Here is a 108,091-nt window from a genome sequence, read left to right as displayed (position 1 = left end):
TTTAAACGTTCAACAAATATTCTTAACAATATTTTGTGTAAGATAAATAATTTGAAGTCAAAATATATCTTTGTTGTCCTAATACTTGAGTCGAAAACCATTTCTTATCAGGTATAAGTAATTTACTTTTTATTTGTTTGTTATCTAAAAAAACCTTAGAACACATTTTTATAGAAATTATTATTTTGATGTTTTTAATTATGATTATTATTCTTGGACTGGATTGATTTGAACAGACGTTGTTACTTATTTATTATTTTAATAAAGAAGTCTTTACAACATCAGAAGTGGGATGCTTGCAGTTATAAAAAAAAAACAATAATATTTTCCGGATATGTCAAGAATCAATAAAAGCGATCTTTTAGCATGGCCAATAATGTGAAAGTTCCGTTAAGTGCCACCATAGCTCAGCTGTAAGAACTTTATACTGAGCTTACAAAACCTGATAGGAAAAATTCCGAAAATTTCGTGGCTCATGGACTGTCAACAACTTCCGAACAGGATGAAAGGACAGACAATATTGACAATTCTGAACATTCCGAGCAGGAAGGCTTGCAGCCTAATATATTGATTCCGAGTAAGACTACGCAATTGGATGCTGAAGAAGTTTGTGTTGAGAAGGAAATTCGTTTGTTTATTGGAAAAACGAATTAAGATTGTTAGAAGAAGCTAGTTCATCAAATAATGGCAACATTTCACAACTTTCTTTCAAAGATATAAAATATTCTACTTCAGAATATTCTGGTGATGACTCATATGACGCCAAAAAGTTATTGGATGTTTTTGAACCAACTTGTAAATCAGTTCATGGAGATTTTACATTCCTATAAAAATGTATCCGTGCGTCGTCTTATGAGACATGGTTCCGCTGCAGAATTATTCGTTTTTATAATCGATGGCCTTCGCGATGGTTCAAATAACATACATACTTACTTACTTAAGGTTGAGGTCCTCTCCCACCTGGGTGCGCCACCTGAGTCGCGGTCTTCCTCTACTGCGCCGTCCCTCGGGATTGGATTCGAAGACCTTCCGGGCTGGAGCTTTGATGTCCATCCGCTCTACATGACCTAGCCATCTAAGCCGTTGGACTTGGATTCTGCTAACTAGGTCAGTGTCGCTGAACAGCCCGTACAGCTCGTCGTTATATCTTCTCCTCCATTCTCCATCTATGCGTACGGTACCAAAAATCGCCCGAAGAATTTTTCTCTCGAAGCATCCTATGACGCTCTCATCTTTCTTTGACAGGGTCCAGGCCTCAGCACCATTAATGAGAACCGGGATGATGAGTGTCTTATAGATGGTGATTTTACATGCTCGAGAGAGGACTTTACTTCTCAATTGCCTTCTAAGTCCAAAGAAGCAGCGATTTGCAAGAGTTATTCTTCGTTTGATTTCAGCGCTGGTGTCGTTGTCTGCATTAATAGCGGTGCCTAGGTAGACAAAGTCCTTAACTACCTCAAAGTTATAGCTGTCCATGGTGACGTTTTGTCCAAGACGTCGTCGTTCAGTGTCCTTTTTTGATGACAGCATATACTTGGTCTTGCCCTCATTGACCACTAAACCCATCTTCTTCGCTTCCTTCGCAATGCTCAAAAACGCTCCACTGACATCACGCTTTGATCTTCCAATTATGTCAATATCATCTGCGTATCCGAGTAATTGGATGGATCTTTGGAAGATTGTGCCTCTAGTGTTGACGGTTGAGATTTGCACAATTCTTTCCAGACCGATGTTGAAGAAGTCGAATGACAGTGCATCGCCTTGTCTAAAACCTTTTGTGACATCAAATGATAACCTTAATAGAGCAGCGTGCATTCTCCATCGTCATTCTGCACAAACGGATAAGTTTGACAGGGATGACAAAACTAGACATTGCTCGGTAGAGCTCTTCCCTATATATGCTGTCATACGCGGCTTTAAAATCGACAAGGAGATGGTGGGTATCGATTTGAAGTTCCTGGGTTGTTTCCAAGATCTGCCGTAGTGTGAATATTTGGTCGATAGTGGACTTTCCTGGTCTGAAGCCACACTGATAAGGACCAATCAGGTTGTTGACGCATGGCTTCAGACGTTCACATAATACGGCAGAGAGGATCTTATACGCAATGTTAAGGAGACTGATGCCTCTGTAGTTGGCGCAGTTTAGAGGGTCTCCTTTCTTATGTATCGGGCACACTATGCTGAGATTCCACTCATCGGGCATGCTTTCTTCCGACCAAATTTTGCAGATGAGTTGGTGCATGCTCCCTACCAAGTCATCGCCTGCTGCTTTGAATAGTTCGGCGGTGATGCCGTCAGCTCCAGCAGCTTTGTTTGACTTAAGTTTAGATATAGCTATCTTCACTTCGTCAAGGTCGGGTAGGCGGAATTGTTGATCTGCGTCGCCGAGGTTGAGTGGTTCTATCTCCCTTACAGCGGAGTTCGGTTCGTCATCGCCGTTATATAATTTGGAGAAGTGATCTTTCCATATTCTCAGCATCGACTGTGGTTCTACTACGATGTTCCCTTGATCGTCTTTACAGGCTTCGGTTCGTGGCTGGTACCCTTGGGAGGTTTTTTTTACCTTTTGGTAAAATTTACGAACCTCATTCTTGTTGTGACATCCCTCTATCTCCTCGATCGCGCGCTTCTCATGCTCTCTTTTTTTCCGTCTAAGAAGCCGGTGTTCCTCTCTCCTCTTCTGCTCGTAGAGCTCGCGAGCAGCTCTAGTCCTTTTGTGCAGCGCCGTCTTGTATGCCTCTTGTTTCGCTGCGTGCGCTTGCCGGCATTCGTCGTCAAACCAGGGGTTTCGCTGTGGTGGCCGTGTGAAACCTAGCACTTCAGAGGCGGCATCTCTGATGGCTGCAAGGCAATGTTGCCACTGGTTTTCAATGCTTAATGCAGGAAGCATAGGACTCCTTAAGAGGTTACTAGAGACTCGATCGGAAAAGGACATGGCAGTCTCTTGCGATTGTAGCCGTCTAACGTCGAATCTTCTCACAGTACCTCCTTGTTTTGGCTTGGATCGGGATATCCGTAGCCGTACCTTGGCTACAACGAGGTAGTGGTCCGAGTCAATGTTGGCCTCTCGGAATGTTCGGATATCCTGGATACTGGAGAAGTGTCGTGCGTCGATCGCAATGTGGTCAATCTGGTTGACGGTTGATTGATCAGGAGATTTCCATGTCCCCTTGTGGATATTAAGATGCGTGAACTGCGTACTAGCTACCAGAACGTCTCGCCCCGCAGCGAAATCGACCAGCCTGAATCCGTTGTCGGAGGTGGTGTCGTGCAGGCTGTATCTCCCGATTATGCCACCAAAGATGTCTTCTCTTCCTAGCTTGGCATTAAAATCTCCCAAGACAATTTTAATGTCATAGCCAGTGCACTGCTCATATGTCTTGTCCAAGAGCTCGAAGAACATATCTTTGGTGTCTTCATCTTTCTCCTCTGTTGGGGCATGCGCGCATATTAGGCTTATGTTGGCGAATTTAGCCTTGATGCGGATTGTCGTGATGCGCTCGCTCACACTGTTGAAACTCAAGACTTTTTGCCTGAGCCTAGTTCCAACAACAAATCCACACCCAAATAGACTCTGTCTTTGTTCAAATGGTAGACATGTGCAATCAAGAGGACACAAGCGTCCACAGGTTTTTCTCAAAACCCACCTCTGTCTATCAACTCCTACTCTCACCTCCCCGCGGTGAACATCGGGTGCCTAGTACCTCAACTGGAGATTGGGTTCCAACCCCAGTGGAAAGTTGTTGGGGGCAGCAAACGAGAGAGGGGGGGAGAGGTGTTTCCACTAAGGCACCTCTCCTTATCCAGGCGGCAGCGGACGAATTCTCGAGATAGAATCAACGGTGGCGTCTACAGTTCCAGTAAGGTCGAACTACTTAGTGAACACCTTATAGGGCTTCTTCGACATATTCGGAGCCCAGGCCTATAAGGAGCGGTTCATCCGGCTCCCCTTCCTTGGAGTTATACTAAGGATCTGGCCCTCCAGGTTGGGGGTTGTGCCGTCGGGGTGACTTCCTGGCCACGTAAAAACATCATAGTTTCGAAGCAACAACAAGCCTCGGATACGGACGGATTCACTGTTGACAACCCACGCAAACGAAATAAGGACAAATAATCTATATTCACGTTCATCACATCATTTTAGGAATCATTCGTTCAGATTATTCGGACAATGATACAATTCAAATTATTGAACACGATTACAAGATAAAAACACATCTTACTTCCGACATACCTATAAGTTACTCTCCTCGAAGGATGTCATATGCGGATAAAAATATCCTTCAGAATAATGTCCAAGAACTATTAGAAAAATGTTTTATTCGTGCGAGTGAATTGCCTTACGCTTTTCCACTAGTTTTGGTTCCAAAGAAATGTGGCGAGAAACGCAAATGTGTAGACTATAGGCCATTGAATAAAATAACAGTTTTCCATTACCTCTTATAGATGATTGCTTATAAAAGTTAGGAGGACAAAAATACCTCACTACTTTAGACTTAAGAAACGGATAAGAGATTTCAATTTTGTTACACTCAAATAGAATATTTGGCATTCACTGTTAGGGAACTGGCATTAGACCTAACAATCAACATTTAAGTGTCATTAATTAAATTCCCTTGAAATATTTCTGAATTACAAAAATATCTTGGATTGTTTTCATATTTCAGTCGATTCATTAAATCTTTTCCCACAGTTTCCTATTCCTTAAGACAGCTGATTAAACCAAATATAACATTTAACTTTGATGAAAAGTGTAAACAAGGAAATTCATTAGCTCAAACTTTAGAAAGGAAATCCCTGCATAGCTCGTTGGGCCCTAGCATTAGATAAATATAACTACACAATAAAGCACAGGAATGGGTCATTGATGGAGCACGTATGTACTATGTATGTAGATATCTTTAGTCGATATTTTCCTGTTTGTACAGAAAATAAATCTTATTCTTTAATATCCGCTATTGATATTGACGACATTGATTTTCAGCTACAAGCCACACAAAATCGTGAGATAAATAATTTGAAGTCAAAATATATCTTTGTTGTCCTAATACTTGAGTCGAAAACCACAAAAATCGTGACGAGCACATTGGCCAATTAAAAGAAAAGATAGAATTGGAATTAATTTTTCAGATGGACAAAAAGAGAACATGAGAAGCGCGCGATCGAGGAGATAGGGGGATGTCACAACAGGAATGATGTTCGTAAATTTTACAAAAAGGTAAAAAAAACCTCCCAAGGGTATCAGCCACGAACCGAAGCCTGTAAAGACGATCCGGTTAACATCGCAGTAGAACCCACTGTCTATGTTGAAACTATAGGAAGACCACTTCTCCAAATTATATAACGGCGATGACGAACCGAATTCCGCTATAAAGGAGATAGAACCACTCAACCTAGGCGACGCATATCAACAATTCCGCCTACCCGAACTTGACGAAGTGAAGATAGCTACATATATCTAAACTGAAGTCAAACAGAGCTGCTGGAGCTGACGGCATCGTTGCCGAACTATTCAAAGCAGCACGCGATGACTTGGTAGGGAACATGCACCAACTCATCTGCAAAATATGGTCGGAAGAAAGCATGCCCGATGATACATAAGAAAGGAGACCATCTAAACTGCGCCAACTACAGAGGCATCAGTCTCCTTAACATTGCATATAAGATCCTCTCTGCCGTATTATGTGAACGTCTTAAGCCGTTCGTCAACAACCTGATTGGTCCTTATCAGTGTGGCTTTAGAGCAGGAAAGTCCACTATCGATTAAATATTCACACTATGGCAGATCTTGGAAACAACCCAGGAACTTCAAATCGATACCCACCATCTCCTTGTCGATTTTAAAGCCGCGTATGACAGCATCTATAGGGAAGAGCTCTACCGAGCAATGTCTAGTTTTGGCATCCCTGTCAAACTTATCCGTTTGTGCAGAATGACGATGGAGAATGCACGCTGCTCTATTAAGGTTATCATTTGATGTCACAAAAGGTTTTAGACAAGGCGATGCACTGTCATTCGACTTCTTCAACATCGGTCTGGAAAGAATTGTGCAAATCTCAACCGTCAACACTAGAGGCACAATCTTCCAAAGGTCTATCCAATTACTCGGATACGCAAATGATGTTGAAATAATTGGAAGATCAAAGCGTGATGTCAGCATTGCGACGGAAGCGAAGAAGATGGGTTAAGTGGTCAATGAGGGCAAGACCAAGTTTATGCTATCATCAAAAAAGGATACTGAACAACGACGTCTTGGACAAAACGTCACCATAGACAGCTATAACTTTGAGGTAGTTAAGGACTTTGTCCACCTAGGCATGCTATTAACACAGACAACGACACCAGCGCTGAAATCAAACTTGCAAATCGCTGCTTCTTTGGACTTAGAAGGCAATTGAGAAGTAAAGTCCTCTCTCGAGCATCTTAAATCACCATCTATAAGACACTCATCATCCCGGTTCTCATTAATTGCGCTGAGGCCTAGACCCTGTCAAAGAAAGATGAGAGCGTCTTAGGATGCTTCGAGAGAAAAATTCTTCGGGTGATTTTTGGTCCCGTACGCATAGATGGAGAATGGAGGAGAAGATATAACGACGAACTGTACGGGCTGTACAGCGACTCTGACCTAGTTAGCAGAATTAAAGTCCAACGGCTTAGATGGCTAGGTCATGTAGAGCGGATGGACATCAACGCTCAACCACGAATCAGGTGGCGCACCCAGGTGGGAGAGTACCTCAACCAACTTGGCGTGCGAAACTGGAGACAGCTAGCTAGGGACCGAGCTGGCTGGAGATGCATGTTGGTTGAGGCCCAGGTCCGCCCCGGACTGTAGCACCACCTTAAGTAAGTAAGTAAGTAAATGTCCCTAAAACAGCAAAAGCTACATTTTTTTTTTAAATAATGGCTCATTGATAACTGAATGAATGTTTTATATCTATCATGCTATTCGTTTTACCGAAAGCAATATTCCATCCAGCTCAAGAACGTATAACACTTCTTTCAGAAGTATCTTCTAAGTATCGCCATTAGGTCCAAGTCAATTCAACCATACATATAATAATACTGAAGATATCACTCACGAACCATTGGCAAGATATATTTTTGTGTTGTCATTTCGGATTAACTTAAAGAAATTTGTATTATTGGTCATATGGATTGTAGCTCCAGAGTCGATGTACAAGCCCCCACAATAAGCTCTTACATCATCACAAATTGCAAACGAGAGAAAATCTTGATTGCCCATATTATTCGGTTATTCTTCGGTTTTAAAGGCTCAGGATTTCTTCTTTGTTTAGACCACTTATTCATTATCATTTTTATCTTCGTTGCTTTCTAAACGTCTATGGTATTCATCTAACATCTTGCAAGTGACGTATTTAATCGTAAAATCGGCTTTATCTGAACTTTCGAGTGCAGAGACGAGCCCAGAATATGTTTCTGGCAGGCTCACTAAAAAAACTGCAACAGCTTCATCTTTTTCTTAAGGTTTTGCAGAAGCTCTCAGCAAACCAACAACTCGAAGAATGGCATTTACATTGTCATTCATATTGCCGCCAATATACTGCATGCCATATAATTTTTTTCTTTAGTAGAGGCGACTACCAACAGTTAACTTCTCATATACTTCTTAGGAAAAAATTCCCAAATACTGGATACTGGGCAATATGTATCCGTTGACTATCAAGGATTATCGTCAGATAAGCTTTCATTTTATTACTTTTTTTATCCATTCATCATTGATTTCTGCGGGTCTCGGTTTAATTATAACAACCTGAAATGCATCCCTTATAAGGACAGCTTAAATTGTTGTTTTCCTAAAAATATAATTTGCTCTATCTACAAGAGAAACATAAGCTTTTAAATCCAATATAAGATTTTTCGATTATTTTTATTTATATTAGGATGCTGAGCCTACAAAGCATCTAATAAAAGAGTTCTTTTTTATAGGTACAATAGTGATTAAATAATAATATTTCATTTTATATTCACAAAAACAGTTGAAGAAAATTAGTTTGAAACAAAATTCTAAATCAAAGTATAAATAATTTAAAGTATCAAACAATCTGAAAGCGTATTTTCAACAACATTTAACATAGGGTCTTAAAATTTAACCACTCTTTATATTCAGTGTAATTTCTAAAAACATATTAAATATTCGTTTTTATTTACAATTTAATAGTTCTTGATATTCAATGTACAAACCTTTGTATATGTTTTAAGTATAAAAGAAGTGATAAAGTATATACTTTCTAACTAATGTCTGTTTCCTTGTATTAAACTACATTAGTCATTGACTATACTCATACAATGACTACTGTATTCATATTAAAAGAAGCAATTAAATTTGTTTTATTGAAATAAAATGAATCCTATCAATAAACTCCTACAAAATAAGTACATAATTCCTATAGACTTCCAAATGAATTCAAAACAAATGAGTAATCACTTCTTAAAGCAATTCAATGAAATACACTAAACTAGTTATTACTCATTTTGCTTATATTACGATTTTACCATTACAAAAAAAACTGTAAACAAAAATCTAGTTTAAATGTTTAACTTAGCTTTACTTAAAAAAATAAGTTGTTATAAATATCTTCGTTTTTTTAAGAAACACCATTTATCTGAGGAATTCCCAGCTTTGCTGAAAGCACACAAATTATATAACTTAAACACTATATGAATATCAATTCCTTGGTGTAGGTGTAGTCGATAAACCTTGACATAATTTTGACCCTCCGAAATTTTACACATTCAAAATATTCTCCATATCCCACTTGAAACAACAAACAAAAAAGTGTTATAAAACTGAAAAGGCTTCAAAGAAACTTCTAAAAAAAAATAAGCCAAATCCTTTCGAAAGTTTTTCATTCTCAAAAACTTTTCAAGTGGGTACCTTGCGCCGGCTTGTATGGTGGTAATAATTGTATATTCGTGACGCTTATTAAAATCCTGAGTAGCTATGTTAAACCCAAAGATGAATTCATTTTTGATATCAACACAAAATAAAGCAACGACAAACTTTACACCTCCAACCAAAACAAAACCCAATTTCTTAACCATGAAACCATCAGGAACTTTGATCGATGATGAGACGACATACTACGAGTGTATCGTATCTTATTTTAAGAAAAGTTTTGCTATAACTTTTATGTTTAAAAATGAATGATTTATGGCTGTCACTTTGAATTTTTAAAAAAGTTTTACAAAATTTGACATTTGCAGCAAAAAAAAGAACAAAAAATCCAGACTTAAGTAAAGCATATGTGAAAAGGTGTTATCGGTTTATTTCAGAGCCCTAACATAGTTTATTTACAATGATTTCGAGTTTGATCGAGGTCAAATATTTGCATTTAATTCGTGTCCTACGCTAACTGATTGCTTAAAAATCAATCAATATTTATTTCCCACCTGCTGTATTGCAAACAAAGTTCTACTTTTGTTTTCTTCATCAAAATTTAATAATTACATTTATTACTTAAAGTTGTGAAGAATTGTTGGTTTCTTTAAACCCAACAATTCACATTAGATTTGAATGTTAACCATTTATGATATACCTTTCCTGTTGAGTAAAAATATAAGTTTCCTTGATGTTCTGAGTTTTTTGAACTAAATTTAAGGAGAATGTATTTATTTATTACCCATCAATGATCAATCTAAATAATTGATTCTCAAAGGGTTATTTTTTGAGGGCTTTTATATACATTAAGTTTTGTCAAAAGACTTGATTGCGTGTGACTGTGAGACTCAATTAGAGCTGGAAACGCCCCCGTTTTGGTACCATACCTCGTTTGACCAATGTAGTCAAATACAAAAATATAATATTATGACTTATTTATATTGACAAAAATCGCAACCCTGGAGCCATTTCGACACATTCAGAAAAGAAATCATGTATTTGATTTTCATTTCGAAAGATCATCAAGATCTTTAAGGAATGTCCGTCCGATGTGTAATTCTAACACCGACCAGAGCAGGACATTAACATCATGTTGGTCTCCGCAGTTACGGCAGTGAGAGTAGAAATTCTATTGAATACAGGATGTTCGCAGTTGACTTAAAGCTTCAGGAAAACAAGTTAACTATATGACTATTAACAAGCAAGTAAGGACATTTTATTTATGAAGAAAAATATACAAATCCAATAAATATCTGACTGAATAAGTTCTTAAACATAAAATAGAATTATACAAAGTAGTTAAATTGAGATGATATACTTAAAGGTAAGTGTTACATTAAATAATTCATTTTAACATACCTCCTCAACACTTAACTATGAAAACATAAATTTAAGTTTAGGACAGTTTGGTTTCTATTAATTTTAAGCTAATATTATTCCAAGATTCTTAAAATGTTCACAATATTTAGCAAAAGACAAATTTTTAGTTAACGGATCAGGTAAAATATCTTCGGTTGATAAGTATTTAAGAATAACTGTTCCATCTGATATGGCTTCACGGATGTAGTGTTATCTTATATGTAAATGCTTGGTTCGCGAACGTCTTCCTTTAAAGTTCGCAATATATTGTGCACTTTGACTATAGGTGGATATGGTAATCGGTTCATTAGCACAATGTAGATGAAGTTCAACAAGTAAAAGCTTGAAGTACTTGGCTCGTTTTGCAGCTATAGTTAATGTGACATACTCTGCTTCTGGGCTGTTTACGAGATTCCCAATCAATTGGTGCACCACAAAGTACAAAAATAACACCAGATTGCGACTTTCGGTCATTTTCGTCTCCACCATAGCTTGAGTCAGCATATGCTACAATTGGCTTTCCAGTTCTGCAATAGAAAAGTTGTGTGTTAGGAATACCTTTCAAATACCTAAGAACTGAAATAGATGAATTCCAATTTTGAACTCTTGGATCTTGATTAAACTGTGAAAGAGTATTTACGGTATACGCTATATCTGGTCTACTGTACGTAGAGAGATAAAGTAACTTGCCAATGAGTTCTTGATATGACTTTTGGTTTACAGGTTTAGTTTCTCCCTCAATTTCAGGTTCTTTTTGGAGTTTTGTTTTAGGTGGTAACGGTAAAGTACGTGGTTTGCAGTTCGTGAGATCATATTTTGAAATTAAGCTCTTGATATAATTTGACTGGCTGATCGATAAAGTTCCTTTTTTACGATCTCTTAAAATCTCCTGTCCTATGGTTAAGGTGGGTTCACCCATGTCCCTAATTTCAAAAAATTGTTTAAGATGCTGTTTGAAATTTACAAAATCGGATTGACAATTTGTTGCCACAATTAAGTCATCAACATATGCAGTAATTAAAGTGAAAATACCGTTTTGTTTTTTTTTAAATAAATGCATTGGTCATAGTTTGAATTTACATAGCCGATTTCTTGAAGTTTGCTATCAAGTTTCTTGTTCCACTGATGGCCAGATTTTTTAATCCATAAATTGACTTTTGAAGCTTACAGACCTTTGATTTGTCATTCCAAAACCTGCAGGCTGTTTCATGAAGATTTCACCGTCAAAGTCTCCATATAAAAATGTGGTTGATACATCTATGTGGTAAAGATCTAGGTCATGTTCATTAGCAATAGCATATAGCATACGGATAGAGCTTATCTCAACAACTGGAGCAAATGTGTCAAAATAATCAACACCATACAGTTGAGAATAGCCTTTACCTACTAACCTAGCTTTCCTTCTTTCGATGGTTCCATCCGACCTTCTCTTAGTCTTGAATACCCATCGGCATTGAATCACGTTTTTATCCTTGGGACAATCTACAATCTTCCAGGTTTCATTTTTATGTAAAAAATCTATTTCGATTTTCATGGCTTCTTTCCATTCGTCAATTATTTGAAGAATTTTCAACTTCTTTTAGGGTTTTAGGATCATCGTCCTTTGATTGGTCTGACAAATATGATTTCTCTTTATATTTGTGAATAGGAACGTTGCGTTCGGGTCAGGGGTTTGATGTAGTGGGCTTAAGTTCTTTCCCCTTAAGTTTTCTTTAAGGTCTGGAACAAGAAGTGTATTAAAGAGCGAACAGAAAAGAGTTTTGCCATTAACTTTGCTGACTATATCAACAGTACCAATACCCATAATCTTTATTTGTTTATCATTTGCAAGTTTAACATACCCAACGTGACGTTTTGATAAAAAATGTGAAAAAAATGTTTCGGTGTGGCACATGTGAGAAGTAGCTCCACTATCCAAGCACCAACGAGAATTTTTGTTGTATTTAAGACTGTCTGATACATCGAATGCTCTTGTGGGAGAAAACTCTAAGGACTCCTGCATCATAAAACCAGTTGCGGAATACGAGTAATCAACTTTTCTTGCCACTTCATCATTAGATCGGCAATTACTTGCCTTCTGCGTCCACAACATCAACAATTGTAGTTGCAATACCTTGAGCCAAATGAACTTGTACCGGAAGTTTGTTGTGTTGATTGACCAAATTTCTTGGGTTTGTTGGAATGAGATGAAAAATTGTTAAATTTACCTCTTACTTGCAGTGCATTATCATTTGATAATTTTGGCTTTGAATTACCAACTTCCATCAACCTTATACGGACTGTTTCTAATGAAGGGAATAATTTTTGCGCTGCAAATGCTGCTTGAAGCTTTATAACTTTCGTCGAGACTATCAAGAAGTAGGACCACGAGAAGGTCATCATCGAGCCGTGCTTCTAGTTTAATCAAACGACTGTTTATACCACAGGATTCCCGCAGATATTCGTCCATAGTTTTAGTTCTTTCCATACGAATGCTCAGTAATTTTTTGAATTCTTGAGACTTTTGCCGTACACTTTTCATATCATAGCTTGAAGCCAAGAAATCCCAGATCTCTTTAGATGTTTGAAAGTTCTTGACAAGAGCTACTACGTGTGCTTCCATGGCGAGTAATAGTTAAATAGTTAAAGATGGCTATACGACCTTGGACCGCATTCGAGCATTTCTAGTGCGATACAAATTTTGTATTAAATTCAAAACTTATGTAACACCATCTGGGCCCATAACCTGTAGAAATTCTATTGAGTACAGGATGTTCACAGTTGACTTAAAGTTTCAGGAAAACAAGTTGACTATATGACTTTTAACAAGCAACGTCCGGAACGTATTGTGTGGAAATGGTTTTTCTTACATGCAAGCGATATCTTCATAAATGTGGTACAGTCCGTAACACTGCGGTTGGATTCTGTCAAAAAAATTGAAAAAAGTTTGCTCTTCATAGCTTCACAGTCGATCTTTAACGGATAAACTCATCAGCCCGTTCATGTCATCAATCCTGGAACCCAAATACGAGTGACATGGATATTTTCATCCCGACATTGTTGGACCAGTAAAGGGGATGTTGTGGCAAAATTGATATTCATAATAGCCTAATGGCTGTCAGTGCAGATAGCCATGTTACTATTTTGATTTAAGTTTGATTTGAGTATTTTGCATGCTTCTTTGATTGCAAGTAATCCCGCTTGAAATACACTGTTACAATCAGGTAGCTGAAAAGCCTTAGAGAGATTTATGGCTGAAAAACAGCTTCAGCTTTGACTCCGTCTGCGTTACGTTGGACCTGCTTTGAGGTTCCTTTGAATGACACTTCTAATATGACATTTCTATTGCACTTCTTTCATTAGCAGCTGTTATTTTTTCTCAAAATAAAAAAAATATGAGTTTTGAAAAAGCTTACACAGCCTATAATAACCGATGGGAATCTCTCCAAAAGCAAATGTATTTTGTTTGTGGATCTTTTTACAACTGTTAAGCTGTCAGACAAAGCAAATGTTCATCAAATTTGAACTATAACTTCCATTTAGAGTCACATTACGTAACAATTCGTTATTTCCTTACGATTGTCAAATGAAACGTGAGGTTGAAGATTCATTGTGATAGCATGCATTTAATTCCTATGGCTGAACTAGTAAACGTCAGGCGAAGCCGAATCTGAAGCGTGTTTGTGTTTCAGCATTAAGGACTCAAAGAATAAGCTCGACCTAACTCTACGTTCCATTTTAGAACCTTCAGTAAAGAAAGTAAAGATTCCAATCCTTTCTGGCAGGAAAGATGACTTTAAACTATTTACTAATGTTCAAAGACCTGCCTGCTTGGCTTAATGTCCATGAGGGGCAATCAAGTAAAGAGCTTTAACTTCAATATTTACCTTAGTAATTTTTTCTGTAAGAAATTCCATTGAAAACTCGTCTGATTACCCTGTGTCCCCTGATCATTTCACCACAGCAAATACTAGGGTAGGGGCTTTTACTTTTAGACAAGGTATATTTAAAAACCATCACAGAAAACTTACACTTGATGTCACTCCACACTGCGACCGCTAGCAGACCTTTGCTGTTGATGGAGAGCTCATCCACAATCGGTACGTGAAGTTCATCCCTGACAACCTCACTTAAAGCGCTGCTTTGGGAGATGGCACAATAAATTTTCTTGAGTAGTCAAAAGGTTATTGTACTCGTCAATAATCTTTTCGTACTTTATTTTGCCTCAGCGTTCTTCTCATGTTTGTCAAGAATGAAGATGGCTCTGTTAAACTGGTTTCTGAGAAGAATGCCTGATGACTTTTTACTTCCCCGAGCAGGTCGGCTATGGCTGTCTGTGCTACCTGAGGGTTTGGCATCGTTGCTCGGTTAAGGAAGCACAGGAATACTGTGGTTGGTACTCGCTGTGCTTCCTGAGAGTTTGGGAAGCATCACAGCATTGGAAGTTCTCCGTTACGGTTTCCTTGCTGGAGCCCAAACATTCATCCCCAAAGGAAGATGGTCCGTAGATAGTCAGTGAGGTCAACTGGGCTGATACAATAAATAAAGACGTCTTCGAACGGAAAGGTCAGAACCGGTAGAGCTGATTACCATGGTAAGCTCAAAAAATAAGACAAACCATGCCTCCGATACTGTTTGTCTATTTGTGAGAGCAATTTGTGCGTGTTTGTGGTTAACTAATTGGCTAACCATTGTTTAAAAGTAGAACATTCTATTGTTATTTTTTTCATACACTTTTCACTTCAACTGTTTCTGTTTAAACATTTTTGCAACCTTTTGTTAAAGAATTATATTTAGTTTTTTAACTAAACCCATTTAAATTCTTGTTGATTTTAAATTAGCAGGTATTGTCTGTTGTTAGATGTTTAAGTTGTCTCAAAGAACATTTTTTATATTATCATTTTTAAAGTTTATAAAAGAAATACGTGCTAATTTTTGTTTTACAACATTTTTCTATAAAAAACGATTAAACAAACACAAACAAACTAAACATATATGTATTTCAGAAATGTACAACTTTTCCAGAACTGTTCAACTTTTTTTAGCCAATTAGACCAAATTGTTACAATCCTGATATGAGTTTTATTTTTCCCACTATATAAAATATCTATTTGTACTTTTCTAAGTGGTTCTGTCTTCAATCTTTAGTGATGATCAAAATTTAAGTACCTATAATGATTCAATTGTTAGAATAATTAGCAATTCTGCAAACTTTCTGTTAGCAATTAAATTTTGGGTTGTTGTTTAAAATTTCCTGTTATTTTCACTTTAATTTCACTTTATAATCTGAAAGTCTCAGTACCGAGCTCTTACTCAGAAGTTCGGTTCCTTGAACTCGTTAAACTCGTTAAGCTTGTCGTGGCCAATTAAAGTTAATAATTCATGGTTATAAAACTGAAAGGATACAATTTGATTTTCATAAGTTAAATTCAAAACGAGGTAAGTTCCACTTTTCCATTGAACAGTCAATATGCCATTTTGCAATATGGCTTTTTTCAAAAAAATTTTAATGCTGAATTATTGAAAAAAGTTTCTTAAATTAAATTTTCTAAAACTAATGTGGATTTTAATCATTTAAACATCCAAAATTCATAAAAAATGTATGGAGCGTACATATGAATTTTGTGGCAAAGTGTGAATTTAATTCGTTCCGCGAAACTACTTCGTCTATAAACACTCTACGTCCAGGGCTATTCGGTCTTCAAGGTCGAAAACATTGAAGTGGTTGAAGAGAGCTTGCGAGAAAATCCACGACATTCTATATGGAAAAGGGAAGCCTTACTGGGACTTCTAAGAGCTATTATTCACAAAATTTTAAAAAAAGATTTCAAGTTCCATCCATTCAAAATTCAAATCGTAAAATAATTCAAAGAAAGTGGTTTTGTTTTACGCTATTTTCAGTGTTTATATTGTGAATCTCATTTTTTTATTCATTTAAACGGACACGTTAATAAACAAAACTACCGTTACTGTGCTCCAAGAACACACCATTACATTGCCTCATGGTAACTGTTTGATGCGCCTTAGCTAAGCACGCGTTAGATGACAAATGTCAAGAGCGACAATTTCTGATGCATGACTCTTTTTGCCAAACATGCAAGCTCATCTATCCTTTTCATTATACACGTGTTTCCAACAGGATTGTACGAAAGCACACACGGGATGCTTGTTTTCCTCTAAAAGTTATCAGTTGCATTGGGGAAATCCTATGGCAACCGACTTCCACGGGTTAACCCCAATATACTTTGTTTCTTTTGATAAAAAGTAGTTCAGTCTGCAATCCTGTTAATTTATTCCAAAACATGAAAATTATCTGTGTTTAAAATCCAACTTAATTTTGAGCTTACCTGCTATATCTACTTTTTTTTAAACCTTGACAACTTTAAATAATAATACAAAACAAACATATTGTTGGAATAAATTGTATATTATTATAATTTGGTAAATACTTGTATGAAATTTATGTTTAACTTCGCATAGGAAGTTATTGTAATTTGTACGATTTGTCAAATTGAACATTTTGACATTTCTAGACGATTCAAGGTCCCTAGAGTTGAAAGGTTTTTAGAATATGTCTGTGCGTGCGGACGTATGTACGTTCGCGACGTTTTTTTCGTCGTTCATAGCTCAAAAACCAGAAGAGATATCGGCTTTAAATAAATTTTGTTATATAGATAATAAGACAGAAAGAAGCAGAATGGGCTCTCAAAAAAATTGCGTGGGTAGTTTTTTTACCATAGCAGTTTAAAAAAAAAGGTTACAATTTTGGTTAACCCTAAATATTTTACGAACCAAAACCGCTAGAGTCTTAAATATATAATGTATTGTAATGTGATACAGAACAAGTATATTTTTTGAAAAAAAAAATCCAGTTAACGGTTTTTTGTATTAATCAAAAAAGCTGAACAAAAAATGTTTCACCTCAAAAATTGTATGAATACAAAATGATTTTATCTCCAAAACAATTTTGTACAGCGAAAAATAACGTATTTAACATTTGGTAAAATTTTGAGAAAAATCGAATTAAGAGTTTTTTTTTGTAAAAAAACATTTTCAAAGTTGGTAAAAATTGATTTTTGACTCAAATATCTTTTCAAAACTTTGAGACATTGGCTTTACAATACTTTTATCTTTTATAAAATATTGTTTTTAACATTCAGTAAAATTTTGAGAAAAATCTAATCGACAGTTTTTTTTACAAAAAACTAAGAACCTTAAGAAAAATTTAACAGAAGTTGATAAAAATTTAATTTCGACTCAAATATTTTTTCAAAACTTTGAGATATTGGCTTCACACTACTTTTACCTTTTAAAAATTATTGTTGTCAACATTCAGTACAATTCTTTTTTTATAAAAAATAAAAATCAAGCAAAAAACCAATACTAAAATTTGGTAAAAATTTACTTTCGACTCAAATAGCTTTTCAAAAATTAAAAATATTGTCTTCAAACTTTTTAATTTCACCATAATATTGTGTTCAATATACAGTAGTTTTTTTTCATAAAAATCCAACAGTCCTTTGTTTAATAAAAAAAAATCTACGAACAATAGTTCGCAAATTTGATAAAAATTGATGTTCGGTTCTTGATATCTCTCTAATTAATTTTATTCATCCAATTTGTAAAAATTTAAGAAATGCTACGCAAATTGGTAAACATTTTTTTTCGACTAAAAATATTTAGTATAACTAGATTTTCAAACTTAACTATTTTTTCTTATAATATTGTTGGTAATTTTAAAATTTTTAAGAATAATTCAACTGACTACTTTAACCCAACACGAAAACCTAAAAACTTTTAAGCAAGACAAATCGACAGACGGGATGGGAAGTTATCAGTGTGGGTCGCATCCCAGCCTCTTTTTTAAATATAATTTCCAGTGTTAATTCGAACTGAACTCCTCGGTTAACAGAACTTTTTTTCCAAATAAAATTATCATTTAACAGCTGTATATTTTGGCTTTGTAGCTACATTTTAACTATACAACCTGTGTGAATCAGTGCATTGTCCAAAAATATTCTAGAACTAAGGTAAGGCTGATTTCAATACTTCTTGTCGATACTATTTTTAAAACCTTCAAGCGCATTGTTCTGTTTGACCTCGCTCAGTTTCCTCAAAGTCTTTTAAGATCGCTCGTACCCTAGCAGCTTTTTAAAATTGAACGTTTTTTTTTAGCAATAACTACTTCAAAGATATCTACACCACCACATTACTAATGTCCACCTACCTCCTGGCTTTCTTCGTGTCCGATTTCTAATGTCGATGGTCAATTTTGAGTTCTTGAACGTCACGATTATTTTGGCCAAGCCAAATATGGCTTCGATATTGATCGTGAGTTTCCCACCCTAAACTATTAATTGTCCAATACTTTACAAATAAGAATTGAACATTTTTGTAGACTGCCATTATGCTGAATTAAGAGTTTTGGGCTTACAGTCATAAGCTTGGGAACTTATTAAACCAACATAAAAAAGCATCGTTTGAGGTCACTTAAGAGTGAAAAATGCTACTAGGAAAACTAAACTGTTGGGGTTGTAAACCTACAACTTTAATAAAATATCTTTACAATTTTAGCAATTGTTTGCGCAGTCGTTCGATTATAACGTGTTACACGAAATTGTACCACTTCATTCGATTGTTAAACGTTCGGAATCTTAAATAGCAGACATTTAATTAATATTATGACACTTGATTTTGACGTGTGTCAAAAAATGGGTTGTTTTGATTATCTTGTAGCAACTTAAAGTTATCAAACGTTAGTAGTAGAGTTTGCGTACTCAAAGTTTAAACTAAAGTTTCCATAAGATCTTAAAAAGACACTATGATGCTTAGTTACTATAGCATTAGGAAAATACTTTCTTTTGGTCTAGTATCTTCATTTAAATGCTGTCGCAAATTGATATAAAATGCACATACGTCAAAAATATTTTTCCCAGCCCGTTCGAAACATTCTATCTAACCTTGATATTTTAATTTTGTGTTGATTCAAAAATACCCTTGAGATATATTCCATTATCGCCACAAGACAGTACGTAAGTAATAAGGAGCAAGGCGTCACATTTTTTCAATACGAATATCCAGTTAAAACTGGAAAATTCAATTGGAAAAGTTTGAATTCTTGGGGGATTTCTGATGAATTCCTTATAAATGACACCAATTATGTCTACCAATATGATGACATATGACTGAGTCGAATTCTTATCAATTTTTTTTAAATACCTGTGCATCAAAGAATTTGTAGTGCGATATTGATATTAAATTGCGGAAGAACTTCTTAATCTCCAGACATATAATACCACTCGAACCAGAGATTAACCACCCTATAAATATAAGATGAATATCGCAATAAACTTAAGCAAATATTTGCTTTGATCTTTTGCTGAGGATAAAGTATCTATAAGATTAATATCCATGGGGAGCGTATACCGGTTTGGTGGAATTCAATTCAAACCACTTGAACGTAACAATAATTCTGATCATAAATAGATTACAAATATTAATCAAAGTATAGGTACCTCTGCTACTGTGATTGTGATAAGAATGGAAATACTCTTAAGTTAAGATGACTTCAGTAAAATTAAAATCAACACGTTTTAGCTTTACAGAAATATAAGGGTACTTAACCGAAGCAGTTTTGAATGAGAGAGCTAATTAAAGAATGGAAAGTACTTAAATTGAAAATCAATGATCACTAATGTTCATTAAAAAAAAATGTATCATTAATTAAAAAAAATTGCCGTGATTTGAAAATTAAAAAAAAAAAAACTAAAGAAGTTGTCACTTCGAATATTTTGTTAAAAAAATGATATAACACCAAAGAATAGAGCTTTTAACATCTGGTAAACATTTTAGTTTTTTTGCAATAAAATAGAAACCTTAATAAAAATACTATTAAAAGTTGTCACTCGAAGGTATGAAGGTATTGACTTCTAAGTTATTTCGTTCTATACAAATATGAGGGTAAATCAAGTACATGCTGTCATCGACAAGAGACTTACAAAGTCGTTTCGGTCAAATCATCACCATCGATAGACTTAACTTTAAGATAGTTAGGGACTTTCTCTATCTATAGGCTCCGCTATGAACGCGGAAGACAACACGAGTGCTGAAATCAAACAAAGAGTTACTTTCTCTTAATTACTGCTGGTTCTTTGGGCTAAGAAAGCAATTGAGCAGTAAAGCCCTTTTTCTAACTGGAGACATCGAGCTAGATGAAGAAGTTTGTTGGGTGAGGCCCCAGTTCACACAGGGCTGTGGCGCGACCTTAAGTAAAGCAAACAAGATAATCTCTCGACCATCGATTCCAATAATTATGCTCCTTTATCAAAGTCAGCAGTCGCCACCTCTTCATAGCAGACATTTTGAAGTCAGTTACTATGGATTCGACTACGGCATTCAACGGTCCACCGATTAAAAATGGCCAGGTGTAGGGACTTCTTCATCACTCGGATCATCGGACATCATATACATTGGCCGGGAAATCAATATGGCTTCTATATCAGACACAACTGTTGATAATTCTTCAAAAGTTAGCAAGGACTCGCCAACCAGCGATGCGAACCAGATGTTTTTTCTTGCTGACTTCACGGCTGCCTTCAATATCCCACCAAAGTGTGGAGTCCTTGGAAGTATATGATGGAATTGAATTCGCTCTGCGGCACACCAATCTCTAATCTTTTTTTCCGTCTGCTGGTCAATAAAACTTTGTCTTAAACCATCTAATTGATTACGGGCTCCAACAAAGCTTGTCCCGTTATCGCAATACAAATCTTGGCATAAACCTCGCCTTGTCACGAAGCGCTGAAGGGCTGAAATAAACCCTTCCGTAGTTAGGTCTGAGACAACCTCCTGATGGACCACCTTCACAACAAAACAGACAAAGATGGCAATATAGGATTTTTCAGTTCTCTGTCCTCGCAGCTTGTAGGTTGCTTGGAACGGTCCGCAAATATCGACAACAGTCTTCAGAAACGCTCTGCAAAAATTAACAACAGTGTTTAGAAACGCTCTTGCAGGTTCCACTCTGTCAGTAGAAAGATTACCCATAATTTTTCCCAACATTGTTGGCTTATGTTAGCAAGCTTGCGTACATATAGCACCCAGAACCTCTGCCGTACTATTACAACTAGGGCTTGTAGACGATAATAGTGCATGATTATTTGTATTATGTAAGGAAATTAATAGGTTTTAGTTGTGGTTCAAAAGATTCATCTTTTTTCATCTTCTTGCGAACTATGATGATCCAGCGTAGTATCAGTGCAAATATTCGACATATTTTGTCAATGCTTAATTTGTATTAAAAAAACTGCGTTACATATCCGTATTCCAGGAGTATCTTTTCGGATCATGGAAAAATTTGTTTGTTTAGGCCACACTTCTTCTGAAGATTTAAGGTATTCTGGAACCGAAGACCATATGCTGTGCATCGATTCACTTGCATAGGCACACTGAGATAAAATATCCGCTGGATTTTGTTTTTTATTAACATACTGCCATGAAGCCCATGGTAAACTTGTTTGTGTCTTTGATACTCTATTAGCTATAATTACCTCCTAACTTGAAAGATATGCTGAAATCCAACATAAAACTATTTCGGAATCGTTCATTCCTATCTGAATTCGAACGATTTGCCATTCAGTAAAAATCTGCGATTGAACTGATTCATCCCAATCAGTCTTTTTTACCTAAGGCTTTGCAACAAACAAACAACAACTGGGTTAACTAGTCCTAATCGGTCGAATAGAGTAGACAATTCGGATATTGACTTAATTTCTATAATCACGTACTACAGCTCATCTGAAAACGGATTCCATTTGATCCCTAGGGTTTTTATAATATCTGCATCATTTATTCCAAGTGGCTTTTCTCGGTCTATTTCTGGTACGATATCCAACAAATTTTTTCATTCGACCACCACTTTCGTAACTCAAAACCGGCACTATACGAAAGGGTTCTGACTTCTTCAGATATACCAAAAACTTCCTCTGGCGAATCTCCTCCACTGACTAAGTCGTCCATATAAAAATCCTCATTCAAAACCTTAGAGTCTAATGGAAACTTAGTTGCACCCTCTTCTGACAAGGTTTTAAACATCGAGTAGCTAAATAAGGCGCAGGTACACCTTTTACGAATCCGTAAGATGAGCTCTCCTGATAATGCATTGGTAAAAAAGTCGTTTCTATCCATTACTATCTGCCGGTACATTTTGGAGATGTCAACTGTTAGTGCGAATTTGTAGCAACAAAAACTTAAAATAATTGAATACAGATTATCTTGCATTATCAGACCTTTCATTAAAATATCATTTAATGATTTACCGTATGAATTACAAAAGACTTCTAATATAATTGCACCAATCCTTGAGGAAATTTTTACCAGCTGTCTTTACCTGGTCCATGTTCCCTCGGCATGGAGAGAAGTTAAAGTTGTTTTTATAACTAAAGCAGGTAAATGCTTCCAAGTCAATCCTAAAGATCTACGACCTATAAGTCTATCATTCTTAAGACCCTGGAAAGATTGATTGATATCCATTTAAGGGCACGTATCGATACAAGACTTCTGTCTTCGTCTCAACATGCCTTTTGTAAAGGTAAATCAATGGAAACAGCGTTACACACTTTAGTACGCACCATCGAATATTCCCTCCATCATAAAGAGTTCACTATGGTTGTTTTCCTTGACATCGAAGGTGCCTTTAACAACGTGGACATATCTGCAATCACATCTGCATTGACATCTCTAAATGTAGAGAGTTCGCTTCGGGAGTTAATTCATTTAATGCTTACTAGCAGAATAATTAACTCAAAACTGGGCAACTCTTCTAGCAGACGATTCGTTAGTAGAGAGACACCGCAAGGTGGTGTTCTATCCAGATCGATGGAGATACAAAATTCCATTTGTCAACCCTCCTTATATTAAAGGAATCCAATTAAAATTCTCAGACGAGGCTAAATATCTGGGTCTTGTCTTCGACAAAAAACTAAATTGGAAACGCAACGTACAGGAAAGAGTCAAAAAAGCTACTGTAGCTTTTTTTTCTTGCAAAAAAGCTATTGGTAATAGATGGGGTTTACAACCCAGAATCACGCATTGGCTATACACATCGGTAATCAGACCGATTTTAACGTACGGTGTGGCAGTATGGTGTACTGCTTTAGAGAAAGGTATAAACAGGGATAAGCTAAATAAAGTCCAACGTTCAGCCTGCTTCGCACGACCCCGTCTGCGGCACTGGACACCTTGCTCTACCTTACACCATTTGACATATTTAGCAAACACATAGCTGCAAGCTCTGCTATTCGCCTCAATGCATCGTCGCAGTGGACTAACAACAACATTGGCTACTCCGTAATTCTAAGGTACTTAGAATCAAATCCAAAGCACACAGACTACACCATACCCCAACTACAATTCGACAGAAACTTCCAGATTTCTATACCTACCAGATCTTTTTGGGAGGATAGGACATTCTTAGAGGATGAGTCAATCCATTTTTACACAGATGAATCAAAAACAAAAGAAGGGGTTGGTGGAGGTGTGACCTCTGAACGACTGAAATTAAGTCTCTCATTCCGCCTTCCCAATCTATGTAGCGTGTTCCAGGCGATAAAAGAAGTCTTGTCTTGGCTCAAAGAAAACGTGATATCAACTTCTCTGATAACCAGGCCGCTATCAAATCTCTGGACTCTGTCTCTACAAACTCTATCACAGTCCATAACTGTCTATCATCTCTAATGGAGATGGCGCAACAGTTTAATGTTCACCTTTGCTGGGTGCGGGGCCATAGAGACATTCAACTGTAAGACAGATGAACTGCCCAGGAACGGTACAATACAGCCCATCCTACCACGTTTGGCAAGTACTGGCATACCATTTGCTACTTGTAAACTGCTGCTAATGCAAGACGCTGTGAGGAGGGCAGGCACCAGGTGGAACAACATCACCACGTGTCAAGTCACAAAACATCTGGCCAACACTGAATTTAAAACGTTCAAGGTGCTTGCTCTCTCTAAGCAGATCGCATATAAGCTCGATAATAGGTGTCATAACCGGAAACTGTCTAATAGGAAAGCACGCCACGAGACTAGACGTATTCTCAAATGACTTTTGCAGAAGCTGTATGGACGAGGAAGAGGAAGAAACGGTTCTTCATCTTCTCTGCACCTGCCCTGCTCTAGCTCGAAAACGCAAGAATTAGAGAAGAGAATTCTTCTTTAACGATATAAAGGATCTAAATCATATCGGTATAATCAGCCTCTCACGTTTCGTAAGGGACTCAAGCTGGTTCCATTGAGCTTAGGAGGAAGCCTCAAGATTCATGTGGTATCACAATGGTTTCCATCTTGGACAGCCACTATAACCTAACCTAACCTTATCTACCGTATGAAGTTTTAGCACTACAATTAAAAACCACTCTAAGTTTTGTAGTTGTCGAGTCCGGTCTAAGAACGTTTTGATGAGGGCAAAAGTATTTCATATTTTTAGCTTCAACGAGATTGACCTTCGTCCTATAACCTCATACTCTATGAATAAATCTATTCGATTGTGTATCTTTCCATGATTCCAATTTAGTTAGTCTGCAATTGAGAAATGTCAAATTAAATGCAGAAAAAAACTTGACGTTTAGGTGTTTTCATAATACGAGAAACATTTTTCATATGCTTTTTTTTACTCCAAATTTTAAAATCTACATATTGCGGTTAAGCAAAATGAATAATTAATCTTCTGTTACAATTAAGAATCGACAACATTTCGATTTCATATTACTTTAATGCAAATTTGAAGAATAGTATTTTTCCTTAATTATTTAATAAACAAGTTCCAATGATCATAATGCGAGTCAATGGGAACTTAAAACAAACACAATCTCATTCATTTGATTTAAATGTCAATACAAGTTTATTTCTTTGAATACAATAATTTAACATATCATATTTAAATTATGGTTTTATTATTATAACAGTCAGCAAATTTTGGCGATAGAAGTAAACAGAGTTTGTTGACAGACACATGATAGACTTTTGTTTCAATTCAACTCATGTGAGTTGGGTGTTTTAGGTGGTTTGACAATGTCATCATTTTATTTATGAATTAATAGTTCCATTGTTGATATTTAAAAACATAAGCATGGTTCAGAAAAAAATTAAATAAATGAGAATATAGTTTGCATTTGGAAGTCTGGAATCTGAACTCTTCTGAAAGTATTGACTTGAGCAAAAATTACAATTCTTATTTTGAAAAGAAACTTGGTTGTGGGTTGTGGGTTTGAAATCAGCATCACACGCTTTACGCTTGAGTGTTGATACACATTTTAAACTTATTCTAGCGTGAGTGCTGTGGCCAAACAGTGCGTTATTTTGAAGTTGTTGGCTTAAGCAAAATAATCCTGAGACTTGCATGCTTGTGTACAACCCTGTCGTTGTACAGTGCGCTTAGACGAGATTGCTGCTGCTGAAGGCTACGGCTACAGTGTGAGGCTTAATCTACATTATTAACTCGCAATTGATCTTAACAGCTCAACATTTTACGTACTATAGCCGTAGAAGAATTCTGCACATACACTTCTTGTCACATGGATAGGGATAAGCTTTTTTCGTTTTTTATTTGACATTATTTTTCAAACCCTTTGGTTTTTTGGAAAAACTCAAATGTAGAATGTATGAGGTATGCATTAAGTTTATATTTCAAAACTAATTTTGGATCAAGTTGATAAATACAGTTTTTATGGCGATTTTTCGAAGAAGGTAAAAAAAAAAGTAACTGTTTTTTTGTGTTACATGAATAAGGACAAGGTCTAAATTTACCTATTAGCGTATTCTAAATCAGATAAAGGAAAAGTCGGACTATTTGAGAGCTTAGTACGAGTATTAATATGATAGAATCAAAAAGTATGGGTAGAGGTCAGGTCAAACCTAGGAGAATATTCGAGCATACCGAGATCTCAGCAAAACCATCCGTTTTATAGCGAGCAAAATCAGAAGAAGTTCAAATGTTATATACAACTTCCTCAAGGCCCCAGAGCGGTCTTAAAAAAAACCACAAAGGAAGAGTCAAGAAAACCACACCATTTCAGAAAAAGCAGGCGATAGTGAGAGCTGCTTCAATTTTAAGGCTTTAAATTTGTAAAATCAAATCAGAAGCCGAGGTAAATGCTATAGTAGATCGACTATTGCTCGATTTATACAGAAAGCAGGCCATATACGATACCAACAAATTAAGAAAAAAACAACATAGAATGTTGCAGAGTCAACGCCTTAATTTTACAACAAATATAATCAGGTGAAATATTGCACATACTTGTTGATTCTATCAATTGTATGCTCCTAAACAGAGAAAAGATAATTTTTATGACCTTTTTCCGAAAAAAAAATGCTATAAAACTTGTTAACTTCTCATAGGAAGTTATTGTAATGGGTCCGATTTGCCAAATTGAAAATTTTGACATATCTCTACGTTTCAAGGTCCCTAGAGTCGATATAAAAGATTTTTAGAAAGATGTCTGTGCGTGCGTGTGAACGTGCGTTCGCACGTCCGTACGTTCGTATTGCGTGGGTGGTTTTTTTAATATCGCAGTTTAAAAAGAAAGTGAACATTTTGGTGAACCTTAAATATCTCACGTACCAACAACTTGAATTGAATTTTATATTATATATTGTAACGTGAGACCAAACAAGCATATTTTTGGAAAAAAATCCAGTTACGTTTTTTTTAATAAATCGTAAAAACTGAAAAAAGATTTGTTACCTCGGAAATTTTACGGATACAAAATTATTTCATCTCCAAAACAACTTTGTGCAGCGAAAAAACTTTTTATAATATCTGGTAAAATTTTGAGAAAAGTCAAATTGACAGTTTTTTTTATAAAAAATAAAAACCTAAACAAAAAAATTAATATAACTTGGTAAAAATTAATTTTCTACTCAAATATCTTTTCAACAATTTGAGATAATGGCTTCAAACATATTTTAATTCATAAGAAATATTGTTTTTAACATTCGATAAATTTTTGAGCAAAATCCCATTGACAGTTTTTTACAAAAATTAAAAACCTAAACCAAAAAATTTATAAAAGTTGGTAAAAATTCATTTTCGACTCAAATATCTTTTCAAAACTTTGAGATATTGGCTTTAACTTACTTTTATCTTTTCAAAAATATTGTTGTCAACATTCAGAAAATAACAACTTGAAAAAAAAAGACTGAACTGACTGAAATAGCTTTTAAAAAATTAAAATTTTGTCTTCAAACTTTTTTTTATTTCACAGCAAATATTGTTTTCGGTATTCAATAGGTTTTTGTTTAAGTCCAACAGTCCGGTTTTTGCAGAAAAAAATAAAACCTTTAAGAAAAAGGACGCAAATTTGGTAAAAATTGATGTTCGGTTCTTGATATCTCTCAAATTATTTTTATTTATCCAATTTAAGAAATGCTCCAAAATTGGTAAAAATTTATTTCGACTAAAAATCTATAACAAAACTAGATTTTCGAACTAAACTATTTCTTTACATAAAAAATATTGTTGGCAATTTAAAAATTTTTAAGAATAATTCAACTGACAACTTTTTTAACCCAACACGAAAACCTACAAACTTTTAAGCAAGACAAATCGACAGACACGATTGAAAATGATCAGTGTGGGTTGCATCCCAGCCTCTTCTTGTATTAACTTAATCTAGCATATACATACCTCATTCATTCCACATTTTACAAACAAAAACTAATTGTTTGAAAAATAACGTCAAATAAAAACGAAATAGTTTGTCCCTATCCATATGACACGAAGTGTACAAAGATTTACAATTTACTCATACGAGTTCTAATGGACTCAGAAATTGAAGACGCATCTAACATTCTTAGATCGTTTAATATTTTCTTCCATTTTTAAAAGGTTTTCAAACCAAATGTAATCAGGTTTATTTAAAAAAAAATGCAAAACGGTTTTAGCCACCCTAATCAAACTCAACACCCATTCATGCTAAGTTTATATTCACAAAACGTTTTATTTTTGTTGTAATATTTTGCATGCATTGATCAAATTGACACACAAGACGTAAAAGTTTACATCGAAAAAACATGACCCAATAAATTTATGAATGTACGTTGAGCATTAAGCCGTCAAGTATCGAATATTAATGAGTCAAAGAGTATTTAAGTGATAAGGTATTAAATTTGGATAGACAAAACTTACGTTTAAAATTATTCGTCAATTGACAAAAAAAAAAGAAGAAAAAAGTGATTTGTTATTATTATGAATTGTTTAGTGTGGTTGTGCGGGTTTTAAATTAAAAATAATAGTTACTTATAAAATATACCGTCTTAAAAGTGAAAGTGCTTTAAAAAAAATCGAAGAGAAACGAATTATTCTAAATGTAGACTTTTAAATTGATAAAAGTAGCTATGTATTTTGTGATTTAAACTTCAGGAGAATGCGATACTCAGTTACTAAGTTACATACTAAAGTTGGCCTTAAGACTTTACTAAATCCTTAAAAATGTTGATTATTATTTTAATTTGTTTTAAGAAGTGGGTGGTGCATTCGTTCAACTAGAATTTACATCCTATTTTTCTACTGCAATAAAAATGGAAACACAATTTAAATCTTTCCGTGACAGTGCTTAAAAAAATGTAAAATACAAATTTAATGCTTACGTACAACATTTTACTAAACACACCTTTCATACTTTGTTGCTCTTTATCGCTTTGAAACATTTTTTTATCAATTTTCTTACTGAATTACTTATTGAACTTTGGATAAGATTTCTACAACTCACAAAAGATGAATGGCAGCTATGAGCGTTTAAAGGAAAAACCCAAAATCAATTTGATAAATAATTCAAAAATTCAAACGTCAGTCACTTGTAAAATTGTAGAAAATCATTCTGTCAATTGGTGTTATCTTAAATACTTGTTAATTTAATTTATTAAATTAAAACAAATTTGATAAAAGATTTGTGATTAATATCTTAACAAGTTTAGTTATAGAAACTTGAAGGTACATACAAAAATTTAACAAATGTTTAAGAGTTATCAACTAACAATTGAACTAAGAAAATATAGTGAAGTGTATGTAAAATAAAAAATCAATTCTTTATGCTATTTCAAAGAAACATCCAAGGCATCCCAAAGCTTGATGGTTAAATAAAACAAGAGAAGTCTGGTGGAATTCCATTTCTGCCTCTGCTCAATTTACTTAACTGCTTCTTTCGAAGAATTTTTCAGTATTAACTTCAAATTTCCAATAAAACTCAAAAATTGTTAACCAATCTATTTAAATCGATATTAAAATAAATATTTTCAATTTCAAACAAAAATATAAAATAGTAAAAAAAGGCTTTGGCTAAATCGAAAATAATCTGGACGGTCTAAAATTCAGTTCTGACTTTTAAAATCAAGAGCGTTTCTGAAACTGAAAGCTTATCTCTGAAATAATTGTTTTCACGTAGGATAGGGCTCACTTGTTGATAACCACTCCTTGACATTAAAAGGGAAACTCTTTGTATACAATTCTGACACAACCCCCGGTCTATGTAAGCTATGCAGTCGTATAAGGACGTAAATGCTTCGATATGAGATCGGAAACCCATTCAAAACTGCTAAATCAATCCAGTTTTCAACTGGGCTGTAACCACTATCAAAACTTATCTTAGGAATTTGTTTTTGAAGGCTTAGGTCTGATCAATTCATTACCTTGAAAAAGTAATCCGCATTTGATTTTAAGTTTTCCAGAAAAATGTAAGGTGAGGTAGGGTATTTAGAAATGAATAGAAAATAGTGAATAGTATACTTAATAAATCTCAGTGCAAAAAACAACCATCTGCTGTCAATGTTAATGCATTCAATGAATACTTTTCAACGATTTCACTTAATCTACAAGCTAGTTCTAGTCACCCCTCTTGTACACTTTGTAGTCCATTCAGTAATGAACCTTCTCAAAGTTTAGAGATTCTAAAGTTAATTAATCTTCTGGTTATGATCTCTTGTTTGAAAAATGTAGCATGTTTTATACTTGATGTTTTGGCACACATCTTTAACAAAAGTATTTTTAACTTCCCATAGGAAGTTATTGTATTAGGTCCAATTTTTCAAGTTGAAAATTTTGACATTTCTCGACGTTTCAAGGTCCCTAGAGTCTAAATAAATGATTTTTAGAAAGATGTCTGCGCGTGCGTGTGTACGTACGTCCGTACGTCCGTACGTTCGCGACGTTTTTTTAGTCGTCCTTAGCTGAAGAACCAGAAGAGATATCGATTTAAAATAAATTTTGTTATACAGATAATAAGTCAGAAAGATGCAGAAAGGGCTCTCAAGAAAATTGCGTGGGTGGTTTTTTTACCATAGTAGTTTGAAAAAAAGGTAAACATTTTGGTTAACCCTAAATATCTTACGAACAAAAAACGCTAGAGGCTTGAATTAAATTTAATATAATATATTGTAACGTGATATCAAAGAATTATATTTTTTGAAAAAAAATCCATTTAACGTTTTTTTTTATAAATCAAAAAAACTGAAAAAAAATTTGTCACCTCCAAAATTTTACGACCAAAATATGATTTCATCTCCAAAACAATTTTGTGCAACGAAAAATAATGTTTTTGACATCTGATAAAATTTTGAGGAAAATCGAATAGATAGTTTTTTTTTATAAAAATAAAAATCTAAAAAAACATTACTTAAAGTTGGTAAAAATTTAATATCGATTCAAATATCTTTTCAGAAACTTGAAATTTAGGCTTCAAACTTATTTTATCTTACAAAAAATATTGTTTTGAACATTCTGAAAAATGTTGACAAAAATCGAATTGACAGTTTTTTTTACAAAAAATAAAAACCTAAAAAAAATTAATAAAAGTTGTCAAAAATTTATTTTGGACTCAAATATCTTTTCAAAAATTTGGGATAATAGCTTCTAATTAATTTTAACTTATAAGAAATATTGTTTCCAACATTAGGAAATTTTGAGAAAAATCGAATTCACAGTTTTTTTACAAAAATTAAAAACCTAAAAAGATGTATAAAAGTTGTTAAAAATTGATTTTCGACTCAAATATCTTTTCAAAAATTTGAAATATTAACTTAAAACTAATTTTATCTTACAAGAAATATTGTTTTCAACATTCGATAAAATTTTGAAAAAAATCGAATTGACAGTTTTTTTTACAAAAAATAAAAGTCTAAAAAAACAATACTAAAACTTGGTAAAAATCAAACTTATTTTATTTCACGGAAAATATTGTTTTGGATATTCAGTAATTTTTATATAAAAATCCAACTGTCCATTTTTTCATAAAAAAATAAATCTACAAAAAATATTACGCAAAATTGGTAAAAATTGATACGAGTACATATAGACAAACTTTTAAGCAAGTCAAATCGACAGATGGAATGGGAAGTGTTGGTCGCATCCTAGCCTCTTTTTCTGGAGTATTTCCGGTTGCTCTTAAATGTGCCAATATCTTGCCACTTTTCAAGAAAGGAGCAACTAATGATCTGGGTAACTATAGGCCTATAAAACTCTTGCACTCGATAAGTAAGATTTTTGAAAAAGTTGTAAAAAATAGAATGGTGAGCTTTTTAAAGAGTACAAAAATTGTTCAGTGATATTCAGTTTGGTTTTCAAAGCAATAAATCAACCGAAGATGCGTTGTTACATTTCTGTTCTCAAATACTTGTAAGTCTTGATAGAAAAAAGAATACAGCTGGATTGTTTGTTGACATATTAAAAGCCTTTGACATGGTTCACGAAATTTTGGTTAGCAAACTTGAAAGTGCTGGGTTTCGAGGATTCATTAATGATTGGCTAAGATCTTATTTAAATTTAAGATCCCAAAGAGTGAAATTTGATGGTGTTAGGAGTGATATAAAGACATTCGACTTGGGAGTTCCACAAGGTTCGGTTTTAGGACCAATACTTTTTTTGGTATACATTAATTCTTTATTCAGTTTGCCTTTTAAGGGTTCTCTTACAACCTTTGTAGATGATGTTGGTTTTTCGTATGGTTCAGATAGTTGTCTGAATCTTATATCGGATAAATTGGGATCTCAGCTTGTTAAGAATCTGGTTTGCAGAGCACAAATTCATAATAAGTTCTAAAACCAAGATAATGTTTTTCAGTTTGGCTGGCAGAAAGATTGTTAATGCTGATCTCTTTTTCCACGCTACTGAGTGTCCAAAATGCAAGCGTTTTAACTGCACCTGTAATCCTATGGTTACTTCCATAACATTTACGGATTCCATGAGCTGTAGTGATAAATGCTTCAAATTAGAAATAGTGAATGAATTCAAGTATTTGGGATTAATAATTGATTCTAGAATGAGTTTTTATAACCACACAGAGAATCTTAGACAATATTTTCGGTGCACTCTTAGAAACTACTTCTTTTTGCGTGAAGTTTGCTCTTCCAAGCTGCTACTTAAAATTTATAATGGCATTTTTCATTCGAAACTAGAATATGGAATTTCTTGTTGGGGAGGTTCATATTATAACAAAATACAACCTTTATTAGTTTTGCAAAAAAGTGTTCTGAAGAAAATTTGTGGTAAGCCTCGCCTGTACCCTAGTTTTCCACTATTTAGAGATTTTAAAATTCTTTCAGTGAGACATATGTATTGTTATAAAGTTCTTAAAATTTCTTAAAGAGATCAGGTAATCTTAGTTTTAGAATAATTGATAATTATATTTTACGTGGAAATTTTTTAAACCAAGTTTCTCTACCGGTATATCGAACAACAGCATTTAGAAATTTGTATAATGTTCCCTCATGTCGGATATTTAATAGACTCTCCCATTCTATCAGGATGCGAACTTCTCATTTGTTATTTATGAAACAAGTTAAATATTGGCTCCTTAGTCTTGATATTGAAAGTATTGAATTTTTTGTAAATGGTCCTACCTGATGTTTTCTTGAAATGTTTAACTTAATTTCTGTACGCATTACATAAATGTATGATATTTTAACTTTCTTTTTTTATATTTTCTTTTAACGGTCAACCCGCCCATTTTAATTAATAAATGGAAAAATTTTCTTAGAGTGTCAATAACTCTATTTTTTATTAAAATATTTTTGTCACTTATTTCTTTCTTATTCTATATATAATCTTAAAAAAAAACAGACTATTTATGGATGGTATAATTAGGATTGTTCTTAGATAACCTGAAAATACTCTTGAACAATTTCTAGTGTTTTTAAATGCATATAACCGTATAATTCATTACCATAGCAAAGGCAGCTTTCCTCTATAGCGTTGAAGACTTTAAATTTGTAAACTGTAGGAATATAGTTCTAACTAAACAAATTTGACCACATGCTGTTTAAAGCAACTTTTGAAGCTTTCGTTTCTTCTTTATCATGTTCTTGGACATTTAAGTGATATGTAAGTATATAAGCATGATATATAAATTCATTTACAACTTCGATCACATCGTCTTGCCAAGAGTATAGTTGCGACGATAACCTATAGATCTATTGCTCGGCCCTAAAACCATAATTTTAAACTTCGCGGTGCATATTTATGTTGAGACCCCAATTGTTTTAGTACTTTTGTAGCTTATTGGTTTGAAGCTGTAGAGTAAACCGGTCCTAGAAGCTCAATATTATTGTGCAAAACATTGCACAGTATTATTGGCTAGGCGCCCCAGACGATTCAATATTTTATACAATACTTTTGTTAAAAGCTGGTACTTGTTTCTAAGAAACTACATAGCGTCAAAATAACACTAAGTCAACAGCGCAATTTTTCAGAATCCGAAATTTGTTTAAGTTCTTTGCTATAATTGGTGCGCGCAATTAATTTAATTTCTGTATTACTTCCTGTTTATCAGCTTCAGGATCTCTTTCCCTATATTTTGAAAGTTATTTTTCATTTTGAACACATTTTACTTGCGACATATAGGAACTACATATATGACAAGAATTGCATTCGTAAAATATTTCGAACTCGAGATTTTAATCAAACACAATTTTACGATGGTAGAATAGTCAAAAGAAGTGGGTCCCCCGATTCTGTCCGTCAGTCCTTCTATCCTTGACCGTATAGCCCAAACCATTCGATCAATTGACTTCAAATTTGGAAATTAAGGTTTTGAGCCGCGAAGTTGGGTTTTTTTTTTTTCATTTTTTAAATTTACGGATAGCAATAGTCCCCATACAATTTTTTTCGGTCAAAACCAGAAAATTTATATCTTCTCAAAAACAAACTGATACATGTTTTAAATTTTCACTAACGATTTTATTCTTAATTTGGCTTATTGCAATATAAAGACAATATTTTTGTATTGCTCCATACAACCGTTATTTCGTTTTAAGTTTTAAAAATGTTTTTTTCTGCACAACCTCTTATACTGTCTTAAACACATCCATACTTTCTAAAATAAGTGTTCTACCAACCGCACTTTTATTTGCGGAGGTCTTCGAATTTCAAAATTAAATGAACAAATAGTGTGCAAATCTAACCACAGACGTTACAATATTTTATATCGTGCAATAAATATCAAAAATGGTTTTGATTTTCTTCAATAATATTGCACAACCTTGCAATTTAAATAATATTGTACAACATCAAATATTGACAAATAATATTGAGCGTCTAGGGACCGCATAAACGGGCAAAAAAAAACATTAATATCAACATCACCTATTGTAATACCTCCTGAGATGTGATTTTCAACATCATTAATAAATAAGGAAAATAATAAAGGACTTAAAATACAGCCTTGAGGAGCGCCTATTTCAAAATTAAAGTCTCTCGATTTTAAACATTTTATAGTAATTTCAATATACGAAAATGTGGGAAATCGGAAGTTTAATCTGGGCTCATTTGAAACTCCATTCAATTTTTCTGGTCGCGTTAAGAAGAAGGAATTTGTTTGACAATTTTATTTTAATGCAAAAGCAGTGTTTCATTTTGTATAAATTTTTCTTTATAAATCAGTTTAATTGAACTTCGCCATTAATGAAATAAAAACAAACGAATTACTTTCCATTGCTGTCTTTCAAAATGGTTATTTTTTGCAATTAGCCAAATTCAAGAACCTCAAAAAAATATCGATACATTGAAGTATTAAAAGAACTTCGACAAATTAAAAGGTAACTATCCAAAACCAAAAGCGGAAATTTGTTTAACTTTCTTTTGATTTCAAGAAAAAAAAGTAACATTTATTTTGCATAAAGGTTAAGGTGCCGTGAAACAAGCCAAATTTCAAGAATTGGTCTTCTTTCACATTCGTAAATTATAACGAAGCCAATTTGCAACAGTTCGTCATATTACACTTAAGAAAAGTGAAATAAAACGGACTTGGTTTTATTTCACTTTCAGCGGTGTGGTTTGTTTGACATTAATGCCAAGAAATTTTACATATTCTCACCTCACACCTACCCCAAATCCTGTAGTGTGCCCAGTCAGGAGGGTTACAGGAGAGGGGCATAGCCCCCTTTACAAACCTCATTGTAAAATTAAGTTGGTCTTATATCTTATAATAGTTTGGCCTTATTTCACTTTGTCAGAGTGCAATGTGACCAACAGCTGAAAATGTACCTTATTTTACTTGTGTTAAGTGCAATAAGGCTATTTTTAAAAAAAAGTTGGTCTTATTTCACTTGGCCTTATTTCACGGCACCGTTTTGAATATAATTGAATTTACTTTTACAACAATCATTTCCTGTTGGCTTCCTTCAATTATTCATCGATAAATAAATTAATAAAACAAAATATCCCTCATGTGACAAAAATTCACAATAATTAACGTCAATCATTATAATTCTGAATAAACCCTATTTATAAATAAGTCTTATTTTTTCTTAGCTCAGTTCAAAAAGCAACAACAACAAAGAAAAAATAATAATTTATTAATACGTATTATGTACTTCAATATTGGCAGCAATAAAGGAAATCACATTTCAGCTATCCACCTTATCATCCAGAATTGCAATAAAAAGAGTCCAATAGTTTAGATATAATGTTTACCCCCCTCCTCACCATCGGCTAAAATCTCATGGTGTACCATATTCTATATCAGCTAGCCAGTTTATGGCTCCTTACACAAGCTATGCTAACGGACAGAATTAGATTTCTCCGATAAGCTTGGTATCGCAAAAGGAACATGTTAGAATGATTAAAGAGTAATAAATTTTTAGAAAAAATAATTCCTGGAATAAAAAAACAAAACCAAAACTGCCCGGCACCAATCAACTTAAAATAAACAAAAGAAAAAATTAATACAATTTTCTAAGTTCTAAAATAATTGATAAGTGAAAAAAAAGAAATAACATTGTATTCGACAAAAATACAATTAATTACCCGATGAGCTAAAAATGCGAATGGAAAAGTTGTAAAACAATTTCTCCCTTTACCATGGCTCGGTTTGCCAGGGCTCATATCTTCGAACTCCAACGTTTATAATAAAATAACTAATTGATGGTCGGATAATCGCTGTACAAACATTGTCAGCAAAATTAATCTCAGATTGTTATCATAGCTTTAAAGCGTTACCGAGATAACGAGAGGAGCAATTCAATAAAAGGAGGCTAGCGTTGGTCATAGAAGTTAGTAGGCCAAACGTTTTTGGCTCAAGCAAGAAGGATTTCTCAATTTTTTGAACGAACAAAAAATCGAGAACCATACGGTTGGAACGGTGTTATTTTTATAAGTGCTTATCATCTCAAAATTCTCAAAGGTAAAATTTCTTTCTTGGAATGAATAAAATCTTAGAAATATTTGTGGAAGTGAAATGATTATAAGATTTAACAGTTTTTTCTTTTGATTTGTAATAATTGTGAATCTTTTCGTTACCCTAATGATTAAATAATTAAAATATGTGCCACCAGTGTCACTGAACAAAACTTTACTTACCAATTTGCTGCAAGTGTTCAAAAAATGTATTGATTTAATACTTGGTTTAAATATGTTAAGTAATGACTTTTTAAATACCTTTGAGTGAAGTTTTTAAACTAAAGTAAGATGAAAAGGAAGTAGACCAAATGCACATCTTGTGAAAAAGACTTCGAACACATCACCAACAATTGACACTATTGGGATCAAAGTGACCTAAGTGATTTGTTGACATTATATAGTACCTAGTGATTATTAAAATAAAACCATTAACTATTGCATCAGTTTTATTAATTTATAACAATAGTTTCCTTTAGAAATTAAGTTGTTAAGAAAACGCAAGTTGGTTCGGAGGTTTTTCAATCAAAAAAGAGGCTGGGATGCGACCCACACTGATAACTTCCCATCCCGTCTGTTAATTTGTCTTCCTAAAAAGTTTTTAGGTTTTCGTGTAGGGTTAAAAAAGTTGTTGGTTGAATTATTATTAAAAACTTTAAAATTACCAACAATATTTTTCTTATAAAGAAATAGTTTAGTTTCAAAATCTAGTTTTGTTAAATAGATTTTTAGTCGAAAACAAGTTTTTACCAATTTTAGTAGCATTTCTTAAATTTTAATAAATTGGATGAATGAAATTAATTTGAGAGATATCAAGAAACGAACATCAATTTTTCTAAATTTTCGTACAATTTTCAGATTTTATTTTTTATGAAAATCGGACTGTTGGGTTTTTATAAAAAAAAAAACTACTGAATATCTAAAACAATATTTTCTTTGAAATGAACAAAGTCTGAAGGCAATATTTTTAATTTTAAAAAACCTTTTTAGTCGAACGTAAATTTTTACCAAGTTTTAGTATTGTTTTTTGTTAGGTTTTTATTTTTTTATAAAAAAACTGTCAATTAGATTTTTCTCAAAATTTTAAAGAATGATGACAACAATATTTTTTAAAAGAAAAAAGTAGTTTATAGTTTTGAAGAGATATTTGAGACGAAAATCAATTTTTACCAACTTTTTTTTTTTTTTGTTTAGTTTTTTATTTTTTGTAAGAAAACTGTCAAATCGATTTTTATCAACAAATTTTCCGAATGTTGAAAACAATATGTCTTATAAGTTGAAATTAGTTGAAAATCAATTTTTACCAATTTTTGTTAAATTTTCTTTTAAGTTTTTATTTTTGTAAAAAGACTGTCAATTTGATTTTTCTCAAATTTTACCAGATGTTAAAAATGTTTTTTTTTTCGTTGTACAAAATCGTTTTGAGATAAAATTATTTTGTATTTGTAAAATTCTCGAGGTGACAAATTTTTTGTTATCAGTTTTTTGATTTATAAAAAAACCGTTTGTTGGATTTTTTTTTTCAAAAAATGTACTTGTTTGGTATCAATATAATTTATAAAACTTTATTGAAGTCCCTAGCGTTTTTGGTTCGTAAGATATTTAGGGTTATCTAACATTTTCACCTTTTTATAAACTACTATAGTAAAAAACCACTCACGCAATTTTCTGAAAAGAGCCCTTTCTGCATCTTCATGTCTTATTATCTGCATAACATCGATAACTCTTCTGGTTCTTGAGCTATGGACGTACGAAAGTACGTACACACACACGCACAGACATCTTTCTAAAAATCATTTATTTCGACAATAGGGACCTTGAAACGTCGAGAAATGTCAAAATTTTCAATTTGACAAATTGGACCCATTATTAACTTCCTATGGTAAGTTAATAATCAGATTCTTTGACTGTGCTTTGTTAACTTTCGAAGGCAAGTTATTAAATCGGTCCAATTTGTCAAAGCAATGTTCTGATATTTTTAGACGTTTCAAAGCCAAAAGAATGGTTTTCAGGAAGATTTAAAATTCCCTGCGAATGTTCTGTAAAGAAAGCTAATGTGTATCAACCTTAAATTTAAACATTTCAAGGGCTAAAGTGAGAACTTTAGTTATTGTATTATTTTAGAACGCTGTTGTCCAGCAAGTTACATATAGTCTAACTTCGACTCTACCTATGAAAGCACTCCAAGATTCCAACAATTTTCTAAATATGCCATATTTAAGAGCAAAAAACACAATAGTTTAAAAAGTTTTTGTTGCTTTCACGCAGAAATGTAAGAAATTGTTTTATAACGTAGCTTTTTTCCAAAAAAATATATATTTTTTTGTTGCCATTTCTATTAATGTGAAAAACGCTTCAGAATGCAAATACCCAGAAACTGGAAATATTCTAATAACAAGAATTTTCTGGCTTTTTTCGACGTTGTTTTTTAGTACTCAATTTTCGGGAGTCTATTATTACTATCGCTATCAGTCTGCTTACTCGTAAATTGGAGCTGATGCTAGAAAATATTTCAATCTTAAAGCAGTCGACAAAACTTAAAAAAATTGTAGAGAGATGTTTGGGTCTTGAATTAAAGGAAATATCAGCATCAAATCACATAATTTCTCTCAATGTAAAATAAAAACAAATACCAAAAAGGTACCTAATCAAATAAGTTGGGAAGACACTTTTGTGTGAGAGTCACAAAATACCAGTTCACAATTTCTTTTCCCTTCAGTTTTCGTGTTATTATCAGTTCTAAAACATTTAAAGCAAATTAACTTCAAAAAGTAGATTTTTTGAATTTTTTAAGATCTTAAAAGTTTTATTCAAAAAATCAATTTTGAAAGAAATATAAAGCACGACTAAGTCGCTAGAACTTTGTAACTTCTTCAAAAAAAGTCAGTTTAAAAATATTTCCTACATAAGTTTTTCTCAAAATTTAAATACCATTTTATTCTTCAAAAAACCTAGATTAACTTAATTTTTTTAGAAAATTGTTACAGCGGGTTTTGTTTAAATTAATTATTATGTACACAATTTTTAAATTTTGCGCCCCTTTCTGAGATATCAAGTTTTGTAACAAAAATGTTATTTTCTTTTTTGAAGATCAAAAATCTTCTTTTTTGAAGATCAAAAATCTTCATCAATTAACTTGAAATGAAAAAGAAGATTATTCAAATCGGTCGCTTAGTTATTGAGAAAACTTAAAAACAAAGTAACGGTTTTATGGTCTTTCTTGTGGAAAGAAGCCAAATTAAGAAAAAAAATAGAAATTCGAATTTTCTAGTTTAAACCAAAAAAATTGTATGGAGGCTGCTCTTATTTTTCGAATGGAAAAAAGAAACATAATTTCAACTGACACAATAGTTTGTGCTATAGTGACGAGGACAGACAGATAGCCGGACTGGATGGGGGGACCGAATTTTTTTGACTTTTCTACCATCGTAACGTCATGTTTGATTAAAAACTCAAGTTCGAATTTAATATATAGCCGTATAGTTCCTACATGTTGCAAGTAAAAATCACTTCAATGTTTACTATTTATTTGCGTAAAAACTAAACCGTGAGTTGTTTTTGACAGCAGACCGCTTTTTGGTGATTATCGTTAAATTATTTACGAACCCTTAGATGAAATCTTAACTTATACAACTTAACTGTATAAGCTTTATGGCCATTGGTCAAAAGTTCAAAATTCAAAATAAAATGGGAAAGGGAAGGAAATTCTTACTTTATCATCATTTCACTAACATTTTTTTTACCTTTCTCTTTGAATTTTTAATTTTCAGATGAAGCTTTTCCTTATGGGCTTGCTAAGCCTGGCACTGTTCGCCGCAGTGATCAGCGTTCCTATCACTAAAGCAGAAGTTGAACCCCTTGCTGAAGTTAAAGCTGATGTTAACTACCGAATTCCTTCCAACGTCCTACCATCCCACTACGACATATCATTAAAGCCATACCTATTAACTGGCGATGGTAACAAACAGTTCACCTTTGATGGTGAAGTTTACATTAACATAAGTACCACCGAGTCAAACTTGAAGACGATTATTTTGCATTCGAAGCGTTTAACTTATTCAGTCCGTGAATTGTACGAGTCTGCTGTTCCCAAAACAAAATTGAAAATTAACAAATTCGAAGAAGATCCTGTCACCGATAAATTCACTTTAACATTGGATGCTGTATTGAAACCAAAAACAGACTATACCTTACATTTTGTGTACACAGGTCTTATGGAAGATGATATGCATGGATTCTATAAGAGTTCCTATGTCGATAGTAAGAATAAGACAAGGTAAGTTCTTGATGTTGCAATGATTTTTATGCAGGATTTTACATGAATTTTACTTCATCCTCAGATGGTTGGGATCGACACAATTCGAAACAAATCACGCACGTCGTGCTTTCCCCAGTTTTGATGAACCAAAGTTCAAAGCCACGTTTGATGTTGCAATTACTCGCTTTAGGAGCTTCAAGACAGTCAGTAACACCCGCATGATTCAAAGCCAACGCATAGAGTAAGTTAAAGTCCAGTTGTTGAATTTCTTAATCAAGCTTTCTTAAAACGACCTAACATTCCCAATTTCATCCAAGAAGCTCCTTTTCAGATTTCTGTAATCCTTACATTTTATTACATTTTGTGTTTGACCTTGTTTAATTTCCTTAATTTTTTTCAAAATCGTTGGTGCCTTAGCAGTTTTTAATACGTGAACGTTTCTTTTTAGCAATAATTACTTCAAAGATATCTACGCCACCACACCACCAATGTCCACCTACCTTTTGGCCTTCCTCGTGTCCGATTTCAATGAACGTACCGATGTCGATGGTCAATTTTACGTTGTTGCACGTCCCGAATATTTTGGCCAAACCGAATATGGCTTCGATATTGGTCGTGAGCTTCTAACTGCTTTTGATACTTACACAAAACTCCCCTTCTACGAATATGGTGTGGAAAAAATGCATTTAGCCGCTATTCCCGATTTCTCAGCCGGAGCCATGGAGAACTGGGGTCTTCTAACTTACAGGTTAGTTTGAATTTACAAAGTAACAGTGTTAACAAGTCTTACATAAACAATCTGATTTTGTACTTCAGAGAACGTGCTTTACTTTATGAAGAAGGATCAACAACTCTATCGGCTAAACAATCTATCGCTGGAGTTATTGCTCACGAACAAGCTCACATGTGGTTTGGAGATTTGGTGACTTGCGACTGGTGGAGTCATACTTGGCTCAACGAAGGTTTTGCTCGTTACTTCCAATATTTCATGACAGCTGAGGTGATTTGAAGGGAAATAGTTTACAGAAGAAGAATTTACTCAAGAAAGTTGTGCTTCTTTTTGCTTTTTAAGGTTGACCCAACATTTGAAATGGACAAGCAATTTGTTGTCGATCAGATTCATGTTGTTTTTAGAATGGACTCAACCAACAACACAAATCCCATGAGTGATGAGACCGCAGCTTCTCCAGAGGATCTTTCTCGGATGTTCAACAGTATTTCGTACAACAAAGGTGGTTCAGTAATCCGAATGATTAGGCACGCTATTGGAGAGGAAAGTTTCAAGAAATCTCTTCAAAGCTACCTCAATGAATTGTAAGTTTCAATAAATCATATTTTGTATGTACATCTTTAGTTTTGACACCTACTTTTAGTAAATACACCAACACTGTTCCCAAAAATATCTTCGATCATTGGACAGCTAATTGGCCGGCAGATACAAAGAAATATGCCAATGGAGTTCTAACAAGTTTTACCGAACAAGTTGGCTATCCAGTTCTTCACATCGAACTTGCTGCTGATTCCAAGAGCATGACTGTCGAACAAAAGCGATTCCTATTGACTCCAGGAGACGGCAGTGATGCCAAACTTCTGTATACCGTTCCATTTACTTACACAACAAATGTACAAAAAGATTTCAATACAACAACACCAAATCTATACCTGGAAGCCAAGACTGACAAAGTTAATGTGACCTTCAAGGACGCTATTAAGTGGGTTGTTGGTAACATCCAAGAAACAGGCTACTACCGAGTCAACTACAGCACTAACGCCTGGCATCAAATCCATCATGCCTTGAGCTCTCAGAATTGGGATGGCATCCACGAACTTAACCGAGCTCAATACGTTGACGATCTATTGGCCCTTTCACGTTCAGGACAACTGCAATACGAGTTGTCAATGATGTGCCTCAGCTACTTGGAAACTGAAACCAATTATTTGCCATGGACAGCTGCTTTCAACGGCTTCGACTTCTTGGCCGTTCGCCTTGGTTTGGACAAAGACAATTTCGCCTACTACATAATCAAAATTTCGAAGAAAGCTTACAATTCACTTGGATTTGAGGAAAACAAGTCCGACAAGACTCTGGACATCTATGCCCGAAGCAAGGTTATCTCTTGGAATTGCAAATACGGCCACAGTGATTGTATTGCAGAAGCTCTGAAATTATTCCGAAACATGCATAACAAACCAGTTCCGGTCAATATTCGCGGCGCTGTTTATTGTACAGCAATGAGGGATGGTACAGAAAAGGACTTTGAAGACCTCTTCAACAAGTTGAAGGCTGAACAAGTTCCAACTGAACAAGTATTGATAATCAATAATTTGGGTTGTGTAAAGGACAAGAAACTTGTGGAACGTTATTTCAATATTATTTTAAGTGATGATATCCGTCGCCAGGACAAGTCTTCAGCTCTATCGACCCTCTACACTGAAAATGCTGAAAATGTTTCGCCTGTCTTCGATCTTGTGACAGAAAACTTTGAAGCCTTACAAAAAGCGTAAGTTTTTATTTAAATTTTCATTTGAATATTTTATTTATACAACATTTTTATGATTCCACAGCATGGGTTCCTATTCGTCTGTGGCAACTGAAATTTCAAACATAGCATCACGCTTCACCACTAAGGAACAACAAGCCAAACTTGATGCTTTCATCAACAAAAGTGGCACTCAATTCGGAAGCTCTCAGAAGACTTTGACAAAGGCCGCTACTACAGTTAAGGAAAATTTGGAATGGTCTGAGAAGAGATTGCCTCCTGTCGTTAAATACTTGAAGGATTTCAGAAACAGTGCTACAAGTATAGGAATTAGCACTTTTACAGTTGCTTTGGTGGCTTTTATTTCTTACATGTTAAGATAAGTTAAAAATAAGTCTGAATTTGTAGATAACTTTTTATATATTTATAAAATAAAAAAGAAATGTAGAATAATTTAGTTAATGGATGTTTTATATGTAGACAAATACTTTAAAAAATACTCTATTAATTGAAGATCAAATTTCGAGACAGCAATTCAACAATTGGTGTTTTTGCTTAATATTTTATCATAACTTCTTGCTTAACATTTTCATCCGGGATCCGTTCCTGGCCTCATAAAAATAAGTCTCTCCATTTATCTCGATCTTGAGCTGGCTTAAAACGGTCGCGCACCCAAAGCTGGTTCCTCTTCACTTATACGAGCTAGGTTTCCAGCCTAACGGAATCAACCGAGCTTAAATTTTGTCACAATATCAACTTAAACATAGATTGCATAGAGTTCTTCGGAACCGTCCTTCCTCACATTAGGGGATCGGAGTGCCTTTGTCTTAGCACCTAGGGGCTAGCAGAGTCATGATCCTGTACAGCAGCTGCTTAGAAGTTATGGTGAGGTTTCTGGATTTAAAAAGCTTTTAAAGACTCAAGTAGGTTCTGGTTCTGTTGGCTTTGAGTAAAAGCCCGCGACAACTCTAGTTGTTAGCTACTTCTATTAACCCAAGGTATTTGAAGGATTGCACCACTTCAATTCATGCTACGCTACCTCGATTGTTTGATCAATTGTTCTTCTCGTACAGATGGCGTCTATCATGTACTTTGTTTTCCTTTTACTAATGTGCAGATCCAGGTTTTGTGCCACTTGCTCGATCTGTGTGAAGGAATCTAGTGCAAATTGTTCGGTTCTCCCGCTGATGTCGATCTGCACAAGCCAGTATCTGTCAGACCATTCTCTTGTTGACGTGCCAGAGTCACGGATTACTTTCTCAAACACCAGGTTGAAAAGGTGACAGGCCAAACCATCTTCTTGTCAAAGTCCATTGTTGATGTTGATTGGTCTGGATAGCAATCCAGCTATTTTAACTTGGCTTGTTATATTGGTCATGTTTCACCTTCATAGCTGTGTCAATATTTTGGGTATGCCGAACTCTCTAATAACTTTGTATTATAAGTCTACCCGGGATATGCAATCGTAGGCGACCTTAAAGTCAGATGTGAAGTTGAAATATTATTTTTAGACACTTTTCCATAGCGTGCAAACCTGACCGGCTGTTGATTTGCCTGGGATGAAGCCACCCTGATATTGTCCATGATCCATTTTGCGTATTAGGCTATCCGGTCTTGTAGGGTAAAGGAGAGTATCTTATATGCGGTACTCAATAACGTGCTACATCTATACTTGCTGCACCTGTGACATCTCTTTTGTTGTGTATGGAGCATAAAAGATGATAGCATATGGGCTTCTTCTTGAAGTGGTGGAGCCTCCACATCTTCAATGAGCTGACCGTCCAAGAGCAGAAGAACAAGTAATAAGCTTTAGACCAGGAAACGCCTTAGTCCACAAATCAGCTGTCATTTTTTCGTATAAAGTTATGTTTAAAATCAATGTGCTTGGTTCTTCCATGATGTGTGCTGGTTAGAGCCAAGCTTATAGCACTTTTGTTATCACAACGAATGATAGTTGAATCTGATGAATTTGGAATTAGCTCTCTCTGTAAGCCCATCAACCAGGTTGCTTCTTGAGCCTCTCCAGTTAGTGTCTTATATTCTGCTTTTGTCGTCGAGATGGCGACTGTTGGCTGTTTTTTCGAATTCCATGAGATTGCAATATTATGAAGCAAGAAATTATAACTAGTCATGGTTCGTGTCTCATCTGCGTGACTAACCCAATCGGCGGCGTCGCAAAATCCGGAAAGATGACCTTCCCCAGCGGTTGGCTGTTCCCTTCAGATAGCGAAAAATGTGTGTTACTGCTGTCCAGTTGGCTTTTCCAGGGTTCGACTGACTGTAGTAATAGAAAAACTTATATCAGTACGTGAAACTTGAGCTGCAAACATAAGACTTCCCACAGCTTCTTAATAGGGTACATCTTTTATTTCAGCACACTCCTTTTCGTTTTGTGGGCACATCTCCCTTGTCAACTTTTGGTTAGCATAAAGGTGTTTTCGCTAACTAACAATCCATTTCATCGATATCCAGGTTGTACTTGGCGGCCGTTGCTAGTAAGAATCGAATAGAGGTATATCGCACTACCGTGATATATTTTACCTTTTGCATCTTTTTTCGTTTTATTAATTAGATGGAATATTGGTCAACACCGAAGCTTCATTTTCAATTAAAGAGTTGTACTCTTTTTTCATTGCATCTTCCCATAACTTCTAATCGCTTCTTGTTAATACCCCATCAACAGTTTATGGATCTTAAAGCTCAACGGATTAAGCTTGACAAACATAATCATCCATTCGGACAAGATTTGATGCACGTTGACTGCGTCGTGCTTCAGTGAATTTCTCGGTTTTCGTCCACTTCTTCCTCTTCTGAGTAAAACGTTTTAGTGTTGTCGTGTGATTCTTTAATGGTGCTATCACCTTCACTGTCACCAACATCCCGCACTGGATTCTACTCATCTAGGAATATATAAAAATATTTAGCATTTTTTATAAAAAATAATAATCGATAACCTTTCGTATTTTCACAGTAACCGAGAAAAATGCAGTATTCTGACTTCGAATCAAACATCTTCCGGCAATGTTTCGGCACATGCACCATTGCCTTACACTCATCGAATATGACTTATTTAGAACTCGTCCAGAAAAAGTCTCCTCAGGTGTAACACCGGTTTCTGATTTGGTAGGAGATCTGTTGATGATGAAAACAGCAGCAGAGACTGCCTCAGCCCAAAACTTAACGTTAAGTCCAGCGTCAAATAATATGAAGCGTGTCTTCTCGATAATCGATCAATTGGTTCTCTCTGCTTAACCGTTCTGCTCTCGCGTAGTCTGGTGTTGAATTACATTTTCTTTCATCAGTTTGCTAAATGAATGGTTGCAAAACTCAGTGTCGTTATCGGTGCGTGAAATTTTGTTTTTTTTTGTTGCTCTATTATTAAATAAAAGTTTTGAAGCAGTGGCTATCAGTTCTTTATGGCTACTGAAAATTGTGCAGCCTTTTGAATCGAAGATTCCTTTTTTAAACTATCTAGCTTACAGACAGTAAATTAACGTACAAGTTGGGAATGTGCAACAACGTCCTTCACAGAAACATCTCGGACATTCTTCTGAACAGCAACTCGTAGGTTCAAATTACCTATCCCTTTAACAGACAGGCGAAAGTTGTTGGCATATATCCCTCCCTTATCTGGTTCTTCAAAATCTTTAAGACAGTCACGCTTCATAGACATGTTAGCCGATGCCTCTGAGTCAATAAACCAATCATTGTTTCCTGCGTTATCCTTAAAGGCAGTATACAAACTAGTGTCTTTACTGTTGATTTTATTTTTCGATCAGCAGTTCTGAGAAATATGGCCAAAATCTGGACATTCGTAGCACCTTGGTCCACGTGACTTTTTCGTTTCTTTCGTTTGCCTGCAGATTCGGACTCACTAGTTTTAACATGTTTAAGTAATTTCGTCTTGATAGCATCTGCAGTTATGGGAGTACCTGAACTCTCAAGGCCCATTATCATCGGGCGATAGTCGTCAGATAATCCACAAGCAGCAAAAATTAGCTCGATCAGCAGAATTATTTTCGGTCTGGCTTTCGTCACTTTCTTCGAATCCTTTGTTGTACCATCATTATATGCCACACAGTCCCAAAGAGCGTCTTCCAATAAAATTTCAATGGGTCTTCAATTTTTCTTTATTTGATTAACTAATATTAAAACCCGAATTGTGCTAGCGTGACCATACGGTAACATTCAATATAGTTATGACAAAAATCGCTTATTTAAATGTTTAACTGGCAAAAACGATCAAAGTAGGCGGTTTTATATTCTTCATAAATGTGAACATGATTTTCTTTTTGCTTTTGTTTCAGTTGCTTCTTGCTTCATATATTTCCAAAGAGTGAATTGTTTGAAATTCAGATTTGTTTTCAGCCTACAAAAAAGTGCAATATGGTAGACAAGCAATTTTTCTGATGGTTATACCTGTCATATGTGCATCAATCGAAAGACAAAATGTTGCTCTTTCCTTAGTTGGTCATTTTTTTTTCGAAAAAAATAGTTTTTATCATAGTTTTCAAAGTTTTATTGAAGGTGTAACCCTACAGTCGCGCTGGCGCTGCCAGGGAACGTGTTCACTCTATATATGAATGTGACTGTACGGTTACGTTGGTACTTATAGAGTTCTTTTTTTAAAAGGTTTTTTTATATTTTTATAAATTTTTCTAGGTAAATTATCGTTGAAAGATGTAATGGACTACGTGGAGCAGATGATTGATGGTGCTAATACTTTTGATGATATGATAGAAGGTATTTTTATTGAACCACCAGGTGAAGAAGGTAATATAAGCGGTGAGGATGACGCTGCTGAAAATGAAAGCGGAACAATTGATGATCTCAACGGAAACTAATTGAGAGCTGGTTGTGATCTGGTTATGAAAAATCGCCAGCACATTGACGCTTTTCCATTTCAAGACCTATTAGTTTTGGAACAAGAAATTGAAAGTGTCCTTGCAAATGTTTTGGAGGAGTCGAACTAAGTTCTTCTATTGATCAACCAGCTGAAGTTACCGAGGTGCAGAGAATAGAGACGGCAAGTTCAACCGATGAAGAGAGGGGAAGCCATTTTATTGAATCTATAGCTAATCGACTAAAAAAAATTATTCCCGTTCTCTCAGATGTTACTTTACCTTTATCCATAAAGCAACGAAGTGTACATGGACAAACGATAAGTCAGGTTCTGGGATCCCAATATTTCCTGAGTCAAACTATGATGACTGCCGGGATTGTCAGCCTCACGAACAATTTGAGCGTTTTTTTGATGACGAGTTATTGGAACACATCAGCGATTGTTCAGCAAGATATGCGGTAAAAAAAGATGCCAAGCCGATTCAGAAATGTTCAGTCCGTGAATTGCGCACTTTCCTTGGCATTCTAATGGTTACTGGTTACAACTCAATTCTTAGCTCTAAAGGATACTGGAGTGGTTCGGACGATCTTTGGAATCAATTGATTTTCAAATCTATTTCAAGATTTGAGGAAATCCTTCGCTGTCTTCATTTCGAATTGAACTTAGCTGCACCGGAAGAAAATAAAGACAAACTATGGAAGTTGCAACCCATAACGGACCACCTAAAGGTGAATATGATACAAAATTTTCACCCAGCTCCCTTTATCCTTCAATGAGAGCATGATCGCTTTTTATGGACGACATGGGTGCAAACAATTTATAAAAGGTAAGCCAATAAGATTTGGCTATAAAGTTTGGTCACTGTGTACTCCATCCATAGATGACTTTCCTGAAAACATTCGAAGTCTTCCATTTTCATTTTACTTCAATAACTTGTTTACCGGTTTTCCATTCTTCGCTGATTTGAAATGTTGAAACAGCGCTCTGAGACTGTTCAATACTTTGAATTAGTTTATACTTTGTTTTTATATATTGTTTCAAGTAAATTTCTCGAAAAGACTCCAATTGAGTTGTTTACTGGAGAGAAACCTGATCTGAGCCATATTAGAGTGTTTGGATCCAAATCGTTTCCCTTAGTTCCAAAACAGAAGAGGAAGAAGTGGGATGGCAAGGCAGTTGGATACGATCTCAAATAAAAGGATAAATGGGTATTTAAAACCAAACTAAATGTAGACGGAAGCATCAGTATTCATAAAGCCCGACTTGTTGCAAGAGGATTTTCTCAAAAATTCGGTGAAGATTACGATGAGACCTTTGAGCCAGTGGTTAAACATGAAACTATAAGAACTCTTCTAGTGGTTACACAATTGAGACGTTTGCATGTGCGGCATTTTGGTGTGAAAAATGCTTACTTGAATGCAACACTGAGCGATGAAATTTTCATGGACCAACCCCCAGGGTTCAAAATGTTGGGTCATGAAGAAAAGGTGCTTAGACTTAAAAAAATGATCGACAGATCATCTGTGTCTGTTTTCAAGGAAAGAAAGCAACGGCCAAACAACATTTATGTTGATGACATTCTGGTGGCTGGATTTTCTGAAGAACTTATAAACATCATATATAAAGAACTCCAAAAGCATGTAAAGATGAAAGACTTGGGTGAAGCTAAACATTATCTCGGTATAGCGATCGACCGTGAAAAAGATGTATCGTTCAAGCTAAGTCAAAAGTCAAAAATTAAACAACTGATATAAAACCTACAAACTTGAAGATTCAAATGGAACTTTAACACCAATTGAAACAGGTTTCTTGAGTCCAAGTGAAGAAACAAGTCCGAAGTTACCAAATAATAACTCATACCGCAAAGCCATTGGATCATTACTTTATATTGCAACCGTTTCAAGACCAGATGTATCCTTAGCTGTTAATCTTTTGAGTAGAAGAATAGAAGCTCCAACTGAAAGTGACTGGAAAGCTGTAAAAAGGGTTATGCGATACCTGGCGACGACTGTTGACAAATCTTTAAGGCTTCAAACAAATGAAGACAAAACTTTGGTGTGCTATGTAGATGCTGACTGGGCTGGTGATTCAAAGGATAGAAATTCAACCATTGGGTATATTTTCCAATTCGCAGGAAGTAGCATAGCTTGGTCAAGTCGTAAACAGACCTCAGTAGCTATGTCTTCAACCGAAGTGGAGTATGTAGCGGCTTCACATGCAAGTCGAGAACTAATTTGGCTACGAAGACTCTCGACAGAAATGGATGTAGATGTTAATCAGCCCACAATTATCTATGAACTGTGGAACTTGAACAAAGCATATTGATATTTGCCACCATCATATAAGAGACCTAAGAGAGAAGAAGATCATCGAACTAAGATACTGTCCATCATATGGAATGAGAGCTGATATTTTGACAAAACTACTTTCAAAAAATGTTTTCCTTAATAATTCTACGAACCTTTAGGAATTCGAAAGGATGACCAATCGAAACCATCTGGAGCGAGAGGGTGTGTTGAAACTGCGCTCTCAGACTGTTCAATACTTTGAATTAATTTATACATTGTTTTTATATATTGTTTCAAGTAAATTTTCGTTAAATGTTTTTATGAAAATTAAATTAATATTATTAAATCATAATCATCTTTACTAGAAAGAAGTCCTTGTTTTTATTTCTAAAGGAAATATTTATTGAAGAGGATGCTTTCAATAGAAGAGGATACTTTCAATACAAAATAAAAAAATGCCTCGTGGATCATATAAATCCAAAAAATGCAAGAAACGGGTATAAAAATTGGTTGACAACTCTGTTGTTTGCATTGCCTCGACATGTTGTGGGCCTCTTTCAACTTTAACAACATCTCGCTATTCGAGAGAAGCTGAAAAAAAATTCAACATAGTTCGGCCGTGTACAATAACGGATTACAACAAATACATATGTGGAATTGATCGCCTGGATCAAAATTTAATAACTATCTCTTACCGTGGAAAAAAATGGTGGAGTAAACAATGCCTAGCAGTTAATAAATAATTAAAAATAAATTGGGTGGCGCAACAGTCCGTTGTGAACCAGGGCCTAGTGACTTACAACTCACAAACATTCCTGTGTGCGAGTACTGTTGTCAGGAATGGAATGGACCTAAAATTTTAGGCCGAATCCGAACGGCTGATTTGAGAAAGCACTTTTTCATGACAAGAATTAATCTTGAACGAATTGTCAATTTCTCGCAAGAGGCAGTACCCGCCAATTAATTTTTTTAAATTAAGGTGGCACAGGCACGGATTGAACCCAAGACCCCTTGCATGACAGTCCAACGCACTAACCATCATGTCACTGGTACTACAATGCCTAGCAGTTGCAAAGAGGAATTAAACCCATATCGCAGTTAGAGTTCAAAAGGTCCATTGCGGTTTACTACTGCGCGCACTACGGCGGCGTGCCCCCAAACCAACTTGGCCAAAAAGAAAACGAAATGAAGATGGTATAATGATGAATATTCGGCTTGATAGAACCGATCATTTTGTAAGCCCACTTGAGAACCGAAGACGCTGTGCAGGAGATAACTGCAAAAGTTTTATGAGCACATTTTGTACAAAGTGTAATTTTGGCCTTGTGTAAGGTGTTTTGCTGAGTACCACACTCGATCTTAAATGTGGTACTTTTATGCCTAATACAAAATAATAACATTTATTTATCAACATTTTATAGTTTTATTATGATTACTCTAAACAAAATCAATCTAAAAAAAAAATATACGGACTTTACTAGTGCTAGCTTGACCATGTGGTTACACTTCAAAGATGGTCTTAACTTTGTTACCTGGACAGGTTGAATTAAAAAATTGTTATATTTAGGCTCTTAAAACCCCAATGCATAATCCCTGAAAGTTTCATTACAAAACTCGGAAGAAATAATTGCAGCACTTCTCGGGGCATGGACTGCGCACATAAGCTGTTAAAAGTTGATATATATTTAAATAAAATAATAAACTCTTGTAAAGTTAGAAGATTTAGAAAGAAATTAGTAGTTTTTTTTATAAGTAAAAATAAAACAAACAAATAAACAAACTAATGATGAATATCTTATTAAAGAAAAATAAACAACAGGTTTATTTTAACAAAATTGTTCCAGGCTATTGTGAGTAACAAGAAAATGTATAGTTATCAATTAAAAGTGGATTGATTTCTTAGTAAATGGAGTGTTAAAACGCTAAATTTCAATATTTATCAACTATCAATTATCGACTGAGAGATAAAATTCGAACTCTCATTGCAAGCGACAATTTTTTGAAAAAAAGTTGTCGGTAATCAAATTTAGACGGAGTATCAATTCTGCTTTTTATGAAATGGAAGCTTTTAAGTTACAATTGCTAAGAAGAAACACATTTATGTTTGATTAAAATATTACGGAACGTTTTCAGCAAAAAATGGGTTTAAAATTCTTATCAGACATATGTAAAATAGCGATGATAAGGACTATAGAAAAATAAGTCCTGAAATTTGGTTAAACTGAACACCTTGGATTTTGAGTGAAACGACAACATTAAACAATGAAGAGATCAAAAGATAACTTAATATATTATGATACTCCCAATTCCAAACTTATTCTTTGCCAAATATTTAACAAAAATCATCCTGTTAAATGGAAGGGTGTCACAACGACAAATTTTATAAATTTTTCCTTGTCAGCATTAGTCACAGTCATGTTTTTTTATCGCACCGACACAAAAAAGAAGAAGGCCAACATAACACTTCTAGCCAGCTATAATAACTTCTAAGCAAGCAAAAAAGACCACCCCAGAGGGTTTAAACCAACGCCAACGAGAGTGCAAAAAAGGCTATAAATTCCAACATGATTAAGACAAAATCCTATTGCGAACGGGTGGTCCCGTTCGCCGCTGCCGCTCGTATACCGCCCGCCTCCCATTTGACTAATGTGATTTTGGTGTACGCAATTATGACATACTTTTAACATAGAACATGATTATACACCGCAGACAAAATGAGCTATAGGCGGGCGTCTTGAGTAAGGTTCAAAGGAATTGTGCCACTTCCATTTTGAATTGTGACATATAAATGACGCTGCCATGTGCGTTTAGTCCTTACAAGGTTTTTTCAAGTCCGTTCGATCGGAAGTGCGCTGTGAGTTTTTGTTCTTTTTTACCATAGTTGTTGTGAATTATAATTGGAAGTGAATATGAATTCGTGTCAAGTAATAAGTCGTGCCACAGAATATTCCATCAAGGTTGTTCTGTTGGTTTGTGTGTATTTTTGTGGAAATTATTTTATTCGAGTGGTTGATGCGGATTCAACAATAAACTTGCCTTCCGAAAATGGTAAGAAGCTTTTATTTTAATGAATTTAAAAGAAAATTATTAAAATAATATTTAAATTTTAAGCGGGAGTTATTGTGCAATCAGTTAAATGATTTGTCAAATTTAAAAGGTTAACATTAATAGACTTACATATAAGGTCTCTAGAATCTAAATCTATGGTTTTCATAGAGATGTCTGTATTGCATGTGTACTAACGTTAAAAAATATTCTTTTTTCGTAGGGTAAATCTCAGGATCAAATAGGTTGTTAGTCACATACTTCAAATAACATTAAGAACTTTTAAAAATACTTATTGGTTGTTGGTCTCAAATTTTAATTCAATTTCGTTCTACATAAACAATACGCTTTCCATAACACCGGTGAGCAAGTTCTTATTTATGGCAATTAAATTGCATTTCTCCAATGAGTTTTGCTGTCCTTATTTCAAATCTGACTTGAAAAATACTTTATCACGTAATGTGTTTAAAATAACAATGTCTAATACTCGAAAAAGCACGTATACCGCTCTTTAAAGCTATCTTAATTCACGAAGTATCTGTTTTTCAATTAAATTTGTGCTGGTTTGAGGTTTCCTTAATCTATAATGTGTTTCTTCGACATTCAGTTGAAATATTTTAACTTTATTTTAAAATTTTCGTAAAATCGTCATAAGTTGTTCGATTTCAAGTGTCTTACAAAAATTTGAAAGAAACGCTAAACTATTTGTGCTGAAACGTTTATAAACAGAACAGGAAAGGCCAAAACAGTTGAAAAGTAAGTTTTGTTCTTGTAACGAAACCATCGTCTAAACAATTCTAATAATTAATACATTTAAAATACATTTAAACCCCTGTTACGCCAAATTCACATGAGCTATCGTCGATATTAAAACTACATACAAACTTCATTTAAATATATCGTTTGCACCCCCATTTTTTAAGAATAAAGACAAATTTACAGCTTATTTGATTTACTTTTAAAGAAAAGATTTAACAACTTAGAAATTAACGTTTATTGGTTAACGAATTAACAAATTAAAATTTGGTTTGATAGGCCTTGTTATCTCCCACTGTTGTAAGCCTTTTCGGCATTGATTCCACCAATTTGTGGGTGGTTTCTGTTATTATCTTGTTGCACTCTTCCAGAATAGCTTTCTTAAGATTTTCTAACTGCGGTATCATTAAATAAGGGCAGTACCAAATCAACCAGGACTGCAAAACACTTGCTTTGTGTTTTGGATCATTCTATTGCTATAGGATCAAAAACAATTTGCTCAACTTTTCCGCCCTAGATCAAATGTGTCTTATGAATGATAAAGTACAGAGTTTTGTCCATGATCCTGTCCCGTCAATACATTATATTTAATTTCTGCAGCAAACATAAACGACCAAACCAAACCTGTTGCGATAGATAAATGTTAAGGACAGATTCAAATTCAAGGTTTGTTTTTGCGACTGAAAAAAAACGTAATTTTGAAAACATGATACAAGTAAAAGTGTTTATTAAAAATAAAAAAAGAGGCTGAGATGCGACCCACACTGATAACTTCACATCCCGTCTGTTCATTTGTCTTACTCAAAAGGTTTTTACCAACAAAATTGTGCATAATATCATGAAATAGTTTGATTTCAAAATCTATTTTTGCTAACGAGGTTTTTAGTCGAAATCCAATTTTTGTTTAATATCTTTTATAGATTTTTTCTTAATGAAAAAAATGTCAATTCGATTTTTCTCAACATTGTCAAAAACGATTCTTTGTTGCATAAAATTATTTTGGAGGATGAATCTTCGTTTGTTCGTAAAATATTCTAAACCACAATTATTATTTTTTTTTTGATTTTTTTGATTTTTTAAAAAACGATAATTGATTTTTTCCAAAAATATACTTGTTTAGTAACACGTTACAATATATAATTTTAAATTTAATTCAAGTCTCTAGCGTTATTGGTTCCTGAGATATTTATTTAAAATATTACACTATAAACTAAGAATGGAAAGTTAAAAAAATAGACTTAGGATATATCTGAATGTATTACTACTAATATGAAAATTAAAGTCAATATAATTTGATAAGTTGTTAATTTCTCTAACACTTAGAGTTAATAGTTCGTTAAAAGCATATTTCACATGCAGTAGATCTATGAGAGCTAATCAAAAAGGACAGTCTATGTGGTAAGATAAGATGTCATGAATAAATTATCGCATACATCTCCCTTCGGTTCTCTAGTGATTGTATACCACTAAATTGACATTCTACAATGTAAGAGGGCATTTCAATGTTGTAAGAGGGCATTTCAATGTTCCAATATTCTAGAACTAACCGTACATGACTTATAAATAGACTCTTCAAAGAATACGAATTATGTAGGTCAAAAGAGTTTCGATAGATAAAACCAAGCATGAAGTTCGCTTTGTTAGCTAAAAATTTGATATTTTTGCGAAAGGTCAATTTATGGTCAAAAACAACACCAAGATCTTTTTCTGTAAAAACGTTTTCAACTGTATGATTTCCAATGTTATAATTGTAGTCAATCTAAAATTGGCGGCCAGTGAAAGAGAGTGATTGACATTTAGGAATATTCAGATTTAATTGATTTTTCTTACACCAGTCAGAAAGTCTTTTGATTTCCTTTTGTAAAAGATCGCAATCGTTTGTACCTTGTATACGTCTAAAAAATTTCAGATCATCTGCAATTAGGAGACACAATGAGTTTTGAAGTAGGTACATAAGGTAAGTCATTAATGAAAACGAAGAATAATATCGGACCTAAATGGCTTCCCTGGGGAATTCCTGATAAAACAATTATAGGATTTGATAGATTTGAATCAATATGTATATACTGACAACGATTAGTTAAATATGTTTTAACCAGTTTAGCATATTAGAATGAAACCCGATTTTTTCTGCCAAACTCCTTAGCGAAGTCTGTGTGAATAACATCCACTTGGTGACCCTGTTCCATTTCATTCACTACATAATAAGTAAAAATAGCTAAGTTCAAAGGAGTCGATCTACCAGAAACGAAACCGTGTTGAAAAGGAGATATTATTTCTTGAGTACAAATTTTATTTTCCGCAAATTTTAAATAACTTCGGTATCACACATAGTTTACTAATAGGTTTTTATGGATTGATAATATATAGGACGTTTGCGATTCAGGAAGATACAACCCATGATGAGGTGAGTTATTAAAAAAGATGAATAATACTATGCAACAAGCAGAAGTACACTTTTTTTTTAAATAGGGGGAATTCCATCAGGCCAACATTATTATCTTCGTTTAACTCATTTAATACATTCTGTAATTCTGGTAAACTTATACTTAAGTGTTGTATATTGCTAAAGTACTGTTATCATTTGAATTGATATAATTCGATTTAAAGCATTACAAATGTCAGTCAGACTATTTGAAGTCGATCCTGAATGCTGCATACATACATTTTGACATTCCATTAGACTCTCTCTTTTAAAGGCCCAGAAATATTTTGTACTGGATTTAAGTTTAGATACAATTTCGTTGATATAATTATTTTCTAGGAATTTATTAGGAACGTTAAAATTCTTCTTCAAATTTAATTAATTTGTACGCAGATTGGAATTAAATGGAGATTTTCGTGAAAGTTTGTATGCTTTATTTTTTTATTATTTAAATTTATAAGCTGTCTCTTGTACCAAGGATGTTTAGATGTGTTGAAACATTTGGACTTTGTTACCATAGCAGAAATAAGTGTTAATAGTGGCATTGAAAACTTGTAATTTAGACGTTTCGTTCAAAAAGACTTCGAAAAAAATGTGACCACATTCAATTAATTGCTGAATTTCCTATAGCCTGTTTTCATTTTATATTCATATCAAAATTATTCAGAATATCGAAGACCAGGTATTTAAACTCGTTGACAATAAAACGCTACTTACAGGACGAAAGGTGAAATTTTTTAGTAATTCGTCACATTTACTATTTTCTTATTTAAAACCCAAAGTATGAAAAAATTGTATTTGTTTAAAGAGACTTTTTGTGTACAAAACACTAGTTTCGTAGTAGTGTATAGATTTTTGATAATTATATCATGTTATGTTTGGTCTATGAAAACTCTATGAAAAACTTACCTATTTATTTTTATTTTCAGAAATATCTCATATTGGTGATGATTGTCAAGTGACACCTGTGATACACGTCCTACAATATCCAGGTTGTGTCCCAAAGCCAATACCATCATTTGCATGTGTTGGTCGATGTGCCAGTTATCTTCAGGTAATTATTTTTATTTAAATTTATTTAATTCTTTAAATTAGACTTTAAATTCAAAAACAAAATAAAAGGTTTCCGGAAGTAAGATTTGGCAAATGGAACGGTCGTGCATGTGTTGTCAGGAATCTGGAGAACGTGAAGCTGCAGTTTCATTATTTTGTCCCAAAGCTAAAAATGGAGAGAGAAAATTTAAGAAGGTTTTCTATTATATTTTTTATATTTGTATTCTATTGAACATAAAATTAAATAAATTTCGTCATAGGTTCTTACAAAAGCTCCTCTAGAGTGTATGTGTCGGCCATGTTCATCAGTTGAAGAGTCGGGAATTGTTCCACAAGAAATAGCTGGATATTCAGATGAAGGCCCTCTCAATAATCATTTTAGACGGACAAATTTCCAATAAGTTTGAAATTAGTGAAAAGACACCTTAAAATAATTCTTTTAGTTTTTGCTAACCGAAAATGACATGTTTCACTTTTTTTTAAAAAATGTTTTGATTTGCCTTCTATTAAGTTTGTTTGGTTTGAAATAAACTATCGTTAAAAACGTTCGAAAAATAACTTCACTGTTTTATTACTAAATTTCAATTTATCAAATCTCAACGGCTAACAAAATTATCATGGAAATGAAATTCTGTTATTTGGACTTTTCCATTATCCTGTTTTAAAAAAATATAAGAATATTATCTTTAATTTAATAATTTAACACTCAGTTATTTTATTAGTAAACTTGTTATCATTGAAAAGTTCTTTTAGAGAACAGATATTAAATTTAAACTTAAAAATAACGAAGCGGATGAAGGCAGTTTGGTAGTGTGGTTTGTGAATTAACTACATTGCCGATTTGCACTGTATTATCATTGCTCTGGTGAATTTTGTAACTGAGTTTATCTTTTTGTCCATTCTCTGTCATTCTTTTGAACTGTCAGTTTGACATTTCATTATGATACAATCTTCTTATCCTCTCGTTCTCTGTCAACACATAGATGCACACAAATACTAACAATCCAACATAGAGCAAATATGGATCCAAATAGAATATAGATATCCCACCCTTATACAAACGCGAACACGAAGTTTGTGTTACATAGTAGTAACAATATCATTTAATAAGGGTACTGTGGTTCCCATTGATATAAATAATAATAATTAAACACTTACTGGTGTATGGTGTAACTGCTGAAGCTGAAGTACAAATAATTTCAATTCTATGAAAGTTCTAGGAAAGGCATTGTTATTTCAATCATATGTTTTTATTCCATAATATATACATAGTTATTGTACAGTGAGTAAAAGACTGTTTCATACACAACAGGCATACGGTTCATGGAGCCTGTTTCAATTTCAGTAACCTTAAAATCAATTAATATTCGAACCGCAGATATTATGTTAATGTAAATCAATAATGACATAAGTCTAGTCACAGTGAGTACTTCGAAAAAATATTAGAACCAAATAAGCGAAACATTTTAAAAGCAAACAATGCAAAATAATATTGAAAAATACAAAAATATTGGTTCACAGAAAAACAAAAATTAAAATTAATTTTAATGAACAACATTAGTGGCCGGAAGATCAAAACTGACAAATATTCAATATTGGGCAGGTTCAGACAACATAAAGGACTTAATTTGCTATCAACTTCATTCTTTGAACGTTCATTTTGGCAAAGGAAACTACCTTAAATTGTTAGTACAAAAACTACCAAAATCATTACTTTCCACAAAACACTACTCAGGCAAGCTACAAGTTTATCACGATTTGTATTTTATATTATAAAGAAATATAACTTATTTCATTTTAAAATTGACAACTAACAGAAGAATTTAATAGAGTTGTGCAGAATATAAATATCATAGAGTATCTATGATTTATCTATTACCGGTGCGTAGTTGGAAAACCTATCAATAGTATAGTAAGATTTTACACGAATAACAAAAACAATATCCGCAGTATGAATACTGCCGAAAAAAGTTAAAGTAGAATCTTACTATGGATGGGTTTTTGACATTTATACGAGTCTCGAATGTATGTTATGTGATATTGTTCTCAAATTTTGGGACGATTGATATAGCATTTGTATCTCGATGGCTGTATTCGTTGAGTAGTTGTGCATTTGGAATCATTTGTTTTTGATTGGGGAAAAAAATCAATATGTTATTGTTGATTTTATTTAGCCTTATTTATGAAAATGTACAAACCGGGCTTATTTTGCAAGAGAAACAAATAGAAAAGGTAATTAAATCTTTTTGTTGTTTCTAGCACACAAGTAGATTTAAAAGTCATTAAGTTTGACAGCAATTTTTAAAATGCAAATGGTGTTTCGTTGTTTCTTATTTAGTGAAAGTGAGAATAGTTCAGTTCCATATACAAACCATGCAACCTACTCCATGTGCAGTTTTTGGTTTTCTATTTTTTAAACAAATCTATATTTTTTTGTACACAAACATCTGAATATACAGACCATAATGCATTATCTATGAAACCAACTCCTCCACACAGGTTTCTCTTCACAAATCGTTGCTTGGATAAACATTTGTCGTATGTGAAAAATTGAGGTTTTGATTGTTAAATGCAGTTTTGTTAATCGATTTTTTGTCTACAATTCTGTGTGATCGGTTTTTTTGTATCTATTTTAGCTTCCGAGATATTCAGTGTGCCTTTTGTCGTATATCTAAGGTCACTAATGGTTTGAGTCATTTTATATCGTATGTATGTGTCAAAAAATTTTACATATATGACAATTTTTCCTATTCATATCCGGTTTTTCCACGATTTGTTAAATAATTGTCGTATATGCCATGTCTTTGAACACATACGACAATAATTTACTGAAGGCTTAGTATGGGTTTGTCGTAGGTCCCATAACTATTAACACAGATTAAGGTAGTTTTTGAAGAAATGTATGCTTAATAACTATGAAAATGCATGCAATGAATGTATGTTTTAAATCTTTTTGTCTAATTTATTAAGCATGGGTGGCGAAATTTTAGGTGAGGACTTTTCAGCTGACGATGAAGGCAATGATCCATCGTACCAACCTCCAACAGCAAACGAAAAAAATACATTAAAATATTTTTATGAGCATGACTTGATTTTGCCAATTTCAGATTCTAATCAAACATAAATCTTAAATCTTCCATCCGATTATAGTAGTGCATGTCATTTTCTATATTTTGTGTTTGTCAAATTATGGGTAGCAATTTTATTTCAATAGCATGCTGTTTAACACCAACAATTACAAGAAAAAGAAAAAGGAACCCATTGTTGTGGAAACAAAATTAAAGAAAAAATCTTCGAGAGCAGAGTCTTTCGTATGAGGGAAAAAACGGAATTACAAGACCTGTTCATCACTTTGTTTCTTTAATTGTTGCAATAATATTACTGATTATACAGGATATCCACACCTATTTTTGAAATTTAACGTCTGAAGAAAAAAAAATGTTTGTATGGAAATTTCGCTAAGTATATAAAAAAGCCAAAAAGCACATTTGAAAGCGTACTGATGAGGATCGTATTAAGAACGTTAAAGATCATATTTCCTGCTTCTCTGTTTTTGATTCTCATTATTGTCGTTCGACGACTTCACGGCGATACTTAGAATTGCACTTAAATTTACAACGAATGTATGACTAATATAAAGTAAAATTTGAAAATTCAAATTATACCGTTAAATTACAAATGAAACCTCGTTTAAATAATCCTACAAAAATAAATCTATGGAATGAAGAGCTACGCATACATTCAACCAAAAATATGGATTCGAATACCTTGAAAAAGCCGAAGATAAAAGTTTTTACCGAGCCATTTTGAAGCTTAACGAAGAATCTTCATAATTTTAGGATTTTTATTTTATTAAAAAAAAAACGGTTTTTAGTTGCTGTGAAATAACGCAAATTTTTGTTTAAAGACAATTTTTTTTACTTTGTGAGAAGGTGTTTTGTTATTAATTATTATAGATGAATGTATTTATTTATTTTTGTTCAGTTGAATTGAATTAAGTTTTTGTTAATACAATAAATGAATTTAAAAAAAAAGTTTGCCTCATTGTATTTCTATGTCCTTTTCTACTATTCCATTCAAACATTTAATAAATCTTTGTTGCTTGTGTACAAATTTTGTCGTATGTGTCTGGGAAACAAGGAGATTTTGTGAAATAGTCACATACGACAAAGGCATTCTAATCAAAATTGGCTCTAAATTGTGCCTTGACAACTATTTCGATATTATTTTATTGCAATTGAACTGGTTTTAGACCAGGAAAGTCCACAGTTGATCAAATATTCACATTACGGCAGATCCTGGAAAATGCTCAAGAGCACCAAATCGACACCCACCATCTTTTCATCAATTTCAAGGCCGCATATGACAGCATCTACAGGGACGAGCTGTATAGAGCCATGTCTAGTTTTGGCATCCCTGCCAAACTCGTCCGTTTGTGCAGGATGACCATGGAGAATTCACGCTGCTCCATAAAGGTTGGAAACAACTTAACAGAACCTTTTGATATCAAAAAAGGTTTTAGACAAGGTGGTGCGCTGTCATCCGATTTTTTTAACATCGTGCTTGAAAGAATAGTGCAGAGCTCACACGTCAACACTAGAGGCACTATCTTTCAAAAGTTTGTCCAATTACTGGCATATGCTGATGACATTGACATAATCGGAAGAACTCAGCGTGATGTCAATGGGGCTTTTGTGAGTATTGAGGCAGAGGCGGCAAAAATGGGTTTAACGGTTAATGAGGCCAAAACAAAGTACATGCTGTCTTCTAGAAAGGACATACAACACCGACGTGTTGGTCAAAACGTCACAACCGACAGACGTAACTTTGAGGTGGTCAAGGACTTCGTCTACCTAGGCTCCGCTGTAAACGCAGAAAACAACACCAGCGCTGAGATCAAACGCAGAATAACTTTTGCTAACTGCTGTTTCTTTGGATTAAGAAAGCAATTGAGTGGTAAAGTCCTCTCTCGAGGGACCATAGTGTTGCTATATAAGACCCTTATCATCCCCGTCCTGCTATACGGTGCAGAAGCATGGACCATGACAAAAGCAGATGAAAGCACCTTGCGTCGCTTCGAGAGAAAAGTTCTTCATGTGATCTACGGTTCCATATGCATCGAAGGGGAGTGGAGGAGAAGATGGAACGACGAACTGTACGGGCTGTACAGCGGCGTAGACATAGCAAGAAGAGTAAAAGTCCAATGACTTAGATAGCTGGGTCACGTAGAGCGCATGGAAACCAATGCTCCGGCCCGGAAAGTCTTCGAATCTACACCTACAGCACAGCGCAGAAGAGGAAGACCGCTTAGGTGGCGCGCAGAAGTTTAAGGTGACCTCACCAAACTTGGATCGCGAGACTGAAGACATCTAGCTAGGGACCGAGCTAGATGGAGAAGTTTGTTGGATGAGGCCCTAGTTCACACAGGACTGTAGCGTCACCTTAAGTAAGTAAGTAAGTAAGTAAGTAATTGAACGAACAATTTCTCGTTACATCAAAATCAAATCAAATGGGGTGGCGCAACAGTCCGTTGTGAACCAGGGCCTAGTGACTTACAACTCTCAACCATTCCTGTGTGCGAGTACTGTTGTCAGGAATGGAGGGGACCTACAATTTTAGGCCGAATCCGAACGGCTAGTTTGAGAAAGCACTTTTTCATGACAAGAATTACTCTTGAAGGATTTGTCAATTCCTCGCAAGAGGTAGTACCCGCGAAAATTATTTTTTTTTAAATTAAGGTGGCACAGGCAGGGATTGAACCCAAGACCCCTTGCATGACAGCCCAACGCACTAACCATCATGCCACGGGTACTACTCGTTACATAAGTCATCCAATTTTTAAGAAAATTTGACGAAGGGTTTCCTAGAAATAATATTCTTAACTTTAATGTCGACTTCCCAAAAGCAACGAAATGTATTATACGACAAACGTTTATCCAAGCGACGAAATTTTGACTCGAATCCGGTCAGCGATCGTTGCCTTGAATTACAATTAAGCCACTGCGTTTTGTCTTAAAAGTGTATGCGTTTGCCATCTGTCAAAATTCATTTGGATATGCTTTTTGTTTGATTCTGGTTTGTGTTCTCGTCGTGTTAAGACGTGTGCGAATAATTCTCATAAAAGAATTTTATCTGAATCTAAAAAAAAAAGTAAATAAAAAAGAAAAAGTTCGAGTGGGTGCTCAGAATGGAGGAAAATAACATTCCTTCCTTGCGGCCATCTGTGCCGCCTGATAAATTTATGAAGACAAATTTAGTGCTACCATCGCAACTACTAAGTAGAGATGATATCTCCGAAATTCAAAGATCCGTTAGCTGGGCTGATGATGACTACGATGGCGACGCCGCCGATGCAACACCACACACACACCAATCAAGTACCGCTGCAGTAAGTGTGAGCGAGACAGTTCCGGCACCCTATGTCTTTGGAAAGGGTATGACCGAAAAAATAGTGTCTAACGTGACAATACCCATGCCGCGCTTCAACTGCGTGCATATCGGTGTGACCAACGGGGCTTCAACGGCTTCGTGCAAAATGGATGCTAAATCAGCAAATGAAAATGTACTCAACGAGCTCCTTTCAAACGACAAGGATTTATACTCCAGCATCATTGCTCGAAAGAGGCGACATGCAGCTCCAGTCAAAGGTGCAAAAAAAATGGCTGTTGAGCCAAATACATCAAATCGCTTTATTCCTCTGGACATAGAGGATGAGAACGACGAAAAAATGAAAAGTTCCCTGGGTAATCCAACGGCCAAGAAGCTCATCCATACGGCTAATGTCTCGGTGGAAGCAGAGAAGGACGGAAGCAACAAAAAAGATGAAATCAAGACCTGGTGCCCACCAATCTTCACTAAAGGTGTATCTTCAAAAACTCTAATGGATTTTATAAGTAAGTCTAAGTTTAGTTTAGATAATATTAAGTTTATTTCAACGGGTTTTGGTAAATTAAAAATTTTTGTAAGGGATGTTGAGTTACATTCTTTTTTTATGAAACACTTCACTGAGTGTAAGATTGAAGCTTTCTCCTTCACTCCTAAGCAATTGAAAAAACACAACGTTATTTTGAGAGGGTTATCAGGAAATTTCTCTCCTCTTGAAGTTCAAGAAGAGCTCTTAAGGCTGGACCCCTCACTTAAGTTAATGGTTAAAAAATTCGAGACCAAATGGTCAAAAGAAAATGAATTTCCACTAGATCTTTTCCAATGTGTCCTGGGGGATAGGGAAAGTCTGGTTAAAGTAAAAAGTTTTAAGATGTTGTTTAGGCATAGCATTAAATGGGACTCAATCAGAAATTCGGGTACTAGGCAATGCTACAAGTGTCAGCGTTACGGTCACGTATCTGAGTATTGCTCGTTCGCACCTAGATGCGTTAAGTGTCTGAACGACCATGAGCGTGGAAAATGTGAGTTAGACTCAAAAAAAGAAAACGACACCGTAGCTTGTGTTAATTGTGGCTTGTCGGGTCATCCGGCTAGCTATAAAGGCTGTCCAAAAAGATTGGAAATGCTAAAAAAAAAAGAAGCCACGGTATATGCAGCCAAATCCCGAAAAGAGGGTATTAAAAATGCGGTTGTGAACATGGTAAACAAAGTGCCCAAACATTCTTTCTCCTATGCTGATGCAATAAGAGGCGGTAAGGTTTCTGCTCCGACTGTGCAGGTGCAGAATGTTTCAAACACTTTTAATAAAAGTGAGATGTCCGACTTCGTTGAAGAATCTCAAAAACTGTTTGGTGTACCCATTCACCAATTAATTTCCAAAATTAGAGAATTCTGGCCTAATTATGTAAAGCTAGAAGAACACAAAAAACCAGGTGCGTACCTGTGTTTTATTGCTTCCCTCACCCCCCCTTCACCATGAATTTAAATCTTATAACAGCCAATATAAACTCTTTTATTTCATACGACAAACAAATAGAAATCGATCTTCTTCTAAAAGATACTTCACCGTCTGCTATACTAGTGCAGGAAACCTGCTTACAAAAAAACAAACAAAAATTGCGTTTCAATGATCATTATGACTTCATAAGAAACAATGATGGGAGAGGAACCGGAATCTTTTTAAAGAATTCCTTCCACTCTTCACAAATTTACTTTTCATGTCCAGTAATCTCAGCAACAATAGCGGCCATACCCATTTATTCACATAATATTTGTAAACAACTTGCTCTCGTTTCCATTTACATCCCTTGCAACATCGGTTCCAATCTCATCCCGGCTTTAGACAATCTTCTCTCTTCGCTGCAAAATTACGATTATATCGTCATAGGCGGTGACTTTAACTCGCGACACACCCTATGGGGTGACTCAAAAATTAACCTTAACGGCTCCCACTTTGCACAATGGTTCTTGGATGATCATTTCTTGGATTTCGATATTGTTGCTGCCCCAGGTCCCACCCGCCCATCTTCTGGTTCGCATATAGACTTCTTTATGATATCTTCTAATCTCAGATCCGACAATAATTTCCGATGTTTTACCTTAGACTTGATTTCCGATCACTTCTCGGTGCTTTTAAATATACAACTTCTAAACGATTTCACTCTTCCCACCATTCCTCAACCGCATGTTAGTTTTAAAAACACAAATTGGGTAAACTTCAATCGATCTCTCAACACTCAATTAGATGACCTAAACATTCCTACCACAAGAAATTTGTCGAACACAGAAATCGATGAATACATCAGTATGGTTTCGTCGATAATTAACGATTGTGCTGACACATTCAGCCATCATAATTCAAGACATCACAATCATCTAAGAATCTCTGCCGCAACTTTGAGACTGTTCAAAATCAGAAAAGCTTGGAAAGTTAGGCTGAAACGAATTTTCCACAGATTCGGGGATCGTACTGGAGATGTATATGCTGAGTTATCGTCGCGTGTACGCTGTCTCAGCAAAATTATAAGAGATAGGGTTAGATTGGAAATCAACGAGCAGTTTAGACTTAAACTCAGTAGCCTTAAACCTTCATCTAACGTCTTCAGAGTGATAAATCAGATCACTGGCCGCAAAAACAAAGACTCCTCGCTTCCCAATTTATCACATAATGATACGATCTTACGCTCAGCTAGTGAAAAGCTAGAGGCTTTTAAAACTTTCTACACTGAACTCTACTCGCTCAAAATACCTGAAGTAGATGAGGTGAACCTACTTGAAGTAAATACCTTTTGTTATGCTTTCTCCTCTTGGAACAACAACCTCACAATTACAAACTTTTCTCCTGAGTCTAAATCTAACTCCGTGGCCAATGAATTTTTTGCTTCAACTAACCTTATCGAATCTTTAATAGCAGCTTTAAACAACAAAAAGTCAACCGGTCCTGACAGAATCTCCAACTTCATCTTGAGAAAATCTAAAAACACTCTAGCTAAATTCATAACTCCATTAATAAATAACTGTATTAATAACTGTTACTTCCCTGTGTCCTGGAAAAATGCAAATCTAATTCCCATAAAAAAAAATAATAGTGCCAATACTATTTCCAACTTTCGGCCAATATCTCTCCTTTCAAACCTAGGTAAGATCCTAGAAAAAGTAATCCTTTCAAAAATTCAGACTTTCTTTAATGTAGAGCTCACACAAGCCCAACAATTTGGCTTTAAAAGAGGTCATTCCACGGAACACGCCCTTCTTGCTTTTCATGACCGCATTTTCAAAAACTTGAGAGAAAAAAGATGTACTGTCGCATGCTTTTTAGACCTTACAAAGGCTTTCGATGCAGTCTGGCACAACGGTCTACTATACAAATTAAAATTACTTAATTTCCCTCCCTGTTTTATAAAAATTCTACATAGCTTCCTTTCAAATAGATATCTATCCGTTAACTTTGGCAATTTAAAATCATCACCTATTCCAATTCTGTCGGGAGTACCTCAAGGTTCGATCCTTGGACCATTTCTCTTCAATCTCTACCTATACGACTTCCCAAACACTCTCAACAACTCTGAATCTTTTCTTTACGCAGACGATACTGTACTATTCAGCTCTCATGAACGGCCACATGAAGCCCTCAACAACCTAAAATGTCATCTAAACACTGTGATTGCTTTTTACAAAAAATGGGGCATCCACCTAAATTATAACAAATGCGAACTAATCTGCTTTAGAAATGCCTCTGGCAGAGGCCACCATCTAGCCGTGCGCGAAAGCAAAAACCTCAGACTTAACATTGAAGGAAACCCAATCCCTTTGAAGCAAAATATCAAGTACCTAGGAGTACATCTGCACGAAAGACTCAAAATGAACTTCCACGCCAGGATGGCCTTGGCTAAAAGCAAAACAGCTGCAGCAATGCTCAAACTACTTTTGAATTCCAAGCACGTCGAAACCAAAACCAAAAATCTAATGTATAAAACCTTAATTCGCCCACTAATGGCTTACGGCTTTCTATTATGGTATCAAATAACACCTAGTGTAGCTGCCGAACTGCAAAAGTTCGAAAGAAGAATAATCAGAAACTGCATTTCGAAATGGCGAAAGCCATCTGGGAAATGGTTTAGTAACAAATCAGTATATGATACCTCTGGAATTCCTCCTTTATTAAGTTATCTTATTCAGCTGGCTAAAAGAAGAATTTCAGCTATTCAACACCATGACAACCCTATCCTCCGGGACATATTTTCGGAAAACATAGATTTCGCTATTAATGATAGATTCTATTCATCACCAATTTGCATTCTAAATGAGGGTTCCAACCTTACTCTTCAAATCCAAGAGGATGACAACTTATTCCTGGCTCCTTTCTATAAGAAGCGATCAATCAATAGCTATAGAGGCTAATAAGTATTCTCAACACCCCAAGGAAAGGAAAAAAAAAGAAATAATAACGATAAATATATATAAAATGTAAAAAAAAGAAACAAAAAATGTTATACTAAACCTACTAAGACAAAACTGAAATGTTGATTCTTTCAAATACCTAAAAAAATTTGCTGTGAATTATAGTTACTATTAGATTTAAGTAACCTAATGTTATTATGTAACAAAAAACAAAAAAAAAAAAAAAAAAAATTTTTGCAAAAGTACCTACCTGCTAAAGTAAGACTTAAAAAGGCATTCTTTTGAATACCTACTTGACAAGCTGTGAAATTATTGTAATAAGTACTTCTAAGATTTCTAAGTTACCTAAATTCTAATTGATGTATTAAGTTCCTTTTGGCATATTCAATTTCAAACTAAAATACTATTCCTAGTGTAATATATTAAAATAAGACTCAAATAGGTTTTCTTTTGAATACCTAAAATGGTTGTGAAATTATTTTACTTTACATAAATAAAAATAAATTATCCTAAAGCTATTCTACTAGAAATAGATAATTCTTTCCTATGGAAAACAAAAATCAAATAAAAACTTAAATATAATTTGTAAACAAAACTGAAATAACCCATAAACACTGATGAGTAAAACTATCAAACAAATATGTTGGTAAATAGTTAGTTAATGTCAAATTAAAATAATTTGAATGTATTCTCTTGCCTCATCTATTCAATTCTTCACTAGTACACGTAAACGGTGTAGGAGACAGACATATAGTATCATATTTCTGTCTCATGTTTGCATCTTATTGTTATCCCTCTTTTCTTCTTCTTCCATCTATTTTTATTTTTTTTAGGTTAAGTTAATTCTCATTGCATCGTCTTGTTGAGTGGACGCATTTTAATAATTAATCCCAGTGGATATAAAGCCTAACATTATTTCAGTTTTGTACTGTTAAACAAATAAAATATTAAAAACTGTGTAGCCAGACCACTTCTAAGTCGGCAAATAGAATAAGTACTTTAAGTTTCGTTGTGAATTATACTTATACATAATACAAATGTAATGAAAATGAAATCTCAATAAAAGTTACTACTACTACTACTACTATGCTTTTTGTTTTGTTGCCACACACACACACTCTCGCAAATGCTCTCTGTTTACACACCTATTGCCGTATTCCATGCGAGAAAAGCGCATTGCTCTCCTACACATGTGTCCGTGAGCCGTCATCGTCGACTTCTGCTCCGTCGTGTTGGTTTCGGTTTGGGAGCTGGCCTGCTAAAAACTGAAACTCGTTCTCGTCGTACTTGTAGTCGATTCCGTTTGTCATCAGATTCAGATTCACATTTTACAAATCGCACAAACTTAAACTTGTACTCGTCGCCGTCGTTCGTTGTCGTTGTCGCACTCACAATTTACTTGATTTTTATTTCACTAACTCATATCTCACGAACACGGAACAGCTGTGTAATAAAAAATCGACCCAATTAATTCAACTTGAATCATCAAAATCATAAAGAAACCAAACGAAGAAATATAAAACCTAACAACTCAACAGAAAATGGAAATAAATAATCAATCTTTCCATCGTTTAAGTAGCAGCAGAAGTCTTCTACTTCTTTCCACATAAAACGATACAAGAAGAAAAATATGTAAAGCCTTTCGAAGTTCGTACTCGTTTTCGTTTTCGTACACCGCCTTCGATTTTTCAATTCCAATTGAATGTTTTCCGTCCGGAAGCCCAAAGAAAACATCAAGAAGAAAGAAAATAAAAAAGTGTATTTACATAAATTCTATTTGGTGAATGAGTAAGTTATGCAAATAACGGTTTAGATTTATGTGAAAACAGTGAAACCGAAAGTTATTCCATAAAAGAAATATCGGACTCGCATTCGGTTTGGACGAAGACGTAGTATCTGAGAAGCTCACCTTACGGCAGCGGCTGCGGCATCTCTCTTTTTCTGTTGACGAAACGAAGTAGCGAGAGATTCGGCAGAGACGGGGAGACTATTATTTTGGGAGATTTTATTGAATTGTTTTGTTTATTGTTAGCTTCGGAGGCGTTTTCCTATTGGGGCAGTCAGTTAGTTAGTCAAGTCAGTTCAATTGGACACGGTCTGTGGTGAATCTAATCAGCATCGGTATCGGTGGCAGTGCAGTGCGGTGATTCCAACTTCCAAGAGCATCATGCCAATGGGACAAATTTACGTGATTCCATTATTTACAACCCAACAACTGCGACCGCACGTCATTTAGACCTCGACGGTTTTTTTTTGTTAAACTTTTTATTTGCATTTATTCGAATCGAAGAAAAGATAAATTATCTTTTTTGTTAAGCTTTTATTGTTGAGTTAGCGGGAACGGTCTATCCCCGTCAGCCTGTATGCATCTGAGTGGTAGCACCAGCAGCAGTATCAACAACAGCACCATCGACATCGAGAACAGCAGCGAACCCGAAGCCGAAGACTGTAAATTCTGGTTTTGTAATTGATGTTGTTGATGTTGCTTGTCGGCGGCGGTGGTGCACCTTCTCCGGTACGAACTGAGAGTGTCGTTCTATGCAAAATGTTAAGTTTTTGTGCTTCACTACGCAGGTTATATAAACATAATTGGAAGATGAAAGCGTGATGTCAGTGGAGCGTTTTTGAGCATTGGGACGGAAGCGAAAAAGATTTGTTTATTGGTCATTGAGTGCAAGACCAAGTATATGCTGTCATCAAAAAAGTACATTGAACAACGACGTCTTGGAAAAAACGTCAAAGGGTCAAAGGACCCTGAACAACGACGAGGTATTTAAGGACTTTGTCTACCTAGGCACCGCTATAAACACAGACAACGACACCAGCGCTGAAATCAAACGAAGACTAAATCTTGCAAATCGCTGCTTCTTTGGACTTAGAAGGCAATTGAGAACTAAAGTCCTCTCTTGAGCATCTAAAATCACCATCTTTAAGACACTCATCATCCATGTTCTTCTTTATGGCGCTGAGGCCTGGACCCTGTCAAAGAAAGATAAGAACGTCTTAGGATGCTTCGAGAGCAAAATTCTTCGGATGATTTTTGGAATTAAAGTCCAACGACTTAGATAGCTGGGTCATGTAGAGCGAATGGACAACTCTCCACAGCCCGGAAGGTCTTGTAATCAAATCCCGAGGGACGGCGCAGTAGAGGAACACCTCGACTCAGGGACCGAACTGGCTGGAGACGTATGTTGGTTGGCCCCGGACTGTAGCGCCACCTTAAGTAAGTAAGCTTATACTATTTGTAAGACCTTTAAGCCCATTATTGTGTTTGACCTCGCTCAGTTTACTTAAAATGTTTCAAAATCTTTTGTGCCTTAACAGTTTTTTATACGTGAACGTTTCTTTTTAGCAATAAATACTTCAAAGATATCTACACCACCATGTCACTAATGTACATTTACATCTTGGCATTCCTCGTGTCCGATTTCTGATCTCGATGGTAAATTTTACGTTGTTGCACTTCCCGAATATTTTGATCAAACCGAACATGGTTTCGATATTGGTCGTGAACTTCTAAATGTAAACGATCAATTATCCAATAGTTTTCTAGCAAGAATTGCAAATTTTGTGATGCTGTCATTTTGCTGAATTTTAAAGATAACACGAATTATGTTCAAATTTTCAGTTTACAGTCATAGCCCATAGTCATAGTTACCAATTCTAATTAGGAACAACCAGCTTTCCACAGACTCTGATAAAGCAGATGCTTTTCAAAACTTCTTTGGTGAAATATACTGTAACCAAAACTCATTAATTAATCCATCAGCCGCTTCTGAAATTGCTTCATTAAAAAATTCTTACCTTAACTCATCAATTACCTCGTTCTCACCTTTTAATCGTTCAGATCAAGTCTCTTCAAATTCATTTGTTTCAACCGATTTTATAAAACCTACAATTTCGAACTTAAATAATAAAAAATCAGCTGGACCGGATAAGTTGTCTAACTTTTTCATCAAACAATGTCTAAATCCAATTTTAATCCCTTAACAATTTTAATAAATAACTGCATAAATAATGCATACTTTCCTAAGGCATGTAAAAAAGCTATTCTCCTGCCAATCAAGAAAAAAGGTTCTTGCAATCAAGTTAAAAATTTCACTTCTTTCAAATCTCGGCAAAATACTTGAAAGATCAATTTTTAAACAAATAGAACTTCATTGTGAAGACAATAATATCATACCTAACACTCAATTCGGCTTTAAAAAATATCATTCCTCCGAACATGCCATCATGTATCTTGAAAACATACTTGAAAATATGAGAAATAAGGAATGTACAGTAATGTGCTCCTTAGAACTTAAAAGGGCATTTGATTCGGTTTGGCACGACGGCCTTATTTTTAAAATGATCTCACTCAACTTTCCGTTTAATACAATTAAAATAATTGACAATTTTCTAGCCAATAGATATTTCAAAATCAAAATTTGTACGGGCATCCCACAAGGATCCTTCTTGGGCCCCTTTCTATATAATATCTTCACGCACGATATACTTTCTTCATCTGGTGCATCCAAGTCCATTCAATATGCAGATGACACTTTAATTTTTGCTGCTCATGAAAGACCGAACAGTTACTGAACGATTTTAACTGCTGGGGTATCTCATAAACTTCAAAAAGTCCGAGTTTATTTGCTTTAGAAATGCATAGCCAAGAGGCCACCATCTGGCGGTCAGGGAGAGTAAACTTTTAAAACTTGTTATCAACGACTACCCAATCCCTCTCAAAAAACAATTGAAATATCTGGGTATAAACCTAAAGAAAAATTAAGAATGAATCCTCATGCTCGACTCTCGCTTAATGGAGCAAAAGCGGCAGCAGCCCAGTTAAAATATTTATTTAGATCAGCATTTGTTTAGAAAAAAACGAAAATCCTCATGTACAAATCTCTTATCGGACCAGTGATTTCATATGGATTCTTAACATGGTTTAAAATATCACCAACGGTAGCCAAGGAGCTGCAGTTATTCGAAAGATTCATCTTGAGAGCATGTCTAAACAAAAATAGAAGACCCGGAGGTAAATGGTTCAGTAACTTGTCCATTTACAACGATTCCCAAATCAAGCTTCTCCTTGCATATTTAACAGAGCTAGCCATCAAAGGAGTTCATACCTACAATTTTCCCGAAAACCCTCTCATTAAAAATATCTATACTACGAATATAAAATTCGCTGTCGACGATAGGAACTACGCTTCTCCAATCAGCTTAGCCAAACAAACTCTTCCTTCTACGGGAGGGGTAGCTCTAATAAAGGGTGTCCCAAAATTAACGCAAGATTTGAATTTGCCGCCATTTGTGCAGTGAAGTGTTGGCAACCCTGAAAAAAAGCAATTTGACAGCTAACAGTATAGGGTTATTAAAAATGGAGATTTACACGATAGAACAACGTGTCTTCATTATTAAAGAATATTTCAAAAATAGCGAAAGCTTGGCGGCTGCAGTTCGAAAATTTCATACAAAATATGGTCGGAATAGTGTTTTAACTTCGTCAACTGTGAAGAGATTAATTGAAAAATTAATGGAGACTGGATCCGTTGGAGACGCCACACACACTGGTCGTCAAAAAACAAGCCGTTCAAATGTGAATGTCGAAGCAGTGAGTGAGAGTGTTGCTGACAATCCAGGAACCTCCATTCGACGTCGTGCACAAAAATTGGAAATTTCAAGAACCTCTCTACAGCGTATACTCACCAAAGATCTGTGTCTTCATGCTTACAAAATTCAATTAACACAACAATTGAAGCCTAATGACCATGGACAAAGAAGAGAGTTCGTTGAATGGATTATTGAACATCAACAAATGGACCCTGATTTTTCGAGGAAAATCATCCTAAGTGATGAATCACATTTTCATCTTGATGGCTTTGTCAATCGCCAATATTGCCGCATTTGGGGTTCGGAGAACCCACATGTGAGTGTCGAAAAACAAATGCATCCACAACGCGTGACTGTATGGTGTGGATTTTGGGCTGGAGGCATGATTGGGCCATATTTTTTTGAAAATGATGCTGGTCAAGCAGTTACTGGTGCTCGATATCGCGACATAATTACACAGTTCTTTCTGCCAAAATTGGATGATATGATGTGTTCAATATGTGGTTTCAACAAGACGGTGCCACATGTCATACAGCCCGTGAAACAATTCAATTACTGCATGAGACATTTCCAGGTCGTGTACTCTCTCGTTTCGGTGATCAAAATTGGCCTCCTAGATCGTGTGATTTAACACCATTAGACTTCTTTTTATGGGGTTATTTGAAATCACAAGTCTATGTCAACAAGCCCACAACCACCCGTGCATTAAAGGAGGAGATTTAACGCTGCATCAACGAAATTCAGCCACATTTATGCAGAATGGTCATGGAAAATTTCAACAAAAGAGTGCGCATGTGCATGCAAAGCCGTGGAGGCCATTTGTCCGATGTGTTATTCCATACATAACCCTACCCTATGTACTTTACGAGTCAATAAAAATATAACTATCAAAAGACTAAAAACGGCATTTTCTATTTAATTCAAATCTTGCGTTAATTTTGGGACACCCTATATATACAGAGGCTAACAAAACTAAATGTAAAATAAAACTGATGCCTGGGGTCGGATTGGACCTGGAAATCCCAAGAGTTCATGACTCTGGTCCTTTTTGACTCCGGGCGGCTTTAATTTTGTGGAACCACATTTTTTGATACTACAAATATTTTTCAAGATAAACGTGAAAAACTAAAACAAACTCCATGTTTCTCTTAACTGCCGCTAGAGCTCACGTCAGATTCTTGGGAACTTTTGTTTGGTCATCACCAGACATCCCTGAGTAAGTGTGCCAGGTTTCAAAACTATTTGATTTTTTTTTTTGAGATGAAAACCTTTATTAAGTGGACTATTAAATGTTTCGTTAGACATACAGTGAATCAAAAAATTCTGCGTAAAAATAAAACAAATGGAAATAACTTAAAAATTCCGCTTTATTTTAGGAATAACTTCTTGAAATATGCTTTCGTGTTTTATTACATTTTATGTATTCTTACAAAATAAAAATTAAAGCTTATAAACAAATTCACAAAAAAAGATATTAACAAAAAATTAAAACACTAAAAAAATTTGTCCCAAAAAAGTCTGCGTACAACACTGTTTATCTTAACTTAATACCTTTTTTGGTATCCTTTAGCGCTAATAACTGCTTCAAGTCGACTTTTCATGTTAGAAACAAACTTCTTTGTATCGTCAGGTGTAATTTTATTCCACTCTTCCTGCAAAACTGAGCGCAGAACAGCTTGCGAAGTAATGTTATGTGTGCGTATACGATGATCAATCAATTCCCATATATTCTCTATGGCAGCGGTTCCCAAAGTGTGTTCCGCGGAACCCTGGGGTTCCGCGGGAGAGTTTTCAGGGTATAGAAGTATAAAGAGTAAAATACAAACGATAAAATAAACAAAAATTAAAATTTCCACAAAAAGTTTTTTTTTAAGTTTATATTTTTTAACTGAAGTGTGAACTAACCATAAAATATCCGACCACATTGAAGATGAACTCGTTCAAAGATTGAATGTTTGTGATATGTTTGCCATGCAACTCGATGAAAGTACGGATATTGCTGGCCTTTCAATACTTCTTGTTTTCGTGAGGTATCCTTTCGATAAATCTATTTAAGAAGATTTGCTCATGTGTACACCTTTGGAAACAAATACAACTGGCGAAGAAATATTCAAGGTCATAAACTGTTTCATGATTAAACACAACATTAATTGGGGAAAATGTATTGATAGATGCAGTGACGGAGCCGCAGCAATGGTGGTAACGGTTAAAGGAGTTGTATCAAAAATTAAAAACATTGCTGCTAGAAGTACCAGCAGTCATTGTATTTTGCATCGCTATGCACTTGTTATGAGAAGAATGCCAACTGATTTAAAAAAAGTTCTCGATGAAGATGTGAAAATAGTAAATTTTGTAGATAATCGTCCTCTCCAATCGAGATTGTTTAAATTAGTGTGTAAAGATATGGGCAGTCAGTACGAATTGCTTTTTCTTCATACTGAAATCCGATGGCTTTCCAGAGGGAAAGCTTTATCCAGGTTATTCCAACTTCGTAATGAGTTGAATGTGTTCCAACTGGAAACAAATATGTCATCAACTGCAAATCTCTTCGATGTGTTGCATGATGAGCAATGGATTACGAAATTGGCTTATCTTGCAGACATTTTTGAAAAGATCAACGAAACTGCTACAACTTTGCAAGGAAAATCTATAACAGTATTTTTTCCGAGAGACAAACTGGCGGCTTTGAAAAGAAAAATTAATTTCTGGCTATCGTGTGTACAAGAGAATAATGTTGAATGTTTTCCAGTTTTACATGAATATTTGCAAGAAAACCTGTTAGAACTCAAAGCAGATATTAGAAATGTGATTGCTCTCCATTTGGTTAGTCTCGAAAGATCCAGCTAGATTACTTTCCAGATACAAATACTGACATCGAGTGGGTACAAAATCCATTTCTAATGAAAAACACCAAGCCTATGAACACTGAGTATACAGGAATATAAATATCTGATAGATCTGCAGAGTTCCTCTTCATCACAATTTGTATTCGATTCAGTATCATTACACGAATTTTGGATTGCTGTTAAGAATGAATACCCTGAACTTGCCAAGAAAGCTATATTAAATTTGCTACCTTTTGTTACAACGTACCGCCGCTGTGAAGCAGGCTTTTCGGCGTATACTTACACAAAAACTAAATACAGATAGAGAATGGACGCTGCCCCAGATATGCGAATACAACTTTCGGACATAAAAGTTAATTTTAAAACAATTATAAATAAATCAATGAAACAGATTCATTCTTCACAATAAATAAAAAAATTGATTTTGAAATGTGTTGTTTTCCATTTTTTGCTATTGTCAGGAGTTGGGGTTCCGAAATATATTTGGGCATTGCTTAGGGTTCCACAGCTTAAAAAGTTTGGGAATCGCTGCTCTATGGGGTTGAGATCAGGTGATTGGGGAGGCGGGTGAAGTTGCTTCGGGACATGATACAAAAGCCATTCCTGAACCAATAATGACTTATGCTTTGGGTCGTTATATTAGGCAAACGTGTAATTCCTTGATTAAAAAATCTTTTGAACACTCTCAGGCAAGTTTGTTTTCAGTATATCCAGGTATAAATGTGTATCCATTGTAGTATCAATAAATTGCATAATTCCAACACCCTGTGCACCCATACAACCCCATATCATCACACTTTTACCACCATGTTTGATGGTGGGATTAATGTTTTGTTTCGCAAACTCTTGGTTTGGCTTCCTCCAAACCATGGTACTGCCATCGGATATAAACAAATTGAATTTGCTTTCGTCACAAAACATAACTGTTTTCCAAAACTCGTCTGGTTGTTTAATCCACTCTTTTGCAAGCACTAAACGCTTCTTAGCCTTCACTTTTGAGATGTGCGGCTTCCGTCTTGCGATTCTACCATGAAAATTATTTTTTCTTAGAACAACTCTTACTGTCTCTGGATTAATGTTCACATCAAAATCTCGTAAAATTCCCGACGCGATTTTGGGAGCACTTATTTTAGAATCCGACTTAACTTCTCGCAGTATGTGGTGTTCCAAACGCGTGGTTACCTTTTTAGAGCGCCCTGATCGTGGTTTTACTTTTAAAGTTCCGGTACTTTTAAAGTTTTTTACCACTCTTTGGACAGAGGAATGACTTCTGTGAACAATATCACCAATTTTTCGTAATGTAGTCCCCTTGTTGTAAAGCTCAATAATAATTGACCTGGTATCCATAGGAATTTCACAATTTTTTCGACTCATTTTAAAAATTAACTCTATTTCACTTTATCAACTCAAATTATAATAATTTTCGTCTTTGCTAACTCAAATTTTCAACTGATAATTATATAAAGAAGCCAGCAAAACACAATTGACAAGATAACAGTTAATTTCCCGTTGCACTTCACAATGGTTTCTAAATAAGAACAGTGTCGTACACAGACTTTTTTGGGACACATTTTGTTAGTGTTTTAAATTTTTTTAAATATCTTTTTTTGTGAATTTATTTTTAAGCTTTAATTTTTATTTTGTAAGAATACAAATCAAATCAAATGGGGTGGCGCAACAGTCCGTTGTGAACCAGGGTATGTATGAATATGTAAGAATACATAAAATTTAATAAAACACGGAAGCATATTTCACTGAAGTTATTCCTAAAATAAAGCGGATTTTGTAAGTTATTTCCATTTGTTTTATTTGTACGCAGACTTTTTTGATTCACTGTATGTAAATGATTTATTTTATATGTATGTTTTTTATTCTATTAAGTGAAGCATGTAATTATTTTTTTTATGAAGTTGGAAATAAATTAATGAAAAATACAAATGTACTTTCGATTAACCTAAAATTCAAAATGTTTCGATATAATTAATGGACTCTGGACATTATATCGTTCGTTATATTGATATCGTTGTTTCAAGAATTTGAGTGGAAATATGTCTTCAAACGTATATAAACTTACATTTTTGTATTCATTCGTTGTTCGTTGGACGCGCTCAAGTGAATGCTGCTTAAAAATTTTCAAACCTGAGTAGTAGAATTTACATATTTAAGATTTGATTTAAGTTTTCATAAGATCTTAAGCGCCCAATACACGATACAATTATTAATAATATTATTTATTATTATTATTAATAATATGAACCACTGTTTGGTGGTTAAGTGATTAGGACATGCTTCCCGTCCATAGCGCCAAGGCAATTTTCAAAATCCCATTGTGTTTTGTATCCATTGGCAATGGCTTTCCAGTCACTTTTAGAAGATGGAAACTGAAATAAAATTATTGACTCATAACATTTTACATAAATTATGCTTAAAAATAAATTTACCTTTAAATATCTCTTCTTTAATGTTTTGTATATTGCCAGGCAAGTTTCTGGAATAATTTTTCCAATAGCTTGAGGAGATATTCTCGAACTGAATTGGAGATCACTATAATCACTTCCCGTGGCTAAAAATCGTAGTGTTAAAATTAATCGCTGTTCAGCCGATATATGTAGCTGATCTCATTAAAGTGTCTTGTTTTTTTATATAAGGCTCCACTAAACTTAGAATCTCCCGAAATTGCCTTTCATTCATGCGTAAATAGCATTTATAATCTTCGGGCTCAGTTAACTTAAGTTTGTTAACCAGATAAATGTCCGAATGCAATGATCTTTCTAGGAGCCACTCCTTGGCCCACTTTCTTTTTCTTCTTTTTTCAAGTTTCTCACTTAATATAACACTGGCACATGTTAATATAACTTTTTTTCTTCTATTTAAGGCACTCATGATTTAATTTTTGCCACAATCTCAAAATAAACTCTAAACAAAGAATAGAAGATGAAAATGAGGAACTATTTTGACAGTTGATCAAATCGTGAGCTAGTCGTATGTGTGTGTCCTCACTTTCGATATCGCTTCCGATATCGGTACAACTCAAGTCGGTACGATAGATTGTACCGTGTATTGGGCGCTTTAAAGAGACACAATGATGCTTGGCTACTATAACATTGGGAAAATGCTCTCTTTTGGTCTATTATCTTCTTTAAAATGCTGTCGCAAATTGATGAATAATGTTCATATGTATGTCAAAAATATCTTCCCTAGCCCTTCCGAAACATACTATCTAACCTTAAGGTTTTAATGTTCACAATTTTGTATCGATTCCTAAATATCCTTGAGATATATTTCATTATCGCCACATGACAGTACATAATTAATATGAAACAAGACGTTATCACTTTTCAATACGAAAATCCAGTTAAAACTGGAAAATTCAATTTTAAAAGTTTGAATTCTTGGAGGATTTCTGATGAATTCTTTATAAATGACAATAATTATGTCTACTAATATGATGACATATAACTGAGCTGAATTCTTATCAATTTTTTTAAAATACCTGTGCATCAAAGAATTTGTATTGCGATATTGATATTAAATCGCGGAAGAACTTCTTAATCTCCAGACGTACGAGTATAATACCACTCGAACCAGAGATTAACCACCCTATAGGTATAAGATGAATATCGCAATAAACTTAAGAAAATATTTGCTTTGATCTTTTGCTGAGGATTAATATAAGATTAATATCCATAGGGAGCGTATACCGGTTTGGTGGAATTCATTCAAACTACTTGAAAGTGACAATAATTGTGATCATAAATAGATTAGAAAAATTAATTAAAGTATGGCTACCTCTGCTACTGTGATTGTGATAAGAATGGGAATCCCCTTAAGTTTAAGATGACTTCAATAAAATTAAAATCAAAACAGAAATACAAGGCTACTTAACCGAATCAGTTTTGAATGACAAAGCTAATTAAAGAATGGGAAGTACTTAAATAAAAAAATAAAATCAATGAAGTTTCATGACTTTAAAATTTAAAAAAATGGTAAGAATGTAGTTATCAATATTTTGGGGGAGAGTACGATAACTTTGGCGCCGAGATATAATAACGGTTTTTGGTAGAGGGGCTTAATACAAGCATTTTTTACTATGGGAGGGGGGGGGTCTATCTCCCCCCGTTTAGGCGGTAGGGGCAATTTAAAAAAACATGTACTTTAAATGGAAAAAAATAATTAAAAAATAACGGTAATACTTACAATTAAGTATTATACCTTTTTTTAAAGCCAACACTTGTGTCTAGTAGCTTGTTTTTAAATCAAGTCAAAACTATGCATAGTTTGCGAAAAACACTGTTTTAAACTCAAAATTTGGTCAAAAAAAAAGTTAAAAATATGGTTTAGAGTGTAATATTTCGAAACTTTTAGATTATCTACAATTTTTTTTTTTAGAATACATTGCCCTTATTTATTTTTTAACGAAAACTGAAAACTAGATGTTTCTATGTCTTCTAGTTTTTGAGAAAATTGAAAATTACCAAAACAAAATATTTCAATTAAATTACTTTTTTTATATCCAGTTTATTTAGATGCATATGAAATTTTGCATGCACTCACCGAACCTTTCACCCTCTCCACCTTGCACCCACCCTAACTCGCACCCACCCCAAATCCTATAGTGAGCCCAAGCAGGGGGGTTGCAGGGGGGCAGCATGCCCCCCCTTACTGTTTGCATTAGAAATTTCGTATATACCTACATATGTGATTGTTGTTTTATTTTGGTTTTGGGGTTTTTAAAACTACTTTTTAAAGAGTTTTTTTGGTATTTACTTTCAGGATAATTGTTAAAGATTAGGTCATTTTGTGAGTCAAGTAAAGCAATTCATTTAGCATAACCCAGAATGCACCACGAGGAGGTAGAATTGCATTGCATTCCGCGTCCCAGTCAGTTAGTTTTTAAGTAAGTCAGGAGTTATTGAAAAATAGTCACGTTAATTTTCAATGTGTTAAAGGTATGTAAGTCTCGTCAATGAATTCATCGTCCGTACTAGTGTCACTGTGGAGTTCGTTAAGTTCGTCATTGATGGTCAAGAGCCGTGGTTGTTTTGGCGGTAACACATCTTCTAGGTGTTCACTGCAAACGTCGGGAGGGTCGAAGTGCTTTAGTTGCAGACCTACACTTTCTTGTCCATTAACCAAACATGGGTATACTTTTTTCATATCTAGTAAGAATTCCATTATTTGGGATCCCAAATCGTCTTTATATTTTTTTTCAAGGCAATATTTTCTATAAAAGAAAAGTGCCATATATTGATGGATGTGGAGTGTGGTTTTGCGGCATAAAATTGTTTTTTTCAGAAGTTTATTTTGATTTTCTAGATCGTTTATTGTGTTAGTCTTATCGGCTTTGTCGACATATTCGCCTTTGCTGTGGTTTGTTACGCCATGACTAGTAGAACTGGAGAATAATTTTTCAACACCTATGTATTGGCGTGCGCTGTCGGTACAGATACGACTTGTATTGGGGTTAACATATTTATGAATATAAGGCCACAAATCTTCCCTACATTTGGAATTGACTTTAAAGAAACGTCCGACTTTATCTTCTTTGCAATATAGCCCCAACACTACAATTGTCATCTGTTCTGTGACACGGCCTTTGTGGTATTTTCTTTTCGTTAAAAATGTTTCATCGATTTGAACCGTTTTTTCTTCACCGCCAATATTAATATCAATATGGGAGGATATTATTTCGACTATTTCCCGACAATAATTATAGTAATCTATGATGGTAGATTTACTTAATTTATCTTTATTGTCGTGATTTCGCCAAGCGATTAATTGCTAATTTGAGAATTTACGAAAATATTTAAAACAAAATCCTTAAATTGTAGCTTAAGATTTAATTAATTACCTGGAAAACCATGTTTACAGGCATTTTAATCACAAAAGAGATAATTATAGCAAGCACTTCATTTATCTCTAGCCGACATTGAGGGCCATGGAAAAATGTTCCTATTGATGGGTTGATTGTATTTCTACAAGTTTTGTCACCTTTTCTTTTTGAGCCCTTTTTTGAACATCGCCAAAACCAACCGAACTTTGATCTTTTTGAATTTTCCACGGTCATTAAAATATCACAACACAGAGGTGGAGTAGACGTTTTGGAGGGAATTAACCCGATTTCTTCCAAAAACGCGAAACTTTTTTCGTTTGTTGATACCAAATCCCCAAACGAACAAAAAATCGAAAAATTATTTAATTTTGGGTGAAGAAGTGGATGTTTAGCCGCCATTTTTAAAAAGGGAATCCGACTTATTCAAACGTTAAATGGAGAATGGCTTTGGTAAACAATAACCTGCACCAAACTTGTTAAAAAAAACGGTTAAACATCAAATGCATCCTCTTGTTATTTATGATCTAACTATATAGGTACATACTTTTTACTATGGCTGCATTATATGTGTGTACATAGTTATATGCATATTTATGTATGACATAAACATATGTGCATGTTAAGAAACTATGAGAATTTGCTTCCGTTGTGTTGTTGTAAAGGTAATGCAAATTTTTTTATAATGCAATACATTTTTATGCTCAAATATATTAAATGTTAAAGTTTTTGTCAAGTACCTAACGGTATATTTAGAAAAAAAGAGATTGAAATGGACATGACATATATGTACATATGTTTATGTATATAATATCAATTATTTTTTAATTCAGCTTATTTAAATGCAAAAAAAACTTTGAATGCACCTCATCTTGCACTCACCGAACCTTGCTCCCTCCTCACTTTGCACGCACTCCAACTTGCACCCACCCCAAATCCTATAGTGAGCCCAAGCAGGGATCCCTTACGGATCCCACTGTTGCATACAACCAAACTTGCACCTACCATTGTTACTATCAAAATAAGATTTTTGAAGCAAAAAAAAAGAATTAAATTAAAATAGTAGTTGTGGTTATTTTCAATTTTCTCAAAAACTAAAAGACATAAAATCATCTAGTTTTCAGTTTTCGATCAAAAATAAATAAGGGCAATGTATTCTAAAAAAAAAAATTGTAGATAATCTAAAAGTTTTGAAATATTACACTCTAAACCATATTTTTAACTTTTTTTTTTACCAAATTTTGAGTTTAAAACAGTGTTTTTCGCAAACTATGCATAGTTTTGACTTGATTTAAAAACAAGCTACTAGACACAAGTGTTGGCTTTAAAAAAAGGTATAATACTTAATTGTAAGTATTACCGTTATTTTTTAATTATTTTTTTTCCATTTAAAGTACATGTTTTTTTAAATTGCCCCTACCGCCTAAACGGGGGGAGATAGACCCCCCCCCTCCCATAGTAAAAAATGCTTGTATTAAGCCCCTCTACCAAAAACCGTTATTATATCTCGGGCCCAAAGTTATCGTACTCGTGCCATATTTTGTTAACAGAAATGATATCACATCCAAAATACAAGTAATTTTATGCAGCAAAGATTAGCGTTTTTGACATCAGGGGTATGAAGGTATTGACTTAAAATTTGTTCATTCTATACAAATAATGAGGGCAAATCAAAGTACATGCCGTTTACAAAACTGTAGCACCACCTTAAATAAGTAAGTATACAAAATGTTCATGTTACTTACTTACTTACTTAATGTGGCGCTACAGTCCGTGGCCAACCAATATGCGTCTCCAGCCAGTTCGGTTCCTGAGTCGAGGTGTTTTTCTACTGCACCGTCCCTTGGGATTTGATAACAAGACCTTCGGGGCTGTGTAGCGTTGATGTCTATTCGCTCTGCATGACCCAGCCATCTATGCCATTGGACTTTGATTCTGTTAACTAGGTCAGTGTCGCTGTACAGCCCGTACAGTTCGTCGTTTTATCTCCTCCTCCATTCTCCATCTATGCGTACGGGACCGCAAATCACCCGAAGAATCTTTCTCTCGAAGCATTCCACCGACATCACGCTTTTATCTTCCAATTATGTCAATATCATCTGCGTATTCGAGTAAATGGATGGAGCTTTGGAAGATTGTGCCTCGGGTGTTGACGGTTGGGTTTTGAACAATTCTCTCCAGAACGATGTTGAAGAAGTCACATGACAATGCATCGCCTTGTCTAAAGCCTTTTTGACATCAAATACATCAGTGAGATCTTTTCCGACCTTGATAGAGCAGCGTGGATGGTACCCTTGGGAGGTTTTTTTTACCTTTTGGTAAAATTTACGAACCTCATTCCTGTTGTGACATCCCTCTATCTCCTCGATCACACGCTTCTCGTGCTCTCTTTTTTCCATCTTAGAAGCCAGTGTTCCTCGCTCCTCTTTTGCTCGTAGAGCTTTCGAGTAACTCTGGTCCTTCTGTGCAGCGCCATGATCCCAATCTCCAGTTGAGGTACTAGGCACCCGATGTTCACCGCGTGGAGGTAAGAGCAGGAGTTGATAGACAGAGGTGGGTTTTGAGAAAAACCTGTGGACGCTTGTGTCCTCTTGAATGCACATGTTTACCATTTAACAATGTTCATGTTAACATAAGATAATTTTCTTAGAAATATCCAATCTAACGATTGGTTTTAGACTAAAAATGTTGGGAATAAAGAAGAAATTACGATAACTTAGGAGACAAAGTTTAATGACGGATTTGTATAGAACAGTTAAAAACAAGCATTTATTACTATGGGAGTAGGCTGACCAGGCGTCCTCTTTATGGAGGACATGTCCTCTTTTTGACCTAAGAAACTTTTGTCCGGTGACTTTTTTTTTAAAAAGCGATTTGTCCTCTTTTTCGGTTTTCTCTCAGTTTTTCGATTTATATTAAAAAATAATTAACGTGTGAAGACGGCTTTAAAAGAATTTTCATCACAAAATGTTGACTTGAACTCACCCATTCCAGAACCCATTTAGAGCGCCATCTGTTGTTTTTTTACTTTTTGATAATCGAACGCACTCTATCATCTGACAGCTCAGCAAGAAATATAACTGTATCTTTTTTGTGTTAATACAAATCTTTTGGTGTTTTGGAAGGTGAAAGTTTTTGTGATAATTTAAATAAAATGCCAAAGCGTAAATGCATCTTTAACAATGATCTCCAAAAGAAATATCCTATGTTTGAACAGTTAGATACAAACGATCAACATATTGTCTTTTGCGCTACTTGTAATTCGTCGTTTTCGGTAGCAAACAAGGGAAAGAGAGATCTTGATCAACATTTACTTACCGAAAAACATAAAAAAAACATTAAATCTGCGAGTTCTTGCAAAAAAGTTAAGGACTTTCTTATTTCAAGAAATTCCAAATTTGACGACCAAGTATCTGCAGCTGAGGGTGCCTTAGCTTATCATACTGTAGTTCACCACTTTGGATTCCGATCTGTTGACTGCAGCCACAAATTCCTAAAGAGTATTTTGCCGGATTCGAAAATCGCTCAACATATTTCCAGCGCGCGCACAAAGACAGAAGCAATTGTCATCAATGTCTTAGCACCCTTATCATTGAATTGTGTCCTTGATGACATTAAAGACACAAAATATTTGTCAATTTCTACCGATGCCAGCAACCATGGAGTTCAAAAAATATTTCCTATATTATTGCAATATTTTAAGATTGATTCAGGTAATATTTTAGATAAATATTAGTATAAGTTGAACTTAATCAAACCTACTTATCAGGCGTTAATATTAAAGTTGTTGACATCCAAGCAATGAAGGATGAAACATCAGACACCATATCCAACTATTTGTTATCAACTTTAAAGAAATTAAATATATCATCAAAGTGTATTGCAATGTCTGGAGATAATTGTAACACAAATTTTGGTGGCTGCAAACGCGCTGGCAAGAATAATGTGTTTTATAAGTTAAAAATGAATGGTTTATCGAATTTGATTGGCATCGGTTGTCCGGCTCATATTTTGCATAACAACATTCAATTCGGATTCGATGGGTTATCTTTAGATGTAGATAGCGTAGTCATGAAAATATATAATCATTTTTCCATTTATACAGTTCGATCGGAAAAACTTAAAAGCTTTTGTGAGTCTGTGCAAATTGAATATAAAAAGCTTCTGAGCCATTCTAAAACACGTTGGTTATCGCTTTTCCCTGCCGTTGAAAGAATTTTGCAAATGTTCGAGGGATTGAAAACTTATTTTCTTTCTATGGATAGTCCACCATTAGTTCTTAAAAATTTTTTTGAAAACGATATCAATGAAGCATATCTGTGGTTTTTTCACTCGCTTATGTATTTTTATAGCGAACAAATAGGAGCATTAGAAAGAGAGAAGAATTCAATACTAGAAACATTAGAGAAAATTCACACAGTCCAAAAAGTTTTAAAGGAAAGAATATCTGAGAAATTTATTCCATTAAAAGTTAAAGAAATTTTTAAAAAAATTGTCGCTAATGGTGGAAATAGAAATGAAGTTTTGAACATTGAACAAAATTTAGTTGAGGTTTATGCTAGGTGCTTAAAATATCTTCAGAGCTGGTGTGATTCTCTGGATGAATTTAATTGCTTTATTTGGATGAATTTTAACAAAGTTCCGGAATGGAACGATATCCAAAATTCTTTGCTCTATTTGGGAGAGAAAGGCGTTAACATAAATGAAAATAAATTGTTTGACCAATTTTGCAATTTAAAAACGTTTTTGGAACAAGAAATAAAAAATATAAATTTTATAAACGCACCTATTCACGAGAAATGGGTAAATTATTTTGAAAAAATGTGCAATCTTGAATTATATAGTGAACTTTTGATGATAGCCCAGTTTGTATTCGCGATTCCTGCTCATAATGCTAATGTTGAGCGCATATTTTCATTAATAAACAGTCAATGGACTGAGGAACGCAATAGATTAAAAATAGAAAACGTCAAAGCAATTCTATTTTGTAAACATAATTTTAAAAATATGTCATGTACTGAGTTTTATAATTATATTTTGCAAAATCCCGAAACATTAAATAAAATAAGATCTAATGACAAATACAACCAAAATTGAAGTTAAAAATCGTAAGAAAAAAAACATTATGAAATGTTTTTTCTTAACTATTTTTATTTTCATGAAAATACTGTGCTAATAAAACCTGAATAATATTCCTATATGTTTATATCGATACTTTTATTATTTTCTTGCAAAATAAGTCATAATATTATGATTTTTTTTTTTAACTGTTACTTTATTGTTAGAATTAAATATTTTGTTTTGTTTTATTGAAATAAATTATAAGAAAAATTTAACTTCTGTTTTTTTTTGTTGAGATTTTGGTAAGTGTCCTCTTTTCCTTGACTCTTTATCTGGTCACCCTATATGGGAGGGATATCTATCTCCCCCTGTTTAAAAAAATATGTACGTTAAATGGAAAACAATTATTAAATAATATTGGTAGTACTTTTAAATAAGTTTTATACATTTTTTAAAGCCAAAACTTTTGTCTTGTTTTTAAATCAAGTCAAAAAAATGCATAGTTTTTGAAAAAAATTGTTTTAAACTCAAAATTTGTGCAAAAAAAGTTAAAAGGTAAAGTTAAAAAAAAGGTATAAAGTGTAATTTTTCAAAGTTTTAAGATTAACTACTACTGTTTTTTTTGGAATTTATTGCTCTTATTTTTATTGATCAAAAACTGAAAACTTGATGATTTTATGTCTTCTAGTTCTTAAGAAAATTGAAAATTACCAAAAAAAATATTTTAATTAAATTACTTTTTTTTGCTTGAGTGGTCTTATTTTGATAGTTATACTTTAGTTACTTTTCTGTTTTATATTACATACGGTTATGCAAACTTAAAGAAAAGTATTGTTCCTTAATTAAAGGAAAAACTCCGAACGAGTAGTAAACTCAGACATATCCTTCAGGAGATGAAACATCATGGTACTAACCTATTTTCCGGGTGGAAAATTCAAATGTCAACAAACCTATGAAGATCCGTATTGTGTGGGATGCTGCAGCTGCGGTGCATGGTACTCAACTCACTTCTTAAGAAAGTTCCTGATCAATTTAACTCGTTGACTTCCGTACTCTAAAAGTTCAGGCAAGATAAGATCGCGATTTGTGGAGACATTATGGAAATGTTCCACCAGATTGGTATTCGAAGGGACGACCAACACTTCCAAAGATTCCTATGTGGCGGCGACGAGAACAGGCAAACTGACGTTTACATAATGACCGTAATGACGTTTGGAGCAACGTGCTCTCCATGTGAAGCACATTTCGTTATATAAATGCTGATGAGTTTGTGGCAGGGTTTCTGAGAGCTGTCCGCGCAATCAAAGAGAATCATTATGTAGATGACCTTATGGACAGTGTACCCACGGAACGGAAGGCAAGGCGGATTTCACATTAGAAATAGGGTTTCAAACTCAATCACAGTCCTAAAAGCACTACAATCAACACCAACAGAAAAAGTAAGTATGAACCTGAATGTTGAGCTGGGCACAGAAAAAGTGCTCGGAATGTGGTGGTGCACTCCTCTAGATAGCCTTACTTTCAAGATCACCTCAGGTCGAAATCAAACACAAATTCTCTTTAAATCTAAACGCTCAATTAAGCGTGAATTTTTAAGGTAAATATTTGATCCCCTTGGCCTCAAAGCATGCTTTCTCATGTATGTCAAGATCCTGTTGCAAGAAATCTAGCGCTTTAAAATCGATTTGGACGACGAAATAAAGGATGAGAAGTACGACAAATGGCTTAAAAGGACATAATATCTTTCCATGATTGAGGAGCTACATACGTGTTCCCGGATGCTATGTCTCATGCAATTTGTGTTCTGAGATTTAACTGCACATCTTTGTTGAAGCAAGCGAAAATGGCTTTGAGACTGTGGCGTACATTAGAAATTTGAAAAATGAATTGATAGAGACAGCACTTATAGGAGCAAAAACACTTGTCGCCCCTCTTAAAGCACTTACAATTCCGCGACTGGAGTTTCAGGCGGCACTTCTCGGAGCACGCTTTGCTAAAAGTATTACAGAATCACACGGAATCACCTTCAAGAGTTGATATTTCTGGTCAGACTCCATGTTCTCTGTTGGAGCTAATGGACGAATTTCTCTAAAACAAGAACTTAATCAAGATCTCAGACTGCCTATTATTCTTCCAAGATCACATCGACTTACGGCCTTAATTATCGAAGATGTTCATCGCCATTTTAACCATCAAAGTGATGAAACAGTCGTCAACACTCTTCGTCAGAAATTCTTTATATCTCAACTGCGATATGCTCTCAAAGCTATCAAGAAATTATGCCCACGTTGCAAAATAAACAAAGAACGGCCGCATCCACCGATTATGGCGCCACTTCCTCAAGCGAGACTAGCATCTCGGCCCCTATGTGTCACCGTAGGGCGAAGAACGAATAAGCGATGGGGAGTTCTTTTAACCTGCCTCTCCGTTAGAGCGGTTCACATAGAAGATGCTCATACGCTGACAACGGAATCTTCCATCCTTGGCCTTCATAATTTCATAGCCAGAAGAGGTACATCGATTGAGTTCCATAGCGATAACGGTACCAATTTTTGCTGGGCTGAACGAGAGCTGAGAGAAGCAGCAGCTAGTATTCGGAAAGATAAATGGAAACCTCAGAACTGGGAGACTAAGTCGTTATTGTGGACACAACTAATGCCAAGAACAGCTGGCCAAAAGGGCGAATTGTGAACGTGAAAAGATCATCCAAAGTAATCAAGTACGAAGAGCTTTCGTCCAGACGGCGAATCGGGTGCATGAAAGACCCGCAGACCGCACCTTACACTTGCCCAGGAGAAACTACCGAGTGTTGAGAGGGATGTGTACACACCCTAAAAAATAAAGTAGTTACTCCAACCAGGTGTAATAGTAGGGGAGCCCAGGATGCTTAATCGGAATTTACTCGAGCGTCAAAGAGACATATTGGATTGCGAAGCTTAGATGATAATATCATATATACACTTTCATCGGTGGGGGGAGCGGCTATAAGTTTTCAAAAATGTAAAAAAAAACAGTTGCATGGACATACTCGAGCGCGTCAGATATTAATAGCATCCATGTTCTACGTATTTTTGAAAATATACGTATGTTTATCTGACCGTTTCCATGATGGGGGTGGTCGTACGTAAGGGTTGAAAACGGTAAAAAAAAAATTTAACCGAGAGCGTCAGATTTTCAAAGGGGATGTTAAGTGAACGTAAAAGAACGCTCTTATGAAATAATCTGACGATTTGGATGTGACCCAAACTAGCGGCCATTATTAGAACTTGCAAACAAAAATCGCCATTTTGAAATACTCGAGCGCGTCAGATTTTGATATATTATATGATTCATGTATATACCCTAAATGTGTTGTCTCTTAATATGACGATTATCTGGAGGGATTCGCCTAATATGACAATGGAAAGATTTTTTTTTAGGGGGAGAGTACGATAACTTAGGCGACAAGATATTATAACAGATTTTTTAACAGCAGTAAAAAACAAGAATTTTGTACTATGAGAGGGGGGGTGTCTATCTCCCCCCGTTTAGGCGGTAGTTTAAAGTTTAATTTTTCAATACTTCAAGATTATATACTATTGTTTTTATTTTAGAATTTATTGTTCTTATTTGTTTTTGATCAAAAACTGAAAACTAGATGATTTTCTTCTTGAGAAAATTGAAAATTACAAAAAAAAATATTTTACTATCAAAATAAGACAACTCAAGCAAAAAAAAAAGAATTAAATTAAAATAGTAGTTGTGGTTATTTTCAATTTTCGCAAGAACTAAAAGACAAACGAGGGGCGTTCAATATATTCTCGGTATCGGGGTGAAGCTGTGGTTATACATATAAGTTGACTTATTTATCAAGTAATACTATTATTTTAGTGCATTCATGTAAAATTTCATATAAATGTGATTACTATTTACCGTTAAATCTCTATTTAAACAGAATCATAATGGCAACTGAGACGATGATGGTGAAAATTGAGCATCGCGCTGTAATTAAATTTCTCACTAAGCAAGGAAAAAGTCAAAAAACTATTCATGAAGAAATGGTGGCAGTTTACCAGGGTTCCGCACTTTCATTATCAACTGTGCAAAAGTGGTCAAGTGAGTTCAAGAGAGGCAGAGAAAGCATTGAAAACGACCACCGCTCCGGCGCCCCGGCTAGTGCTTGTACGGGAGAAAGCATCAAAGAAGTCGAAAAACTTGTTCTCGAGGATGCCCGAATAAAGGTGAAAATGATGGCAGAGATCACCAAGCTTTCGACTGGTACCATTCACACCATCCTTCATGACCATCTTAACCTTTCAAAGGTCAGTGCAAGGTGGGTGCCACGAATGCTCACAGCACCTCAGAAAAAGTGAGAATCGTATGCTGTAGAGAGCTTTTGGAGATGTGTAGTGAGAACGCGGACGGTGTTATGCATCGGATTGTTACTGGGGACGAAACATGGGTTCACCACTATGACCCTGAAAGCAAACAAGAGTCCATGCAGTGGCATAAAAAAGGAACAGACCCCCCGAAGAAGTTCAAAGTCACTCCGTCTGCCGGGAAGCTCATGGCCACAGTTTTTTGGGACTCAAAGGGAATCTTACTCATTGAGTACAAAAAAAAAGGTGAAACCATCAACGCCAAATCCTACGCTTCCACTTTGCATAACTTGCGGGAGGAAATTAAAAAGAAAAGACGGGGTAAACTCGCAGCGGGTGTGTTGCTTCTTCATGACAACGCTCCTGTTCACTCGGCGCGAGTTTCCAAGGCTGCTGTGCGAGATTGTGGTTTTGAAGAAGAAGAACTTATTTTTTTGAGGGTTTAAAAAAGCTTATCTCAAGATGTAACAAATGCATTGATGTTAGGGGAGATTATATTGAAAAATAAAAACAATTTAAATTGGATTCGCATTTTCCTTCATATCGATACCGCGAATATATTGAACGCCCCTCTTAAAATAATCTAGTTTTCAGTTTTTGATCAAAAACAAATAAGAGTAATAAATTCAGAAATAAAAACAATGGTAGATAATCTTGAAGTATTGAAAAATTACACTTTAAACCTTTTTTTTAAACTTTTTTTTAAAACTTTTTTTACTCAAATTTTGAGTTTAAAATTAAATCTTTCAAAAACTACACATAGTTCTGACTTGATTTAAAAACTGGCTAATAAAACAGAATGTTGGTTTTAAACAAATGTATGAATCTTAATTGTAAGTATCACCGTTATTTTATAATTATTTTTTTCCATTTAAAAAAAATATTTTTTTTTAAATTGCCGCTCCCCTCACTTCGGCTAACTTAAACCGTCAGATTATATATTATTTTTGAACTTTGAATTATTACCTCCAAAATGAAAAAAAAAATTAGCCACGCTGGAGAAAGTCAAGATGACGTTTTTTTTTACAAGTTTGTAACCCGCCTACCTTTTATCGTCAATCGAAAATTGTCAGATTAGTGGAATATACACTTTTTTAACATAGAACTAACTTACCCTACCTTAATCTTACGCGCTCGAGAATTTCAGATGATCATTTTTTTTTACTTATCTGATCCTTTATCCTTGACGCTCGGCCACATATACGGGGCTAATACTTGGTGGAGGTATTCAATGGGGTACTAGGTACCTCCCTGTATACTAATCTGCCGCGCTGTAGTAAATCCCAAAATCCCTTCTTGGGCTCACCTACTATAAGAGGGAGCTATAATCTGTTCATACCAACATTTTAATAATTAAATTTTCTTTGGTTTGATTAAATGTTGGTACGAACAGATTATAGCTTCCATTTTGGCCATTTTGTAATCCACGAGGCAACTTATTCCTAGAATATAACATTTAATCTTACATTTTTTTTGTCGGCCACTCGGTGGCTATTTAATATAAAGTCAGTAAGAACATTTATAAATTTGATGTAATATTACTTATTGTTTTCCCAAATAAAGGTTTTGTAACACTAACATAAAAACTGCCAATTTGTAGTTTCCTTTTGTGTTCACAAATAAGTCCCCGTTGTGACCAAACTGTCGCATCAAACGTTGTGCATTAAGCCGTCAAGTATCGAATATTAATGAGTTAAGAAATATTTAAGTGAAAAGGTACTGATTTGGTATAGACAAAATTTACGTTTAAACTTATTCGTCAGTTAACAAAAGAAGATACATAAAAGTGTTCATATTATTATGATTTTTGTACTGTTGTTGTAGAATTAGATTTCCCCGATGAGCTTGGTATCACAGAAGGAACATGTTAGAATGATTAAAGAGTAATAAATTTTTAGAAACAAATTATTCCTGGAATTAAAATTTCAGCAAAATTAATCTCAGATTGTTATCATAGCCTTAAAGCGTTACCGAGATAACGAGAGGAGCAATACAATAAAAGGAGGCTTGAGTTGGACATAGAAGTTAGTAAGCCAAACGTTTTTGGCTCAAGCAAGAAGGATTCTCAATTGAACGAACAAAAAATCGAGAACCATTTTAATAAGTGCTTATCATCTCAAAATTCTCTAAGGTAAAATTTCTTTCTAGAAATAAAGAAAACCTTAGAAATATCTGTGGAAGTGTTTTTTCCTTTTGATTTGAAATAATTGTTTATCTTTTCGTTACCTTAATGATTAAATAATTAAAATCTATGCCACTGAACAAAACTTTACTAACCAATATTTGCTTCAAGTATTTAAACAAAATATATTGATTTAATAATTGGTAAAGATATGTGAAGCATTTTAAGTGATGACCTTTTTAATACCTTTGAGTGAAGTATTCAAATTAAACTAAGCTGAAAAGAAAATAGAACAAATGCACATTTTGTGAAAAAGACTTCAAGCACCAAAAATTGTTACTATTGGGATCAAAGTGACATAACTGACTTGTGGATTTTATTACCACCTAATGATTATGTCGGAGAAAAGAAACACGATGTGTAGCAGTTGACTTCATTTTTATTACATAGTTTTCGTTGCTTACTTATGTTTTCTATTGTCAAATAAATAAGAAATAAGAGAGTGATAGAGCTAGCCTCTGACACCTCTTCCCCTCACAATATTTCTTTAGTTCATTTTATTTATAAATAATACATAATTAATTTGTTTAAAAAAAAAATTAAATCATAATAATATTTCTTCAGTTAATTGATTTCATAGATAATACATATTGTTTAAGGAAACTTATATAATACTAGTTTATTTATTCAATACATATTTGTTTAAGAAAACTTAAATAATAATAAAAAATAAGAAAATTTAAATAATGACTATAATTTTTTTTATTACATTGCAAAATCTTTAAAACGTTCCGGTGGACGAATAGCCCTTTTTGAACGACGTGTTTGAATCTCATAAGGAGTGTTATTAATATTACCAGGTGTTTCGGGGACGATCGATTCGCAAGGAGGTGACGGTTCCGGCAGGCTTGGTGAAGCTTCGTTTGGTGTTGACTCAGTCTGCTTCGGTGAAGAGGGGTCTGGCAGCTGTGGTGTATTTTCTTTTGTTGTTGGAGGTATTTCTTTTGGTTCCAGGGTGTTGTTATGATTAGGATCATTAGCAGGAATTTGAATTTGGTCCCCAATTTTTCGGAAAAGAAATATTGCGTAATGTTGCATTCTAGTAGCCGAAAGGGTTGGTAACCCTTTTTGTGGAGAAAATATTTGCGATATAGGCTTGTTGTCGGTAACCAATATAAACTTCTTTCCAAACAAATGTTGATAAAATTTGCGGATACCATAAATAATGGCATAAGCCTCTTTGTCGATTTGGCTATATCGTTGCTGTACAGAAGATAATGTTTGTGACGCGAATTGAATGGGTTTTTCTAACCCGTCTGGATATAAATGACTTAATACCGCCCCCACTCCATAAGGGCTTGCATCAACCGCCAATACCACTGGCAGCGCAGAGTCATAATGTGTTAGAACTGTATCCGATAGTATTTGTCTTTTCGCTTCCACAAATGATTGTTCACAATTTAAGTCCCATACAAAAGGTACTTTATTTTGTAAAAGTCTATTAATCGGGAAGAGAATTGTGCTTAAGTCTTTTATAAAGCGACCGTAGTAATTAATGAGCCCAACAAATGCACGAACTTCATCCTTATTTGTTGGTCGTCTCATGTTTTGTACCGCTTCTACCTTTGCATCTCCTTTTCTAATGCCATTTTTATCAATTATATAACCACAGTATTCAATTTGGTCTTTCATAAATTCTGATTTCTCCCAATTTACTCTCATGTTAAAATTATTTAGACGCTCTAAGACCTCGTTTATCCGTTCTAAATGTAATTCATCGGTATCTGCGGTTATTCTTATGTCGTCTAAGAAAACGGAAACACCTTTAATGCCATGCAAAACCATCTCTATGAAACGCTGCCATTTTGCCGGTGCGCATGCTACCCCATACATCATTCTCGTTGGTTGAAACAATCCCAATGGCGTATTTATCGTTAAATAGTGTCTATCGTCGGGATGGATTTCAAGTTGCAAATAAGCTTTAGATAGATCAATCTTGGAAAATTTTTGTCCGCCCGCCATGGTGCTGAACATTTCCTCAACGGTAGGCAACGGATGTTCATCTACTCTAAGTGCTGGGTTAAGTGTGATTTTGTAATCCCCACACTTTCGTATTTCATTATTTCTTTTCCGTACAACAACAATCGGTGTTGCCCACTCACTTGTGTCAACCTTTTCTAACAACCCTTCGTCTACCTGTTTTTTAATTTCTTTTTCTACAGCTTCAGTTAATGGAAATGGTACCCTTCGGGCCTTAAAGAATTTAGGCAAGGCATTTTCTTTTATGTGTAATCTAGCTTGGTGTCCCACAATTTTTCCAGTAGAAGGCAAAAATAAATTTGTGTACTTACTCACAATGTCTTTAAGCTTTATATCGTTAAATTTGTCTGCTTGAATAGCTTTTACATCCATTCCTGGTTTGTGTAGTTGATCGGCGATGATCCGATCCCAGTTGAGTTTAATCGTACGGAGCCATTCGCGTCCTAGTAACGGCTTCCTTTCGGCTCGCACCAGATACATTTTAACTTTGTGATTATTTGTTGCAGTTGCTACATTAACCATAATGTACCCTACACAATCCAATTGAGTTTTGCAGTAGCTGTATAGCAACGTATCATTATCATGTATATCCAAATCACCAAAGTGCCTTTCCGCATCACCTAAGCTCACGATCGTCACCGGTGCACCTGTATCAATTTCAAAATTTAAAAGAGAATTATTAACTTTAAGATTACAAAATATTTTGGAACGATTAATAGTACTTATTTTATTGTTTTTAATATTGTCTACCCCTCCCTCGTATATTTGGAATAATTCATCTACCTGGACATTATCGCTTGAAATGTAATCTTCTTCTGCAACCAGGTTAACTTGGCGCTTTTCCTTCAAGCAAACTTTACGAAGATGTCCTTTGGTCTTGCAGAATCCACAAACTGCTTCTTTATAGGTACAATGGTTTGCCAAGTGGGAGGTGCTACCACACCGGTAACATTTTCTTGTAAATGGCTGTTTATTGCCCGCTGTCCTTTCGATTTTTTTTTGTATCTTTCCGCTTATCGCCAAATGCATTGACTGTTTCTTGGATTTCGTTGACGCTTGACCTCGACATATGTTGATGTAATTCAATGCCCCCTTCAGCTGTCTCGAAGGCATTGGCGGTGTTCACAGCTATTTCCAAAGTCAAGTCGCTTTTTTCGAGTAGACGACTCTGGATTTTTTGGTTTATTAACCCAAACACAAATTGATTTCTTAAGGCTGTATTTAAGTAGGATCCAAAGTTGCAATTTGCGGATAGACGTTTCAAAGCAACTAAGAATTCCGCACATGTTTCACTTTCCTTTTGTTTCCTCAAATGGAAACGATAATTTTCTAGGATCTCATTCGGTTTCGGATCGAAATGATCTTTTAAAATATTTGTTATTTCGCTGTATTGTGAATCTTCTGGTAAGTTGGGCAAGAGCTTGTCGCACAGCACATCGTAAGTAGGTGCTCCCATGTAGTGTAGCAAATATTGCTTCTTTTTCGAAGCATCGCAATTGAAAATGTCCAACGCGGTTTCAAAGCGTTTTAACCAACGTGACACCAACATCGAATCCCTCGAAATTAAATTGAATTGTTGTAGGCGCAGCAGGATTTGCCATTGTGGTGAACGATTTAGGTTATGTCACTTTAAGACTGCACGTGAACAAAATTAAGTCTGAATTTTATATTTTGTATCAATTTTGTATTGTAATGTATTTTTTTTTTTTAATTATTTAATCAATGTTAAACTTGTATTTTTCTTTTAAATTAAAATTATCCTCGTCGCCAAATTGTCGGAGAAAAGAAACACGATGTGTAGCAGTTGACTTCATTTTTATTACATAGTTTTCGTTGCTTACTTATGTTTTCTATTGCCAAATAAATAAGAAATAAGAGAGTGATAGAGCTAGCCTCTGACAGATTATTAAAATAAAGCCTTTAACTTTTGCATCAGTTATATAATTTTATGACAATAGTTTCGTTTAAAAATCAAGTTGTTAAGAAGGTTGCAATTTAAATCAAAAAATCAGATCGTTTAACTGAGTTTATTAGCTTCCCAAGGCAAGTTATATCATTCGGTCCAATCTGTCGAAATTAGTGTTCTGGCATTTCTCAACGTTTCAAGGCTAAAAGAATACTATTCCTTGGTTATAAGGAAGATTTCCAATTCTTTGGAACACCTTTTTTCGCCCTTCATATTTAAAGAACCAGAGAGATATCGACTTCAAACTTTTTTAAAGAAGATCCATATCAGGATTAGGGATTTCTATTTTTATTTTTTCTTATTATAAAAATATATTTCACGATTGAATAAAGTTATCGACTTCATTTTAATTAACACAATATGAAAATATATTAAACTGACCTTTTATTTTATCAATTCAAAAACTGAAAAAAATGTATTTAAAATCTTGAATATCTCATCAGAAAATAGCGGAAATTTTAATTTTCGATTGCATACTCTTTGAACTCTCTGCCAATTTGAATTTTTAGAAAATATGACATTTTTAATGAAAATTCAAAAATTCTAATGAAAATTCAATTTTCAAAATACAAAAACAGTGTTGTTGGTATAGAGTGCTTTAAGAATCAATACCATTTTTGTAGATATACCTATCTGTGTCAGTTTGTAGAACAATGCGTTTCTGTTAATATTGTCGAACGCAGCTTTCAAATCTATGAAAAACGCATACAGTTTATTTTTCCGGTTAAGCTGAAGACTTATAAGGCAGGAGAGATTGAAGATTTGGTCCGTGGTTGAGTAGTTTCCTCAGTATGCAGCTTGGAATTCGTTTAAAATATGATTTGCTTTTACCCATTGGCTTAGTCAGGAATTGCACCAGTGCGAAAGGTATCGCTGAATAGACGGTGAATTTCTAAGATTAAGTTGGGCGTTGCATTTTTATAAAATTCAAATGGAATTCCATCGATTCCGGGAGCTTTATTATCCTTTGCCGTAGTAGTATCTGCAAGAACTTAGCTGATTTTAATTTCCTTATCAAGCAAGGGTATACAACTCTATTTGAAGCATATTCGAAAGATGTTTCTGTGGACAATGTTTGATAGAGACGGTTTTGAAAGTGTGTTCTAAACTCTAATGTGTTTATAAAATATAATTATTAATCGAATAACTTTTTCCAAAAGCATAGCGGAAAATTAGAGCCCTTTTACTGAGATGATGCAATCAATTTTACTCTACCACCATTACTTACATTTTTTAAAAATCTTACTCGTAATCCTTTTCCGTTTTAATTTTCAGATGAAGCTTTTCCTTATGAGCTTAATAGCCCTGGCACTATTCGCCGCAGTGATCAGCGTTCCTATTACTAAAGCCGAAGTTGAACCACTTGCTGAAGCTAAAGCTGATGTTAACTACCGAATTCCTTCCAACGTCCTCCCATCCCACTACGACATTTCATTAAAGCCATACCTATTAACTGGCGATGGTAACAAACAGTTCACCTTCGAAGGTGAGGTTTACATCAACATCAGTACGACCGAGTCAAACTTGGATGAGATTATTTTGCATTGGAAGCGATTAACTTATACAGTCCGTGAATTGTATGCGACTGCTGTTCCGGAAAAAAAATTGAAAATTTTAAAATTCGACGAAGATCCTGCCACAGATAAATTCAGTTTAACATTGGATCTTGTATTGAGACCGAAAACAAACTATACCTTACATTTTGTGTACACAGGTCTTATGGAAGATAATATGCATGGATTCTATAAGAGTTCCTATGTCGATAGTAAGAATAAGACAAGGTAAGTTCTTGGTGTTTCAATGATTTTAATGCAGGAACCCATATAAATTTTACTTTATCCTCAGGTGGTTGGGATCAACACAATTTGAAACAAATCACGCACGTCGTGCTTTCCCCTGCTTCGATGAACCAAATTTCAAAGCCACGTTTGATGTAGCAATTACTCGTTTTAAGAGCTTCAAGACAGTCAGTAACACCCGCATGATTCAAAGCCTACGTATAGAGTAAGTTAAAGTCCAGTTTTTGAATTTCTTAATCAAGCTTTCTTAAAACGACCTTACATTTTCTAATTGCATCCAAGAAGCTCGTTTGACCTATAAACATGACTTCAAAACTCAGTTGTATGCAATCCTTAATTTCTTAATTTTTTGTATATGACCTTGTTTAAGTTTCTTAAAACCTTTCAAAATCGTTGATGCCTTAGCAATGTTTAATACGTGAACGTTTCTTTTTAGCAATAACTACTTCAAAGATATCTACGCCACCACACCACCAATGTCCACCTACCTCTTGGCCTTCCTCGTGTCCGATTTCAATGAACGTACCGATGTCGATGGTCAATTTTACGTTGTTGCACGTCCCGAATATTTTGGCCAAACCGAATATGGCTTCGATATTGGTCGTGAGCTTCTTACGGCTTTTGACACTTACACGAAACTGCCATTCTACGAATATGGTGTGGAAAAAATGCATTTAGCCGCTATTCCTGATTTCTCAGCCGGAGCAATGGGGAACTAGGGTCTTCAAATGTACAGGTTAGTTTCTAACCTAGAGTGACAGTGTTGACGAGTCTTAAATAACCAATCTGATTTCTGTACTTCAGGGAACGTGCTTTACTTTATGAAGAAGGATCAACAACTCTTTCGGCTAAACAATCAATTGCTGGAGTTATTGCTCACGAACAAGCTCACATGTGGTTTGGAGATTTGGTGACTTGCGAGTGGTGGAGTCATACTTGGCTCAACGAAGGTTTTGCTCGTTACTTCCAATATTTCATGACAGCTGAGGTGATTTGAAGGGAAACAGTTAACAGAAGAAGAATTTACTCAAGAATGTTGTGCTTCTTTTTGCTTTTTAAGGTTGATCCAACATTTGAAATGGACAAGCAATTTGTTGTCGATCAGATTCATGTTGTTTTTAGAATGGACTCAACCAACAACACAAATCCTATGAGTGATGAGACCGCAGCTTCTCTAGAGGATCTTCCTCAAATGTTCAACAGTATTTCGTACAACAAAGGTGGTTCGGTAATCCGAATGATTAGGCACGCTATTGGAGAGGAAAGTTTCAAGAAATCTCTTCAAACCTACCTCAATGAATTGTAAGTTCCAATAAATCATATTTTGTATGTACATCTTTAGTTTTGACACTTCCTTTTAGTAAATACACCAACACTGTTCCCAAAAATATCTTCGATCATTGGACAGCTAATTGGCCGACAGATACAAAGAAATATGCCAATGCCCAATGGAGTTCTAACAAGTTTTACCGAACAAGTTGGCTATCCAGTTCTTCACATCGAACTTGCTGCTGATTCCAAGAGCATGACTGTCGAACAAAAGCGATTCCTATTGACTCCAGGAGACGGCAGTGATGCAAAACTTTTGTACACCGTTCCATTTACTTACACAACAAATGTACAAAAAGATTTCAATACAACAACACCAAATCTATACCTGGAAGACAAGACTGACAAAGTAAATGTGACCTTCAAGGACGCTATTAAGTGGGTTGTTGGTAACATCCAAGAAACCGGCTACTACCGAGTCAACTACAGCACTAACGCCTGGCATCAAATCCATCGTGCCTTGAGCTCTCAGAATTGGGATGGCATCCACGAACTTAACCGAGCTCAATACGTTGACGATCTATTGGCCCTTTCACGTTCAGGACAACTGCAATACGAGTTGTCAATGATGTGCCTCAGCTACTTGGAAACTGAAACCAATTATTTGCCATGGACAGCTGCTTTCAACGGCTTCGACTTCTTGGCCGTTCGTCTTGGCTTAGACAAAGACAATTTCGCCTACTACATAATTAAAATTTCGAAGAAAGCATACAATTCACTTGGATTTGTGGAAAGTAAGACCGACAAGACTCTGGATATTTATGCCCGCAGCAAGGTTATCTCTTGGAATTGCAAATACGGCCACAGTGACTGTATTGCAGAAGCTCTGAAATTATTCCGAAACATGCATAACAAACCAGTTCCGGTCAATATTCGCGGCGCTGTTTATTGTACAGCAATGAGGGATGGTACAGAAAAGGACTTTGAAGACCTCTTCAACAAGTTGAAGGCTGAACAAGTTCCAACTGAACAAGTATTGATAATCAATAATTTGGGTTGTGTAAAGGACAAGAAACTTGTGGAACGTTATTTCAATATTATTTTAAGTGATGATATCCGTCGCCAGGACAAGTCTTCAGCTCTATCGACCCTCTACACTGAAAATGCTGAGAATGTTTCGCCGGTCTTCGATCTTGTGACAGAAAACTTTGAAGCCTTACAAAAAGCGTAAGTTTTTATTTAAATTTGTATTTGAATATTTTATTTATATAACATGATTTATGATTCCACAGCATGGGTTCCTATTCGTCTGTGGCAACTGAAATTTCAAACATAGCTTCACGCTTCACCACTAAAGAACAACAAGCCAAACTCGATGCTTTCATCAGCAAAAGTGGCACTCAATTCGGAAGCTCTCAGAAGACTTGTGACAAAGGCCGCTACTACAGTTAAGGAAAATTTGGAATGGTCTGAGAAGAGATTGCCTCCTCTCGTTGAATATTTACGTACAATAAGTCTGAATTTGTAGACAACTTTTTATATATTTATAAAATAAAAATGAAATGTAGAATAATTTGATCAATAATTGTTTCATATGTAGACGAACAATTAAAAAAATACTGAGACAAACAATAATCAACACGGCATTTCAACAAATGATGTTTTTTATCATAAGTTTTTGCTGAACATTTTCATCCGAGATCCGAACCTGGATCCACCCATTTATTTAGCTCTCGAACCTGTGTCATACAGGTTTTGGGTGTCCTGGTCTACGCCATCTCCCCAGTGTTAGCATGGTCTGCCACGCTGTCGCCTACCATAACATTTTCTACAAAGAACTTTCCGAGCTGGTTCCTCTTCACTCATACGAGCTATGTGTCCAGCCCAACGGAGTCTACCGAGCATAAATTTTGTCACAATATCAGCTTCAAGGAAGTTTGCATAGAGTTCTCGATTTTAGTGTCTCCTGAACCGTCCTTCCTTACATTAAGGGCCGACAATTTTCAGCAAGACCTTCTTTTCACCGGACGATATCGGAGTGCCTTTTTCTAAGTACCCAGGTGTAGGATCCATATGTGAGTACTAGCAGAAACTTTGTATGTGAAAACATATACAACGTTTTCATATACAAAGGTACAGAGAACAAAATTTAATTCAAAAATAACGAACCGGATGTAAACAGTTTGGTTGTGTGGTTTGTGACTTAACTACATTGCCGATTTGCACTGTATTATCATTGGTGTGGTGAATTTGTAACCGAGTTTATCTTTTATTCCATTCTCTACCATTCTTTGGAACTGTCAGTTTGACATTTCATTATGATACATTCTTATCCTCTCACTCTCTGCCAACACATAAATACAACGGCACAAATACTAACAATCCAACATAAAACAAATATGTATCCAAATAGAATATAATTCTCCCACCCTTATACGTACACGTACACGATTTATGTGTGGCACAGCAGTGGCAGTAGCATTTTATAAGGGAACTATGTTTCCCATTGATATAAATAATTACAGTTAGAAACCAATTGGCTTAATGGTGTAAGATAAAGCAAACATATTATAAAGTAATACAGTGGCAAATGTAAACTATTATCAATACTTGTGCATATAACAGAGATGATTTTACATCCTCATGCAATAAGCTCTTCATTACAAACAGGCAACCAAATCTTAAAATCATACTCTAGCGTCACACCAATAATCACTTATGGTAACATGGTATGGTGGAATGCGTAAAAGAATGCTACAAATCTAAAAACCCTCACAAGGGTACAGAGAATAGCATTCCTAGTCATAAAAGAAGCTATGAGGACCACTCCCAATGGGAGCAATACTCAATCCTTATATGAAAGGAAACTGATGCAAACAGTGCCTTACCGCTAAGCTCGAAAATTGCAGATTGTACATGAATACATAGGGAACATTGTAAGCACAGACTACATGACTCCATGTCTGAATTTCAATAAACTCTTTAGTGCTATCTTACCTGATGGAACGAGGAGTGAGTGTAGGTTCTGGATCGCTCAAACTTCCAACTCTTCCAATAAAATCAAAGTTTGTAAATTATTGTCGTGAAGAACTAATGGTTTTTAGCTCACAGCATAATATAAGACTCTGTTTGGTATCAGGTCACAGTAATGTGCCTGGATTTACTCGTTTAATGAGAATTTTCAAATCTTTGACGAACGTCTATTACATTTTGTTCTTGTCAGCTACTTTCTGACGGATTGAATTCTTAAACAAAACAAATAACATAACTCTTAAATGAAAGAAAAAGGTCTGAGAATTCTGATAAAACATCAAAATTAAAGAATACAATATAGATACAAGTTGTCTTAATTTTTTAAATATTCTTAATTTATGAAATGCAGCCACTGTTTGAAACACTTTCAGTGTCAATGGGTTAACATAAAAATGCAGATCAAAAAAAGATTTCCATTTATAAAAACAACATTTCACGCCATAACGTGAAATTCTTTTGACAATTATCTTTTAGACTATGTAAGAAATGTAAGAAAATAATGACACTCCTCCCAAAAACAAAAAAAAAAATCGAATCTGAAATACCTTCTGTAATATTACGACATTTTTCTTATCTAATAACGGGTTATCCATTTTGCGGTTTTAAAAGCAAAGGGCTGGAATGTGACATCTGTCAAACTAAGTTGTTAAACCTGTGCATCTTCGTTTGAAAATATCGCAGCTGTAAGTGAAAGAGTTGCCAAAGACCCGAATGTGTGGACTCCTCGTCGTTCTCAGGACTTAGGACTGTCTTACGGCACATAAGTCGTATTTTGCATTTGGATGTACACCTTCATCCATATTATAAAGTCATAAGTTCATAATTCTAGATATATAACTTTACTGCGATTTGCAATATTTATACAAATTGTTCATCACTTTCAAAAAAGCTCCTTCTTGTTTCCTTTAAAAAAGGCCATTTTCCAACGAAATGATTTAAGTCGTCTCTTTCTCTAAGATTGCACATACTGCACTCCAATGGTAATTCGGGTCTATGTGGTATGAAATTCAGGCTTGAAATCTCGTTCACACTATTTGCATCACTGAAGTAGTTTCCTTCAGCAAGATTGTGGTTCAGCCTTCTATAAATAGTTCTGAATAAGGACTCGGAAGCTTCAGCTACAAATTCTTCTTTACATTTTCATCTACTTTCGCAATCACATCATATAAGATATCCTTGCAACTTGATATGCTTCCAACGCTTAAATTGAGCTCCACGTTACATCCTTCGGCGAGGCAATTCCACTCCCTGTACAAGCTATTTTGATTTTGTACTGCTTAAGAGCTACTTTCTTGAGTCGGGAATCAGGCATCTTGAAAACTATAAGTAAATAGTCCGCTTGCAGTTTAAGGGTTTTGACGCATAGAGGTGAAAGTCCTGTCTCTAGCATAATAACATAGTTTGGTGTGTTCAATGTGTGTTCCACAATCTTGGGCGCCGTACAAAAGAATACTCTCCGCTGCAGCTTCAAATACTTTATATTTTATACTATGTGTTAGTTGACGTTCATAAAAACTCTTTTCCATACTATATTTATAGCTGTTTTTCCTTTTTGCAGTTTCTCTACTATAGATGCTTTTCCATGTGTAAGTTGCTGGAAAAGATGAATCCTAGGTATTTGTACTCCTTGACGCATTCATTGTCTTCTCCGTTAAACACCCATTTTCCATTCGATGCGTTCCATCCACCTCCGCTTTTAAAAATCATCACCTTGGATTTTTGAGTGTTGACAACCAAATTCCATAAAGAACAGTAGTCGTAAATCTTGTTTATCATAAGTTGGAGTGTTTCTGGGGAGTAAGCAAACAAGATTATAACATACGCTTACATCAATGCTTTAATAAGTCAACTCCTCCAGGAAGGAAATCAATTCGATCATTTATGAAAAACTGCAGCCCGCGTTCTTCAGTACAACTCTTCGAGTATTAAGCCGAACTTGAACGAAAATCCGAGATTGTACAATTTGTAAAATAAAGCACCTCTATTGATCGTGTGAAAATCTGCTTTGAAATCAATGAAAAATACATACGATGTTTTACCCTGAATGCAAAAGCTTCAGAAAGGCTCCTGAGGACAAAAATATTGTCGATTGTAGAGTATCCGGATCTAAAACTAGCTTGACACTCGTTTAGCACATTTTGCGTCGTAATCCATCTTGTAAGTTGTTTCTGTAACATTGTTGTAAAGATCTTATATGCTGCATTTAGAAAAGAGATTCCTCGATAGTTCGCTGCATCCAATAAGGATCCTTTTTTGTGTATCGGGAATATTACAGCAGTCCTGAATTCATCTACCGGAAGATTCCCCTCAAAAACATTATTAAATAATGTTACCAGATGTTCTTTCAGTGTGACGCTTCCGTATTTATAGAACTCTACTGGAATACCATTTGAACCTGCCGCTTTCCCATCTTTAAGTGTCCATAAACTTTGTTCAAGTTCATGCATACTAAATTTTGGGTCTAAAATTTCGTTCTCAAATCGAGGAACTGCATAATGCCAGATTTTTAATGTTTTTTTGGGATTTAGTAGATCTTTGAAGTGAAAGAAAAGTGAATTTGCACACAGTTTTTTGTGTATTACTGGTTGTTTTCCATTTAATTCCCAAGCCAGTTTCCAAAAGTCCACACTGCAACGAATTGTTCACGCGCAACATAACCTTCAAATTAAACCAATCTTGTTTTGTTTTTGTGTGAAAGATCATGGCTAAGGAAAATATGGAGAAAAAGGGTAATTTAATTCGTCGCTGTCTGAGAATAGATATAAAGCCCATGTTAAAGAAAACTCAAAATATGCCAACATACACAGTTTGCAGTTCGTAGTTCGTAGCTCATGTGCAAGATGCTTTACAAATTTACCTTCCAAAAACAATTTCCAAAAAAAGGAGTAATAAAAAATCATTTTTTTTAATGGATTGACCTAGCTTCCACGCCTTAATATTAAAACCTGCTACTTAGACCCACTCCTAACTGTTAAACAAAAATCCTTATAATGATAAATTATAAGTCGACTCAAAACATATTACTCGAGATGTTGCTCTCAACACATACTGGAAGGATTCATCCACTTATCCTTACAGTGCAACAATTTAAAAACGAACTAACAAAAATTCATGAAAATATCCCCCGGACATTGATGATTCCTGGAGGGAGGTATCACTAATCAATCCTGCAACTATATAAAACCTTAAGTTTGAGAGGAAGGGTAACTGGTAGCAATATTATAATGGAAATTACCCTACCTTTAATGAAATGAAATGAAAATAATTCAAAACGACCAACAACCAATAGATTCATGTCTGGTAAAAGATATCCCACAAAAGAAGTACTGGATTGAGAT

At 34.7% G+C, this 108,091-nt stretch overlaps 5 protein-coding genes across 5 annotated transcripts; 4 read left to right on the top strand and 1 right to left on the bottom strand.

The window, feature by feature from the left end:
• Positions 1–20,647: 20,647 nt before the first annotated feature.
• LOC129942336 (uncharacterized) lies at positions 20,648–21,298 on the bottom strand. Its single transcript, XM_056051207.1, has one exon. It carries the CDS (start codon positions 21,296–21,298, stop codon positions 20,648–20,650), a length of 651 nt encoding a protein of 216 aa, XP_055907182.1.
• Positions 21,299–36,746: 15,448 nt separating this feature from the next.
• On the top strand, positions 36,747–44,093 carry LOC129943414 (membrane alanyl aminopeptidase-like). The gene is made up of 8 exons (XM_056052850.1): positions 36,747–36,905; positions 40,669–41,174; positions 41,239–41,397; positions 41,605–41,904; positions 41,973–42,156; positions 42,229–42,470; positions 42,530–43,657; positions 43,722–44,093. Exons 2-8 carry the CDS (start codon positions 40,669–40,671, stop codon positions 44,017–44,019), a joined length of 2,817 nt encoding a protein of 938 aa, XP_055908825.1. The 5' UTR covers positions 36,747–36,905; the 3' UTR covers positions 44,020–44,093.
• Positions 44,094–57,927: 13,834 nt separating this feature from the next.
• On the top strand, positions 57,928–58,509 carry LOC129943416 (bursicon). The gene is made up of 3 exons (XM_056052852.1): positions 57,928–58,047; positions 58,116–58,241; positions 58,307–58,509. The coding sequence occupies exons 2-3, from the start codon at positions 58,140–58,142 to the stop codon at positions 58,445–58,447; spliced, it is 243 nt and encodes an 80-aa protein (XP_055908827.1). The 5' UTR covers positions 57,928–58,047; positions 58,116–58,139; the 3' UTR covers positions 58,448–58,509.
• Positions 58,510–70,042: 11,533 nt separating this feature from the next.
• On the top strand, positions 70,043–103,298 carry LOC129943415 (membrane alanyl aminopeptidase-like). Its single transcript, XM_056052851.1, is given in 10 exon segments — positions 70,043–72,058; positions 99,928–100,433; positions 100,498–100,656; positions 100,888–101,187; positions 101,256–101,439; positions 101,512–101,753; positions 101,813–101,912; positions 101,914–102,947; positions 103,013–103,151; positions 103,153–103,298. Coding segments are annotated over 9 exon segments (2,760 nt in total). The 5' UTR covers positions 70,043–72,058; the 3' UTR covers positions 103,249–103,298.
• On the top strand, positions 71,195–77,276 carry LOC129942300 (zinc finger BED domain-containing protein 5-like). Its single transcript, XM_056051170.1, has 3 exons — positions 71,195–71,279; positions 76,360–76,459; positions 76,601–77,276. Exons 1-3 carry the CDS (start codon positions 71,195–71,197, stop codon positions 77,274–77,276), a joined length of 861 nt encoding a protein of 286 aa, XP_055907145.1.
• Positions 103,299–108,091: the final 4,793 nt, after the last annotated feature.

The sequence above is a fragment of the Eupeodes corollae genome, chromosome 1, assembly GCF_945859685.1.
Source record: "Eupeodes corollae chromosome 1, idEupCoro1.1, whole genome shotgun sequence".
Classification (NCBI taxonomy): domain Eukaryota; kingdom Metazoa; phylum Arthropoda; class Insecta; order Diptera; family Syrphidae; genus Eupeodes; species Eupeodes corollae.
The sequence above is the reverse complement of the archived record's forward strand: the minus strand, read 5'-3'. Positions and strand labels throughout refer to the sequence as shown.

Excerpts from the sequence above, each read along its gene's own strand:
- LOC129943414 (XM_056052850.1), top strand. The coding sequence starts at position 40,669 with ATGAAGCTTTTCCTTATGGGCTTGCTAAGCCTGGCACTGTTCGCCGCA. Across the intron at positions 41,175-41,238 it reads GATAGTAAGAATAAGACAAG|ATGGTTGGGATCGACACAAT; the intron begins GTAAGTTCTTGA and ends CTTCATCCTCAG. Across the intron at positions 41,905-41,972 it reads TGGGGTCTTCTAACTTACAG|AGAACGTGCTTTACTTTATG; the intron begins GTTAGTTTGAAT and ends TTTGTACTTCAG.
- LOC129942336 (XM_056051207.1), bottom strand. The coding sequence starts at position 21,298 with ATGTTGGGAAAAATTATGGGTAATCTTTCTACTGACAGAGTGGAACCT.
- LOC129942300 (XM_056051170.1), top strand. The coding sequence starts at position 71,195 with ATGCATCTGAGTGGTAGCACCAGCAGCAGTATCAACAACAGCACCATC. Across the intron at positions 71,280-76,359 it reads CGAACCCGAAGCCGAAGACT|ATGAACTCGTTCAAAGATTG; the intron begins GTAAATTCTGGT and ends ACCACATTGAAG. Across the intron at positions 76,460-76,600 it reads ATACTTCTTGTTTTCGTGAG|ATGCAGTGACGGAGCCGCAG; the intron begins GTATCCTTTCGA and ends ATGTATTGATAG.
- LOC129943416 (XM_056052852.1), top strand. The coding sequence starts at position 58,140 with ATGGAACGGTCGTGCATGTGTTGTCAGGAATCTGGAGAACGTGAAGCT. Across the intron at positions 58,242-58,306 it reads GAGAGAGAAAATTTAAGAAG|GTTCTTACAAAAGCTCCTCT; the intron begins GTTTTCTATTAT and ends ATTTCGTCATAG.